General features: G+C 41.3%; 1 long non-coding RNA gene across 1 annotated transcript; it reads left to right on the top strand.

The window, feature by feature from the left end:
* The first annotated feature begins 19,413 nt into the window (after window positions 1-19,413).
* On the top strand, window positions 19,414-56,365 carry LOC307059800. Its single transcript, XR_013811140.1, has 3 exons — window positions 19,414-19,526; window positions 53,661-53,734; window positions 55,812-56,365. It is a non-coding gene; the product is annotated as an uncharacterized lncRNA (long non-coding RNA).
* The last annotated feature ends 65,531 nt before the right edge of the window (window positions 56,366-121,896 follow it).

The following is a 121,896-nucleotide window of genomic DNA, read 5'->3' as shown; positions in this document are numbered from 1 at the left end:
GAAAGACTTTTCAGATGATTTGGGGGAGACTAAGTTTGTGATTATGATCATATTCAGTGTTTCCTGGGCCTCCCTACTTCTCACCTTCCTGATTTGATTCCCGGATAGTAAGTTTATAATTTACCTACCATTTGGTTATAAGGAGTTTTAATTTTACTTTAATATTTCTGGTGAATTGTGAAATCATAAGTTCCTGTCCCAGATTACTCAGTGAATTATCATCAGACTGGTCGCCCATATTGTGTAAAACCCAAAAGGGAGAGGGAACTTTCATTTTAGACTCATATGTTTAGTTGTTATTTTTCCCAATTCATAATTCTTTTCCCACTGTGCCTCAACCCTTCACTTGTGCTTTATCAAAGCTAAGTTTAAAACTCCTTATTTGTACTTATCAGGCTCCTTCATAGGTGGCATCACCAGATATAAGGTATCAGGAATGTCATATTTCTGCACAACTTTCTAAGTAAGCTCCCTAAGAGTTGATTCCATAATGGCTGTTTTTACCTAGTTAAGCATAAATTTGTCTGAGGACATACTTTTGGCCTTGATAGGCTGGGCAGCAGGGAAAATGATCTACCTTTCAGCAATGCGCAGGGCATCACCTCCAGGCACAGAAGTAGGTAGGGGAAGGCCAACCTCACAGGGCTGTTGAATGTAGCACGTTGGTTGTTAAATACTTCAGACCCTTGCCCTTGCCAAGGCAGCATCCGTTTCCCTGTGATCACTGTGTGATCACTCTTGTGTCCACTTGCCTGCCTCCCTCATCTTGTCAGAATGTCTCCGGCTTTGTTCCAACAGGATTCCTTACCAAGGATTTGGTGGCATCCACAAGAGGAACCAGGAGCTTAATTTTGTCGGAATTGCCAGTCAGTTGAATCAAGCAGCCAAGCCAATGGTCTAAACATTAATCACTGCCCAGGAACTTGAATACCTGAGAGAATTTCCTGTTTTTGTCTCTAGAGCCCAGGTTCATGTCATGGGAATGCCTTTAATCTTGCAGTGGGATGAGACCCCCTCATTCTCCTCTCGAAACAGCCCCCTCCCCCACCCAGGCTAGGTGTGGGTTTTAAAGTGAGGTGGCAGAGCCACCCGTACATCCCGCAGCAGCTCTAAGAAGACAGCGCTTCCTCGGCAATGATGCCGGTGTCTGCAGGGGGCGCTCTTGCCCAGGGCTGGCCTCTGCAGCGCCAGGAAGAGCGACGAACATTGGTGGGGCTGGGCTTTCCTATCCCTGGGGTTCCTCTTCTTTAACAATGGAGCTTGCATTTATTTGAACGTGACCTATTCCCACTGCACAGCTTGGGACGCAGAAATACTTGATGTCCATTTGTTGTTTTAGATTCAATAAGCAGCTGGTAACTGACATTCAAAGGGAGAAAGGGGTCCAGCATCCTCAGGACCGGAAGCCTGAGGCCAATTCCTTCCTCTCCCTCAGGAATCCCAAAGAGGCTCTAGCCTCCATCAGCCAAGGAGGCACACCTCCTATACTGATGGATGATATGGACCCAGAGGAAGAGCAGCAGGTACAGCTGTCTATAAGGCTTCCGAGGCAGTGTGTGGTTCAGACCCTATACAAATTCTGATACAACACCCAAAGGTGGGGCGTCTGTCTCCAGGGTCCAACATGACCATTAAAATCTATGCCTGCTTTTTAGTGGCAAGGTGCTTGAAGAACAAAAGCCTCTGCCTGGTCCCGGGTGAATGCCTCTTCGCTCCAGAGATAGAGCCAAGCTGTATCTTTAAGGGCCCCTGCATTTTCTCCTGGTGGATAATGCATCCCTTTTCAGTCAAAAAAACAAGGGAAGACAGAGCTTCAGGCACAGTTGTTTCTGAATCATCCCTAATTAATATGTCATAAGTTAATCAAGTAACTTCAATATCTGAACTAGGCCACCTGTTGAAATCCTGCTTTATCAGATATGGCTCCTGGAGAACTAATATTTCACTGTGGCAGGACCAAGGGAATTGCTGCCCTTGCCAAAGGAAGGGTCATTATAAGTAGGTTGTCAGATTTAGCAAATAAAACTACAGGACACCCAGTTACATTTGAATTTCAGAGAAACAACAAATGATTTTTTTGTGTGTGTGTGTAAGTATCTCCCAAATGTTGCATAGGATGTACTCACGCTGAAAATCAATTTTTTTTCTAAAATTCAAGTGCTAAGTGGGTGTCCTATATTTTATGTGGCAACCCTAACTGTAAAAAGAAAGTTCAAACAATCTAAAAACTAAGATCCTGCAAGCAGCGCAGCGCAGCCAAAACAAAACACAGCAAAGCAAAACAAAACATAACTTAGATTCTCAATCTCACTGAGCAGAGATAGCCAGCATTACGTTTCTCTGGATCTTAGTTTCCTTAACTGTAAAATGGGAATAATAATATTATCAGCCTTATAGAGTGTTAATGGGGTTAAATGAGTCTGGCACATAGAAGGCACTGAATTATCTGTTATCAATTATGATAATTATTAATCATTAATATCATATATCATTCTTAAAAATTCAAATGGAGACATGTTATATGAATTGTTCTATACCTTGCTTTTGTTCACCTTTTATATCTTATTCTTTTTCACAGATGCATAGAATTCCTTTTTAAAAATTAATTAGTTGCTTCTGATGGTCATTTATTTTCAACTCCTTTCTATTTGATTACTGCTTCAGTGAATATCTTTGTGTTGCAAGGATTGTCCAAAGGCACTTCTTCTGGGTAGTCTAGGCAGTGAGCCAGTCACAACTTGGAGCTGACCTCCACTCTACTTCTCCTAGTGGGCAGGGCTACAACTGAACTCCTTGCTGGTGGAACCGGAAACCGGGCTCCCTCATCTAGGTGCTGGCCGTTGGCTTTCTCAGAGAACACAGTAAACAATGGCAAAAGGGCTGAGACTAGGATGCTTGGATGCAAAATTAAGAGAGTACTCAAATCTCAGTAATCAAGGAAAATAACATTTAATGCAATACTTTTTTTTTTTTTAAAGAAGATGTTGGGGGTAGGAGTTCATTAATTAATTTATTTTTGCTGTGTTGGGTCTTTGTTTCTGTGCGAGGGCTTTCTCTAGTTGTGGCAAGCGGGGGCCATCGCGGTGCGCGGACCTCTCACTATCACGGCCTCTCCCATTGCAGAGCACAGGCTCCAGATGCGCAGGCTCAGTAGTTGTGGCTTACGGGCCCAGTCGCTCCGTGGCATGTGGGATCCTCCCAGACCAGGGCTCGAACCCATGTCCCCTGCATTAGCAGGCAGACTCCCAACCACTGCACCACCAGGGAAGCCCCTAATGCAATACTTTTAAAAATTAATGTTAATTGCAAAAAAAAAAAAAAAAAAAAAAAATCCATGATGAGCAAAATATCAAAATTTTAAATGAAGACGGGATCAGTAACAGTGCTATGCCAAGTCCTTTTGGATTATACATTAATTTTTACTTTAAAATATTTTATTAAAATATAATTTCTCTTGATTACTGTGTTTTTTGGTGCCCTCTTAAATTTTGCACCAAAGATGAGAGCCTTACTTGCCTCACTCTAATGTCTAGACTCTGGCTGGCACCATATCCAGGTGGCACAGTGTCCAAGCTTGTGCTTCATTGATAAGGTGGTTCTCATGCTTGCCCTAAAAGAAGGGAGCCCCTCATGGTAAGGGGGTCCCTCCTATGGAACACAAACCCACATTGCATATACAGTAGGCTGCTTGGTCCTAGCACACCTCTCCAGGGGCAAATGGGTTGATGAGGATCACAGGCCTTCTCTTGCTGGCCCTGACTTTTCTTTTTCTTTCTTTCTTTCTTTCGTTTTTTTTTTTTAGTAGAAAAGTATTTTTATAAGCTCAAGTTTTTAAAACGTTGCTTATTACAGATTGATTCAGGGGGAATGCTAGGTGTACTCAGTTGAATGCAAAAATATGCATTCTTTAAATGTCTATTCTTTATCCTGAGTCCTGTTACACAACAGGAGTCACTCCTGAAGGGATCTGTCTGAGACGACAAATCTTGTTTACATGGTTTCATAAACATATAAGAATATATCTACAGTATAAAGAACTGCCAGTCCAAATGGTGTGTACACCACAAGTTTTGATAAATACAACCAATTTCCTCTCCTATGATAATGTATTAATTTACATTCCCACTAAAAGTATGTGAGAATAACTGTTTCCCCATATTCTTGACAACAATGAGGATTGTGGCACTTCTTAATCTTTGCTAATTTTACAGATAAAATAGTATTTCATTTTGGTTTTAATTTATAGTTCTTATTTATGAGCAAAACCAAGCACTTTAAATCTTCTTATTTATTAAAAAATAAATATTTTTTATAAATAAATATTTTTATTTATAAAAAAATTTATAAAACATTAATATGTTCTTCTGTAAGTAAGTTCCCTGGTCCCATTTTTCAAGTAGATTATTGGTCTTTTCCTTATTGATTTGTTAATACTCTTTATATATTAAGGGAAATGACTCTGGCTGTTATATATATTGCAATTATTATCCCTGATTTTTTTCTGTTGGTCTTTTGACTTTTTAATGATTTTTTTCACCTGAAGGAATGCTTTACATTTTTATGTAGTCAAAGTTATTAATATTTTTCTTTGTTGTACTGGATTTTGTATTTTATTTAAAAGTTGTTTCTCACAATGTTTATATGCTGTCTACCTATGTTTTCTTCTAATACCTTTTATGGCTTTGTTTCATCTATTTACATCCATCTAGGATTTACTTGGGAATAAAGTAAGAAAGACATCTACCTCTTTTCTCCTAAATGACTAGCCAATATGATTTATTGAGAAACTATTTTTCCCCCCCACTGATTTGAAATGCCACCCATATTACATTTAACATTCTCATTTGTATATGGGACTTTTCCTGAATTCTTTAATCTGTTATAATTGTGTATTCCTGAACCAGCACCAAATTGTTTCAAATAAGGAAGATTTGTAATGTGTTTTAGTATTCAATATTTGTTTTCCCTGGAGTTAATTATTGCCACCCGCCCCCGCATTTGTTTAGTTGTTTTTCTTAATGTCTTTGTCATTAATTCACTTCACATTCTTTGCCAGTATATAAAACTCCTCTCAAGATTGATTATTTTATCAGTTTTAGCTTCCTGAAAAAAAATCTGGACTTGTTGGTCTGTATGCCTGGTGCATATTTGTCTGCCTTTGTCACTTGTCCTGGGGATTCCCTTGGCCTTTCTCCTGTGATAGAGCTCCAATTTTTGGACATTAGACCTTCCTTTTTCTTGGTTTACTATCATGTTTTAGTAAAGCATATCCTTCAATAGCTTCATAAGGAAGGATGCTTTGGAGGTAAATTTTTTCACAACTAAAAATGTCTTTACCTTACTCTCATACTTGAATTGCTAGGCATGGTACTCTAGGTTGAAAACCACTTTACTCCAGAATTTTGAAGACATTGTTCTGTTGTTTTCTAGCTTTCTCTTATAGAAGTCAGAGCCATTTTTATCCCTCATCTTTTATATAGGCCTTTTGTTTTCCTCTCTAGAAATTTGGAGGATTTTTTTTCTTTGTCCCCTTTGCTCTGAGATTTCACAATGATATGCCTTAGTACAGATCTATTTTAATTCTTTGTTCTGAACGCTTTCAGTTTGGAAACTCATTCTCCAGTTCTGGGAAATTTTCTTGAATTACTTCTATAATGGTCTCCTCCCTTTTATGTTCACTGTTTATTCTTTCTGGAACTCGTATTGTTTTTGTATTGGGCCTCCTGGACCAGGCTTCTAATTTTTCTTGTCTTTTCTCTCTTATTTCCCATCTCTTTGTTTCTGTGCTGTACACTCTAGGAGATTTTCTCAATATCATCTTCCAAACCTTCTGTAGATTAAAAACAAATCTCTGATATGTCTTTAAATTTCAAGAGCTCTCTCTCACTATTTTTCTCTGAATATATTTTCTTTATAGCAGTGTATTCTTATTTTATGGATGCAATATCACAATAGCTTTTCATTTTTCGAAGGATTTTTTTTTTTTTTTTTTTTGGCTGCGTTGGGTCCTCGTTTCTGTGCGTGGGCCCTCTCCAGTTGCGGCGAGCAGGGACCACTCTTCATCGCGGTGCGTGGGCCTCTCACTGTCGCGGCCTCTATTGTTGCAGAGCACAAGCTCCAGACGCGCAGGCTCAGTAGTTGTGGCTCATGGGCCTAGTTGCTCCGCGGCATGTGGGATCTTCCCAGAGGGTTCGAACCTGTGTCCCCTGCATTGGCAGGCAGACTCTCAACCACTGCGCCACCAGGGAAGCCCTCGAAGGATATTAATGATAGTTTTTGTTTTGTTTGTTTTTGTTTTCCTCTCCTTGCATAATGGCCGTAATGCATTTCCTCCAGGTTCCTTTTTCTGTTTTCACATTTTGGTTTCTATGCTTCATGTTAGAAGTTTTCCTCAGATGCCTGGTGATCTTTGGTCATCTGCTCCTATTTAAGCTGATTGGAAGCTTTGATGGTGCTGAGAAGGATTTGCTGGGTGCTGTTCTTGATATATCTTCATGTCTTTCCTCGTGCGCTGGTCAGATTCCCCAAGTAAGTCTTCTCCAATCTCCTCGTGGAATGGTGAACGGCAGGCTGACATCTTCTAGGAGCAGAGGCAGAGGAGGGCAGAGGTTTCAGCATCCAGTACTTACACCTAACCCTGTTTTCTGGTACCCCTGCCCTCAAGTGTGCCTAGTGTCCTCCAGACCAGAAGAGCCGCCCCCTGCCCCTCAGGTTTTCCCTTTACAGAGAATAAAACTGCAGTCTTTTGCTGTGGTGGGACAGGTAGTTGGGAGAGTATTTAGGGCTCTAACTGCCTCTTAAACAGTATTTCAATCAGTTTTCTTTGTGTTATCCCTCCTTCAACCTCCAAATGTAACTAGTTCCACCAATTCCTGAGCCTTTGGGGGATTCTGTGGTATAATTGGTTTGATGATTTTTCCCAATGCCACCTTAGAATTCTGTTCTCTCAGGTCTGAGTCCTTTACTTATAGAACAGCTGTTCATTTTTGTACATTTATTTTACAGTTAGACACTGTAGTGCATTTTCTTACTCTTAGGTCTTCAAAGTATACAATCCCAACATCTGCAAATAATGAAAATTTTCTTTCCCTTAACAATTTTTATACTTTCTATTTCTTTCCCTTCTATAATTGCATTGCCTTATACCTTCAGTACAATGTGAAAGAGCAGTGGCAATGTGGGCATCTTTGTCTTTTTCTAGGTTTACTGGGTGTCCTTTTAGAATTTCACCATTAAGCCTGACGCTGGTTTTGATATCACTGCATACATTTATTATGTTGAGGAAATATTCCATATTTCTATTAAGAGATTTTTATCAGAAATTACTGTTGAATCTTTCAGATTCATGAGTGAAATTTGTCTGTAGTTTTCTTTCGGCTGCTGTGTTTTTCAGGGTTTGGTATCTGTGTAATACTGGTTTTGTAAAACAGTCTGAAAGCTTGCTTTCTCTCTTATGCTTTTGAACAGTTGAACAACATTGGAACTATCTGATGAGTACATTTTAGAAATAATAGTGTCCAGTACTTGAACAGATTGGTGCTACACCATCCTTCAAATCAAATTATAGTTTGTAGGGTGATGCCTACCTCTAAGCAGATGCATATTATAAGCTGTAGTATCAGCAGGCACAACAGAGGTAATATTGAATGAAAGATGTAAAATTTACTTTCTGGAAGCTTCAGGGAGCCGGAAAAGGAGGAGAAGGAAAAGGAAAAGGAGGAGGAGGAAGTTAATTGTATTGTTTGGACAAGAATTTAGTTCAGCAGAACCATGCTTCTCTTCAGCAGGCCTGATAACATAGGACAAAGGAAAAGGAATAATACTACTCCTTTCTCCACAGTCCTCAGACTTGGCCCACTATTCTGTGGTCTCCCCAGTCACCTTTGTAGAAACTTTCTCAGAGGAAACATGTGAGGCCCTCTCTGTACCACTGGAACAAGGTCTGGGGTTGCCATGTGCTGACAAACAGAAAAGCTCTGTGTTGGTTTAGGGACTCGATCATCCCGTTCTCTGATGAAAGATGGTGTTTGATACATTCTACCAGCTTGACTTGGCTGTCTAATTCAAGACCTAATGGCTTTTCAAAGTTTGTCTACCACCAGGAAAAATGCTGAGGTGGAAGGTTCTCGAAAGATTTCAGTATGTTATAAGTGAGAAACTTCTGGCTATGTTTGCAAATGGAAGTTGCTGCCTCTAGAGGCTGAACAGGGTGTCTGGGTGACTCTTGTAATTCTCTAATGTCCACAACTCTATGACATGGGGATGTTTTGAAGATGTCTTCATATTTTAATTAGGGCTTTGCACTTAGATTGTCTCTACACTCCCTTTAACTGTCATAATTGATGAGAGAGTCAGTAGAGTTCAAGTGACCAAGAACATAGACTCTGGATTCAGACAGACACAGTGTGAATCCCATTTCTGCTCTAATTAGCTATATGACCTTGGTCAAATTAATGAGCCTCTCAGAGCTTCAGCTTATCTATAAAGAGGGGATGTCCTAGTACCTACTTCATAAGGCTGATGTGAAAATGGAATGAATATTGGGTATAAGGCTTCTGACATGGTGTCTTATTACAGGACTTATTATATAGAAGCTATTGTTAATGCTGTTAATATTATTCTATAAGCCCTCTGAGACTGATACTTATATCACGAAATAGGAGCTTTTGGAGAGATACTGGTAAAATCCAGGCCTATCTGGGAGTAGATGGGAGCTGAGGACCTGTCAGTCAGCCCTGTGGTCAATCAGAAGACCCTGATCCCTGACTCTCCACTTCTTGCTCCTGAGTCTTTTGTTTTAGGGAAAATGGCAGAGACTTTTTGGATGCCTAAGTTCTGTCCTCTGAAAGTAGACCAGACTCTTTTGTTTCCGGCTAGAGACTGGACTCTAGGTCTGCAAATCTCGTTGCTACTTCTGATTGGTCATCAAAAGAACAAAGGCCACCTCAGGGGAGTCGCTGCTCCCTGTGCCATCTGAGCTTTCTCTGGTCATCACAGTGCCCCCACGCACCTTCTGGATAACACTGTGCAGCTCAGCTTCCCTTTCCTTTGACTCCAGCCACCTGTTGAGTCCTTTTTCTGACTGGTCAGCTAGGTTCCCAGGAATAGCCTAGACTGGCTACACATGAAGAAGTTTGTTCCCTTCTTCCGCCACTCTACCTTCTCTGCAATGTCCCCTCTTGCTCCCCCAGGAATCCCCCAGTCCCCATATCCTTCCGTTACCTTGTGTTTACATTCTTCTTCCCATTAAAATCAGATTTTATATCTTCTATTCACAAAATTTAATAAGGGAATCAAATTACTGGGAGTGCGTGTTGGGCTCTTTTGCTGGTAATAAGGAGTCTTCCTCGGTTTACCACAAATAATTCCCTTACCCCCAGTGGGAGGGTGGGGTACACAATTATTGCAAGGAGTCCACATGGTAATTAATCAGGGCTCTGCAGGCACCTACAGTAGTTTCCCAGCTGGGCTTCATTGGAATTAGAACACAGCTCAGAGACCGGAAGGGGGTTCAGGACGCAGAGCTCTAAGGACAGTGATGTGTCCCCACCTGGGCAGAAGACTGCCCACTCCCCAGCATGACAGTGACACAGCCCCCTTCTGCCTCTGCTTCTCACACTTTTGTCACTACCAACCTACCTCTCACTCTTCTTTTCTCTGCCTCATGGCCTCTGTTCTCTCCAAGCTTCTGCTTATCGAGAGTTCTAGGCCTCTATGGCATCTACTACCTCGTGATACTGCCTCCTGTCTGATGAGCAGCAGTTTTCATAGCATAGGTCCGTGCTGGCTGGGCCACACTCACTGTGTTGGTTTCCCACCTCTGGTCCATCCATCTGTGGCCATGGAAGACCTGTGGTTCTGTCTGGGGCTTTGCTCCTCTGCACAGGGATGTGGCAGGGCCATGACTGTGCCCAGCACTCTGAACTTGGCTTTATCCAGGAAACGCTGTTATCCTTCCCACGAGCACAGAAGGGTTAAATTGGAATTTCAATGATTCCCAAACCAAGTGAATAGCAGACTCTCATGGGCAAATTTTTACAAATGCAAATTTCTAGGAGCCACTCATCTGTAAAATGGAGACAGTAATAACACTTACTAGATTGATGTGATCTATTCTTTTTTTTTTTTTCCGGAATTTTTTGTGTGCTACGTTTGTTATGAAAAACAGTTGGAAATCTAATGCCCCCCAAATAGGAACTTGTTAAGTCAGTGGTTTTCAAGGTCTGGGAAGAGAGAGAGGAACGTATATCAGAAATGCTTGGGGGGCTTCCCTGGTGGCACAGTGGTTGAGAATCTGTCTGCCGATGAAGGGGACATGGGTTCGAGCCCTGGTCTGGGAAGATCCCACATGCCGCGGAGCAACTAGGCCCGTGAGCCACAATTACTGAGCCTGCGCGTCTGGAGCCTGTGCTCCGCAACAAGAGAGGCCGCGATAGTGAGAGGCCCGCGCACCGCGATGAGGAGTGGCCTCCACTTGCCACAGGTAGATAAAGCCCTCGCACAGAAACGAAGAGCCAACACAGCCATAAATAAATAAATAAATAGATAGATAGATAGATAGATAGATAGAAAGAAATGCTTGGGGAGCCCCATCCCTGATCTATGTCACCAGAATGGAGGCAGGGATTGAACTTCCCAGATTATATACCAGCTGAAACCCGCAGCCCCCAAAGTACTGCACTAAGTGACCTACAGTAATATATCCTTAAAATGGGATCTCATTTAGCCAGTCAAAACGATCTTGCAGGGGCTTCCCTGGGGCTTCCCTGGTGGTGCAGTGGTTGGGAGTCCGTCTGCCGATGCAGGGGACGCGGGTTCGTGTCCTGGTCCGGGAGGATCCCGCATGCCGCGGAGCGGCTGGGCCCGTGAGTCATGGCTACTGAGCCTGCGCGTTCAGAGCCTGTGCTCCGCAACGGGAGAGGCCACAACAGTGAGAGGCCCGTGTACCGCAAAAAAAAAAAAAAAAAAAGATCTTGCAGGCGTGTATTTTTTTTTAACATGCAAAGGAGGTCATGATGGATCATTGAATAAAAAGAGCAGATTATAAAACAGGGGTAGGAATTTTTAGAGAAAAGGTAAATATAGGTATTTATGAATAATGAAGCATATGGAATATTAAAAGTATGTTTGGCAGACCTGCTGCATTAGCATTACCTGGGAGCTTCATAGAAATGTAGAATCCAGGACCTCACTCCAGACCTACTCAAGCAAAATATGCATTTTTGACAAGATCAACACCTGGTTGGTGTGCAGAGTCAAGTCTGAGACTCATTGCTCTAGGGCACTGGCTCTTGTCTTGGGTGCTCATCAAAATTCACCTGGGGAGCATTAAAAAAAATCCTGATTCCCAGGTAGCACCCAGGCCAATTAACTCGCAGTCTCTGTGGGTGGGACTGGGCATTGTATATCGTGGAACTCTCAGGTGATGCTGAGGAGCAGCCAGGGTTGAAACACCAGCTGTGAGACTACACCCCAGCTGTTAGAGTGCTTATTCTGTGGATGGTGCCAACCTCGTGCTTCTGATTTTGTTCTTTCTGCTTTTCTATATTTTCTGATTTTTGTTTAGGAAGCGTGCATTATTTTTATAGTGATAAAAAAATTATTTTAAATTAAAAAACCCTAAATGAATGCAAGGCTCATCTGAAGTTTAGACAGCAACCTTGAAGTGAGGAAGACGTTTCAGAGCAGGATTCACCATAGAAAGGGGAGTAGAGGGCACATACTCCCAGGTTGGGGGAGGGAGAGTGATAACAAAGCCATATGTTGTGCTGTTTCTTTTCGTTTTAGTCATGATATTGAACTTTTAAAATTCTGTTTTGAAATAAAAACGATCAAAGAAAGCATGAGCTTTTAATGTTTAGCAAAAGGGAACATGGGTTAAATGTTGAAAAACCCTGTTATAGAGGAAAAAGAGGAGTCATTCCATTTGCCACCTGACCTGGTGCATCTCTTCCCCTTAATAAAAGAAACTAAACGTTGCTGAGAGCTCGCTAACTGCTAGCATCATAATAGGCATTTCATTATCCTTGCAATAATGCCGAGGAGCAGCATTACCATGTCCCCATTTTAAGGGAGACTGAGCCCTACAGAGGTGACTTAATTTGCATGTAACCCCTAGCCTTGCCAATATGGCAGCCACTGGCCACACACTGAGCACTTAAAACAAGGCTGGCCCGAATTGATATGTGCTGTGAGCATAAAATAGGCACCAGATTCCAAAGACTCAGTATGAAAAAAACTGTAAAATAGCTCATTAATAATGTTTCATATTAATTACACATGGAAGTGATATTGTTTGGGATGTATTGGGGATAAATAAGATATATTATTAAACTTTATTTCAGCTATTTCTTTTTCCCTTTTTAAATGTGGCTACTAGAAATTTAAAAATTATTTACATGGCTTGCCTTTTGTGGTTCATACTTTATTTCTAGCCAAGCAGAGGCAACTAGGAGTTAGACCCAGGGGGATTATTTGTTGTTTATTCTCTTTGGAACCCTTCTAAGAGCAGAGGAAGAGGTGAGAGAGGAAGCAGCCTCTCCCTGTCTGATTGAGGATTGGATGGAAAAGAGGTTAAAATCAGTTTGAGGGCATCCCTGCCAACTTTCTTTAGTGTACTGGTTCTCAACCTCAGCTGAACTTTCGAATTTCCTGGAAAGCTTTTTAAAATCCTGATGTTCAGCCACACTACTGTCTGATCAAATCAAAATCTCTAGAGAATTTCTATTTTCCAAGATACCGAGGTTCAGCCAAGATTGAGAACAACGGCTTTAGCCAGATTTTTTAATCCTTCCTCCCTGGGAACAAACTACAGCTGTCTAGGAAAGTAGGCTAGCAACTTTTAGAAAGCAGAGACCTTAGATGATATTGAGGGGTGTTATTTGGGTCGTTATATATTTTCTTTAAGATTAAAAAAAAATGAGGTTGCTTTATTTCTGTTTTGTGAATTAATCTTGAAAGAACAGGGTTGGTTTAGTTATCTTGAAAATTCAGTCTCTTGGCCACTAGGGGGATTGGATTAAAACACTTGCAGAAGGATAAGCCTTTGTCCCTTGGAGAAACTCCTTAGAGTGGAGGTAAATTGGCACTGTCATCCTGGTAGGCAAAGGAGCAGCTTGTATTGCTACTTCTTAACTTTTATGTGACTTAAATCCTATAGCTGAAAGGGATTGACCTTTGTTACGGTTTTTTTTATGGGGTATAGTTGTTTTACAATGTTGTGTTAGTTTCTACTGTACAGCGAAGTGGAGTTCCCTGTGCTATACAGCAGGTTCTCATTAGTTATCTATTTTATACATATTAGTGTATATATGTCATTCCCGATCTCCCAATTCTTCCCACCTCCCCTTTCCCCTCTTGGTGTCCATACATTTGTTCTCTACATCTGTGTCTCTATTTCTGCCTTGCAAACCGGTTCATCTGTACCATTTTTCTAGATTCCACATATATGCATTAATATACAATATTTGTTTTTCTGACTTACTTCACTCTGTATGATAGTCCTAGGTCCATCCACATCTCTACAAATTGAAAGGGCTTGACCTTTGTGTCAATGAAAAGTGATATAATCTTTCTGAAGATCACTTGAGCAATGTAATTATAGAAAATATTTATGGAGGGCTCACTCTGTGTCAGACACTGTGCTCAGTCCTTCACACACATTATCTAATAGAAATCCTCACAACAATCAGATACAGCAGATACAATTATTATCTTAATTTCAGATTAAAAAAACACAAGGGCTGGAGGGATTAGAGAACAAACCGCATGGCCACAGAGCTGGAAAATAAAAGATTTGAACCCAAGCAGTCTGTCCCTAGAACCTGCCTCTTAACCTCTAAATGATATCATATAAAATATACTTAGACTTTGCCCCGTGATTTTAGTCCTAGGACTTTACTCAAGGAAATGATCAGACAACAGCATAATTCAGAACACAACTAGATCTAGAAAAATCTCAATATCCCTATTCTTGTAGGAGACTAAACAGATTAGTGTATCGCCATAAAATGAAAAAATATGTAACAGCTAAGAGTACTGATATAGAAGTGATGTACTGAAATGGAAAAACTCTTCATGAAGTATTATTAAGTTAAAAAAGCAATTTAGAAAACATATACAGTACAATATCCAGAAAGAAAAAGCCAGCGGGTATGTGTGTAGGCGGGAACACTAAAACATTAACAGTGGCTATTTTTAGAGGGAATATCAGGAATTTTAACTTTCCTCTTTACATTTTTCCTTATATTCTAATTTTTTAATAGTGTCTTTTCAGGCAGTAATTTTTTTAGAGCAATGCAAATGAAGATATTTCAGCATATGAAAGAACAATGCCTGCTTAAAGGAAGTGAAAGGAGTTAGTGGGAACATCTTTGAGGTGGCCCTGGGCACTAAATTTAGCACTAGAACTCTGGCAGCCAAAGGAAAAAGAGAAACATGTTGGTTGTATAAATTTCATAGTATCTCATCTAATGTTTTATGAGAGAGTCTCTTAGGTGGTTTTCTGCATTTCTAACTGTTTTCTCTTGTGAACTTCAGAGCGTGCGACCCTAAATAGATGCTACACGCATATCCCAGTTCTCTGTTACGAAGTGCCCTGAACTTGACTGAACTTGTGTTCACTGAGTACCTGCCATGTACCAGGCTGGGGGCCGAGTGCTAAATCTTCTCTTCCTTGCAACAAAACTCTGATTCATACCTTCCGCTCATCCCCCCCACCCCCCCCCCCCGGAGTCCCATCCCATGCAAATGCTTCTGGTTCTAAAGTCTGGTTCAAGCACCGCTACTAGAGCCTCCAGGGCAAGCCAATCATCCCCTTTTGAGATGCCTGTTGTACCACCAGTCCACATGGGACAATTCAATACATACACATTCCCTCATCTTTTCATAAGCATTCACTATGTCTCCACTATTGGACTGGAAACAAACTGGGAACATGGGCCTATTTTCTCTTATGTATAGAATTCTGGAATTCTAGCATTTTAGAGTTTGAAGGGGATGCCTGATAGCTGGGATGACCAATGCACCCTGGTTTACCTGGGACTTTCCTGGTTTTAGCACTGAAGGTCCCATATCCGGAAAACCTACTTAATCCTGGCCAGACAGCTGGGTACTTTCTAGGTACTCACTAATTATTACTTGATTAGTTGGATTATTTTATATGGTAAAATGCCTACTGGGTGCATTCCAATTTTTAGCTATATATTCACAAAATAATAACCCCTGTATTAACATGGCTCTCTCTACTGCTGTGTTAGTATAATCTTCAGGCAAACTCTGGAAGCAGGAAAAGGCAGGGGTTATTAGTCCAGCTGAGAAAAGTAAGGCAGAGAAGAGTTTTGTAAATTTTTCCAGGTATTAAGTGAGTAGTCAGAATTATGAATTGGGTCTTTTGATTCCTATTCAGGGCGCCCTGGAATTTGAAAATACCCACCATGGAGCTTCCGTTGTTTTAAATAATTGCGCAAGGCTTTTGTGAAGAAAAACACAAATTGTAGTTTGAGATCCAAAAGGCTTGCATAAATGGAACGTGGAATATCATCATCTTTCTAAATGGAACAATTCAATATTATAAAGATTATTTCCCCAAAATTAGTTAATAAGTTGAATGCAGTTTTAACAAAAATTCCAACAAGATTTTTCTTGGAACGTGACAAAATTATTCTTAAGTTCGTCTGCTTACAATACCCACTGAAGAAGAGTTCAAGAAAATTTTGAGAAGGAACAGTTGTGAAGGGGGTAATTGTACTTCTAGGTTTTAAAAGTTATTAAACCACAGTACTTTAAGCAGTGAGGTGTTAGCACAGAATTGATTGATCAATGGAATGAAATAAAAAGTCCAGAAAGAGAACCCAAAGCATCTTAGAAATTTGGTATATGATAAAGCTGGTTCAGGTCAATGGAGAATGATTATTTAGTAAATGATGTTGGGCAAATAGACCGATCATTTAAATGCAAATAGGGACTTCCCTGGTGGCGCAGTGGATAGGACTCTGTGCTCCCAATGCGGGGGGCCCTGGTTCGATCCCTGGTCAGGGAACTAGATCCCACATGCATGCTGCAGCTAAGAGTTTGCATGCCACAACTAAGGAGCCCTGGAGCCGCAACTAAGGAGCCCGCCTGCTGCAACTAAGACCCGGTGCAACCAAATAAATAAATATTTTTTAAAAATAAATGCAAAAAATTTAGGGCTCTATCTCTCCCAAAATGCCCAAATAAATTAACTTTTAATGTAAAAAAAATAATGCTGCAAAAGAATCAGAAGAAGAACCAGTGAATGTTTATGTGATCTTTGGGAGAAGAAAACCTTTCTAAATAAAACATGAAAGGTAGACATCATAAGGGTGAAAACAGATTAAATTTGACTACATGAAAAATACATTTTTTAAAGGTTTAATAGAAATGACACTGTGGGAAAAACCTTTGCTGTGTATATGACAATTTGAAAGAATTCTTACAAATCATTAAGAAAAAGATAAACATACTAATAGAAAAATGGCAAAGTACACAATTTGCCACAGAAGTACAAATTATTAAAAGTTCTATTTCCTTAGTAAGCAAATGAAAGTAAATAAAAACCAAAAAGTTCTCCCCCTCCATTTTTTATCTTACCTAATGATATTGGAAAAAAAAATTAAAACCATAATATCCTTTGCTGATGGGAGAATAAATCAGCAGCCTTCCTGTAAGGCCAGTTGTAATAGGAATTAAAGCCTTATTAACCTGCGTTCATTTTGATCCAGCAATTCCACAACTATACATATTTTTAAGTAATAATAAAAGATATGTGCAGATACCTCTTTATAACTATGTGCGTGGGAATTTTATTTATTGTAGTTAAAAGGAAGAAACAACTTAATGTCTAGTTCTAGGGAATTGGTTGCATAAATGACAGAATATTGCTCCAGTAGAATGAGAGGCAATTATACAAATATACTTTGCAGTTAATGTCGTAGAAGAATATTTAAGGACATGAAAAATATTCATGACGATGTATATTGCTAAGTGAAAAAAAGCATGTTACTAGGCTGTATTCATAGCATGACCCTGTGTTTGTTTACACCCATATGTAAACATATACCCAGAACATGACTTGTGCATTACAAATGATTTGTTCTTTTTTTACGTTTTTGCATTTCTACTGTACACATTTATTGACTTTTTAATAAGAAAAATTAATAATTACTATTAATTATTGTTAAAGAGAACTTAGATCCTGAGTTAGTGTTTTTTTTTTGAGGGTATGGAATTGTTTGTGTGCTATGTTATATATTTCTGTAATGCTTGAACTTTGTTTACTGAATTTGATCATTTTTATAGTCAAAAGGAAACAATTTTAAAAAATAAAGGGCTGGGGAACAAAGAAGTTCATACTCTTTAATCCAACAATTTAACTTTTAGAAACGTTCTTAACCCTGAATATGAGTAAATATTTATACAGAGATTGCTCATCATAGCAGTATTTACAACAGAAAAAACAAACAAAAGCCTGATAAAAAAACATATAAGCACCATTTAAACAATACAGAGCTAGATAAATTATGACAGGCCCATTAGATGAACCTACAGCAGCATAGTGAAGTCAGCATGAATCCAGCCTGCCTGGATTCAAATCTCAGCTCCACCATTTACTTGCTGTGTGACTTTTCACAAGTTACTTAACCTCTCTGCTTCAATTTCCTCTAGTAAAATGAGGATAACAATAGTACCTACATCATTGGATGGTTATGAGGATTTTGAAGTCAGAGCTCATGCAGGAAACAGATGACACACTCAAATTAGATAATTTGCGTAGAGTTTAATAAAAGGACTCTTTACAGAGGTGTGGACAGGGTGTAGTGAAACCACCAAGGATAGTGCAGTACTCTGGGCAAGTAGTAGTAGGAAGTCATAGGGAGCAATTGGGCAGGTATTGGAACCTGGAGAGAGAGAGAGTTCCTAGGAGGAGCTGTGCTCTTTGTGAAAAGCCCAGTGACCCTTCCTACCTTAACCTCACCCTCCAGGCTTCTTCTGAGACATCTGTGATAAGTCTGCCACTGCTGCAATAATGGTGCATATAAACAACCCCAAATCTCACTGGCTACAAACTGCAGACATTTGTTTTTCTCACTCCCAGGTTGACTGAAGCAGCTCTGCTTCAGGCTTTAGGTTGTTTGGGTTCAGGTCAGCTTCTTATTTTGGGAACAGCCACCAAGAGGCCAAACCAAACAGGCAAGTCGCTTTCAGGCCTCTGCTCACACCAAGTGTGCAAACATTCCATTGGCCAAAGCATGTCCCATGACTGAGACTAAAGTAAACAGAGTAGAGCTATTTATATTCCACATACTCTAGTAGAAGGCAAACTCCCATGGCAAATCCTGACACAGGGAGAGAGGAAGAGAGTGGAGTTGGGAATGATAATCCAATGACAACTTGTCATTGGCCAAATCCAAGGAAGTGAGAGGGCACAGAAGCCGGGTGATGCAGTCTGTACAGGTCGGCCTTCGGGGGCACAGAGCAAGGTGGAAGAGGGTAGAGGGGTCTGGAGAGGCAAACAAAAATATCTATGCAGGATTACGTGAGTTAATATTTTTGACGAGTTTAGGATAGTGATTGGCATGTAAAAAAATACTATAATAAGTGTTAAATGAAATAATAAAATACGGTGCCATTGGAAATGATGTTTTCAAGAATATTTAATCAAACATTTTAAATATTTATAATTAACTGTTAAATGAAAGAGGTTATAGAGCAGCTGTACATTATAATATCATTTAAAAATACAATATACCTAGAAGAAAGACTGGGAGGAAACGTAGCAAAATAATAATGTTGTTGCTGGGAGGTAGAATCATGGGGAATTTTTTCCTTTCTGTGCTCTGTGTTCAGAAATAGGTTGCCACATATGATCTCATTGGTTGTGCACTGCACAACTCCAGGAGCCCCATTTGTCCCTCTGCAGCTTATACAACCTTCAGCTTATACAACCTCCTTCATTGCCCACAGCTTCTAAAACACACATGTATTACCCTTGTGTAACCAAATAAATGCAATAAAAATTGCAACCTTGCTTTTTCTCCCTAAAACTCTTCAAAGACAACAGAAATTGACCTAGTTTGGCATTTTCACTAGAGTGGCAAAGAAATTATTCCAGTATAGTTGTCCTTCAGGATCCTGGGGGAATGGTACCAGGACCCTCATGGATACTAAAGTTCATGGATGTGCAAGTCTCTTTTATACAATGGTGTAGTAGTTGCATATAACCTACACAATCCTCCTGTACACTTTAAATCATCTCTAGATTACTTATAATACCTAATCCAATGTAAATGCTATGTAAATAGTGTGCAGCAAGTTCAAATTTTGCTTTTGGGAACTTTCTGGAATTTTTTCCTCTGAATATTTTTGATCTGTTGTTTGGTTGAATCTGCAGATGTGGAATCCACAGATAAGGAGGGCCGATTGTGCTCTAAGATGATTGTTATAAGGCACACTCACCAACGCTTGAGGCAATCGAGGTTATACAGTCACCGTTGCAGAACTGAAAGGTATTTCTTCATGCATGTCGTATAAATAGAGAAAACATGTTTGGCCTGCGTGAGTTACTACAATTTTTAAAATCCTGTAATATATCTTCTTTAGCGGAGAAATTCAGAACTGCTGGATGAGAAATGATGAATATAAGAATGAGATATTTCTACTAAATCCACAATGGAGAAGATTTAAAGTAAAATGAAAGCTTCTCTCCCCATGCCCAAGATGAAATGAGCCTAGCTCTTAAAGGCATTCAGGCCAACCCTGCACTTCCTGTCTCTGTATTTCTTGTTATATGAGATAATAAGTATCTTTACTACTTAGGCCACTGTATTCTATTACTTGAAGCCAAAAATTATATGTATTCTCTTCAAAGCCCTCCCTTCCCAAGATAGAGTTAAACATCCCTTCCTCTGTGTGTCCACAATCCCTGTGTATGTACCTCTATTCTAGAATTTAACGTATAGTGTAATAGTCATTGACATGACTTGTTTATGAGATCATCCAAAAAATTCATGGATTTTCCTTTCATTTTTGTAACCTCAGTATCCTTCTTGGTACCCAGCGCAGAAGCATTTGTTGAGTAGGTGTCAAGACTTCCTATGTTCACTGTTCTGGGAGGCGTGGAGGGCACTGTCTCTTGAGAGTGTGGGACAACGGTGGACAGCCCATGTACATACTTGGGTGAGCCTGTTGGGAAAGGCTGAGTCACAAATACCCTAGAGAACCTCCAGCCCTGAGCTCCCGACAGCGCACTCCTGAAAACTGGGAGACAGAACCAAAAGCCGTCCTAGATGCGGGGTGGGGCAATTCAGAAGAGTATGTCTCTTTTCCCATTTGGTTCTTAGGATCCTTTTTAGGTATTATTTTTATTTTTTAATAAAAATATTTTTGGAGATTAAAATGTCGGTTTCATTGCAAAGTTAGATTGGAGGGTGTGGCTTGGTTGTGAAGGCAAATGCGTTTGCTAATACTCTCCTGTTTCGAACTTAACCCTCCAAAATGCCATCCTCCACCCCTGCTGGGACAGAAGCTGTCCTGTTTGGCTTACCACATGGCTGGGGGTACAGACCAGAAAACACCTGCCCTCCACAGAGCAGGTTCCCAAGCAAAAGTGAAGTCAGAAAGCCAGGCCTGCCAGGGGAGCATATACAAAGACATGAACTTCTACACTGGAGTACTGGTGCTGCACATTCTTTGTAATCTTTTTCACTTTCCTCTCCTGGCTTGGATCATTGAGAGGTCACAGTATTTAAACATTTCCCCCAACCTTGGTTTGGCTTTTGCTTTCTTACAATATGAAGAAGGTAGCTTCCGAACCAGCTGAGGAATGTGAGTGGCAGAGTGTGGACTGTTTCGTGTTTGATATCATCATATTTTGATACTTTCTCCACAAAGTCTCAGTGTGACGGCTGGAATGATCATTGGCAGAAATACACAGGATTCTGAATTTGAAAGTTTGGGCCGCAGGTTGCAGTAAAAGTAACCAGTCCAGGGTGCTATTTTCAGAGTTCAAATATCCTAATGGGCAAATCTGCTAAACCAATTTGGAAAGTGTTAATGGGAAAGAATAGGTTTATGTGTTAGACCACCCAAACCTCATTTGCTTTTTTTATTTGATTTTTTTTTTTTTTTTTTTGCGTTACTCGGGCCTCTCACTGTTGTGGCCTCTCCCGTTGCGGAGCACAGGCTCTGGACGCGCAGGCTCAGCAGCCATGGCTCACGGGCCCAGCCTCTCCGCGGCATGTGGGATCTTCCCGGACCGGGGCACGAACCGGTGTCCCCTGAATTGGCAGGCGGACTCTCAACCACTGCGCCACCAGGGAAACCCTTTATTTGATTTTTATTGGAGTATAGTTGATTTACAATGTTGTGTTAGTTTCTACTGTACAGCAAAGTGAATCAGTTATGCATATACATATATCTGCTCTTTTTTAGCTTATTTTCCCTTATAGGTCATTACAGAGTACTGAGTAGAGTTCCCTGTGCTATACAGTAGGTCCTTATTAGTTATCTATTTTATATATAGTAGTGTGTATATGTCAATCCCAATCTTCCAATTTATCCCTCCCCCTGCTTTCCCCCAGGTAGTAAGTCAGAGAAAGACAAATATCATATGGTATCACTTATATGTGGAACCTCATTTCCTTTTCAGTAGTCACTTTCAATGTCTTGCCTGAAAGGAGGGTGTCCCATAGGAATGGTAAGCCATGTGGCAGGTCTCTTCAGGGAGGCGGCTTTATCTGGCACCCCTAAATCACGGCTTATAGGAAGCTCCTACTTTATTCTCCCCCTCACAAGGCCATGTAAGATTGTAAGAATGCAGTGGAAAAGGGGGAATTTTCCAGGTTTAATTCAGGAGCAAAGCACAGATGGCCCCAGAGCAGGGACCCTTCCAGCCCCACGCCATCATGATACATTTCACCAGCTTGGGCAGAAACAGGAAGTAGGTGAGGGCAACACAGAGCCCTGAGAATGTGACCAGGGCACCATTTCTGGGTTCTGTAGAGTAAGTTGACCGGACCAGGCTCTCTCCAACCAGTTTGAGACTCAGCCTCTCCTGTCAGCCTCCTCAGCCTAATACTGCCTTGGGCCCCAAAGTCCACAGTTCACCAGTCCCAGGCTCCATGACACAGCCACAATCCCTGTGCTGCTAATCCTGGCCAACTGTCAAGTTAATGAGTCTCCGGGGTTCTTAGGGGACTGGGCAAGAGTGTGGATGACTCAGTGTGGCCCATCCCCGTTATTAGAGAAACAGCTCAAAGCAAATGGTTTGTGACGGTGAGTTAGTAATTTCAGCTTCATTAGAGAATATCTTGTGGAAGGTGCAGCAGTGAATAGCATTTGCAGACCTTTTAAGACTAATTTTTGTGTCACAGAAGAAAGGGGAAGTTAGAGTAAATAGCCTGAGACTCAGATGATTTATTTCTCAGTTTAGACTTGCGTGTTTCATTCACTTCTGGGACGTTTCTTCTCTTCTATCTGCCTTTGGGGATCAACATTGAAAGAGGAGTGAGTCATCATTTGGCCACGTCTTCTTTTCTGTGTTTAATCCCTTAATGTAAAAGAGAATTAGGCAAGAGGATTAAGAGAGATTAAACAAGATTCATTATTGAATTATTAAAAATTAAGCTCTGGCTTCAAACAGCCTAAGAGGAGGTGCATACAATAATGTAAGGGACACAAACACTCCACAAAAACTCCTTATTCAAACACAAGAGATGGTATCCATTTGTTCTTGATAAAAATCAATGGTTAACAATAATACACTCAAAAGATATCATAATGTCTCTTCATTCACAAAGAGACCCTACCAACCCGCCTCTGGGAGGGTTGGGACTTAGAGAAAAATAGCTCTAGTCCTGAGATGGGTTAACCTGATATTTCTCTTCATCTGCTATAGGACTAGGTCTTCTTACCCAGTGGGTACTCAGCATTTCCAACCGATACGCCATCAAACGCTTGTAGGATTTATAAGCCCCTAAGTAGTACTCTAGGGCAGGGCTTGAGTGAGATACTGAAAATGAACAAACTTCCCCTTCATCCTTTTGAATCACAGACGTAGCCTCTGAGGTCAGCTTCTCAATCTCTTCAGGCCTTCAAGTCTTTATGTGGGAGAACCAGGGAAAATTCTGAAAAAATTAAAATTAGGTTTTTCTCAGAGAACCTCTCAAAAAATGAAAATTTTAGATTATAGAAAGATGTATAAAACCTTTAAGATAAGATGGTCATGGTTTGCACATTCAGCTTTATTCCTCTGAAGACATTTCTTTTTAAAATAATTTTTTAAAATATTTATTTATTTATTTACTTGGCTGCATGGGGTCTTAGTTGTGCCATGCGGGATCTAGTTCCCTGACCAGGGATCGAACCTGGGGCCCCCTGCATTGGGAGTGTGGAGTCTTAACCACCGGATCACCAGGGAAGTCCCTGAAGATATTTCTGAAACTACAAAATAAGGGAAATTTCTGTAGGGTCCGCGCAGTCTCAGATTACACTTCGAGACTTCAGAGGCAGAGTGAGACTCTCAAAAGACAAAATGTGTGTTTGCCTTCAGAGCTGCTGTGATTTTCATGAGGACTCACTGCCTTCTCTTTGTGGGCTTGTGGCTGCTGTGTTTAGTCTAGAGCAAAGGTTTATATAACTCTCTACGAGGACCACGGATGGACAACTAGGGGTTTTTGAACCCCATGAACTTGTAGCAATTTTCATGATACATGTATTGGTTGGGGCAATATGGAGGATCCAAAGCTTTCATTAGATTCTCAGAAAAGTCCATGACTTCATATGGAAGAGGGTTCCAAGGCTTTTCCAAGGCTGGAGCATCTGCATGCTTTCTGGTTCAGCAGTAGCTCCACACCTGAAACATAGGTAATGTTATTATACTCACCTTACAGATGAGGAAACAGGCTGACAGAATTTTAAAAACCCATCGAGGGTTTCCCTGGTGGTGCAGTGGTTGGGAGTCTGCCTGCCAATGCAGGGGACACAGGTTCGTGCCCCGGTCCAGGAAGATCCCACATGCCGCGGAGTGGCTGGGCCCGTGAGCCATGGCCGCTGAGCCTGCGCGTCCGGAGCCTGTGCTCCGCAACGGGAGAGGCCACAACAGTGAGACGCCTGAGTACCACACACACACACACACACACAAAAAAGAAACCCATCGAACCTCCCACAGCTGGTAAATGGTAAAGCCAGGTTATAAACCCAGGTCTGTCTGACTTCAGAAACTGAGCCTCTCATTAGTGGGCAATGCTTTGTCTACATTTAACAGGTTTAAAAGAATAAGATCTGGAATTTGTTAGGGCTCTCCCAGCTTTCCCGAATCTTTACGGTAGCATCCCTGACAGGTGACCCAGCTCTGTCCGAACCCTTCTGGGGATGGGAGCTTCCTACCTCACCAGGGATCAGTTCTGTTGTTGAACTTAATGAGCGCTTTTCAAATATAAAACCCCAATTTACCTTATGATTGGATGCTGGCAAGGTGCTTTCAAATATAGTGAAATACAGAATGTCTTCAGGTGTGCTATCCAGGACTGGAGTCTGAAATTCTGAAGCATGAAGACCTCTGCTTCTCTCCCTCTTCAAAGTGGGTCACATGGGGGAAGGTGGCCTGTGTTGGAAAATCCAAACATGCACATCAAGAAAGAATCTAACATGTGGAATGATGGACAAGGCAATCATTCAAAGACATCAAAAGGTGTGCTTTGAAAATGAGAATGACCTGACAGTTTCCGTATACAGCAAAATCTTTATTAGCTGACATTGGAGGTCTTTTTTTCTCTAGCTTCTTTGGTAAAAATGATCCTTTTTGTATCTCCTTTATGCTTTAGTGAATAAGAAATCTGGAAGGTGGTGGAGGATGCTTTCCGAGAGTATTGGTGGTTTCTTGTGAGCTCAAGTTCTTTCCTGCCTCTCAAAAGGTCCTCAATGATAGATGACTTAAATGCCTTAAAAAATGGAAAGCATTTATCAGTAATGTTAGTAAATTAGAAAAATTACTATTATCTCCTGAGTAAACTATTCTTTTTGGGGCAGTTAGTCTTCATAGATGGTCACTAAGGGTCCACGCCTCCCAGGACTCATGCCTCAGAATCTAGACTAGCCCAATGGAGTGTGATGGGAGTGATGCTGTGCCAGTTCCGAGCATCAGCCTTAGAAAGGTCTCAAAGCTTCCACTTTTGCATTTTTGTGAGCTCTGTGCTGCCATGTATCAATCCAACTACTCTCATGCTGGAGGGGCCATGTAGAGAGAGAGAGAGAGATGCCCCAGTATGATGTGGAAAGAGAGAGTCCCAACTGCTCAAGTATTGCATCTGAGTTCAGCCTTCCAGCCATCCCTGTGAAGTCACCAGACATGTATCTGAGCTATCTTGGATGTTCTGTGTAGTCGAACTTCCAGGTGACTGCAGCCCCAGCCGATATCACACTGAGCAGAAGAACCACCCAGCTGAGCCTAGCCAACCTACAGAATCATGAGAGATAATAAACTGGTTATTTTAAGCCCCTAAGTTGTGGGATGGTTTGTTACATAGTAATAGATAACCAAACACTTTTCATATTCATTTAGCAAAACTGATTATTTTTATGGGTAAACAAAGTTGATAAAAATACATATTATAGCAAAGTGATTAAAAACACTCACTTATCTTGCAAAACACCCAATCAGAAAAACTGATTATTTTTATGGGTAAACAAAGTTGATAAAAATACATATTATAGCAAAGTGATTAAAAACACTCACTTATCTTGCAAAACACCCAATCAGAAATAAGCCTCATTAAAGCAGTATTCTAACCACAGTGAGATAGTGCTTTATAACCACTAGGATGATTACAATCAAAAAGGCAGATAATAATAAGTGCTGACAGGGATGTGGAGAAGTTGGAGCCCTCATACACTGCTGATGGGAATGTAAAATTGTGCAGCTGCCTCAGAAAGCAGCCTGGCAGTTCCTCAAAATGTTACTTATAGAGCTGGCATGGGACCCAGCAACTCCACTACTAAGTATATACCCAAGAGAAATGAAAACATATGTTCTCATAAAAACTTGTAAAAGAATGTGCATAGCAACGTTATTCATAATTGCTGAAAAGTGGAAATAACTCAAATGTCCATCAACTGATGAATGGATAAATAACATGTGGTATTATCTATACAAGGGAATTGTACGGATAAAAAGGAATAAAAAGGGATGAAGTATGGATACATGCTACAGCATAAATGAACCTTGAAAATGTTAAGTGAAAGAAGCCAATCACAAAGACCAGATACTGTATGATTCTGTTTATATGAAATGTCCAAGCAAATCTGTAGAGACAGAGTGTAGATTAGTGGTTGCCTAGGGCTGGAAAGCAATGGAGAGTGACTGTTAATGGGTACAGAACTACTTTTTGGTATAATGAAAATATTCTATAATTGAATGTGTTGATGATTTCAACCTCCGTGAATATACTAAAAACATTTAATTGCACATTTTAAATGGGTGACTTGTATGGTATGTGAATTGTATCTCAGTAAAGGTGTTACCAAAAAAAGAAAGTCAATCTCCTATAAGACTGATGTTCATTTTGTTTTGACTGCTTTGGGCACCAGACTCTTGCCTATGATCAGATAAGGCTAAATCAACCCAGATAGCTAACAGCAGTTGAATGGGCTTTTTGATGGGGGAGTTTATAGAAACAACATATGAAACGAGAGCTGAATGACAATTTATTATGCAGTTAATATAGTGTAAACTTACAGTTAATATTCTTAGCTTCTTCTTATCAATGAGGTGAAGATCAATACAGAGATTTGGTCTGAATCCTTAAATTCTCTGATTGTGAGGTTTGTTAAGTCACCTCTTGGGACCTGCTGTGTTCTAATTATGACGTGATATTAGCTTGTCAGTATGAGGGCAGTATTGCCCCCTCCTCAATTTCCCAGAAAACAAAACAATGTTCATAACTATATTTGCAGAAACTGTCAAAAGTATCTGAGTTCATTACCTACATAGAAAACATAAGTTCCAGTTAGACTATTCTGCAGCAGCGTAATAGCACATTTTTCATTGTCTAATGGCCACTGAATGATTGACTTTTGTAGATGTTTTAGGTGGTTTTTTATTTATTATTATTTTTTATTTTATTTATTTTTGGCTGCGTCGGGTTTTCGTTGCTGCACGTGGGCTTTCTCTAGTTGCGGTGAGCGGGGGGTTACTCTTAGTTGCCATGTGCGGGCTTCTCACTGAGGCGGCTTCTCTTTGGTGCGGAGCGCAGGCTCAGTAGTTGTGGCGCCCGGGCTTAGTTGCTCTGCTGAATGAGGGATCTTCCAGAACCAGGGCTCAAACACGAGTCCCCCGCGTTGGCAAGCGGATTCTTAACCCCTGTGCCACCAGGGAAGCCCCGTTGTAGGTGTTTTTGAAAAAAATATGTATGCTCTACTTGTTGTGATGTGCAATTTTATACGTATCCATTAATTTAAGCTTAATTGTGCACTTATGTCCTCTATAGCCTTATAATATTTTAGCTACTTCATTTAGAATTATAAATATAATATTTACTCATTGATACCCTAAAATGTGTCAGGTCCCATGCCAGGCTCTAAGGATTCAGTCCTGATCAGTACACAGTTCCTGTCCTCGCAGAGCTCACAGTAGATGACAAATGTCTCAGCGAATGAGGATATAAGAACTGCAATGCCAGTTTGTATTTACTTGGAATGTACATTTTTAATTTATAGGTATACTTAATTTAAACCTTTGCCTTTTTATCTATTTTTTTAAATAAAATAATGTTAAAATCTATGGTCGTGAAGTCATCAAATTCTCTGTTAGATCTGTTAATTTTTGCTTAATATACTTTGAGTCTCCTTTGTTAGATGCACCAGTTCAGGATTTTTATAACTTCCTGATGAATTCTCTCTTTTATCTCCTGCAGTGTCTAATCTTCACACAATCCAGTAAAACTTTCATTTTCCTCTCTAGAGGTTCAATTTGGGTCTTTTTATATCTTACCATGCTCAATCTTTCCTCTACCTTCTTGAATTTATAGAATATCGTTACAATAACTTTTAATGTTCTTATCTACTAATTCTGTCATCTGCACTGTTTCTGGATGTGTTTCTATTGATAGATTTTTCTCCTCATTGTGGGTCAGAGTTTCCTGCTTCTTTGCATCCCTGGTAAGTTTTGATTGGTTGCCAGACATTGTGTATTTTACCTTGTTAAATGCTGGATGCTTTGTATGCCTGTAAATATTCTTGAGCTTTGTTCTGAGACACAGTTAAATTACTTGGAAACAGTTTGATCCTTTTAAGGCTTTTTTATTTTCAAGCTTTGTTAGGAGGGATCCAAGTAGACTTTAGTCTAGAGCTGATTTTTCCCCACTACTGAGGCAGTACCCTTCTGGTTACTCAATGCCCTATGAATTACAGGGTCTTCCACTCTGTCTGATGGGAGCCCAATCCTTCCTAGTCCTGTGTCATCTCCCTGGATTGCTACCTCTGCTCTTTTTGGGTCATTCATTCTTTGGCTGTGGGTAGGTTTCTCACACTCATGGGCTGATGAGCATTCAGCTGAGGACTCAAGGGGGATCCTGTGCAGATCTCTGGGACTGACTTCCTCTGTGTGCAATTTCTCCTCTCCACTACTGTGCCTGCAAACTCCAACAGCTTTGGCTTCCTTAGACTCCCGGGATTTATCCCTTCAACTCAGAGACCCTGCATCTGCCTGGGTTCCCCCTGCCTGGCTATGGCTAGAAACTCTCCAGCACGAAACTGGAGCAATCGTAGGGTTCACTAATGTGTTTGCCCTTTCAGGGATCACTGTGCTGTGTGATGTCCAAAGTCTAAAAGACCTTTGTTTCAAATATTCTGTCCAGTTTTTTAGTTGTTCCAGGCAAAGAGGGTAAATCCAGTTCTCGTTACTCCATCTTGGCTGGAAGATGAGGTCTACTTAATTTCTAGTAACGCTTTTTGCCTTAATATCTATTTTTGTCTGGTATTGCCACACCAACTTTCTTTCCACAAGTATTTGCCAGGTGTTTATATGTCCATCTCTTTACTTAGAGCCTTCTTATATCATGTGTCTCAGCTTTGTCTCTTTAAAAAGAACTTAGCAGTTGGACTTTATCTCCTAGTCTGAGAATTTTTGTTCTTTAAACACTGGGTTTAATCGTTTAAATTTATAGGGGTTAGTAATCTATTTGGATTTATTTCTATTTCCTTTTTTGTGCTTTTCCTTTATTATGCTTTTTCTTTTTTCTTTTATTGCTTTCTATTGTATTAATATAGTTTTTCTTATGCTCCCCCTTTTTATTTCTACAGGTTTGGAAGTTATGTATTCTATTTTTGTTCTTTTAGGAGTTACACTCTGAATTTTAATATGCATTCTTGACATAATAAAGTACAAACCTAATTGGTATTGCCATCCCCCCCTAAAAAAATACAAGGTCTTGGGCCTCCCTGGTGGCGCAGTGGTTGAGAGTCCGCCTGCCGATGCAGGGGATACGGGTTCGTGCCCCGGTCTGGGGGGATCCCATATGCCGCGGAGCGGCTGGGCCCGTGAGCCATGGCTGCTGGGCCTGCGCATCCGGAGCCTGTGCTCCGCAACGGGAGAGGCCACAACAGTGAGAGGCCCGCATACCACAAAAAAAAAAAAAAAAAAAAAAAAAAAAAAAAAAAAAAAATACAAGGTCTTATAAAGATTTAATTCCTTTCTCTGTCTCCCACATTCCACATTACTGTGGCCTAAAATGTATTTCCATCTTGTTTTTAAACATCCCCAACAAATTAGTAATTTTTTTTTTTTTTTTTTGCCATACCATGTGGCATGTGGGATCTTAGTTCCCTGAGCAGGGATTGAACCTGCACCCCCTGCATTGGAAGTGCATTGTCTTAACCACTGGACCACCAGGGAAGTCCCCAAATTAGTAATTTTTAATAGTCAATGTTTATTAGGGTTTAGATTACCCATTTGCTCACACTGCTTCATGCATCACACTCCTTCAACTATAATACCATCCTACTGAAGAATGTCCTTCAGGAATTCTTTCCCTGAGAGTTAGTGAGACATGAACTCTGAGTCTTTTGTTTGTCTGAAAATGTCTTTGTTTTATTCTGTGCTCAGTGTAAAAACATGATTTTGCTGAATATAGAATTCCAGGTTGACAATTACTTTCCTTAATACATTGAAGATATTGTTTCATTTTCTTTCTGGCATTTGTTATCTGATAAGAAGTCTGTTCTCAATAATTATTGTTCTTTTGTAGACAGTCTGTCTTTCCAGTTTGGCTGGATTTATCTCTTGTCTATATTGTTCTGCAGGTGTGATGATGTGTTTAGGTGTGGATTTGTATTGTATTATTTATTCCGTTCAAGACAATTTACTACTTCAATTAGAAAGGCTCATTATGTTCAATACTGTCCTGCACCACCTGGATCCCTCTTCAGGACTGAAGGACCTAATCCCCCAGATGCTAGGAGCTGGGGGTGCTTCCAGAAGACAACGCTCAGATGTCAGCCTTCTCCAGGAATTGCCCTCAGCTGAATAGTGCTGTTTTGCTCAAGAGGTTACACCCCTTCCTAAGGGCAGTCGGCATCCAGTGATTCGTCAATACAGGGGTACAAAGAGCCAGCCCTCTTGTCTCAATGTGGGACAATTCTAAAGGTCCTTAGCGTCAGAGCTCCCTTTGGTAGGATAATCAACCAGTCCTTTACCAAGGACTTGTGCCTCTAAAACCCCTCAATCTTGCATCCTGGGAAACCCCTCGATCCTGGGCAAACGGGGACAATTGGTCATCCTTCCCATGAAGTTGGCCGAAGTCTTTGTTGAGGCTGCATCACACCTCACCTTCTCCCTCTGCCCAGTCCTGCTTCCATCCCTTCCACTAATATTGATCTCAAGAGCTCTCCATAATAAGCCTCCTGCACACTAATCTCTGTTTCAGTCTACTTCCCAGGGAACCGAACCTACAACATTAATGTCTTTCCAAATTTAATTATAGAAAATTTCTCTTTAAATAGTGCCTTTTCACATTCTCTATTCTTTTCTTCAGGGACATCCACTAAATGCACCTTGAATCTCTTCATTCTATCCTCCATTTCTTTTTTTTTTTTTTGCGGTATGCGGGCCTCTCACTGTTGTGGCCTCTCCCGTTGCGGAGCGCAGGCTCTGGACGCTCCGGACGCTCACGGGCCCAGCCGCTCCACGGCATGTGGGATCCTCCCGGACCAGGGCACGAACCCGCGTCCCCTGCATCGGCAGACGTACTCTCAACCACTGCACCACCAGGGAAGCCCCTATCCTCCATTTCTCTTAATCACTCTTCTTTTTTTAATTTTTAATTTAAAAAATATTTATTTTTTTTTTTATTTGGCTGCACTGGGTCTTAGTTGCAGCATGCAAGATCTTTGTTGCCATGTGCGAGATCTTTTAGTTGTGGCACGCAGATATTTAGTTGCAGCATGCGAACTCTTAGTTGCGGCATGTGGGATCTTGTTCCCTCAGGGGACAAACCCAGGCCCCCTGCATTAGGAGCATGGAGTCTTAGCCACTGGGCCACCAGAGAAGTCCCTCACTCTTCTAAAAAAAACCACTCCATCTCTATTTTTGAATTTGCTGATTTCATCTTCATGCAGGTCTCATTTGCTGTTTAACCCATCTGTTTACTTTTACACCTTAATAACTTCCTTTATTTGGCTTTGAAGACACATACTCATCTGGTTTTCTTCTTCTATTTCTGGTTGTTCTGTTTCAGTCTTGTTTGCTGATTCCTCTTCATTGTCCCTACTTCTAAATGATGAAGTCCTAGGGCTCAGTTCTTGAGACTCTTCTCTTTTTCACAGTTTAAATCACTTTCCAGATGAAGTCATCAGTCTTGTGACTTCAAATACCATAGATATGCTGATAACTTCCAAATTTATATCTCCAGCTCAGACATCTCCCCTAAACTCCTGACCCACATATCCAGCTGCCTATGAGACAGCTCCACTTGGAAAGTTAAAAACTGAGCTCCTGTTCTTCATTCCCAAACCCTGAAGTTTTCCCTATCTCAGTTATTGGTAACTGTTATTATAGGCATTCAGGGTAATATCTTGGAGTCATCTTTATTTCCTCTCTTTGTCTCACACTGCAAATACTGCACATCCTATGGATTTTCCTTAAAAATGGATCCAGAATTGGACCACTTCTTATAATCCTCACTGCTGCCCCCCAGGTCCGAGTCACCATCACTTCCTGCCTGGATTATTGCAACAGCCTCCTGATTGGTCTGCTTTCAGCCGATTCTCAACATGGCAGAGTGACCTTGTTAAAATGTTAGTCAAATCCTTGCCTCCCTCTGCAGAACCCACCAGTGACTCCCTGGTCACTCAGAGCAAAAACAAAGTTCTTACTGTGATTGCAAGTCCCTGCATGATCCAGCCTGTTGTTACCTCCTGGACTCGTCTCCCACTGCTCTCTCTCTCTCTCTCTCTCTCTCTCCACACCCCCGCACACCGAGTTCCTTGCTGTTATTTAAAACTACCAGGCATGGTTCCCCATCAGGGCCTTTGCTCTGGCTGTTTCCTCTGCCTGAAAAGTTCTCCCCCACATATCCATATGGTTTGCTCTCTTACTTCTTCAGGTCTTGAATAAACACCACTTGCTCAGTGAAGCTTTCCCAGGTACCTTATCTAAAACTTCAACCCCTCCCTCTTAACATTTCATAACCTTTTTTCCTACTTTATTTTTACTCCTTAGCACTTATCCTCTACCTCATATGCTATATATTATACTTATTATCTATCTTCATTAGTAAAATGCAAACTCTATTAGACTAGGCTTTTTTGTCTATTTTGTTCACTGCAGTGTCCCCAGAGCCTTGAACTGTGTCTGGCACATACTATGGGCTCAATAAATATTTGGTGAATGAATGAAAGAGTGACTCCTTTTCATTTCTGGAAACTTGACTTTAAAAATCTGCATGTTCTTATTATATAGTGTCCTTTTGCTTTTGATTTATAGTGATGAATAGCGAGTGCTCTAGAACTAGACTGCTTGGGTTCAAATCCCAGCTCTGCTACTCTAACAGCTGTGTGACCATGGGCAGATGTCCTAACATCTCATCTGTAAAATGCAGAAAATAATAGTAGCTGCTTCATAGGGATTTACTATATAGCTGTAAAACAAATTAGGAAGCTCTTTATGTAGTGATATGGAGAGAACTTCAGGATCTATTTTAAGTAACAAAAGGAAGGTGTAGAATAGTAATATATAATTTTCTGCCTTTTATGCAAGAATTTGTACCTGCATAGACACATTTTGGAAGTATTTAAAAGAAATTAATAAAAGTGCTGAATTACAGAGAGAAGGGGGGAGTAGGGGTAGCATATCAAGAAAGAGAGTAACTGGATTTACTCTTCAAAGAGGAGGATAAAGATGTTGATTAACTTTAGGTTTTGTTGATCAAGTCAGGATGGGCTTGGTTATATTGTAGTTACAAACACACCAAAGTCTCAGTGGTCTTCACCCCCAAGATTTTCTTTCTTTCTCCAACTAAATGTCCATCCCGGCAGACTGGGAGTTCTATTACGTAGTTCTGGGATGGGCATATAACCTAGTTCTGTCCAATGAGAGGTGACAAAATATCCTGAAGTGCTTCAGGGAAACATTTCCCCATTCTTGAAAAGAAACAAACAGGAATAGATATCCCTTCTGCATCCCAGATTTATATAGGATGCTTGGTAATATGAGAGCCATGTTGTTGCCTTGGGAGAGGCAAGCTTGGAAGATTTACAAATCTGACCTCCAGGGGATGGTAGAGTTAAAAAATAGAAAGAACCTGGGTCCTTAATAAGGTCAGCAAACCACTGAATTAACCAGCTCTGGAGACTTCCTACCTCAGGATTTCTTATTATGTGAGATAATAGAATTTATTTATTGTATAAGCTATTTCAAATTAGATTTTCTCTAATTTGTAGATGAAAACATCCTCATTTATAGGTTTCTCATTCATTTTTCTTATTTCATTTTACTGACTAGATCTCCCAGTTTAATGCTGTATAGTAGCATGAAAGCAGGCATCCTTGTTTTATTCCTGATTTAATAGGATTACCTCTAAAATTACCCCTAAGTATTATAATAACTGTAGGTTTTCATAAGTTGTTTTATTAAGATAAGAAATTTCCCTTCTAGAGCTAGCTGCTTAGAGGTTTGTGGGGTTTTTTAAAATCAATAATAGATTTAAATTTTACCAATTATTTTTCAGCATTTGTTGGTATCATCAGATGCCTTAATCTGTAAATGTAGTGAATTATATAAACTTTCTAAGTTAAAATTAGATTCTTGGACTTCTGTAATTAACCTCCCTTTGTCATAATATATTCCCTTGATACACTGTTGTATTTGCCTTGCTGAAATTTAAATAGAATTTTTGCATCTATGTTCCAAGTGAGGTTAATCTTGCTGAGTTTTGGCGTCAGTGCTTTGCTAGATGCACAAAACGAGTTAGATACCTTTCCAACACTAGAATAATGTATATAACATAGAAATTATCTCTTTTTGGAAAGTTCACTAGTACTTGTCCATTAAACTTCTTAGGCTTAGTGTCTTTTTTTCCTGGCCGTGCTGTGCAGCTTGCGAGATCTTAGTTCCCCAACCAGGGATTGAACCTGGGCCCTCTGCAGTGAAAGCACGGAGTCCTAACTACTGGACCGCCACGGAATTCCCTCACAATTTTTTTAAAAGTTAGGAAAAGACACTAAGGGAATTCTCTGGCAGGCCAGGGGTGGTCCGTCCCTCCCCATCCCCCTTCCCCCTTGGCAACCACAAGTCTGTTCTCTATGTCTGTGAGTCTGTTTCGTAGACAAGTTCATTTGAGCCATATTTTAGATTCCACATATAAGGGATATCATATGGTATTTGTCTTTCTCTTTCTGATTTCCTTCACTTAGTATGATAATCTCTAGGTCCATCCATGTTGCTGCAAATGGCATTATTTCATTCTTTTCTATGGCTGAGTAGTATTCCACTGTATATATGTACCACATCTTCTTTATCCATTCATCTGTCAATGGACATTTAGGTTGTTTCCATGTCCTGGCTATTGTGGATAGTGCTGCTATGAACATAGGGATGCATGTATCTTTTTGAATCCTAGTTTTGTCTGGATATATGCCCAGGAGTGGGATTGCTGGATCATATGGCAACTCTACTTTTTGCTTTTTTAGGACCCTCCATACTGTTTTGCACAGTGGCTGCACCAATTTATATTCCCACCAACAGTGTAAGAGGGTTCCTTTTCTTACACACCCTCCCCAGCATTCATTATTTGCAGACTCTTTAATCATGGCCATTCTGACTGGGATGAGGTGGTACCTCATTGTAGTTTTGATTTGCATTTCTCTAAATTAGTGGTACTGAGCATCTTTTCATGCACTTGTTGACCATCTGTATGTCTTCTTCGGAGAAAAGTCTATTTAGGTCTTCTGCCCGTTTTTCAACTGGCTTGTTTGTTTTTTGTTATTGAGCTATATGAGGACTCCTAAGTGGTTTTGACACTCTCTGTGGCCTTTGGCTTTCTTATCTCTGATATGACAGTTTGTTCCAGACTCATCTTGTACCTTTCCTGCCCCAGACCTGGAATCAGCCTTTTCTCAAGTGAGCCCTAATTCCTTTTAGTGGTAAATGATGTTTAGAAACCACTATTTGGGTCTCAGGGGTGCTCACTACTACTGGGTGGATCCATTTTCCAGCTCTTCATTGAATTCTTTTTTAATTTATTTATTTTATTTATTTTTGGCCGTGTTGGGTCTTCATTGCTGTGCACAGGCTTTCTCTAGTTGTGGCGAGTGGGGGCTACTCTTCATTGTGGTGTGCAGGCTTCTCATTGCCATGGCTCTCTGCTTCTCTTGTTGCGGAGCGTGGGCTCTAGGTGCGCGGGCTTCAGTAGTTGTGGCTCACAGGCTCTAGAGCATAAGCTCAGTAGTTGTGGCTCACAGGCTTAGTTGCTCTACGGCATGTGGGATCTCCTTGGACTAGGGATCAAACCCATGTCCCCTGCATTGGCAGGCAGATTCTTAACCACTGTGCTACCAGGGAAGTCGCTCTTCTTTGAATTTTTTTTTTTTTTCTGGTACACGGGCCTCTCACTGTTGTGGCCGCTCCCGTTGCGGAGCACAGGCTCCGGACGCGCAGGCTCAGTGGCCATGGCTCACGGCCCCAGCAGCTCCGCGACATGTGGGATCTTCCCGGACTGGGGCATGAACCCGTGTCCCCTGCATCGGCAGGCAGACTCTCAACCACTGAGCCACCAGGGAAGCCCTCTTCCTTGAATTTTATTTTATTTACTTTAAATATAATCACACATAGTTTCTTTTTATTAATTTTTATTTGAATATCTTTTTCCATCACTTTATTTTCAACTTTCTTAGATGATTTTTATCATTTTTTTCCCCACATGGCTTGTGGGATCTTAGTTCCCCAACCAGGTATCCAACCTGGGCCTTCGGCAGTGAAAGCACGGGAGTCCTAACCACTGGGCCACCAGGGAATTCCCTAGACGAGTTTTAGATGTGTCTCTTGCAATAGCTAGATTTTTAAAAATCCAATATAAGATTCTCTTTTCTTCCATGAACTGAGCCCAATCACATTCAAAGTGATATTGATACATCTGAACTCCCATCATATTTTGCCTTTTCTACTTAGCCTGGATTTCTGTTGTTTCCTTTTGTCTTTTGTAAGATTGATTGACTTTTCTTTGTCCTATTTTATTGTTCTTAAAATCTGGAACTTGTATCTGCTATTTCTTCAAGTGGTTACCCTAACTTATATGGATTTTACGATAAGTTTCACTGATTTCTTTAATAAGATACTGCTCATGTATCTCTCTAGGATTACTAGTTTTCCTTTTTTTCTAGGTAAGTACATTCTCTATTAATTCTTTGTGGATGGCAAATGTTCTGCACCCTTGAATATCTATAAATATATTTATTTTACATTCACATTTGAATAATAGCTGAGTATAGAATTCTAGATTTGTAACCATTTTTCTCTCAAAATTTTGAAGATATATTTCTTCTGTCTACTTGTATCCAGCATGTTTCCAGTGAGAATTCTGATTTGTAGAAATGTTTTTTAAAATCTTTTGATGATTTTAGGAATTCTCTTTATTGCCATTGTTCTAAAATTTCACTCTGTATATCTAGATGTAGTCCTTCCTTTCTTCTTTTTTAAAAAATTTATTTATTTACTTATCTACCTATCCCTCTATTTATTTATGTGTAGTTATCTCTCATTCATCTTACTCTGTTCCCAATCTGAAGATTCGTGTCTATTCAGCTCTGGAAAATTTTCTTTTATTATATTTTGAATTATTCTTCCCCTTTATCATTTATGTCTTTTATTTTTTCTAGAACATGTATAAATAGGTTGGGAGACTCTGGCTCTTCTCCACGTTTATAAATATTTCTTCATACAGTCTGTCTTCTTGTACCACATTCTGGGAGAATCCCTCAGCTACTGTTTCTAGCTCATTCTGCTATTTCCCCTTCTTCTGAATACTTTTCTTTTCCAAGGTCTCTACTTGGTTCTTTTTTTTTAAAAAAAACAGTTATCTTCTTTTTTAAAAACTTTTTAAAAATAATTAATTAATTAATTTAATTTTGGCTGCATTGGGTCTTTGTTGCTGCGCGTGGGCTTTCTCTAGTTGTGGTGAGCGGGGGCTACTCTTTGTTGTGGTGTGTGAGCTTCTCCTTGTGGTGGCTTCTCTTGCTACGGAGCACGGGCTCCAGGTGCACGGGCTTCAGTAACTGTGGCAAGTGGGCTTAGTTGCTCTGTGGCATGTGGGATCTTCCCAGGCTAGGTCTTGAACCCGTGTGCCCTGCATTGGCAGGCGGATTCTTAACCACTGCGCCACCAGGGAAGTCCTCTACTTGGTTCTTTTCATAACTTCCTTTTTGTCTCATGGATTCAATGATCTCTCACCTCTGTGAAGATTTTAATTATATTTCCCTTAAAATCACCTTCTGTGAGTTCCATTAACTGTTCCTTAGATTGGGCTTCCCTGGTGGCGCAGTGGTTGAGAATCTGCCTGCCAATGCAGGGGACATGGATTCAAGCCCTGGCCCAGGAAGATCCTACATGCAGTGGAGCAACTAAGCCCGTCCGCCACAACTACTGAGCCTGTGCTCTAGAGCCCGCGAGCCACAACTACTGAAGCCCATGCACCTAGAGCCCGTGCTCTGCAGCAAGAGAAGCCACTGCAATGAGAAGCCTGCGCACTGCAATGAAGAGTAGCCCCCACTTGCCACAATTAGAGAAAGCTCACGCACAGCAACAAAGACCCAATGCAGCCAAAAATAAATAAAATAATTTTTTTTTTTTTTTTTTTTTTTGTGGTTCACGGGCCTCTCACTGTTGTGGCCTCTCCCGTTGCGGAGCACAGGTTCCGGATGCGCAGGCTCAGCGGCCATGGCTCACGGGCCCAGCCGCTCCACAGCACGTGGGATCCTCCCAGACCGGGGCACGAGCCCGCGTCCCCTGCACTGGCAGGCGGACTCTCAACCACTGCGCCACCAGGGAAGCCCTAAAATAAATTTTAAAAAAAGAATTATTCCTTAGATATTTGTCCTGTGTTGCATTTTGGCTTCCCTTTTATGATATATTAGTAATTCTTGTCTCTGTACACATCTCTTCCTTTGAGAGTCTCTATTACCCTGACTATGGGAGCTGTTTATTGAAACTCGCTTCCAGCAGCTATTGGGGAGGAAGATGGGGATGGGCCCATTATCTCGCCTTTTGAGTATGCGGAGCCTCCCAAGATGCTGCCTTACCTATTGGAACCAAGTGTCTCCCTTCACTGTTTAGGAGCACATACCTCTGCTAACTACTGCACAGCACAAAATGGGAAGTGGTGAGGGGCAGACTATCAGTGTCCTCCCACCCAAGTGTACTGGGTTGAATAGTCCCCCAAAATTCATGTTTGCCCAGACCTTATTTGGAAATAGGGTCTTTGGAGATGTAGTCAAGATAAGATGAAGGCATGCTGAATTAGGGTGGGCCCTAAATCCAATTTGACAATAAGTGGGCTCCCTTACCAAGAGAAAGAAATTTATCACACAAGACAGTCTTTCCTGCTTGGTGTCTCTGCAGCCGAAATCACTGTCCCCTCCTAGCTAGATATCAAGTCATAATGATTCAACTCTTCAAGTCTCAGTTTACTCATCTAGAAAATAGGAATGATAATACCTCCTCTACTCTATAGAGTCATTATGAAGATCAAAAAAGATAAGGTTGATACAAGAGTCTGTACGAATTGGGGCATTATATTTTTCCTTGTGCTAAGTTCCACACAGATAAGATTAGCAATAATGACACATATCGAAAGTAATATATGTTATCCTAACATTTGGACCAATAACCCTAATTCTGTGAATATACCTGAAGAAAACAACAAACTACAAAACCATCTTTATGCTTGAAAACTGTTCCTTTTAGTAATCCTTATAAAAGCAAGACAGAGGAGGGTGTTGGGGGACAGGTGAAATAGGGGAAGGGGATTGAGAGGTGCAAACTTCCAGCTATAAAAAAAATAAGTACAGCATAGGGGATATAGTCACTAATATTGTAATAACTCTGTATGGTGACGGATGTTACTAGACTTATCGTGGTGACCTTTTCATAATGTATAAAAATATTGAATCACGATGTTGTACACCTGAAATTAATATAATATTGTATGTCAATTACGTTTCAAGTTTTTTGAAAAAAGACATTGACAGTAACCCAAATAGCCAACAATGGGGGAATCATTACATAAATCTGCCTTTCCCTGCACACGTATATATATAGATATATAGATTTCTTTTTTTACTTTGCAAGTCTCCCTTGTCAACTCATATACAGTCTCATAAAATTCATAGTATTTTAAAAATCATTCCGTAATTTTTGCATTATTTTTATTTAACAAACATATATGATGCTTAATAAGTGCCAGGCATTGTTTTAAGCACTTAAGAATATTTTAAATATTGCGCTTATAAATACTAACTCATTGATACATATTTTAAATTTTTCGTAAAATATTTTATTTTTAACAAAATAGTATTAAAATTGTATGATAAAGATTAATTCACTGCAACCTTCATTAATATCCATGTTACTAAGACAAAATTTAACTTCCTATTAACACGTGACAAACACTTTAAAATACAAGAGAAAAAACATAATTTGTGATATACATTTTTTTTTTTTTTTTTTTTTTGCGGTACGCAGGCCTCTCACTGTTGTGGCCTCTCCCGTTGCGGAGCACAGGCTCCGGACGCGCAGGCTGAGCGGCCATGGCTCACGGGCCCAGCCACTCCGCGGCATGTGGGATCTTCCCGGCCCGGGGCACGAACCCGTGTCCCCTGAATCGGCAGGCGGACTCTCAACCACTGCGCCACCAGGGAAGCCCTTGAGCTACTTTTTACTTTTTGAAATTCAAACAAATGCTATTGCCAACTTTGTGGAATAATGTTCCACATTCCCCGGAATTCCCTGGAATAATGTTCATGGACCTCGCAAAAGGTCAAAGACACTTTATGGGTTTCTCATGAGGTAGAATGCTTTGCAGCCATTAAACATGATGCTCATGAAGACAATGTATTACAAGAAAAATATTTATGATCTAATGCCAGAGGGGAAAGCAGGATTCAAAGTTGTAAGTATGCTACAGAAACGAGAGCAAGACCACTTAAAACTATGTAAAACACTTCTAGGAAAAAGACAGAAAGGAAATATGCAAAATAATAACAATAACATGGTGGATGGTAGAATTATGGGAATATATTTTTCTTTCCTAAATTTTCCAAAGATCTGTAATGTGCTTATATTACTTTCATTAGGTAAACAATTATACATGAAGAAAGGTAATAGCTCATGATTGTTGACCTTTAGCAGCTTTCTGCTAAGTCATCCTTGATTCAGCCCATCTTAAAAGGACATGCAGACCCACATGTACTCTATAGATAGAAATCTTGAAGTTAAATGATTGGAAAATTACACAAGAACATCTTTCTAATGTTCATTTTGGAAGGATAACTGCCATTGGCTTGCCTTGTAGAGGACAACTCCTTTTAATAAGGTCTTTTTGTACTTCATTAATCCCCCTTGGATGGCCTTTAATTAGACCAAATTCTGCTTACTATCTGCGTCTTAAGACAAAAGCACATGGAAGGTACCAGACCATCTATTATAATGTGCTGGGAAGGACGTTGGCTTGGGTGTTAGGAGGCCTGAGTCTGAGCCTTAGCTGTGTGGCCTCAGCCGAGTCAACTTCATCTCTGAACTTTATCTTCCTCCTCGGCACCATGGGGATGAGGGTCCTGACTTCTATGGAGCTCTAGATGAGAAGGAAATTCTCAACTACCTAAATGACCTTTGACTTCTCCTAAGTAGGGACAATCAGAAAGGTGTCTGACTCCTACTAAAGTAGAAACAGCTGCAGAACAGGAAAGGGAAGAGTGATCTAAAAGGATACACTTGAAAATAAGCAAGAGCGAGAGCACTGGAGGGTGACTCTCAGGAGACCTGAACTCTAGTCCTAGCTATGCTGCTGGCTGAGGGTGTGATCCTGAGTTAGTCATTTCCTTTTTCTAGGGCCTGGCTTCTTCCTCTGTGAAATAAGGCGACAGGTCTAAGGCTCCTCCTGGTTACAAATTCTATTAATATATGGTTCTATATTATAGGACGAGGGGTGCCTGTTGTAGCCTCACTTGGTTCTTGCAGGGCCTCTTTGTTATTCAAGAGACTCAGCGCAATGATGACTTTTTAATCTTTTAATTAATTCTCATGTCATCCATGAAGTAAATCAGAAGAGAAAATCCAGATGAACATTCCCATTTAAGCCAGTTTCTTGAGGCTGATATTTTAACAAACAATAAACTGATGAATCATGAGATGACCTTGGAAAATATTAGACTCTTAAATCTTCTCAACATTTTTCAGGAAATAGGCTGTAAATGAGGGAAGGAAAAATGTAAATATGTTCAAGATGGGGAACTACCTTAAATAAAAATAACTACATTTTACTTTGAAATAAAAAAAAAATCTCCTCCTGAAAGAGTACTTGGGATGGGTACAAACGTAGTATCAGGGATTTTTCTTTAGATCACACAACCAGCTTTTTATTTGCTAACCAGAGCATTTTGGAAAATTTGCATCATGAATGCAGACCCGGGCAAGGAGGCCAGTTGGGATGGGTGACTTCTCCAGCTGCTTTCTCAGTTATTTGGTTTTCCTGATGGTCAACTCTGCCCTAAAACCAAACTCATCATCATCAGGGGAAGCTGTGGGGTAAAAATGTGAGGGTGGCAAGATTTATCTTCTGGTTCAGCATCTGGTTCTCCCTGCTCAGTGTCAACTCGCCAAAGCTGCCTTATATACCTGTTTTCTTTCCTCTCTCTTTCTTCCCACCCTCCCTCCCTCCCTCTTTCCTTCCTTTCTTCCTTCCTTCCTTTTTCTTTCTCTTTCTTTCTTTCTTTCTTTTTCTTCTTTCTTTCTTTCTTTTTCTTTCTTTCTTTCCCTTTCCCCTTCCTCCCTCCCTTCCTTCCTTCTTTCCTTCCTTCCTCCCTTTCCCTCTTTCCCTTTCTTTCTTTGTTTCCCCCTTCCTTCCTTCCTTCCTTCCCCTCTTTCCCTTTCTTTCTTTCTTTCCTCCTTCCTTCCTTCCTTCCTTCTCTCTTTCTCTCTTTCTTTCTCTTTCTTTTCTCTCCACACATTCAGTATATTTTACTGGGAGAAATTTTCTACATTTATTGTTCTGACCTATAATTGGTTGAGAATATCCTACAGTGGGTTATATATTCCCATGTTTTGTAAGCTTATAGGATTAAAACACTCAAACAAATGGAATACCTTTTCCACCCACGGCCTTGGGGGAAGGTGGGGGTGTGAGAGGCAGGGGCAGTTATAGGGTCTATCAATCAGGGTCCATCTGCAAATAGCAGAAACCACTCTGGCTAATTTCAACAACCCTTTAATAAGGGAATTATATGCTTACAAAATTGTTTGAAGGGTTATCAGAAGAGCCCTAGGTTGAGCTTCCAAGAATAACCCCTAGAACAAGATGGTGGAAGTGGCCCACAAAGGGAGCTGTTACTTCTGTCAATACTAGTAAGTTGGGGGATCAGGAAGTGCTAGGACCACATTGCTCTTGACACCCACAGAGCTAAGAAACAGACACTGGGACTCCTGCCACTGCTGTCACAGAAGAACCCAACCCATCTCTATTTTCATGTGTGCCAACAGAAATAACAGAAAACAGCAGAAGCGTGGCCTGTACCTTATTTCTGCCTTCCAAATCCCCAGGTGTGTTTCCTTGATGGACTCAGAACTCTCGCTGTCAAGGAGTCTAGGAAATACATAGTCTATCTTTTTTTATCTGAAGTACTTAGTGAAGTATATTACAAGGGAGTTGGAACGGAGCTGAGTGAGCCTAACTGTGATATGTAACATGGGAGGAGGGAGGGGGAACAACTTCATTTTCCCCAAGGGCCCTGGAGGTTCACTCCCATACGCCAAGGCCAGCTATGAACATCATCGTGGGTATAGAAAGAAGCCACATGGAGCATAAAGCCCTCTGGTAGGGTAGGACTCAGAGTGTAGAGTGTAAGTCACTGCTGGCTTCCTAGAGCTTACGCTGTCTCACCTGAGAAATGGAAATACAGACTCACAGTCTGGCAGGCCAATTATATATACAGATATGTAGATAATGATATATCTCTCTATATAGATAATTATATATATGTGAATATATATATATGCCTTTGAAAACAAATGCATTTGGTAATTTAATTTGCATTTTTAAAAAAAATGAACCTTAGATGCCATCCATATGTAGAGATATGTCCAGCTCACAACATCTATTTGTTGTGAGCCTGCTAAGTGCCAAGGAATGCTTTCACATGTGCTTTCTCATTTAATTTTCATAGCACATGAATTCAGAATTCCTGGGCTATGAGCTCTATTGTATATATGAGACAGTTACTAAATTTCTTCCAGGGGGCAAAGAGGGGCTACCCTTAGTATGTGTGAAGGCGATTCATGTATCGTTACTGGAGAAAGTGAAAGTTGAAATATACATGCAACTATTTAGAGAAGATGTCAGATTTCCAAAATCAGAATGTGTGAGGAAATTTAAATATATGTCTAACCCACGTGACATTGGACTGCTGAACTTTAATTTAATGGTGTTGCAAAAGAAGTGTTATGACCTTAGTAGTATTGTGTTCTTGTTTGTGAACAGAGCATAGTTTATTTAACAAGTTCCTTATTGATGGGCATTTGGTTGTCTCTGATCTTTTTCTACCGTAGACAATGAAGCAATGATGAATTATCCTGTACATGCATCATTTTGTCAGTGTGGAAGGAAACATATAAAATCTCCAGAAGTGGAAATGTCAGGTCAAAGGGTAAATGTATTGCAAATTTGGGAAATATTGCCAATTGCTTCCTATTATGGTTGTGTCACTTTTCATTCCCACTGGCAATGGTTGAGATTACCTGATTCCACAAAGCCTTGCTAACAGAAACTGCTGCTTAACTTTTGGGTTTTTCCTAATTTAATAGTTATCCCAGTTTAGTTTCAATTTGCTTTTTTCATATTATGACTTGAAGAAAGTTTACTTTCTTTTTATATGCGTAAGGGCCATTTGTATCTCTTTTTCTATGAACTTTCAGTTCATGTACCTTGCTCATTTTTCTTTAAAAAGACTGATCATTATTGGTCTTTTTTGTATTGATTTATTGTAATTCTTCATATATTTGGATAATTAGCACTTTGTCTAAGATGCAGGTTGCAAATATATCTTTCCCAATTTATCATTTGTCTTTCAACATTGCTTTGGCATATTTTTCCATGTACTTTAAAAAGTTCTATGTAGTAAAAATTGCTATTTTTTGTGTGTGTCTTCTGCATTTTGAGTCATAGTTAGCTTGTAAAGAAGTTACTCATGTTTTCTTCTGATATTTTTATAGTTTCATTTTTCAACATCAAGATTTTAAAGATAGTTGCCTTTTTCCTGGTACATGATGAGAGGAATAGTTTCAACTTTATTTTTTCCAGGTGGCTACTCGGTTGTCTCAACATTTATTTGAAACTTTTTTCTTGCCACTCTGATTTGAGTTACCATCTTTTCATATACTAAATTTTTGTATGTATTTGGCTCTATTTCTGCAACTTAAATTCTCCTCCTTTAGCCTGTTTAGTCATGCACAATTATTGGGACCTGTTAGCATGTTTTAATATCCATTTGGGATAGCTCCAGCACATTGTTCTTCATTTTTCAAGTTTTTTTGGTTACTCTTGCTTATTTATTTTTTGGAATGAATTTAGAAAAAACTTATCTATTTCTTGGGAAAAAATCAGTTGGTAATTTTATTAAGATCAGGTTAAATTTATAAATTGACTCAGAGAGAACAGACTTTTTGTCATGTTGAATTTTTGTGCCAAGAATAAGGCATATATTTCCATTGTTCTGTTCTACTTTTGTGTCCCACAGTAGCATTTTGAAATTTTCCTCATAAAGATGTATATTTCTTGCTAAGTTTATTCTTGTATTTTATCTATTTGTTGTTGTATTTGCTGTTGCAGATGTGCTTTTCTTTTCCATTGTATTTTTAAAACTAGTATTGTTTTATATGAGAAAACTATTCATTGCTGTATATTAATTTTATAACCTGCAATTTACTGCATTCTCTTATTATTAGTAGTAGATTATCAGTTGGTTCTCTTAAATATATAATCATATCTTCTGAAAATAGTGACAGTTTTACCATCTCTTACAATTCTTACACTTTCTCTTGTCTAATTGTATTTCTTAATATCTTCAGGACAATATTAAATAGCAGTGGTGATAGGGAGCATCTTCAGCTTGTTTCTTACCTTAGCATGAGTTCTTCCATTGTTCTCCATTAAGATTGTTTCTCATTTCTGGCTTAATAAATCATGTTAAATAAATCATCCATTTATATTTCATGGGGTGTTTTTTAAAATCAAGAATGTTTTTTTATTTTTTTGCAAATCCTTATTAGCATCAGTTGAGATAATTTTTCTCCTCATATATATTAATATAGAAATATCACTGATATTAAACCATCTTTTCATTCATGGAATAAACAACACTTGATCATTATTTTAAATGTACCCCTTGATTCTGCTTGCTAATATTTTATTTAATGTTTTTATGTTGATATTTATAAGTGAGACTGGTCTGTAATTTTCTTTCTTTGTGCAATCTTTGCCAGGTTTTGATATCAATGTTATATTTGTTCTGGAACCATTAAGAAATAAACAATCAGATCGAGATTTCTCAGAAAACATGGGCCTTGTGAATTTTTTTTTTTAATTTAATTTCATTTATTTTTGGCTGTGTTGGGTCTTCGTTGCTGCGCACGGGGTTTCTCTAGTTGTGGTGAGCGGGGGCTACTCTTCGTCGCAGTGTGTGGGCTTCTCATTGTGGTGGTTTCTCTTGTTGCGGAGCATGGGCTCTAGGTGCACGGGCTTCAGTAGTTGTGGCACGCGGGCTCTAGAGCACAGGCTCAGTAGTTGTGGCGCACGGGCTTAGTTGCTCCGGGGCATGTGGGATCTTCCCAGACCAGGGATCGAAGCCGTGTCCCCTGCATTGGCAGGAGGATTCTTATCCACTGCACCACCAGGGAAGTCCCGGGCCATGTGAATTTAAGCACCTACGTGAAGCCTAACTGTGGTTCTATATTTTCAGAGGATATTTTTACTTTCCCTCCCATCCACCATCAAGATTGAAGCAGGTAAGTTTTCTTACTGTACTTTTCTGTACGCTGGATTTTTCTAGCTCATCTTTTGGTATTTTAGCTTTGTGCATGGGTCTCCTATCCATCTCCCTCACTTTGGGAGGACTTCCATGCTCTAGACACTGGGAGGATGTCAAAATAGAAACTTGAGGCCATAAAAGATGACTTTAAGGCACCTGGCATTGCACTTGGATTTCTCCTTTCACCCATTTGGCCTATGTAACTTTTTGTAACTGTATTGCTAACCTATTCTTAAAAGTGAAAACAGATCTATTTTGTCCAGAATTTTTACTTGTCTTTCAGAAAGAAGCTGTTAAGGTTATCTGGTCTACCATACTGCTAGAAACAGATATTAGGACTTGCCATAAGAAATATCAAAATATTTTATAATACTAAAGCAATTAAAATGGTGTGGTTTTGGCATAGAGATAAATAGGTTAATGAGGCAGAATGGAGACTATAGAAATAGATCTGTCTCTATATAAGAACTTAGTATATATCCTTGCCACATACAACTTTTAGAATTAAATTCCAGATGGATTAAAAAAAAACCAAAGCTACAAAAGTGTTAGATAAGAATACAGACAAATATATATATAACTACTGAAAAGGAAAGATCCTCTAAGTCAAACACACATACACTCATATAAGAAAATATATTTGTAACAAATATTTGTAAACCATGGGGTAGAGAAATTCTCTAAAGCAAGACATACTCATGCTTGCACAAAGAGCTTTGCAGGAAAAGTTGATAAATTCGATTACTTCAACATCAAAACCAAAGTGAAAGAATAAGCAAGAGCCTACAAGAAAAGATTTTCATCATATATACAGTAACAAAAAATTACTGTCACAAATCAGACAGTCAACAAGAAAAAAAAGCAATTCAGTAGAAAAATTGTCAATGGCTATAAGGAAGTAAAACAAAAACCCAATAAAAATATTAAAAGATATGTCCCTTTTACAGTTAATCAGGGACCTGCAAATCTTAACAATGAGAAACTATTTGTTAACTATGATGTAGTCAAGAATTTCATACTGGTTATATCAAGTGAAGGCAAATAGGCAGAAAATTGATATCCTAATTTCAGTTGGGAATCTAAATTGATATAATCTTTTTAGAGATAATTTAATGATATAAAAATTCTAAAAATGCATACCCTTTTATGTAAGCATGCTACTTACACAGCATACATTATAAGAATATATGCACTTATGACAAAGAGATTCTATAATAATAAAAATTTAAGACATTATTATTCTATAATAATAATTTTTTTTTAATTTGTTAAATGATCTATGGATTGTACATGTGCACAAGGAGATGTACAATAATGTTTATTGCATCACTATTTGTGATAGCAAATAGTCAAAAAGAACTTAAATGATAATGATGGAGGAATGGATAAAATGTGGTCTAATCATATGATAGATTACTATGTAGCAGTTAAAAGGAATAAACAGACATGTTTATCAATGTGGATGGATAGCAAATGTAATTTGCATGATAAAAGCAAGTCATAGAGTCATGCAGAAAGAAGCCATTTTTGTTATAATTTTTTTTACATTTTTTGTCTTTGGTATTAACATAGAATAGATTCTTTCATTCAGTAGTATTTTGAGTATTCAATAAATATTCTATGATGAATTATAGGAAACACAGTACTTTGTTGCAGAACTCAAGAAGCTAAGAAAAACAGATGTAATGAGAAAAAATATCTGCTGGGCCAAGTGCCAGGTACTTTTACAGCTACTGTATTACTTATTTCTCCCAAGTGTTGGAGATGCATATTATTACCCATTTTGTTTTTTCCAATGGGAAACTAGCTAAATTAATTATATTGCAAATACACAATAAAATACCATGAAGAAAGCAAACACATATATAGTCTTTGGTTGAACCATATACCATTCTAAGTGCTCTAGATTACATATACTATCTCACATAATTTCCCAACTTTACTACTACTATCCCATTTTACATATGAGACAAGAAGTTAAGTAACATGCCCAAGATGACACACATATATATATATTTTTCTATGTCATAATGTTGATATTCAGTCCAGTAATCCTCCACTGTAACAGCTCCTTTACTTTGCAGTGAAAATTGATTTGTATATTTTTTGCCTCTGAGTCCTTGTGGGATTTTTTTTTTAATTCAAACAGAAAGTCACAAAAATTATAATCATCCTCATCAGTTCACTCAGTCCCATGTAATTAATTTTTTTCATCTTGATCTTTTGTTAGCACTTTTATGAATTCATCAGTTTTCCATTAGAGTTCTGAAAATGCTTATTCATTCAGTTCAGCAGTATACTCAGTTACCAAAAACCTGTACTCGTCAGTCTTTTCCATGCATTCCTTGAAGATGAAACCCTTTTATAGGAACATTTTTGCAAAAACATCAGAGTACACCCAGAACTGTCTGTAAATGACAAAAGACTTAAAAATGACCACGGTTAAAGATTTGATGAAAGTTCATAATAATGCAATTGACAAGGAAATTTACTTGTTTCTGAGATATACATTTTAAAGTAATAACTAGAATTATGACTTATAACATTATACGAGAACATATAAGAGTTTTAGAAATTTCATGTAATGTCTGAAACATTTATATTAACATATTTCCATACAAATAACCCAAAGAAAGTTTAGTATTAGTTGCTTTTTTGTTTGTTTGTTTTTTTATACTGCAGGTTCTTATTAGTCATCAATTTTATACACTCCAATGTATACATGTCAATCCCAATCGCCCAATTTAGCACACCACCATCCCCACCCCACCGCGGTTTTCCCCCCTTGGTATCCATACGTTTGTTCTCTACATCTGTGTCTCAACTTCTGCCCTGCAAACCGGTTCATCTGTACCATTATTCTAGGTTCCACATACATGCGTTAATATACGATATTTGTTTTTCTCTTTCTGACTTACTTCACTCTGTATGACAGTCTTTAGATCCATCCACGTCTCAACAAATGACTCAATTTTGTTCCTTTTTATGGCTGAGTAATATTCCATTGTATATATGTACCACATCTTCTTTATCCATTCATCTGTCGATGGGCATTTAGGTTGCTTCCATGACCTAGCTATTGTAAATAGTGCTGCAATGAACAATGGGGTGCGTGTGTCTTTTTGAATTATGGTTTTCTCTGGGTATATGCCCAGCAGTGGGATTGCTGGATCATATGGTAATTCTATTTTTAGTTTTTTAAGGAACCTCCATACTGTTCTCCATAGTGGCTGTATCAATTTACATTGCCACCAACAGTGCAAGAGGATTCCCTTTTCTCCACACTCTCTCCCGCATTTATTGTTTGTAGATTTTCTGATGATGCCCATTCTAACTGGTGTGAGGTGATACCTCATTGTACTTTTGATTTGCATTTCTCTAATAATTAGTGATGTTGAACAGCTTTTCATGTGCTTCTTGGCCATCTGTATGTCCTCTTTGGAGAAATGTCTATTTAGGTCTTCCACCCATTTTTTGATTGGGTTGTTTGTTTTTTGATATTGAGCTCCATGAACTGCTTGTATAATTTGGAGATTAATCCTTAGTCCATTGCTTCATTTGCAAATATTTTCTCCCATTCTGTGGGTTGTCTTTTTGTCTTGTTTATGGTTTCCTTTGCTGTGCAAAAGCTTTTAAGTTTTTTTAGGTCCCATTTGTTTATTTTTGTTTTTATTTCCATTACTCTAAGAGGTGGATCAAAAAAGATCTTGCTGTGATTTATGTCAAAGAGTGTTCTTCCTATGTTTTCCTCTAAATGTTTTATAGTTTGCAGGCTTAACATTTAGGTCTCTAATCCATTTTGAGTTTATTTTTGTGTATGGTGTTAGGGAGTGTTCTAATTTCATTCTTTTACATGTAGCTGTCCAGTTTTCCCAGCACCACTTATTGAAGAGACTGTCTTTTCTAAGCTCACAAAATAATGCTGTATGTTATCAAAGAAAAATATGGCAGGTGGATTAGAAAGACACACATTAAATATCTGAGAGATGTCTATGGTGAAGGGGGAAGAGTGAGGGTAAAGGAATAAAACTGCAAATTGGCTGTAACTAAGGTGTATGAATAATCAAATCATGTCAATCCATTTGTACAACTGAGGTCTAACAATTTTTGAAAAACAAAGCAAACAAATAAACAAAACTCTGATACAACCATACCAGTTCTTAGGTGAGAATTAAAAGAAGTTAGTTACAAAAGCAAAATCAAGGGACTTCCCTGGTGGTCCAGTGGTTAAGACCCCACTCTCCCAATACAGGGGGCACAGGGTTCAATCCCTGGTGGGGGAACTAAGGTCCCACATGCCACAAGGCCAAAAAAAAAAAAAAAAAACAAGTCAAAGAACCACGTGTACAGTGTAATAAAACATAAAACAAACCTACAAAATAAAACTCTCTTTACACACACACACACATGCAAATGCATAGAGAAAGTTTTGAAAAAGATAACTATTGGAAAACTTTAAATAGCGATGTGGAAAATTTTCTTACATTATTCATAAAAAAATATAAATAGTATAGGATAAAATAAATGCAGATAGAAATTCCAGGAGAAACAAAAAGCAGTAAGAAAGGAAATCTAATGGTCACTGCTTCTGTAATGAACAATATTTTCATAGTCACAATAATGTAAAGAGGTGGGTTTTTTTGGCCCTCTTTCTCTCACTCTACACAGGTGTGTGTGAATGATGTATATATATATATGTTACATATGTGAGTATTTAATTTTCACAAGGATTTTATGCCCCAAATATTCATGCCATAGTAAAATTTTTCTCATTTATGTATAGAATATAACTCCCAAGCAGACCATACACTTGCTCTTTTTTTTTTTGTTTTTGTTTTTTTTTTTTGTTTGTTTTTTGTTTTTGTTTTTGTGGTATGCGGGCCTCTCACTGTTGTGGCCTCTCCCGTTGCGGAGCACAGGCTCCGGATGCGCAGGCTCAGCAGCCATGGCTCACGGGCCCAGCCGCTCCGCGGCATATGGGATCCTCCCAGACCGGGGCACGAACCCGCATCCCCTGCATCGGCAGGCGGACTCCCAACCACTGCGCCACCAGGGAGGCCCACACTTGCTCTTTTACAGTCACATCATCTCTACCTATCTGAATGTCTGTCTGTCTGTCTCTCTGTCTTTGTCTCTGTCTCTCCCCAAATGTATATATATGTAAATATATATATATATATATATATATATATATATATATATATATATATATATATATATGTATTTCTCAGCTATACAGCAGGTCAAGTTTTTAGAGACTTCCAGGAGTTAAAATGAGAGGAGATAGACAATGCTACTATTGAACAGTATCTGACCCTGTAATTATAATGCATTTATTGCCAAGAGCAAAGAATTTTAATTGATTTTTAGTTGTTCATAACCAACCTATCAGTAAAGCTTAGGAGACCTAGTTATAAACTTGATAATGCAAAAATCAAGTGTGGATGACAGAAGATACAAAGTGAAGTGTAGAATTACTGAGTGGATTTGTTGGGGAGCTAATATCTTAATTCTATAAAAAGAGAGTTGACGAAACGAAAACTAAAGGTGTTAGGATGTTATTTATAGTTATAAAGGTATAGAGCAACTAAAGGGGGAGGTAGAGGAGGTGTTGGAAAATGAGCTGAGTTTTTCATCTATCATAGGACAGGTTAAATAGATAATGTCAAACATTGATAAACCAAGAAATGGCAGTAGAAGCTTATTTAGGAATATGGAAATATAGCAGAGTGCCTTTTCTTTCCAATATCAAAAATAACCCTAATTCAGTTTGACTTGGATTGTCAGGAAACGTATTGGCTCTCATCACTGAACTTCCAGAGGTAGGACAGGTTTAAGATTGATCCAATCCAGTATATCTAGCTCTGTTTCCCTGCATTTCTCTTGACCCTGAACTTATTTGTGACTTGGCCTCTCCTCAGGTTGGTATTAAGATAGCTGGCATTCTAGGTCTTTCCACATTTCCAGGTCCTGGAAAAACTGGTCTCTAGTTCCCCAGGAGGAAAATGAAATTTCCTCTTTCTCTCTCATTTAAGGGTCTTCTTCCATTATTTATATTCCGACTGAAAATGAACCTATTTACATGGTGATTGATGGTGGGAGCAACCATTCTTCATAGAAAGGAAAGACTTGGCCACTTCCATGGTAGAGTGTGAGCTGCTTGGAGCAGGCCAGGAGAATGGCCATGGACTTGCTTAGGCTTAGGAAGTAATTATAAGTTGTTCTTGAGTAGTACACCTGCCTATTATTCTCAACCTCCAGTAGGTGTTATTTTTTTAAAAAACATTTATTTATTTATTTATTTATTTATTTATTTATTTATTTATTTATTGGCTGTGTCAAGTGGCTTGCAGGATCTTAGTTCACCAACCAGGAATCGAACCTGTGCCCCCTGCAATAGAAGCGCAATGGTCCTAGCCACTGGACTGCCAGGGAATTCCCTCCAGGAGGTGTTATTAATGTTACATCTCAGTCTCAATGTGGCTGGGAGAAGTTAGGAAGGAGCTGGTGCCCAGGCTTGGAGCAAAGAATTACAACTAAAAGTGGAATCCCTAACCCCTAGATGGAGATGGTTAGCAATATCAGTCAGCAGAAGGAGCTGGGTCCAGGAGAAAGGTGAGCCATGACGTGTGGACTAAGGAGAAGCTTCTCAAACACATTGGGGGATACGTGTGGTTATTTATAGCAACGAGTTTGCTAGGGGCTTGAATCATAATTATGGTTATAATTATTTGGGTATAAAGAGGATGAATGACCAAATTTTATATATGGGTTTCAAATAGATTGGATTTCAACCCAATTTTTCATCAGTCCTTCTCCCTTTTGGAAGAATATTTGGAAAAAAATATTCCCTTATTTTACAGAAAGTCGCTATCCTCTGTAAATGAATTTCCTGGACAGAATCCATTACCTGGCCAGTGGAAGGAAGGCTCCTTAGGTAAGACATGAACACCTCCTTGTCCATTTAGCTATTGATTTGATTTTTATAAAAAACCTCTACCATTTGTGTGCAGTTGTGCCTGTTCATGTTCAATCAAAAATTACAGCAAGACAGAGATGGGCCCTGTGAAATTCTCCTTCCACAATGCCTACCATTTCACTATGTGTAATTGGGCTTCTAATAAAAGATTCCATGTACTGGTGTTCTACTCAGGGAGCTTTCTAGGGCAGTTGTGGGGCTGGAGATGTAGATATTCTGGTCAAATATGAATATAATATTCACTTTTAAATTCTGGAGAAGACTATCTGGGATAACAATGTATTTCCTGATTCCTAGAGACTATGAATGGAATGGACTGAAACTTGTTTTTGATAGTTTACCTGTTCATCTATCTGAAGGAAGAATGCAAAATCAGATACACTTTCAAGGTCCTTTTCTAGTTCTGGCTTTTTACATATTTAAAATTCAAGAGGGCTTCCCTGGTGGCGCAGTGGTTGAGAGTCCGCCTGCCGATGCAGGGGACACGGGTTTGTGCCCCGGTCTGGGAAGATCCCACATGCCGCGGAGCGGCTGGGCCCGTGAGCCATGGCCGCTGAGCCTGCGCGTCCGGAGCCTGTGCTCCACAATGGGAGAGGCCACGACAGTGAGAGGCCCGCGTACCGAAAAAAAAAAAAAAATTCAAGAGCACAAAAAAATTTTAAGCTTCCCATTTCATTTTGCCCCCAAGGTACATAAGTTTGATGAGAGCATGGGCATGGTAAACAGAAAGAAAAATTATAAACTTGGGTTTAAACTTGTTTTTCCTTAAAATGACAAAGCTATGATTTGTCACATATTCTATATAGCTTTGGAAGAGAATTCTTCCGCCATTTACTCCTAAGAATTATTATATTCAGGAGAAAGGCATAGGGAAGAGTGTTTCTAAATAAAATTTTATTCAAGGTTGGCAGCCATCGATGTTCAAGGAAATAATAATAGGGCAATAATCATTTGTTCCTGCAAAATGCTTTTCCATGGAAGGATCTTGAAGAACATTTAGAAATGGTGACCTCATTAATCCCAGCCACATTTACGTGAAAGAACAGGCACACGTGTGACAATGTTGCAGACAGCCAAAGGGCTGCAAAGGAAAGTTAAATGGTTTGTCAAAGGTCAACTTACAGATCCCTAGGAAGAGTTTGACGATTATTTTAATCACTGACAGTGGCTTAATATGTTTCTCTTCCAAGAATATGGGAAGATCGTCTTAAGTCTTTGGAATAAGCATCGTCTTTAAAATATAATTTGTTCTACTTTCTCAGACTATGAAAGTAGTACATGATCATTGTGGAAAATTTGGAAGGCATAAGACAGTAGAAAGATGGGAAAAAGTCATCATCCCACACTCTCAAAAACAGTATCTTTTCTTTCTTGTAATAGCTGGAATGGCTTTGATTTCTTGACCAGGTTCTGACCGATACATTGGATAGCATGGTTCAAAACTTCTATAGCACTACTTCCTGCTAAGTGACTGGGGTCCATATCATAGATCACAGATGCTGATTCAAGTAGGTCATTATCCGAAGGTCAAGTAAATGAAAGAAGGCGGGGCTACAGAGAATTGTACAGGTATATAAATGCCTTGTTTCTCCTTTGCCTGAAATGGAGCAAAATTAACCAGATGAAATTAAACCCATGAAAGACATCTTTTATATGGGCTCCTCTGCACCGTAGGGTAAACTTTCCTCCTTCTCTCTGTTATCTAATAATGGCCTCCTCCCTTTTTCTCCTGCTATCTCTTCTATTTCTTAAGTGACTTCATCTATAAGGATAAAAAACTTTTTATGCAGTACCAACTTTAACAATACCAGATTTTGAAACTGGAGCATAAGACAAATGGGCATGATTTTAAAGAGAGAAATTGTAATATTAATGACAATGAAAACTGTTATGAGTCAGAAGGAAAATATTTTCAAGTTTTAACAAATAGCTGTTCAGAATTTATCATGTACTGTGTCAGGCACTGCTGGTGATTTTTTTTTTTTAAGATGTATTTATTATTTATTTATTTATTTTTGGCTGTGTTGGGTCTTAGCTGCAGCACGCGGGAACATATATTGGGAAGGACCAAGCAATGAGTTGCCGAAATTTGGAGGAGGAAGAACAGGTGTGAAGGCAGTTTGCTTCTTGGAAGAACTGGGATTTGAACTCCCCTTTGAGGATAAGAAGGATTCAATAGGCACAAAAGCCTGGGGAGGTCATCCCAGCAGGAGGCACTGACCTGAGCAGAAGCCTAGAAGCTGGACAATGCAGAACAGCCTCCGGGTAGGAGCAACAGAGACCAAATGTTAAGCTGCAATGTAATGGAGTCTTTGGCTGAAAGGCAAGGAATAGGACTGATTTTTAAAAAATTACCCAAGGCAAAAGTTCCAAGACCACTTGGCCAGGATACAATGTGACTACTGAATTTGCTTCCCTGTTACTGGAATTGACACTCCTGTATTCTATACACAACTCATGCCAGTAGAAATGATCGCATTATTTACTCTAATGAGTTCTCCTAATTTTTGGATTGTCCAAAATAATGCAAAGAGTGTAACTAGTGAATATATGACAACAGTCATCAAAATAAATACATGGGACGCCGGAGACCACAGCCCAAGGCTATTATTCATTAAATGGGGGACGAAAAACTCCTACAAATACAGGGTTCTGGGTCCCTTTTCTAAATATTAATTGTTTATTTCATGATTCTCCTCCACTTTAAACAGACTTTAAACCACCCCTTCTTAATATGCTCCCCTAAAGGATTATAAACTAGAAAGGAGGTTGGTTTAAACAAAGTAATCAGAAAGTAAGCAATCTTCTTCTCTTTCTCTCTGGCTCGAAGCTTGTTATGTCTCTTAAGGAACTTTTCTCTTCAGCGCACAGACCTCAAGGTCAAACAGAGGTCACTCTTCTGCTTTTTGAGGTATGGGTGCTTTCATGTTATTTGCTCATTTTTATTGCTGAGAATAACCATCCATTTGCCCACATAACTAGGGCCTCCCCAACACAAAGACTTGAGAGTGGGCTCTGGTGGGGGGTTAATCCCATTCAACACAAAGCAAACAAGTTCAAATCTCATTAAATGTTGGACTTTGAAGCAAGAATACAAATATTTCCAATTTAGAAAAGGAAGATAGAAATGTGACAGAAGTATTCTAATCATTTAGTAGAATAAATCATACCAACATGATCTTAAAACTGTCAACTTGGTGAAAAAACAATAAAACTCCATTAATAATACAACAGCAATGCTTACTTTTTCACATGAGGAAAATTCTATTATAACAAACAGCCTGAGGCTTTTAAATTGCTTTTGTTCTAGATCAGTGGAATATTGTTATAAAGAATATATTGCTAGCAATGATGGTTTGGATCTGAAGATGAAAACTAGCCGATTTTTTGGTGTGAACCAGCAGAGATGGTGGTGGTTGCACATGGGGCCGTGTGTGAATAACCTCCTTTGTGCAAAATTTTAAAAGGTAGGCCCTTCATTTGGGCACACATCTTGGTGAGCAGAATGCAGGGTGGAATTCAACTCCATTTGCCCCCTCAGCCAGGGCACAGCTATACAACCTTCTGCAGAGGCCCTGGTGGCACAAGATTGTTCTTTTAAGACCTATTTATAAGTTGATCCTCTGAAATTATTTTCCTTGAGTCTACCCCAGGACAGGCCTCACTCTATGCCTCCTTTTTAGTTATAAGGTCCTCTATGATAGAATTTCCCATTTAAAGATTTGGACCAATGTTTTTTTCCCCTGGTTTTGGAAGCACTTTAGATTCATCCTACAAGGGTCTTTTAGGTCTCTCAGTTACCAACTGTGGCATCGTGGGGTAACTTAGGGTTTTTTTTTACTCTCTTAGCCTAGCTTTCCTTAACAAGGAACTATTAGTTCACTGGTTCCCAATAAACATTTTGTAATGTCCTTTTTCTATACCAAAACGAAATTCATAGGTAATATGATCATACCACACACAAAATTTTAAAATAATTATAATGTTCACATATAAATGGGAAAGAAAAGAAGAGCTCTTTATCATAAAACTATATAAAATGCATAGGCCTAACCATAATAGAAAACATAATGAAGTTGTCAATGCTGAGCAAAACAAAGTTAGAATCTTCTCTCAGTTTAAATAGTAGTTTACATTCCTGGAAAAATCAGTGTAAACCCACAATACACTTTGTGATTATGTGGAAAAGAGTTAGGTGCTAGTCTTGATCATTAGAACAGGTTTTCCACCCATATAAATGGGCTTTTGAAAGTTGTGTGGAGCATTCATAGAAATTGTTTGGTGGGTAGTACTGTCTCATACATGGAAGGAGGTATAGCACCCCTGGTCCCAATCTCCTAATGCCAGTAACGCCTGATCATTGTGATAATCAAAAATCTCCCCAAATTTCCACAACATCCCTAGTAGGGATGTTTTTCTCTCATTGACAACCACTGGATTAACTAGTCTTGAATCCAAGAAGCCTGAAAAACTCAGGACCAGAAAAGGCCTTCCTCCGTGAAGATTTTACTACAACTTCCACTTTCCTTCAGCCTCTCCCAGAGATTCCAGCTCTTAGGGGAAGGGAACACAGCTGATGCGACAATTGGCCAGGACCAGCCCTGAAAGGACATTGAGGAAGGCAAATGATACCTCTACCTTCTCCCCACTCCATCTCCTCCCATCCCCACAGGGATTTTCCCACTTATTCTTCCCTCTCAGTCTTTCTCCCTATCAAAAATCACTTTCAGAAGTAGAGATATGTTAGCGATTTATACTTCCGTGTGAATATGTGTTAATTGTACGTCTCTTAAATCCAAATGGCTTATGAGCATATAAAAAGGTGCTCAGCCTTACCAGAAATTAAGGTAGTGAGAAATTTATAATAAAAATGAGATACTATTGATATTTCATACTCATCAGGTTGGCAAAAGTCTAAAACTCCAAGAATACCAAATGTTGGAAAAGAGTGGGGAAATTGGTACAGCCACTTTGGGGAGCAATTTGATTTTATCTATTAAGATTGGAAATGCTCTTAATCCTACATCACAGGAAATTGACTCTTAAGTCTATACCTTAGAGGAAAACTATTTGTTTGGACCTGAAGATATATATGTTTGTGGCGGCATTACTTTTAATAGTGAAAAACTAAATCAGCTGGAAACATTTAAATGCCATTAATGGAAGATCAGATTCATATATCATTGTGTATTCATGCAAGGGAATATTATACAGCAATTACAATGATGAATCACAGCTTTGTGTCTGCACAATGATAAATCTCAAAAACAATGAAGAAAAGCTAATTGCAGGGTATGTAGAGTGTGACACCATTTAAATAGTTTAAAAACCTGCAAAACAATGCCATATACTGTTTATAGATACATGAATATGCAGTAAAAGCATAAAGCATGTATAAGAATGATTAATTATTCATGATCTTGGTTATTTCTGAAGAAGGAGAAAGAATGAGATTGGGAAGAGGACACACAGAAAGCTCTCAGTTGTATCCGCAATGTTTTTTTTCTCCAAAAATATATCTAAAGGAAATGTGGCCAACTGTTAAGATTTAATTTGCTATAGATAGTGCTGGATATACTAGGTACTCATTATATCTTTTACATATTTCGATGAGAAATAATACCATAATAAAAATAATTTTTAAAAGTGATGCATCTTTAAGGGGTATTTGTATTCTTGATTTAGCAGATTCTTCACGACCTTCTAGGCACCAGGTGCTGAGACAGAGAACTCAACAATGAACAAGATACGCTCCCAGTCGTAGATGGTGGTTCTTAAACTTTACTGTGCATCAGGATCACCTGGAAGGCTTATTAAAACACAGACTGCTGGGCCCAACCCCCAGAGTTTCTGATTCAGTTAAGTCTAGGATCAGGCTTGATAATTTGCATTTCTGACAAGTTCCCAGGTGATGCTGATGTTGCTGGTTCGGGGACCACATGTCTCCTGAAGTTGTTTTAACACTATTGTGGAAGGACTTTATTCCTGCTATAAGGATTCCAAGAACTGGTGGGAGAAGTATATTTTCTGGACAGCATGCTTGGCCAAGTCTCTAAAGCACACTTATGCTGCCCGCCCTGGGCCACAAACAGCACATCATCTTCCTGGCATCTCAAGAAATGTCACTGCATCCTCTTACCCCTTCTAACTTGTGGTTGTGTATCTTTCAATTTATTCTATTAAAACTTTAGCTCCACTATACATCCTATTTGGTGTACACCCTATACAAAATGTCAACAGCAGTTATTCTCTGATATTGGAATTATGGTTAATTTTTAAATCTTTTTGCTTGTCTGCATCATCTAACATTTCCGTAATGAACATTTTCATTATGAACAAGAGTTAATTATATAATAAGGATATTAAAGTAAAATAAATATATATCAAATTGTGTTAGGCTCTGTGATGCGGGCACAGGTGCTAAGAAGTAGTACGGATATGGACTTGCCTTTAAGAGGTTTATGATCTCATTCATACATACATTGGAAAAACATTTAGCAATAAGACAAGCTATTCAGGAAAGTGTTCACCGAGAACTAAATGTACAGTTGGCAAGTACTTTGGAAGGAAAAAATGACTAGGCTGAGTGGCCCTAGAAGGAGCATTTGGGCCCAGCCTTGGATGATAAACCTGCCAGAGACTAAGCAGAGGGCGAGGCAGGATGCAAGGGTCTCTGCAAATCCCCAGTATACGTATAGGTGCTCAGTGAACACTGAAGAATTGAACACTCATTGAATTCATATAGAAACTTCACTTAGGCACAAGTACATTCAGCATAATAGTGGCTCATATCCAAGACACATAAATTGAAACCAAAATTAATTTCATTTTGGGTTTATGACAAGTCAAGAATGGGAGAAAATGTCATCTTCTTTTACGTGATTTCTGCATTGATGATTATATCTCAAAAGTGCATCTGTGGGTTTGCAAAGAAAGACCCATCTGGACTGGACACCTCTTAGGTGTGTTCTCCTCCCTTTTTGCCCTTAATTAAGATGGGGGAGTTCTTACTGGTCTTCTAGATCCTCTGTTCAAAACCTTACTGGTCTTCTAGTTCCTCTGTTCAAAACCATACTCACCCTAAAGGAGCATCTCTTCACCTCTTTATGTTTGGATTGATTATATGCTTCTCTGTGTTAAAAAAGCCTGGAGACATCTACTTCTGGACAAGATGAAACAACAGGGTCCAAGTTTATCCTTTTGCCTTAAACAACTAGAAAAGCAGATTAAAATATATGAAAAAATGGAGGCGAAGGTATAAGCAGGGGCTGGACGGAAGAATTACAAAGGTGCATGAGGAAACTTTTGAGACTGATGAATATATTCATTATCTTGATTATGGTGATTCTTTCGCAGGGGTATACATATTTCAAAACTTAGACTGTATACTTCAAATATGAGCAGTTTTTGTATGTCAATTATATCTCGATAAAAGTACTGGAGAGAGAGAAAAAAAAGAGTCTGGGAGCACGGGTACCATCAAAAAAAATACTCCCGTGCTATTAGTTGGATAGTTTCCCTTTCTCTTAGCAGATTTTAAAAATTACGGTTAAGCAGAGGTGAATATACAGAGAACAATAATCCTATGCTATTTAACTGAATAATTTCCCTTCTTTTTTATCAGATCTGTTATTCATGTTAAGCAACTGGGTTGCTAATGAAGTTAAAGCTTCTGGACCCTCACTTACAAGTTCTTTCCAAAGTTCTATAGCTGATTTTCTGTTTGTAATTGTGTTTTCTTTTTTTAAAAAAGAGGCCCCAGACTTCCCTGGTGGCGCAGTGGTTAAGAATCCGCCTGCCAATGCAGGGGATGCGGGTTTGATTCTGGTCAGGGAAGATCCCACATGCTGCGGAGCAACTAAGCCCATGTGGCGTGCCACAATTACTGAAGCCCGTGCACCTAGAACCTGTGCTCTGCAACAAGAGAAGCCACTGCAATGAGAAGCCCGCGCAACACAACGAAGAGTAACCTCCGCTCGCTGCAACTAGAGAAAGCCTGCGAACAGCAACGAAGACCCAAAGCAGCCAAAAATATAAATAAATTAAAAAAAAAAAGAGGCCCCAGATTGTATAAGATGCAGGCTCCATGAAACCTGGATGCAACCCTACATTTTTAAAAAGATTTTATTGAAGGTCTTTATAGAGCAACATCAGACTCCAAATCCAGCTGCCAAGGAGACTGTGTTATGCAGTGGGTACTTGCTGGCATGGCAGGCGTCTATGGCTTCCCTCCCTTCCGCTCAAGGATGGGGAAGTGACAGTGGGCAGTGTCTCATCTATGGGTTCCACCATGCTCAGTGGTCAGGCAGGGGCTTCTTAAGGGCCCATCTTTCCACTTGGGTCCCAAAGCAGCATGATCTTCACTTTGATGTCCAGCACACCCTGTCTGAGCAGCATATGGCACCCAGTGGTGTCTGTGTAGAAGCTAACAAGGTCCTCACTGTGGGTCATCAGGCCATCCACAACTTCATGGATTTAACCCTCTGTCCTTGGAGTTGCCCAGGCATTATGACCTAGCAGCCCTTGTCCCCACTCTCCATGATGACCTGCAGCACACCACAGCAAGCCCTCCTAGAAGTGTGTACTGCAGATCCTGCCTGGGTGATGTGCACAGAGCTCTCATATATTCCTTTTCCTCCTAAAGCTCTACACTATCCTCAGGGAAGCCAAATCTCTTCTGAAGCACAGCGGTCAATTCCTGGATCCACCAGCCCTTCTCACCAAGAACATTGTGCGCCCTGGAGGCCAAGATAATGATTTCCGTCCTGGTTGGTGTAAATCGGACTTCAACTCCAGAGTAGTCATCTTTGGCCAGCTCCCAAGTGAGACACTTGTTCAATTCAACCTTGAGGACGCCATCAGCGACATCTTGGAAATTGACCCTGCCATCTTGCCACCTGGCAGCACCATAAGGAATGGCCCAGTGCTGCTGTTAAATGACCTAAGGAGTGTGATGTGAGCAAATGGTTCCCATTGCTATTGCATACAGAACACAAACACTCAAAGAACTTTAGGACTATGGTGGCCTAGAGCACCATTCTCTCCTTGGATAAGCCTTTGTGTGGACTTGGTAACAGCAGCTGAGGGGCTGTGAATAATACTTCAGACTTCCTCACTTTCTTTTTCATCAATTGCTCTATCTGGAGGGACCCAAGTGTGAAGGAGAAAAATGACCCAATAAATACAATTCAGCTTCAGCAGCTTCAGAAAGCCCATTCCCTGTCTCCTCCACCTGCTCCAGAATTGAACAAGCAAGGTAGGAGAGGAGAGCTTTGCCTCAGGTGCTCTTTGTGACTCAACATTGGGGAATTTCAGTTCCAACACCTCCAGAGAAGGTGTCTTGAAATGATCATGGAAATAGGATTTTTTACTACATTTGGGCCACATTTCACACTGTTGCTGAGTAGAATATCCTTGCTCTGCCTCTCTGTCAACCAGATCCCACTAGCTCCTCGGTACAAGCTCAGTGCCTTCCTCCTGGAATTGCCTTCCCAGATCTATCCAGTGCAGAGTGAAATCTTCCTTCCCTAAACTGAGCACTTAAGATATGACAATTCTTGAAGCTGTTAGGAGTTTAGACCCAAACTCCTATAACCATGTGATCTTGTGTAAGTGATAATTTTTCTGAGCAGAGAGTCCCCAATAATAATTCATTTTCCACACTAATATGTGTTAATTTTATTTATTTATTTATTATTATTATTTTTTAATGTGTTAATTTTATAATTAAGATGTTTTATGATGGCAATAACAATTTGTACTGATGTCACGGAGCCGGCATGAAGCTTAACTAAGATAATATATGTAAATATCTTTTGTAAACTATAAAATGCTGTACAAACATAAGGTACCGGCAGAGGTGATATTCCAAATATTTAATGACCGGTAGGCACTGGCCTTGACCAATCAGAATAGTTTCAATCACAGCACTGGAGCTCAGTCCAGTAAACTCCCTGTGGTGTCAGACATTAACTCTTTAGTTGCTAAATTAAAGGAAGGTTTGGGGTTTCCTGAAGGAGAAGCTAAAGTAATGGGGGTCTAGTGGAAAGAGACTCAGGGGGCTAGGGGCTATATTCTTTTTCAGATTCTCTTCCCTTATAGGTTACTACAAGCTATTGAGTATAGTTCCCTGTGCTATAGAGTAAGTCCTTGTTGGTTATCTATTTCATACATAGTAATGTGTATATGTTACTCCCAACCTCCTAATTTATCCCTCCCCCCACTTTCCATAAGTTTTTTTTCTATGTCTGTGTGTCTCTTTCTGTTTTGTAAATAAGTTCATTTCTATCATTTTTTTTTTTTAGATTCCACATATAAGTGATATCATATGATATATGTCGTTGTCTGGCTTACTTCACTTAGTACGATACTCTCTAGGTCATCCATGTTGCTACAAATGGCATTATCTCATTCTTTTTTATGGCTGAGTAATATTTCATTGTATATATGTACCACATCTTCTTTATCCATTCATCTATTGACAGGCATCTAGGTTGCTTCCATGTCTTGGCTATTGTAAATAGTCCTGCAGTGAACATTGGGATACATGTATCTTAGAAAATATTTTTGCCTGGACAAAAATGAAGCACAACACATAAAAAATTTTGGGGTGAATTAAAGCAGTTCTTAAAGCAACATTTATAGCATTATAAAATAGCTTATCTTAGGGGCTTCCCTGGTGGCGCAGTGGTTGAGAGTCCGCCTGCCGATGCAGGGGACACGGGTTCGTGCCCCGGTCCGGGAAGATCCCACATGCCGTGGAGTGGCTGGGCCCGTGAGCCATGGCCGCTGAGTCTGTGCGTCTGGGGGCTGTGCTCCGCAACGGGAGAGGCCACAACGGTGAGAGGCCTGCGTAGCGCAAAAAAAAAAAAAAAAAAAAAAAAAAAATAGCTTATCTTAGAGAAGATGAAAGGTCTCAAATCAACAACTAAGCGTCCATCTTAAGAAACCAAGGAAAGCAAAATAAACCAAATACAAGCAGAAAGAAGGAAATAATAAAGAGCAGAAAAAATGACCTTGAAAACTGAAAAACAATAAAGAAAATCAATAAAATCAAAAGCTGGGAGACTTCCGGGTAAGATGGCGGAAGAGTAAGACGCGGAGATCACCTTCCTCCTCACGGATACACCAGAAATACAGCTACACGTGGAACAACTCCTACAGAACACCTACTGAACGCTGGCAGAAGACCCCAGACCTCCCAAAAGGCAAGAAACTCCCCACATACCTGGGTAGGGCAAAGCGGAGAGATTCCCGCACAGAGGATCGGTGCCGAGCGGCACTCACCAGCCCGAGAGGCTTGTCTGCTCGCCCGCCGGGGCGGGCGGCGCTGGAAGCTGAGGCTCGGGCTTCGGTCAGAGCGCAGGGAGAGGACTGGGGCTGGCGGCGAGAACTCAGCCTGAAGGGGGCTAGTGTGCCACAGCTGGCCGGGAGGGAGTCCGGGAGAACTCTGGAGCTGCCGAAGAGGCAAGAGACTTGTTCTTCCCTCTTGGTTTCCTGCTGCGCGAGGAGAGGGGATTAAGAGCGCTGCTTAAAGGGGCTCCACAGACGGGCGCGAGTCGCGACTGAAAGCGCGGAGCCCAGTGACGGGCGTGGGACGCTGGGGCTGCTGCTGCCGCCGCCAAGAAGCCCGTGTGCGAGCGCAGGTCACTGTCCACACCGCCCTTCCGGGAGCCTGAGCAGCCCGCCACTGCCGGGGTCCCGGGATCCAGGGGCGGCTTCCCTAGGAGAACGCACGGCGCGCCTCGGGCTGGTGCAACGTCACGCCGACCTCTGCCGCTGCAGGCTCGCCCCGCACTCCGTGCCCCTCCCTCCCGCCCGGCCTGAGTGAGCCAGAGTTCCCGAAGAGGCTGCTCCTTTAACCCTTTCCTGTCTGAGCGAAGAACAGACGCCCTCCGGCGACCTACACGCAGAGGCGGGGCCAAATCCAAAGCTGAGACCCGGGAGCTGTGAGAACAAAGAAGAGAAAGGGAAACCTCTCCCAGCAGCCTCAGAAGCAGCGGATTAAAGCTCCACAATCAACTTGATGTACCCTGCATCTGTGGAATACATGAATAGACAACAAATCATCCCAAATTGAGGAGCCAGGAGTCAGTACTGTGCCTCTGAGGTGGGAGAGCCAACTTCAGGACACTGGTCCACAAGAGACCTCCCAGCTCCACATAATATCAAACGCGAAAATCTTCCAGAGATCTCCATCTCAACACCAGCACCCAGCTTCACTCAACGACCAGCAAGCTACAGTGCTGGACACCCTATGCCAAACAACTAGCAAGACAGGAACACAACGCCACCCATTAGCAGAGAGGTGGCCTAAAATCATAAAAAGTCTGCAGACACCCCAAAACACACCACCAGACGTGGACCTGCCCACCAGAAAGACAAGATCCAGCCTCATCCACCAGAACACAGGCACTAGTCCCCTCGACCAGGAAACCTACACAACCCACTAAACCAACCTTAGCCACTGGGGACAGACACCAAAAACAACGGGAACTACGAACCTGCAGCCGGCAAAAAGGAGACCCCAAACACAGTAACATAAGCAAAATGAGAAGACAGAAAAACACACAGCAGGAGAAGGAGCAAGATAAAAACCCACCAGACCTAACAAATGAAGAGGTAATAGGCAGTCTATCTGAAAAAGAATTCAGAATAATGATAGTAAAGATGATCCAAAATCTTGGAAATAGAATAGACAAAATGCAAGAAACAGTTAACAAGGACCTAGTAGAACTAAAGATGAATCAAGCATCGATTAAAAACACAATAAATGAAATGAAAAATACTCTAGATGGGATCAATAGCAGAATAACTGAGGCAGAAGAACGGATAAGTGAGGTGGAAGATAAAATAGTGGAAATAACTAATGCAGAGCAAAATAAAGAGAAAAGAATGAAAAGAACAGAGGACAATATCAGAGACCTCTGGGACAACATTAAACGCACCAACATTCGAATTATAGGGGTTCCAGAAGAAGAAGAGAAAAAGAAAGGGACTGAGAAAATATTTGAAGAGATTATAGTTGAAAACTTCCCTAATATGGGAAAGGAAATAGTTAATCAAGTCCAAGAAGCACAGAGAGTCCCATACAGAATAAATCCAAGGAGAAATACGCCAAGACACATATTAATCAAACTGTCAAAAATTAAACACAAAGAAATCATATTAAAAGCAGCAAGGCAAAAACAACAAATAACACACAATGGAATCCCCATCAGGATAACAGCTGATCTCTCAGCAGAAACTCTACAAGCCAGAAGGGAGTGGCAGGACATAATTAAAGTGATGAAGGAGAGAAACCTGCAACCAAGATTACTCTACCCAGCAAGGATCTCATTCAGATTTGATGGAGAAATTAAAACGTTTACAGACAAGCAAAAGCTGAGAGAGTTCAGCACCACCAAACCAGCTTTACAACAAATGCTAAAGGAACTTCTCTAGGCAAGAAACACAACAGAAGGAAAAGACCTACAATAACGAACCCAAAACAATTAAGAAAATGGGAATAGGAACATACATATCGATAATTACCTTAAATGTAAATGGACTAAACGCTCCCACCAAAAGACACAGATTGGCTGAATGGATACAAAAACAAGACCCATATATATGCTGTCTACAAGAGACCCACTTCAGACCTAGAGACACATACAGACTGAAAGTAAGGGGATGGAAAAAGATATTCCATGCAAATGGAAACCAAAAGAAAGCTGGAGTAGCAATTCTCATATCAGACAAAATAGACTTTAAAATAAAGACTACTAGAAGAGACAAAGAAGGACACTACATAATGATCAAGGGATCGATCCAAGAAGAAGATATAACAATTGTAAATATTTATGCACCCAACATAGGAGCACCTCAATACATAAGGCAAACACTAACAGCCATAAAAGGAGAAATCGACAGTAACACAATCATAGTAGGGGACTTTAACACCCCACTTTCACCAATGGACAGATCATCCAAAATGAAAATAAATAAGGAAACACAAGCTTTAAATGATACATTAAACAAGATGGACTTAATTGATATTTATAGGACATTCCATCCAAAAACAACAGAATACACATTTTTCTCAAGTGCTCATGGAACATTCTCCAGGATAGATCATATCTTGGGTCACAAATCAAGCCTTGGTAAATTTAAGAAAATTGAAATTGTATCAAGTATCTTTTCCGACCACAATGCTATGAGACTAGATATCAATTACAGGAAAAGAGCTATAAAAAATACAAACACATGGAGGCTAAACAATACATTACTTAATAACGAAGTGATCACTGAAGAAATCAAAGAGGAAATAAAAAAATACCTAGAAACAAATGACAATGGAGACACGACGACCCAAAACCTATGGGATGCAGCAAAAGCAGTTCTAAGAGGGAAGTTTATAGCAATACAATCCCACCTTAAGAAACAGGAAATATCTCGACTAAACAACCTAACCTTGCACCTAAAGCAATTAGAGAAAGAAGAACAAAAACATCCCAAAGTTAGCAGAAGGAAAGAAATCATAAAAATCAGATCAGAAATAAATGAAAAAGAAATGAAGGAAACAATAGCAAAGATCAATAAAACTAAAAGCTGGTTCTTTGAGAAGATAAACAAAATTGATAAACCATTAGCCAGACTCATCAAGAAAAAAAGGGAGAAGACTCAAATCAATAGAATTAGAAATGAAAAAGGAGAAGTAACAACTGACACTGCAGAAATACAAAAGATCGTGAGAGATTACTATAAGCAACTCTATGCCAATAAAATGGACAACCTGGAAGAAATGGACAAATTCTTAGAAATGCACAACCTGCCAAGACTGAATCAGGAAGAAATAGAACATATGAACAGACCAATCACAAGCACTGAAATTGAAACTGTGATAAAAAATCTTCCAACAAACAAAAGCCCAGGACCAGATGGCTTCACAGGCGAATTCTATCAAGCATTTAGAGAAGAGCTAACGCCTATCCTTCTCAAACTCTTCCAAAATATAGCAGAGGGAGGAACACTCCCAAACTCATTCTACGAGGCCACCATCACCTTGATACCAAAACCAGACAAGGATGTCACAAAGAAAGAAAACTACAGGCCAATATCACTGATGAACATAGATGCAAAAATCCTCAACAAAATACTAGCAAACAGAATCCAACAGCACATTAAAAGGATCATACACCATGATCAAGTGGGGTTTATCCCAGGAATGCAAGGATTCTTCAATATACGCAAATCAATCAACGTGATACACCATATTAACAAATTGAAGGAGAAAAACCATATGATCATCTCAATAGATGCAGAGAAAGCTTTCGACAAAATTCAACACCCATTCATGATAAAAACCCTGCAGAAAGTAGGCATAGAGGGAACTTTCCTCAACATAATAAAGGCCATATATGACAAACCCACAGCCAGCATCGTCCTCAATGGTGAAAAACTGAAACCATTTCCACTAAGATCAGGAACAAGACAAGGTTGCCCACTCTCACCACTCTTATTCAACATAGTTTTGGAAGTTTTAGCCACAGCAATCAGAGAAGAAAAGCAAATAAAAGGAATCCAAATTGGAAAAGAAGAAGTAAAGCTGTCACTGTTTGCAGATGACATGATACTATACATAGAGAATCCTAAAGATGCTACCAGAAAACTACTAGAGCTAATCAATGAATTTGGTAAAGTTGCAGGATACAAAATTAATGCACAGAAATCTCTGGCATTCCTATATACTAATGATGAAAAATCTGAAAGTGAAATCAAGGAAACACTCCCATTTACCATTGCAACAAAAAGAATAAAATATCTAGGAATAAACCTACCTAAGGAGACAAAAGACCTGTATGCAGAAAATTATAAGACACTGATGAAAGAAATTAAAGATGATACAAATAGATGGAGAGATGTACCATGTTCTTGGATTGGAAGAATCAACATTGTGAAAATGACTCTACTACCCAAAGCAATCTACAGATTCAATGCAATCCCTATCAAAATACCACTGGCATTTTTCACAGAACTAGAACAAAAAATTTCACAATTTGTATGGAAACACAAAAGACCCCGAATAGCCAAAGCAATCTTGAGAACGAAAAATGGAGCTGGAGGAATCAGGCTCCCTGACTTCAGACTATACTACAAAGCTGCAGTAATCAAGACAGTATGGTACTGGCACAGAAACAGAAAGATAGATCAATGGAACAGGATAGAAAGCCCAGAGATAAACCCACGGACATATGGTCACCTTATCTTTGATAAAGGAGGCAGGAATGTACAGTGGAGAAAGGACAGTCTCTTCAATAAGTGGTGTTGGGAAAACTGGACAGGGACATGTAAAAGTATGAGATTCGATCACTCCCTAACACCATACACAAAAATAAGCTCAAAATGGATTAAAGACCTAAATGTAAGGCCAGACACTATCAAACTCTTAGAGGACAACATAGGCAGAACACTCTATGACATAAATCACAGCAAGATCCTTTTTGACCCACCTCCTAGAGAAATGGAAATAAAGACAAAAATAAACACATGGGACCTAATGAAACTTAAAAGCTTTTGCACAGCAAAGGAAACCATAAACAAGACCAAAAGACAACCCTCAGAATGGGAGAAAATATTTGCAAATGAAGCAACTGACAAAGGATTAATCTCCAAAATTTATAAGCAGCTCATGCAGCTCAATAACAAAAAAACAAACAACCCAATCCAAAAATGGGCAGAAGACCTAAATAGACATTTCTCCACAGAAGATATACAGACTGCCAACAAACACATGAAAGGATGCTCAACATCTTTACTAATTAGAGAAATGCAAATCAAAACTACAATGAGATATCATCTCACACCAGTCAGAATGGCCATCATCAAAAAATCTAGAAACAATAAATGCTGGAGAGGGTGTGGAAAAAAGGGAACACTCTTGCACTGCTGGTGGGAATGTGAATTGGTACAGCCACTATGGAGAACGGTATGGAGGTTCCTTAAAAAACTACAAATAGAACTACCATATGACCCTGCAATCCCACTACTGGGCATATACCCTGAGAAAACCATAATTCAAAAAGAGACATGTACCAAAATGTTCATAGCAGCCCTATTTACAATAGCCCGGAGATGGAAACAACCTAAGTGTCCATCATTGGATGAATGGGTAAAGAAGATGTGGCACATACATACAATGGAATATTACTCAGCCATAAAAAGAAATGAAATTGAACTATTTGTAATGAGGTGGATGGACCTAGAGTCTGTCATACAGAGTGAAGTAAGTCAGAAAGAGAAAGACAAATACTGTATGCTGACACATATATATGGAATTTAAGAAAAAAAAAGGTCATGAAGAACATAGGGGTAAGACAGGAATAAAGACACAGACCTACTAGAGAATGGACTTGAGGATATGGGGAGGGGGAAGGGTAAGCTGTGACAAAGTGAAAGAGCGGCATGGACATATATACACTACCAAACGTAAGGTAGATAGCTAGTGGGAAGCAGCCGCATAGCACAGGGAGATCAGCTCGGTGCTTTGTGACAGCCTGGAGGGGTGGGATAGGGAGGGTGGGAGGGAGACGCAAAAGGGAGGGGATATGGGAACATATGTATACATATAACTGATTAAATTTGTGATAAAGCAAAAAATAAAAATAAAAAAAAAAAATAAATAAATAAAAAAAAAATCAAAAGCTGATTCTCTGAAAACATCAATGAGATCAATAAACTTTAGCCATACTAAAAATTTAAAAAAACAGAAGAGACACAAATTACCAACGTCATTAAAGACCCCACAGATATTCAAAGGCAGTGCTCTGAACAGCTCTATGCACATAAATTCAATAACTTAGATGAAATGGACCAATTCCTTAAAAGCCACAAACTTCCAAAACTCACACAAAGAAGAAATAGGCAACATATATATTAAAGAAATGGAATCCATAGGTAAAAACCTTAAAAAAAACCCAACAACCCTCCAGGCCCAAATGGTTTCACTGGTAAATTCTACCAAACTTTTAAAGAACAAATAGCACCAATTTTACACAATCTCTTCCAGAGAACAGAAGGGAAGAGAACACTTCCCAACTCATTTTATGAGGCTAGAATTGCCTTGATACCAAAAAACTAGGCAAAGACAGTACAAGGAGAGAAAACTATAGACCACTATCCCTCATGAACATACACAAAAATCTTCAAAAAAAAATACTAGGAAATCAAATCCAGCAATATATAAATAGAATACTACTCCGTGACCAAGTGGGGTTTATCCTAGACATGCATGACTGGCTCCAAATTCAAAAATCAATCAATATAGTTCACCATATTAAAAAACTAAAAAGGAAAAATGTCATGAGCATATCAAACAATGCAGAAAAAGCATTTGAAAACATCCAGCATCGATTCATGATAAAGACTCTCAGCAATATAGAAATAGAAGGAAATGTCCTTAATTTGATAAAGGCCATCTACAAAATACCTACAGTTAATGTAATGTTTAATGGCGAAACACTGAATGCTTTCTCCTAAGATCAGGAGCAAAGCAAAGATGTCCTCTATCAACACTCCTATTCAGTATAGTACAGGAAGTCCTCGTCAGTGCAGCAAGGCAGAGAAAGAAAGTAAAGGCATACAGATTAGAAAGAAAGAATACTGTACCCATCTGCAGGTGACATGATTTTCTACACAGAAAATCCCAAGGAATTTACCGAAAAAGTCTTAAATTAATAAATGAGTTTAGCACAACTGCAAGAGATAAGGCTAACTCACAAAGAAGATTATATTTCTACATGCTTAAACAATTTGGAAATCAAAATTAAAATATGTATTTCATTTAAAATTTTTAAAAGAGAAATACTTAGGTATAAATTTAGCAAAACTTGTGCAGGATCTGTATGCTGACAACTATAAACACCGAGGAGAGAAATCAAAGGACATAAATAAATGGAGAGACATACTGGATTCATGGGTTGGAAGATCCAATTTAGTTGAACATGTCAATTTTCTCTGAAGAAATCTATAGATTTAATACAATTCCAATCAAAAGTCCAATAAGATTTCTGCAGATATAGACAAGCTGATTCTAAAATTTATTTGGAAAGGTGAAGGGACCAGAATAGCCATAACAATTTTGAAAAAGAAGGATAAAGTGGGAGAAATCATCTACCTGATTTTAAAACTTACTGTAAAGGAACAATAATTAAGACACTGTGGTACTGGTGGAGGGATAGAGACATAGACCAATGGATCAGAATATATCAAGCAACTGAGTCACAAAATGTCAGTTGTTGACAAAGGTAAAAAAGCAATTCAATGGAAAAAGGATAGCCTTTTCAATATATGATGTTGGAATAACTGAACATCCATATGCAAAAGTATGCCACGAAAAGCTAAAGACAAAAAAAACTTGACCTCAGTCTCACATTTTATATAAAAATTAACTCAAAAATAGATCATAGATGTAAAACGTAAAACTATAAAACTTTTAGAAGAAGATATAGTAGAAATGTTTATGACTTGGGATCAGGGAGTTTTCTTAGACTTGATATCAAAAGCACAACTCATAAAAGAAAAAAAATTGACAAATCGGACTTTATTAAAATGAAAACCTTTTGCTTTGTGAAAGACACTAAGAGAAATAAAAGCTATAGACTGGGGAAAAATATTTTCAAATCACATATTCAACAAAGGACTTGTATCTAGAAAAACTCTTAGAACTCAATAGTAGGAAAACAAACAACCCAATAAAAAATGAGGAGAACATCTTGTTATAGTTTTATTCTTATAATCCTTAAAACAAAGGTACCTATCCTGATAGGAAACAAAGACCAACGCCTTTTGTTTGTTTGTTTTCAATGCCATTTTAAAATATAGTGCTTTCTGGATAATTTACATTACTGTAGATGGGAACAAAGTAATCGAGGTTTAAAATTAATTCTGTTTAATATTATAGGAAAAGTATAAACTAAGCATTTTATTCACTTCAGTTTGATTTAAGTGATCAGCTCTTCTAGAAAGCTTTCCTTGACCCTTAAGTATGAATTCCGTATTCCCCCACTGTGCTTTGCCAGGTTCCTGTGCATATCTTTATCACAGCACCTTTCTTATTTTACAATATTAACCTGTCTCCTAAGGTTAAACCTCCTAAGGTTTCACTTTATTCCTAAGCCCTAGCGTAGTAACTGGAAGGTAGTAACCACTCAGTGTGTTTGTTGAACAGTTAAAGACTTGTAAAGAATAAATAAAAATTATTGATGAAATAATAAAATAGCAACAACACTAATAAAATCTGATAATATTAGGATGCTTTTAGAATGGTCCCTGACACATAGTAAGTATGCAATAAATGCTTATTTATTCAACAAATATTATTGTAGTTTTCCTACAATGTATGAAGCACTGTTATAGTTGATAGGTAAATTACACGCATTTTCCGTTATAGCCCTTAGAGCAAAAACAACACAGACCAAAACCCCTGCCCTCATGGAATTTACATTTTAATAGGAGAGACAAACAATAAGTAAAATAAATAGGTGAAATATGTAGTTTGCTAGATGGACAAAAAAAAGGCGAGGGGCAAAAGACTTAAACGTCTATGTACGTTCACCAAAGAGAAAATAGCATGTGAAAAGATGGTCAATACAATCAGCTACTAGGAAAATGCAAATTAAAATCACGATGAGATACTACTACATAGCTATTAGGATGAAAATAAAATCAATAGCAACAAAAGCCTGACAGCATCTACTGATGGTGAGGTTGTGGAGCAACTGGAACTCTCATTTGTTGCTTGGAATATAAAATGGTACTCAGGTAAACAATTTGCCTGTTTCTTGTAAAGTTAAACACATACTTACCATATGATATGGTATGATCCCCCTCCTAAGTATTTACCTTAGAGAAATGAATTTTATGTTCGCCCTAAAACCTGCACGTGAATGTTTATATCTGCTTTATTCTAATCATCACCTAACAGTAGAGACCACCGCAAAATCCTTCAATGGGTGAACAGATAAACTGAGTACATTCATACTCTTTGGCATTAAGATACTATTTAGCAATAAATATTATTGCTAGTACAGTATAAACACTATTGAGCAATAAAAAGGAATGAAATACTATCATTACATGTAGCAACATGAATGAGTCTCAAAGACATTATGTGGAGTCAAAGAAGCCAGTCTCAAAAGACTGTATACTTTATGATTCCATTTCTATGACATTCGGGAAGAAGGCCAAGTGTAGGAGTAATGGAGAACAGACCAGTGATTTCCAGGGGTTACAATAGGGGGAGAGAGGAACTCTAAAGGGATTTTTTAGGGTGAAGGTGATAGAACCATCTGCATCTTAATTGTGATGATGTTTACACATAAGACTGTACACACACACACGTCAATATTACTTACTATATTTTGATTTAAGAAAAGAAAGCCTACTGCGTGCAGCAATGAGGACCCAACGCAGCCAAGAATGAATGAATAAAATAAATAAATTTATGAAAAGAAAAGAAAAGAAAAGAAAGCCTATATCTAGGTAGGACTTCTGAATCCATCTGAAAGAGACAGTTAGTCAAAATTCTGTGTTCCTCAACTCAATTCCAAAGGAGAAAACAAATATTATTAAGTCAAATAAATAGATTTAAAAAAAAACAAGAATAAACAAACCAAAACCACACCTTCTATATGCAGGCTCAGTAACTCAAAGTCAGAGTTGATTTACTAGGTAATTATCCTACACAACCATACAGTCATGCTTCAGGTTATTACAGCAACAGGCTGAACTGCAAAAACTAGGTAAGTGTGCTTTCTGATGTGAAATTGTTACCATTCACAGGTTTACTGTGTTGTTTTTCTTCTTTGAGTTAATTTCATTTTCTATTTCAGGCTGGATTTATTGATAAGTGCTCTGGTAAGCTATTTTTGTAAAAAAAAAGTGTGTGTGTGTAAGAGTTCACAGTGGGTTACGAGTGATCTGTATTTTCTTTTTGACTCAGTGTTGTTTTTAAAAATTTCTCTAATGAGCATGTATTACTTTATAAACCAATAACCTAAATAAATTATAAGAACTCAAGTCAATTGCTAACTAGAGTATCTCCCACATAGAAAATTTTTTGGAATGTGTTTTATTTTGTAGGCAAGAATGGGCTTAGTTACTCTAGGTATGATATCTAGTGGTTGTAAAATGGGTGCTTCTAAAAGGATTTCAGAGTTCCCTTAAAAAGGTTGTGTAAACAATTTGGCAGTTCCTCAAAAATTAAACATAGAATTACCATATGACCCAGCAATTCCACTCCTATGTGTATACCCAAAAGAACTGAAAATAGGTGTTCAAATGAGTACCTGTACACTCATGTTCATAGCAGCATCATTTATAATTGTCAAAAGCTGGAAGCAACCCATATGTCCATCAACTGATGAACTGATTAAAAAAATGTTGTATATCCACACAAGGGGATATTATCCAGCCATAAAAAAGAATGAAGTACTGACACATGCTACAGCATGAATGAACCTTGAAAACATTATGCTAAGTGAAAGCAGCCAGACAGAAAAGGTCATGTATTTTATGATTCTATTTATATGAAATATTCAGAATAGGTAAACCTAAAAACAGAAGGCAGAGAAGTGGTTGTGAGTTGCTAGGGGGAGGGAAGAATGGGGAATGACTGCTTAATGGGTATGGTGTTTCCCTTTGGGGTGATAAAAATGTTTTGGAACTAGATAGGCGTGATGATTATACAACATTGTGAATGTATTAAATATCACTGAATTATGCAGTTTAAAATGATTAATTTTGTGTTCTGTGACTTTTACCTCAATTTTTAAAAAAAGATGAAGTGTGTCCCTGCAATCTTATTCACATTTGCAGCAAAAATCTTTATTTTTCAAGGAAATTATAAAGGATAAATATAGTTTAGCCCGTATCTACACAGTTAAGAACTCTGAGTGGCATGTGAATTAATACGTGATATGTACTTTTTGGAAAGTGATCTGAATAGTCTTAAAATGTTCAGAGGAATTGAGTAGTCAGAATGGTTACAAAGCAGCATAATGAATTCCCTTTGTACAAGCTTTTCAATGCTCCTCATGTGCGAAAGGTATCTACAGATATTTAATTATACCAAAATCCTTGGTTGGAATACATTCTATTTAGCTGCTGTTGCCCTAGTGGTCCTTGCAATTCTTGGGATGTTGTGCCTGTCAAAGGTACTTTTTGTTGTGATGTTGGCCTAAGGGTGAAGGGGAGTGGGTTGTTACCTACAAAATTTGACTTTGGGGCCTGGAATGTTTCTAAAAATTTTGAAATCCCAGGCTTCACTCTTCACTTAATGATGGCTCTTTCAAACATCTAATTTTCTTGAAAATTCTTGGATCATCTTGTTTTTCCTTGAAAGTATGTAAAACCTTGTACATGATGCATACCAAATGATTACCCTTTAATAATCAATACAGAGTCCTTTACTGAAATTCATTGTTTGAATTTTCCATTTTCATGTTATTTACTCTTAACCATGATCCTGAAAATTTCAGGTAAAAGTCCTGAGCTGGCTATTCTCTGCCCTTTCCAGATTCACTTTTACCTTTTTCCACTGTACTCTATGCCCTGGCAGGCTGCCCTCCACTGATTTCATCAACAGGCTCCCAGAGCCCCTGGCTTCCTGTAGGGTTCAGCCAATGGGAGGCACATGTAGGAGGTCAGAGGGCAGGGGCAGAGAGAAGCTGGGGTAGCTATTCACCTGCCTGTGCTCTCTGCAGGCCGTGGGTTGACTATGGCTGTGTTCTGTGTTGTGTTCTTACAGAAAGCCGTCACTTGTGTTGTGTGACCCTCTCCTACAGTTACAGTCACAGCCATAACTTCAGAGACAGCGTTTCCTCCATTCCAGATATTTCTCTTTCTTGCCCTTTCTGACTTATGGGTGGTAAAGGTTCCACACTGTTTTTAGTTCTTTGGTCCTGTACCATCCCTTGCTGGTTTCCCTTAGCCCTGCACAAAGGACTAACTACATAGTTTGTGGGGTCCAGTGCAAAATGAAAATGCAGGACTTTTTGTTCAAAAACCACAATGGATTTCAAGATGGCGACCGCAAGGCATTAAGCAGTGCAGGACCTTCTAAGTGCAGGGTCCTGTGTGACCACACAAGCTGCACATTCACGAAGCCTGCCCTGACTGCACACTATTGTAAACAGTACTTACCATAAATGCTCCTCAGTTACCTGTTGAGTGTGCCACCCATTTCCTGCCAGGATCTTTTCTAATACAAGGTCTTAATGGTTCTCCTTCCCATTTAAAAAAAAAAATGTGACTCCATTAGGGGTTCTGGAAAAGTAGCTGTTATCTATACTTAGATTTAAACACTCTGCAATTTAAAACTTTTTAATAGATTTACATCTGCAGTAGGAAATTCACTTATTCTCTCTCTTCCTCACCCTTACATGGAACAAAGCCACTCATTTGGGAACCAGCGGGGGCCACCGCAGCCCTTGAGCACTACCCACCAGGTGCTGGTACCGTAGTTGAAATGTGTGACTCCCAAGCATGCCTTCTGGGCAGGTGCAGGAAGTTTTAGGAGTGATTTCAACCATTGAGTTGCTGTTTGATTTTTGTACTGGATACAGAATCTACTATCCTAGTTTGCTTGTTTGTTTTCCCTCTCTTCAAAATAAGACTTAAACCGAGAGCTTTCTCATAGCCTTTCTCTCTCTGGCTAGAAACTTGCCTGAGATAGTGATCTTTTAGTATTACTAAACAAACACCAGTTAGGCCTCCTGTCTTGAGTAAGGTCTGCTCTCTCAACACCGTCCTTAACAGACTTGGGGCTTGAGGTGACAGTCAACAAATTATGCTATCTTATTGGTTTCAAAATGGGAGTCCCATAAGCCCTTCTGTGCCAGGACTTTTTGCTTTCATTGCTTTGGTTGTTACAAATTCAGGGATGGCAAAGAAACATGAGTTTGAGAAATACTCTACAACTATAGTGTTTCACTGCTTGCACTTGCCACAGACTTATTGGTGCTTGACCACTGAGCTCTCTTCAACAACTGCATTAGTTACATCCATCACTCATTTCTAAAGCACCCACTGACTTTTTCTACCCTCACAGTCCCTTGATTTGGTCACGTTACCTCTCAGAGGCTTGGATAGAGCAGGGAGCAAAGTTGGGATTTTCTTTCCATGCCTTTTCTCCCCCATTTCTCCATGCCTCCAGTTTTCCCTGTTTTTAAGAAGCGCTCCTGAAGAGTCACCTTTAATGTAAAGTACTATACGGAGGGGTTCACTTCTTTGAAGAGTTACCAAATATACTGTCTCATCTTTTCTCTGAAATGCAAATTTTCTCTCAAGGAGGACAAACTTGCATTTCAAAAGGGGGTCATATGAAAAAAATAATTCCAGCTGTTTAAATCCAGAGCACAGAAAAATTATTCCTAGAACAGTACACAGAATGTTCACTGGGCCTGAAACATTTCATTTGGTTGTGAATTGGCTACAGTTCCATTTCCATTCAGTTTTGATCTGTTCTTGAGTTAGGCAAATAACCAGTGTGGTCTCAGAAATGATCCTTCTCTTGTGAAAGCCAACAGCATTGCTTAGACTTCTAGTCCGGATGGCTGGAAGGGGCCTGAGAGGTCTTATAGCCAAACTACAAATGAGGAAACTCAGAGCAGTTCTGGACTGGGTGACAAAACTGGTAAGCATAGAGTTGAGAATTTTGCCCAGTGCATCAGATTCTTAAGCCATGCAGTTTTGAATTAGCTCTGTGGAGACACATGCTCAGGGAAAATTGGCTCCCAATTTTAATTTGCCTCTTCCTCCATCATCCAGTCCTGCCATTTTCCTTCCTGTACATTGTCCTCTGAGTGGTTGACGGGCATCCTTAACAATTATATGTCCACCTTGCTCTCTGCAGTGTTCATTTCTGCCCCCTCCCTGATTTACCTGCCAGACATAAGTGTTGCTCTGAATGTCTCACAGTAACAAAATTGCCATTTTTGCATCTCTACTATAAGCCAGTACTGTATTTCAACAATTTAAAAAATTTCATAGTAAATATTTATCACAAATTAGATCACAAGCAAGTTTTATGTGTGTACAAATACATATATCCATGTGTATCTGTCTAAAAATGTGTATACAGACATACATGTATCTATGCACATGTTTGTTATCACTTAAATGTATAAAATCAATTGTTTGTTTTCATTAATTAACAGTACTGAAAAAGTGTAAGAAATCAAAAATGAAGACTAATTACAATAAAAACAAACTACTTAAAAAAATTTCATAGTTACTGATAACATTTCATAGTAATTGAATAAGCCTTATCATTTTAAATTTCAGTGCTTTAAACTAGAATTATTTTACTTTTAAATTTATTTCAGACTTATTTGAAACATTTCAAACATTCAGCAGGGTGAACAGTATAACAGACAGCTCCACCAATTATCCATACTTTGCTAATCTTGTTTTATTTATCTTTTGGTTTTTTGGGAGGGGGCTGGATTATTTGAAAATAAATCCTAAACATACTTTCACCCCGGATTCCCCATTATGCATTCTAATAGATAAGAACTCAAGAAGAAATTTAACCACAATACCATTATCACATGTAACAAAATTAATAATTTCTTTTATTTTTATATTTTTAAATTTTTTAAAAATTAACTAATTAATTTTATTTTTGGCTGCATTGGGTCTTCGTTGCTGTGCATGGGCTTTCTCTAGTTGCGGCAAGCAGGGGCTATGCTTTTGTTGTGGTGCGCAGGCCTCTCATTACGCAACAAGACTTCTCTTGTTGTGGAGCACGGGCTCTAGGTGCACGGGCTTCAGTAGTTGTGGCACGCAGGCTCAGTAGTTGTGCCTCGCGGGCTCTAGCGTGCAGGCTCAGTAGTTGTGGTGCATGGGCTTAGTTGCTCCACTGCATGTGGGATCTAACCTGTGTCCCCTGCATTGGCAGGCAGATTCTTAACCACTGCGCCACCAGGGAAGTCCCATTTCTTAACATCTATATCAAGTCCACATTTTATTTCCCTGATTATCTCAAAGTCTTTTAAACAATTGGTTTATTCAAATCAGAGCCACACAGGATCTAAACACTGCATTTGGTTTACTACGCCTTTTAAAAACCATTATTTACATACATTTGACTTTCACTTCATTTGACCAATGAAGAATGTATGGTCCCAGTACACAGGTGGGTGAACTGGGGCTCAGAGAGGTTAAGAAACCTCCCCAAGTTCTCATTGCTGGTAGGGGCCAGACCCAGGACTTGAATTAAGGTCTGCCTGAGTCCAAAGACTCCATTCTACTCCTTCCCCTTCAGGCTACCAGAATATTCCCTGTGTTGCAGAGAGGCAAGAGGCCTAGTGGTTAAGAGAGAGGGTTTGGGCTCAGGTTGGCCTGGATGCAAATTGGAGCAAGTTACATAACCTCTCTGATCCTCCACTTCTGTCTGCGTCTGTAAAATAAGGTTAATGATGATGGTTTGGGGCTGATTAAATAGGAGAAAGCATGTCTAGTACTTAGCACAGTGACTGGCACATAGAAAGCACTCAGTAAACCTTAGCTATTATTCCTAGCATAAAGGAGGAGAAAGAATCACAAAATGGTTGTTTGCTTTTGTCAGTAGCTCAGGAATTGTGGCTCATGATTGTTACCACAACTTGTTTAGGATTGAGGTTGAAGGGGTGGGCAGGTTGGGAGTAGGGTGTTGATTCTGCCTGGATTGGAGAAGGAAGCCCTGGACATAAAAATTTAAGTAGGCATCCAAGGAATTCTCCGGAGACCTCAGCTGGAAAACAGTTGAACATATCTTCTGACCTTCCATAGAGGGAAAACTGGTGGGCAGCAGACATGGTGGGAGGGAGACTTCTCAATGTTTATTTGAATTTGGAACCATGTAAATGCATTAAACCAATTCCAATAAAATGAATTGCATTTAAAAAAAAAACCCTCTTTTACCATGGGGTAAGTGCTGAGAATGGGAAAACTAGGATTTAATGACAATAATAATAGTAATAATAATAATCCCCTTACAATTTTTGCAGCCCTAGGAGGGCTTCGGTCATCTAAGTCAGGTTGTGCACCAGGATGGGACTATTTCAGCTTGACTCTGATTTCAAAGATCTAAGGTAATATTTTAGCTTTAGCTGTCCTCCCTCTGACACTCATTCTAAGAGTCCAGAACCAGTGCTCCCAGATTTGGAGTTGTCTTCAAGCATACGCATTGTCAAGGGCTGAATCTACTGGCTAACTAAGGTCTTTGTATGTACTGTCTGTACATTTATGGGTGCTTTCCCAGTTCATTAGGCCCTAAGTTGTTTTTGATGCTAAGTAAAGACTCTGGGGCTCTGATTTTCTAGAGTCCTTGGGAAGGGAGGGGTCACATAACCCCACTCACAAATAATCAAGAACTTGCCTCTGTTCTAAGGCCTTTACATACACGAACTCATTAAAACCTCACAAAACAGTACACTGCAGGTACCATTATTCTGATTTTACAGGCAAAGAAACTGAACCAAGTGAGGTGAAGTAACTTGCCTAAGATCAGAGCCTGCACGACTAACCATTAGGCTTACTACCTCTCTGTTGGCAGTGGGCCAAGCATGTAGGGGTCCTTTGAAGGTGATGCAAGCGTCCTTGGCTGTGCAACAGCAATGCTTTAGGTCCCAAATCCTTCCTTCTAGTTTAGGACCAAGAAAGACCAGGGTGTCAATTTCCTCATTGATCCTGGACAAGTCACTTAACTCCCTTCAAGCCCCAGGTTTCTTATCTGCCCCAGGGAGGAGTTTTAGAAAAGACCTCTCCTTGCATTAGGAGTGTGGGTGTGTGCTGGGGGTGGGAGGTGTAGGGGCTGAGGTTTCTGGGCGGTACTGCGCTGCTTTTCCTAGGTCTCTTGAGGAAACAGGGTGTTTGGAGGTTTTGTCCTAGTCAACTCCCTCCCAGGAGGTCGGGCCCCCAGTCAGTGATGGCGCGCAACCTTGGCTATGCCTCCTCCGCTTGGAAAAGGGCCGCCACTGCGGCCAGCTCCGGCCAAAGCCCGGCTGCCCGGAGGTCGAGGGTGGGTCTTTTTTCCCTGAGGGAGTTAGAGCTGAGATTGTATACTTAGGAAGGCTTCTTGGAGGTAGTGACAGTTGAGTCAACTCCTGAAGGTCTAGCAGGAGTTAGTAAGAAGAGGTGGAGGGGGAAGGGTTACCCCCGGCCCAAACAACAGAACAAAGAAGCACAACCCGGCTTACAGTATGGGAGGAGGAGCTGTGAGAGTGGAGAGGTCTGTAGGGGCGAAATCGCGCGGGGGCTTCAAAGCTTTATTCTAAGAGCAATTGGGAGGGGTTTGAAGGAGGGTAGTCCGGAGTTTTAGAAAGACTCTTCTAGCCACTTGGGAAGAATGGGTCGGAGAGGGGCAGGAGGCTATCGTAGAAAGCAATCGGGTTGGAAAATGACCGAGGACTGAGGAAAGTGGCGCTGGGGGGCGGAGCCGAGCATCTGAGCCTTTCTCAAACCCCACGACACTGTGCGCTGTCCCTCGACTTTCTTTGCTTATGTGGAAGGGCCCCATAAAGGGCAGGGCACCCCCCAAAAGCTCAAAGAGCGAAACAGCGCAGAGCCCCCTCTTCTTTCGGGGGCTCTCTGGTCCAGGTGCCCCAGAATTCGTAGGGTTTTGCGGGAGAACTTAACACTGCTTAAGATGGAGAACCGTTACCCCTCAAAATACACAAAAACCTCGGCCGCTTTTGGCAGCAGCCTCCTCCGTCCATGACCTCATGCTTTAAGCTCCCATATAGCCTTCCCCCGCCCTGTACACACCCGGTGCCCGAGTGGGGGTGGGGTGAGGGGACAGTGGCGAAAGTCTGGGTAGAGGGAGTACCTTATTTATACTGCGCGAAGATTTCGGGTAAGGGGCACAACGATTTTCCCATACCGAAAAAAACATGGTTTAACTTTCTCCTGAGCAAAAAACACTCGCTGTCTTGTGGGACCTCCCTGAGATAGATGCCCCGTACCCGGCCCGAGGTAGTCTGTTTAAGCCCAACCATCTTTGGTTCACGTTTCCTTGGACCAGAGAAGCCGCCTGGAAGTGCTGGCGTCCCGGGCTGGACCGAAGGGCGGCCGCGCCTTCGAGGGACCAGGGGGCTGTTGGGCTCTCGCCCCCATGGCGCCGCCGAGGTTTGAACCCTTGGCTTGCCTTTCAGCTCGCGCCCTGCCCCCTGCTCGCAGCTGCTCTCGGTTTAGGTGCAGCGGTTTCCCCCGCAGAGGAGGAGGAGGAGACTGCGCGAGGAGCGACTCCCTGCTCGGGTTTCCGCACCAATGCCGAGCGGCCCCAGGCGGCCCCCGGCGGCCGGCCCTCCTCCCCGGCACCACGTTCCACAGTCATGGCGCACGAGGAGGAGCGAGCGCGCGCCGCGGCAGCACCCGCGCCCCTTCCCCTCCCCTCCGCCGCCCGGTTCCGGCCCCTCTCCTAGGCAACCTCCCTCCCCGGCCTTCAGCGCCGCGGAGATGGAGACCCCTCCCCAGAGGGATGCAGTTCCAGCGCCGTTTGCAGCACCCCCTCCCCGCCCCCATCGGGGCGGAGGGATGGAGCCGCGCGCTTCTAGAACCTCCAAGCCCCTTCCCGGGAGCCTCAGCCTCTCTCCCAGCCCCACCGAAGCCGGGATGCAGCGGGGGGTAGGCGCAGACCGTTTCCCCGAAGCCCACCTAGACCTTGGCATCTTTGCAACCCCTTAAAAAATAAACATAAAACCCAAACCCCAGTCGTTAGATTGCAAAGCGCGTTACAATAACCGGGACGGCTACGCAGGAAACAATCCTGCACTGGTCCGGGTCTCAGGCGGCAGCTTCCCGGCCACGCCACCTTCTCCCGGGCCTCGATTTTCCGGCCTTGCCAGAGAGTCTGCCACACCCCGGGGCTGACAGGTCCCGCGCGGGGCCGCAACTTGGTCCGCGCCCCCTGCCCCATCCATGTCCAGAGTCTCGCCAGCCTACAAAAGGTGCAACCTCACGTACAGGCAGAGCACACAGATAAGGTCGGCAGCGCACGCCAGGGAGGCTGCGAACAATGCGCCGGGAGGCCCGCGCCGGCCAAAGCGCGGCGCCCCGGGGGACAGGGGGCGCGGGCGGGGGCCGCGGCGGAGGACCCGCCGGCCGCGGCGCTGGACACCTTACTTCCTGCTTCCCCGCCCGCGGCCAGACCCCAGCTCTGCGGAGGGATATCTCTCCCCTCCTCTTTCCCTCTCTCTCCCTTCCCCCGCCTCCCCTCCTTTTTGCTTCTGCTCCCCCCCCCCCACCCCGCCTTTCTCCTTTTGCTAGAAAATAATTTGACAGTCGATTTGCTGACAGGGGAGGAATTTGCATCCTGGATTAAAAAAAAAAAAGGCCGAGAGGAGCTTGGGAACGGTTGCTAGGGGTGGGTAATGGGTGAAAAAAGGGGGCGCCGGGGAGCGGATAAGGAGGGTTAAGGGAGGGGGCGAGGGTGGGGAGCAATGCAAAAGGTAAGGCCAGGTTACAGCGGCTCGGCCCCGAGTGGGCTGCGGCCGGGGGAGGGGCGAGAGATACATATGTATTTCTGTCTCCCTAGCACACCCCCTTCCCTCTAAGCGATGGCTGAGAGGCGGTGCATGCAGATGGGGAGTAAGTTTCCTGAAGGGGAGGGTGGATGCACGCGCGCGGCCCCGCGCTGCAAATTTCCACCGGGGAGGGAGAGTGGCTGGATGCAGAGAGTTTGGAGTTGCTTGCGGCGGAGGGCAGGAAGGGGAGCAGGGCCGGGAAAGGGGGCTGGCGGGCGCTATATCTGGGAGTAAGTTTCCAGGATCAGGAGAGCCTGCACGCTTTCTCGCTAGTAAGTTTCTGGCCGGGGAGGGCGCGTGGGGAGGAGGAGAGGGAGGGGTGCATGTATATAGAAGGGGGGAGGGGGGAGCAGATTTCCTGCGGGGAGGCTGAATGCATATGGAGAGTAGATTTCCTGAAGGGAGGGTGGAGGCGTAGACGGACCGAGTAAGTTTGCTGGGGTGGTGGCGGAGGTGGTGGGTTGGTGCTCTGGAAACCCGGAGCTTCCTACCCTGGGTGGGGGCGCACGCTGTTTTGGGGGGAGGGCGTGAAGGGCCAGGTTCCCTGCTGGGGAGAGGGGCTTGCATATGGGGAGTATGTTTCCTGGCGGAGCGATATTTGTTTACAGGCTGAGGGCAGTACTGTAAGTGAGTAGCGCTTCGAGAAGGCGGCTCTGACATAAATTAATATTGAAATTACTCCATCAGCTCTGCTCGCCCCCCCATCTCACCCCCCAAGCGAAGACTGGTCTTCTTGTCGGATTGCCCATGCACTTGTTGCAGAAACAGCCAAGGTAGGCAAGAAGCTTATTAAGTTTCATTTTTAAAAAATTAGTTGGGGGATGCTCCGTGAGAAGACGGGGGAGGGGAAGAGAAAAGTAGGGGGACAGATTAGGAGAAGTCTCCCCCCACTTCTTTACTTTCAGTGTGTTAGCAGGGCCTTCTCTGCTTCCCTTCTTCCCTCTTCCCTCTCTGCGCTGCAGAGCATCCCAGCAAAGGGGGGAGGGGTGAGGTGGGCGCTATAATTGGCAGACCCGGCTTAAAGGTGGGGGGGCTTGCAACTGAAGATTGTGTTGTTATAAAGCCTTCATTATTCCAGCCAAGAAACCGCAGGACCCTAGGGATGTGCCTTTTGGGGTTTTTGACATGATGCATATGTGTATGTATACGCTCCTGAGGGCTCTTCGGGGGCTGGGTACTCCCCAGAAGTTAAAGTGGCCACCCAGATGGGAGAAATGTGTAAGGGAGTAAACCTGCCCCTTGACTCCCCAACTTCAGTTCGGGAGACTGTGAAGTTACTGCCGGTGGTCTAAAGAAATAGATGTTTAAAAAAACAGCATAAAACCACCCATTCACTGGCAGAGGCCGAGAGCACCTGACGGGCAGCCCCTGGCCAGCACTGGGCTGGAGCATGTGCGCCTGCCATCCTTAGGTTAAGAGAAAATGACTTCTGGTTCCTCTGTGTGCCTTCGACTGGCCCGTTAGAGCCAGCTTTGTGGAAACTCTTCCCCACACTAGACGCGGCTTTGGCAAGTGAACGTGTTGAAGCGGGTTGCTAACAGCATGGCCCCGGCTGTCTTGTGAAGTGCATGGAAGTGATGTTTAAGAATGACGGATCCAGGGATGGCTGAAGAGTTCTTTTAAAAAAATGCCGGCTGTTTGCACTTTTTTGCAGGCCATGGAGCAGAGCTTTAAGAAGGAGTTTTAAGTTGTCCCAATTGGTACCAACCTTCTGCATCATAGACTGTCTCAAGAAAGCAGTCTGGTGATGGAAAATGTGGTTTTGGTGCTCGCTGGAAGGATAACAACCAGGAGTATTCAGCCCTTAACTAGTTAACCAGCCCTCTTTGCTTCTCTGTGCCTCTTTTCCTGGTCCTCAGCCTACTGGTTTCTGCAGATGAGTTGTAGGTCTTGGCTGTCAGGTACCTTCATTAGGCTGGGAGCTTTATTTATTTCCTTCTTTTTCTTTTCTTTAATTGAAGTATAATTGACTTAACAGCATTGTGTTAGTTTCAGTTGCATAACATAGTGATTTGATATTTTTATACATTATGAAATGATCGTCACCATAAGTATGCTAGGAGCTTTAACTTGGCCAGGATAATTTTAGCACCAGGGATTAAAACCCAGACAAGTTTAGTAGAGTCAGGGAGTGAACACTAGGCAGTGTGGTTAACTAAAGTTAAGCTTTCTGCAGTGCTATAGACAGGCTCAATACTAGCAGGGGAAAAAATGGGTTTAAAAAAAAATGATCTCTTTACATGTTACTGATGGACAGTGTTTTTTTTTTTTTTTTTTTTCTTTCCTTTCTGTCATCAGATTTCCAGATTGAAAATTTGATTTTTGGCAGCTTGAGAGTTGAGTTAGTTGGGAATTCAATATTATTGCCACTTATCAAATGTTCCAAACTAGGCATTCGTTAAACAAATTAGCTATTATTTTTCCCTTGCTGAAAATCTGCTTCTGGTTGATATATATGCTGGGAAGGTAAATAGAAACTTTATGTGTGTTTATCCCAAGGTAGGGGAATTATTTACATGTCTACCCTCCAAGCCAAGAGTGGTCATGGTCATTCAGTTTTTTTTTTTTTTAAATTTATGAGATTTTTAAAATTGTCTTTCTTTGGCCATTAATCAAGTCACAGTAGATTTTTTTTCCCTCTTCTGCTGAGAACGTTCTGTGGTAATAAAGGTTTGAAGGCCCATGAATCATAATTCATTCTTTTAAAAATATTGTCAGGATTTGATTTATAGGAATTGATACCAGGAGTGACACACCTCTTTGGGCTCCGCCCTTTTAGGCATGTCCATTTTCGCCAAAGAATTGTTTAAGAAGCCAGCTTAACATGTCAAAAAAGAGCATTTCCCTTCTGCTTTATGGGCACTGAGAAGATTAATTTTGCAGGTTCCATAGTATGCATGGGTCTTTTCACAGCTTGGTAAGCAGGCTTCTACATAGCAGGCAGGTGGTAATATCACATAGCATTTATGTGAGCTTGCTGTGAAAACACTTGTTCTATGAACTGTGTGGAAAGTACTCAGTTTTGCATCCATTAACCCACTTGGGCCTGCGGTTTTTGTCGAGGTGGGAGCTTTCACTCTAAGAGAGGGGACAGACTGTAGTGTTCTTTGCTGCTTATATAATAAAATGTGTGGTCACAGAAACAAGCTTACTTAAAATTCTTTTTCTCCTGCTCTGATGGGTGGATTGGTCATAATAATTGAAAGCATCAGAGGTTTTTTATGGGAAGGTCTGAGGATTCTCCGTAAAGTTGATTAATCAGAACATGTTAAAATTGTGTTCAGCAGTTGGCTCAGTTTACAGTATTTGTAAAATGACAAAGAACTTTTAAGGTGGTTTTAGTCTCAAGGCAGGAGCACAGCATCACTGGAAGAAAAAGTGGGGAGGGTATCAGTGTCTAGCCATTTCTGGACTTCAGAGTTTTTATCTTAAAAACGCATGGTTTGATCCGTGAGTTCCATTCATGTCTGAAATTCTGTGACTCAGTCTTGTGAAGAAAAGTCTCAAGAGATCTCCACAGTCTGTCTCTTCCTGGGCCAGCGGCCAAATTGCCTCATGAACTTGGGTGAGTTGATTAACTTCTCTTTTTGTCTTCTCATGGAGAGAGTGGATTTACACTTTGGCATTCCAAAAAGGACTCTTGAGTGGCCTGGTAATCTTGACCGTCAAATGCAAGAAAATGCTTATGAAAGTCTGCCACCGTCTTGGAAAAAAAAAAAAGTGATGGTTGAGTCCCAATTATATGTGCTAATAGAGAGTGGGGCATATAATCCCAGGCACCAAAAATAATTTCAGTTCATCTTGGAAGTTTTCCCCTCCAGCCAGCTGGTTCACCTGCCTAATTATGCCTGGTCAAGTCTAAGGTTAATTGAGCTGTTAATCTCAGGCAGCAGGGGGAGGTAGTCTTGGGAGGAGTGGGAGACCAGAAACCCTAGTGTGGCTTTACCCACTTTCTGTGGAGAATTCACATGTGGGTAATTGGGATATGGTCGTATATTTGTGATTAGTTTCAAAATAGTGATATTGTATTACTCTCACTTCTGGGATATCATATATTTCACCACGGGCACTTTTGGAGGAAAAGCTCTTGATGTTTTTATTGACTTTGAGCATTGACATGAGAAGTAAGGATCCAGACAAGTGGCTCAGACCCCAGGCAGTAGAGATGGGTGCTGATTGCTCTAAAAGCAGTTGACTTCAGCTTGTTTTATTTCTGACTTCATAAACCTGTGTGATTTAGGGAGGAGAATCAGCTGGAATCTTGTGGATTAATAATATTTCTGAATTTGCATGTTGGAGGGGAACCAATGAAATAAAAGGGAAACTAAAACATAGTTGATTTCCTTTGCGGGGAGAGGGAGACAAGAGCAGCTGGAGTCCAGATATTGGCGTGTTTTTCAGCAAGGATACTGTGGCATCTTAAGGAATAACAGAGTCCTGGTAACATGAGTTTGATCCCATGGCTCTCTTCTGGGTTAAAGAAAATACACACCAAAAAGCTTCTGTGGTATTTTCTAAAGATGTTTAAGTTCTCAAGGGAGCTGCTTGTAGGGTCTTCTGGTTAATTGGGGTTTACTGAAGAAACATGATTTTTACTTTTTCCTCATGGAAGACAACAAGCTGGGGATGAGTGGAGTATACTGAGCTATTGGGCTGTTGGTTTAGCAACATTAAAAACATACTTTTTTGACAGAGGGGAAGGGGAAAAAGAACTTGTGTGCCTAAATGGTAACCGAGGGCTTGTAGGAGGTTAACAGTTACTTTCGTGCTGTGACTGGATCTGGTTTATTCATGCGTATGTATTGGCAGCTACTTATTGAGCACCTACTATTTGCTAAGCACTGTGTTACTGCTCTGGGTATACACTGATAATTAAAAGACATAATCATCTTCCTCTACCCACCCCCCACTCCACCGCCTAGCCTATAGTCCAGAGGGGAGGCAGACACGTAAAGAAATATATTTTGCAAAATGTGGTAAATGCTCAGATGAAACCACAGGGAGCAGTAACCTGCAGTTACTCAGCTAAAGGAGCCTAGAAAAGCCTCTCTGAGGATTGGGGTTGAGGGGAAGACAGCATCAGGCAGAGAGAGGAGGGCCTGTGTGGAAGGACTTTGGCCTTGGGGTGGGGGTGGGGACTAAAAAGAGGCACAGGTGGACAAGGGGGCAGGGGGAGAGGGCAGCATGAGATGATCATGCAGGACTCGGGGCCTTGGAAGGGTTTGGGTTTCATTTGAAGGGTAGTGGGAAGCCACTGGAAGTTTGCAGTGGGAAGTGACACCCCCTAACTCGTGTTTAAAGGGGGTGGTATTGGTGGAGAGGGCAGGTGTGGAATTGGGGAGTGCAATAAAAAGGCATTTGGAGCAGGCCAGGTGGGGAGGTGACAGGAGGTGAATGCAGGGGAGCAGGTGGGTGTGAGATGCTTGTTAGAGGTAGAACGGGCAGGGCTTGCTGATGGATTTGGTGGAGGTTGGGGAGGAGGAATCTAATAACTGAGGTTTCTGACTGAGCAGTTGGGTAGATATGGGTGGAGCTCTTTGCTGAGATCGGGGCGAGGGAGAGTCTCGGGGAGCAGAATCAAGCGATTTCAGTTTGGACACAGCTAAGTTTGAGATGCCTGTTAGACTCAAGGTGGAGATGTTAAGCTTGCAGTCTGATACAATGTCCAGCGCCAGAGGTATGGCCAGGCAGGAGATAAAAATGTGGGAACCATCAACTAAGGCGTGGTATTTAAATCCAGGAGACTGGATGAGGTGCTCTAAGGAGTCTGTTGAGAGAAGAAAAGGCTGTGTGTGTGTGTGTGTGTTGGGTCGGGGTGAGTGTTAAATGTTTCATGAGTCTAAGGCCAGAAAAGTCAGCACTGGATTTGGCAAAATGGAAGCCATTATCAGCTTCTCAAAGAACAGTTTGAGTGGAGCAGTGGATTGGGTGAGAGCCAGATCGGAGGGGTTGGGAGGGGAATAGGAGGTGAAGAACTGGGAGTAGCATGTGGAGACAACTTCAGGGCAAAATTTGACTGTGAAAGGCGGGCAGAGAAATGGAGGGGGAGCTGGAAGCACATGTATGTAGAGGGAAGGGTTTTGGGGGCGGTGCTGCTGGTCTGTGTGTGTGATGATGGGAAAGACTAGTGGAGAGGGAGGGATTGTTCAAGAGCAATGGGCTGGGTCAGCTGAGCAAAAGCCATTGAGAAAGTCTGTGGGGAAGATCTGGCCTTGGCTGGGGGGAGGAACACTTCCTTCATGATGACTGGAGGGAAGATCCAAGAAAAGTGAAGGTGCAGGTGAGGGAAGGGTGGGGAGCGGTGCTGGGGCACAGGTGGTCTGTCTCTCCAGGCTGAGGCTGCACTAGCCTTGGGCAGGGGTTTGGGCTCGGGCTTTGACACCAGCCAGAGACGACAAGGGTTAAGACTGCATCAGAAAATTGTACTGCATTTTTCTGAACATTTGACTGCATTACTGAGCAGTACAAAGGAAAGACCGGATTCTTTCGCTTGGGGAAAGGAGTCTTCAGTTAAAATAATTTGGGCCTTACATTAGATTTATTTGAAAACTATGATTGGGAGAAGACATCTGTGATTTGCAGCCCTGTTCAAAAGTTGGTGGGCACTGTGTTGTACGTTTTGAGCAAGGAAAAAAAAAAAAAGGCGAAAGGGCTGCTTCTACTTCAGGCGGCCTTTCACAAAAATAGGCCATAGACTGCCCTGCTTGCCCCGGTGGCCCCAACGATGGGGTCTGTATGGCAGGTGAGTGGGTGAGCAGAGAGTCGGAAGATCTGGGTTGGGGTCCAGCCCCGTCATATGGTCTGGACAAGTCAGCCTCCTTGTCTGTCTCCGCATCTGTAAAAAGAGGGTGATACCATCTGTCGCCTCTTCTCTGAGAGTTGTGAGGACTGAATCAGATAATGTACGCCAAGTGCGATGTAAACTGTAAGAGGCATCGCACACAGGCGGCAGCGAGGTGCAGTGATCTTCAGCCGGATCTCCTTTTAGATGTGAAACCTGACAACCAATGAAAAACTGCCGTCAGTTCCCTAAAGCTTCTGCTAAAAACACCGTTCACCGTGTCTACTCTCTCTTGTTCCCTCTTTGTAGCCCCTTTCTGTTTGGGGTTTTCAAGTCCTCTGTGATTTCTTTCAGCGAAACTGGTCTTACTGCTGGAAGGCTGACATCAGAAAAGCTGGCTGTGAAATGCCAGTCTGTGTAGGTTCACACTCTGATTCCATATTATAGAATTTGAGACCTGCCCACTCAAAGGTCCAAATGAACTTGGTTTGTGAACTTGGTGCAGGGGAACCTTGAACCCACCCAAGAATCCCAACTGTGGCCCAGTGGTCTTAGCAGTGATTCATTTGCCTTCCAAGTTTGTTTTGCAAATGAGAACTGTCCTATAAAGCTGAGTCTACCTTACAGTCCTTAGCCCTACGTCTTACTGTGTATGCTGGAAAGTCATTTCTAGTTTTAAAAAGCAACCAATGCTTTTTACTAATTGGACTTCTGACCTCTGCCTAAGAGGGTGATGCTTTATTCATTTATTAAAATTAATTTTTACTATGAAAAAACGTTAAACACATGCAAAAGCAGACAGACTACTATAATGAACTCCGTTGTGCTCATCACCTAGATTCAAAGGTTAGTGAGATTTTGCACACCTGTGGATAAGAGGACTTCTTCCTGTGTTTGTAAAATAAACACAAGTTATCAGTTTTGAGAGATCAGTGGAACCGATATCAATTTGGTTTCATAGAGAGGGAAAATAATCAATGAAAAATCAGAGAGCGAGAGAGGAAATAGGTGACGTCATTGTAATAACCAGTGTTTACATAGCATGTTATGGGTTCAAAGCCTCTTTGGCATGTCTTATTTTAACTGTCTTGCAACAACCGTAGGAGGTAGATATTATTTTCATTTTACAGCTGAGGAAAGTGAGGCTCAAGAAGTAGAATTGAAAAAATATAAGTAAGTGATTAACCCAGAGTCACAGTTTAATGCCAGAATTTGAACGGTCTCCAAATTTTGTGCACTCTCAGATAATGCTATATGGTATTCAATAAGAGATGTGGTATAGAATATATGCAAAGGATCATGGAGACCAAGAAGATCATCTGGGAATTTGGGGCTTAGAACTCAACGACCTTAGCTGGAAATACTCAGATGATTTAAGCATGTTTTGGGCATTCCATGTGTCAGAAAATTGAATTGTCTGGCTCGTGCTGGAGCACACAGCTTTAAGCCTGCTTCATAATGAAAGCCCAAACTTGACTTTAACAGATCTAGTGGCTATTCTTCATTAGCCTCTTACTCTCAGCCATGCCCCCTCTGTGGAGCCCCTCTGTGGTCATTTCTAGAGATTGTGGCCTTTAGTCTGCAGGCTCTGGCTTTGAACACATGGGACCTAGAGCAGGTTGCCACCTGGGTGAGGCTTCCTGAGGGCCCCCTAGGGTTCTTTGTCATTACAGAGGGTATAACAGAGGCTGCTCTGAGAGCCTCTCCTCATCTTTGGGAAACGGCCTCCAACCCAGCTTCTTTGGAGGACGTTTTTAAAAAGAAAAAGAAAAAAGAATGGAGTTGATGCCCAAGGAGTTTTTGTTTTTTTTTTAAATCTTTTTTTTTAACATCTTTATTGGAGTATAAGTGCTTTACAATGGTGTGTTAGTTTCTGCTGTATAGCAAAGTGATCAGCTATACCTATACATATATCCCCATATCCAAGGAGTTTTAATAGGAGTGTCATATGAGTTCCCTCTGTGGTCATCACAGTGGAAGATACCAAACTCTCTTAAAATTCAACTGAAAGCTATCCATAATGAGCTGATTCTCAAGTGCTGGGACTTGTTCACTTCTCTGTTTTAATTGGGTGAACACACGTGAGCTGAGGGGTTTTCTAGGGGAGCCAGGGTAGGTAAGGACATTCAGCGGCCTCTTTCCTTTTGAAGAGTCTGAGCTTCTTTAGAGACCAGCATGGAATTCCAGCAATTTCACTGTGCACATACTCATTCCTTAAGCCTTTCTTGAGGGCTCTGTGTGCCTGGTCTGGGGCCAGACTGGGGTGTGGGCTAGAGGGGGGATGCCCTTGGGCTCCTGCAGCCCTTGGCTCACAGGGCTGTTGTCATCCTGACCACTGGGCATGTCCTTGACTCTTTCTAGACTGCCCTGGGAGGGCAGAACTGGGTCATCACTCAAGTTTGCACCCCCATCACCTAGTACAGAGCCTGGCGCTAGTTAGTACAGTATAAATGCTTACAGCTCCTTTGTTGCTTTGGGTTTGCCTCTCTGGTTCTCTCCCCATCGGTTCTCGTTGGAGGGAGAAATCCGGGCCTCTCTGCCACCAGGGTCAGCTCTTGCAGCCGCTGAAGGAGACCAGACTGGAGAAATGTTTCCTTCCCCCTTGCCTTTCTGGCCTGGCAGCCTTTAGCCAGGGTGGTTTAACTCAGATACAAATGTGGCCCCATCCCCCATCTCTTTTAATAAGTGACATTTTGTTGAATCACTTATTCAAGGCCTTATCTATATTTCTGTCTGTGCTGGCTTAGTCAAAATAGGAAAGAGTGAATATTAGATTCCTTCGCCCATCCCCTCCTCCCTCCCCTTTAAGCAACTCTACGTAAGATTCCTGATAGGGGAGGGGTGATGTGTCCTTGAAGTAGTAAAAGCTGCCTGCAGAAAAAATGTGGAGGGCTTTGACTTGTAGCGAATGCTGTTTTGCAGCAGCTGTGATTTTTCCATTTTTCTTTTTCTTTCTGTTTTGATTAGTGGAACTCATTGTGCTCCGGGGTTGGGATTGCGTTGGGGGAGGGTGCAGAGGGAACACCATTTACTGGGAGAAGCTCAAGTTGGGGAGGAGGAAGGAGAGAAGGGATTTATTGAAAATATATGTCTACTTCTGCTGTGATAAAGCAGCAGGCATGTAAAAATGCAACCGGGAAATCATTATTGTGGTAATGTAGGCAGAGCTCTGCTTTCTCATTAACGGAGCTTAGCCCACGTGGAGGGGGGAGCTGCCTGGCTGCTTTGAGGGTCGGGGTATTCAATAATAGCAGAGACTCAGGGGATTGTCCCCATCCCCCAGTGCTCACCCCCTCCAGCTGCCTTCTCCTTTCTTTCTCCAGTCAGTTTGTAACCTTTTAAAAGCCTCTTGTTGGATTTCATGGTCTCCTTCCTCACCCCTGCCACCCCAAAATGCCGTGAGAACTGTTTAATTTTTAAAGTTAGGTGGAATTAAAATAAAATTCCCCTTGGGGACTCGAGGAGATTTTTGGCAACACATTGTGAGTCAGAGATTGGATTATACCCCTTGCATCCCAGGGAGCATCACGAAGAGCCGATTTAGGGGCTCAGGAACTTGCATATGCCGTGGGGTACCGAAGTGAGGGTTCCACATCGCTTTAGAAGCAGTAGCTACTGCTTATAGACAGCTTACTGTGTGGCTGGCCTCGTGCAGATGTGTCAGGCATTTCATCTGCACAACAATTGTAAGAGGCAGATGTGATGCCTACTTTACACTTGAGGAAACCGAGGCTTCGAGCATTTCAGCAACGTGGTTAAGGACATTCAGGGACTACGTTGCCCAGCTGGTCTCCAGACCTAGGACTGACTCCAAAGACTGGCTCCTGATCACTAGGCTATGCTGCCTTTAAAAATTGACTAGTCACCTTCCTTGTATAGGTCTCTAGATTCTAGGAACTTGGGGAAAATAGAGCCACCCCAAGGCCTGCCAATGACAGTTAAGGGTAGAGTGCTCAGGACAGCCATGAGAACCTTTCCCGAGCTCCTGGACAGAGCCGTCATTCTAAGGAAGGTCAAGTTCAGGGGCTCACATCTTTGGTAGAAGAGGTGAATGCCCTCCCCTCTATCCCTGCCAGGCTATGGTCCCTTTTCTGACAACTCACTTGTTCATTAGGTATTTACTGACTGCCTCCCATGTGCTGGGATTTTCCCAGTGGCTAGAAGTACTAGGACAAATAAGAGAAGGTGCTCAGAGTCTAGTGGAGGACTGTTACAGGGACACATAAGTAAGATACACAGTGATGCCTGCCTAGAAAAAGACAAAACTTCAGAAATAGTAAGTAGGAGGGAAGTCTTCAGAGAGAGGTGGTACTTGGGTGGATTGTGTGGGTCCAGCGGGCGGCTTACAGGTAGACAAGGGAGAGGAGACAGCTGATGGCCTGGTGAGTATAGGAAACCACATACAGTCTGGCCTTACTGCAGCACCACTTCAACTTCAGGGCTTACCTGTCTAGTTTCATTTTCCATCGCCCTCAGTTGAATGCTCTAGAACGGTGCCGTCCAGCATGGTAGCCATTAGCTATTCATGGCGAGTTAAGTTTAAATTAATTTAAAAACAAATAAAATTAAAAATTCAGTTCCCTAGTTGCACTAGCCATGTGTCAAGTGCTCAATAGCCACACACCGCTAGTGGCTGCCATATTGGAGAGCGTAAATGTAGAACATTTCCATTAGTGCAGAAGTTCTGTCAGATAGCACTGCTCACAAACTTTGCTCTGAGGTGTTTTTCAGCATGGAATGTTCCCTCCATTGCCCCTCACCTGGCTCACTCCCACTTCCTCCAGAGGCCTTCCCGAAACAGCCCGGCTGGGCTTCCATCCCACTGTCCATCTCGACTGCAATGCTCCCTTTCTGTGTCTGTCTCCCCAGCATGACCTTCAGCTTCTTTTTTTTTCTTTTTTCTTTTTTTAACATCTTTATTGGAGTATAATTGCTTTACAATGGTGTGTTAGTTTCTGCTTTATAACAAAATGAATCAGTTATATATATACATATGTTCCCATTATCTCTTCCCTCTTGTGTCTCCCTCCCTCCCACCCTCCCTATCCCACCCCTCTAGGTGGTCACAAAGCACTGAGCTGATCTCCCTGTGCTATGCGGCTGCTTCCCACTAGCTATCTATTTTACGTTTGGTAGTGTATATATGTCCATGCCACTCTCTCACTTTGTCACAGCTTACCCTTCCCCCTCCCCATATCCTCAAGTCCATTCTCTAGTAGGTCTGTGTCTTTATTCCCGTCTTACCCCTAGGTTCTTCATGACCTTTTTTTTTTTCTTAGATTCCATATATATGTGTTAGCATACGGTATTTGTTTTTCTCTTTCTGACTTATTTCACTCTGTATGACAGACTCTAGGTCCATCCACCTCCCTACAAATAACTCAATTTCGTTTCTTTTTATGGCTGAGTAATATTCCATTGTATATATATGCCACATCTTCTTTATCCATTCGTCTGTTGATGAACACTTAGGTTGCCTCCGTGTCCTGGGTATTATAAATAGAGCTGCAATGAACATATTGGTACATGACTCTTTTTGAATTATGGTTTGCTCAGGGTATATGCCCAGTAGTGGGATTGCTGGGTCGTATGGTAGTTCTATTTGTAGTTTTTTTTTTCCGGTACGCGGGCCTCTCACTGTTGTGGCCTCTCCCGTTGCAGAGCACAGGCTCCGGACGCGCAGGCTCAGCGGCCATGGCTCACGGGCCTAGCCGCTCCGCGGCATGTGGGATCTTCCCGGACCGAGGCACGAACCCGTGTCCCCTGCATCGGTAGGCAGACTCTCAACCACTGCGCCACCAGGGAAGCCCCTATTTGTAGTTTTTTAAGGAATCTCCATACTGTTCTCCATAGTGGCTGTATCAATTTACATTCCCACCAACAGTGCAAGAGTGTTCCCTTTTCTCCACAACCTCTCCAGCATTTATTGTTTGTAGATTTTTTGATGATGCCCATTCTGACCTGTGTGAGATGATATCTCGTTGTAGTTTTGATTTGCATTTCTCTAATGATTAATGATGTTGAGCATTCTTTCATGTGTTTGTTGGCAATCTGTATATCTTCTTTGGAGAAGTGTCTATTTAGGTCTTCTGCCCATTTTTGGATTGGGTTGTTTGTTTTTTTGTTATTGAGCTGCATGAGCTGCTTGTAAATTTTGGAGATTAATCCTTTGTCAGTTGCTTCATTTGCAAATATTTTCTGCCATTCTGAAGGTTGTCTTTTGGTCTTGTTTATGGTTTCCTTTGCTGTGCAAAAGCTTTTAATTTTCATTAGGTCCCATTTGTTTATTTTTGCTTTTATTTCCATTTCTCTAGGAGGTGGGTCCAAAAGGATCTTGCTGTGATTTATGTCATAGAGTGTTCTGCCTATGTTTTCCTCTAAGAGTTTGATAGTTTCTGGCCTTACATTTAGGTCTTTAATCCATTTTGAGCTTATTTTTGTGTATGGTGTTAGGGAGTGTTCTAATCTCATACTTTTACATGTATCTGTCCAGTTTTTCCAGCACCACTTACTGAAGAGGCTGTCTTTTCTCCATTGTATATCCTTGCCTCCTTTGTCATAGATTAGTTGAACATAGGTGTGTGGGTTTATCTCTGGGCTTTCTATCCTGTTCCATTGATCTATATTTCTGTTTTTGTGCCAGTACCATACTGTCTTGATTACTGTAGCTTTGTAGTATAGTCTGAAGTCAGGGAGCCTGATTCCTCCAGCTCTGTTTTTCGTTCTCAAGATTGCTTTGGCTATTCGGGGTCTTTTGTGCTTCCATACAAATTGTGAAATTTTTTGTTCTAGTTCTGTGAAAAATGCCAGTGGTAGTTTGATAGGGATTGCATTGAATCTGTAGATTGCTTTGGGTAGTAGAGTCATTTTCACAATGTTGATTCTTCGAATCCAAAAACATGGTATATCTCTCCATCTATTTGTATCATCTTTACTTTCTTTCATCAGTGTCTTATAATTTTCTGCATACAGGTCTTTTTTCTCCTTAGGTAGGTTTATTCCTAGATATTTTATTCCTTTTGTTGCAGTGGTAAATGGGAGTGTTTTCTTAATTTCACTTTCAGATTTTCCATCATTAGTGTATAAGACTGCCAGAGATTTTTGTGCCTTAATTTTGTATCTTGCTACTTTACCAAATTCATTGATTAGCTCTAGTAGTTTTCTGGTAGCATCTTTAGGATTTTCTATGTATAGTATCATGTCATCTGCAAACAGTGACAGCTTCATCTTCTTGAAGGCATGAACTAGGTCTTGTTCATCTGTGTCATGTCTTGTTTATCACTGTGTCCCCAGCACCCAGCTGGGGCCCGGCACCTAGGAAGTTCTCAATGGCATTTGCAGGTGATGAGGCTGGAGGAGTAAGCAAGGGATTGGGCAGGGGGGAGCCAGTGCCACATTATGGAGCTTGGTCTTGACCCTGTAGGCCGTGGGGAGTCACTGAAGGGCTTGGGGTGTGGGAGCAATGGGGTCACGTCAGAGTTACATATTAGAAAGATTACTCTGAGTGGTGTGGAGGACAGGCTGGCTTGGCTGAGCCTGCAGGCCAAGAGATCAGTTAGGAAAGTGTTAGAAGCACAGGGGCAAGAGGGCTAAGGGTCTGGACTTCATGGGCTGTGGCAGTGATGTTAAAGAATAGCATCACTGGGGCTTCCCTGGTGCCACAGTGGTTAAGAATCTGCCTGCGAATGCAGGGGATGCAGGTTTGAGCCCTGGTCCGGGAGGATCCGACATGCCGCGGAGCAACTAGGCCTGTGCGCTACAACTGCTGAGCCTGTGCTCTGGAGCCCGTGAGCCGCAACTACTGGAGCCCATGCACCTAGAACCCGTGCTCTGCAACGGGAGAGGCCACCGCAATGAGAGGCCCACGCACCGCAACAAAGGTTAGCCCCTGCTCACCGCAACTGGAGAAAGCCCGTCCACAGTGGCGAAGACCCAACACAGCCAAAATAAATAAATAAATAAATAAATAAATAAATTAAAAAAAAATAAAGCTGTCCTTAAAAAAAAAAAAAAAAGAATAGCATCACCATCTTGCCAAGTCAGGGCCTCCTACCATTCCTCTTTCCATATTAGCTGCTCTTTTCCATATCTGAGGGAAACTGCAAAAAGAATCCCCTTTCACTTCTTCTGGGTCCCCAATCCCTTTCCCTTTTGGGGCCCCCGGCCACATACTCGGAAACCCTCCCTGTCCACTCTCCACTTTGTTGGTGGCTGCCCTCTTTCCACCTCCCCTTCCGCCCTGTGCCCACCTGTTCATTTCCCTCCAGGGAATGTCTCACTCTGGGTCGTCCCATGTCTCAATTTATGATCAAATCTGAGCAGAAGCGCAGAGCACAGAGGCTGGGGTTTCAGCCTTCTGTCTTTGACAATCCATGCCAGGTGCTTCTCCGAGGACACTTTTGGGGGCTTAAATTTAAGAAGAGAGTTTTGAAAAGGAGTCTAGGATGTAACTGAGATCAATCCAGTGTCTCTGAGATAGTTAAGAAGGAACCAGGTTGGTGGAGTTCAGAGAAGCATAAGAGGATTCTTTTCTTTCGGAAGGTGAGGCTGTGTGCTCTGGCAATGGTGACCTCGCATTGTGCATGTTTGGGGATAGGATGCATTTCAAAGCACAACAGCTATCTAATAAGTGCAAAAGCATGCCATCGTTTTACATATGTTACCCCGTTTAATCCTCAAAGCAACTCCATGAGGAAGGCATTATTATCCCCATTATACAAGTGAGGAAATGGAGGCACCGAGGGATGTAGTATTTGGGCCTGAACATGCTCTCAGCTCTGCCCCAATTGTTCTACATGATTTGAGGGAACGGTTGGTGGGCAGACCTTTGACCAGAGCTGGAGTGGCGTTCAGGACCTTGGGAAAGTCACTTCACCTTCCTAAACTTCTATTTCCTGAGATAGTCACATCTACTTGGATGGGTCATTGGGAAGATTAAGGACAGAATATACATAAAAATTAGCACCTCGTCAGCCAGAGGGTAACACGTATTTGTGGAATGGAAGAGTCTATAGTCTTGGCTCATCCCCTTTCCCTGGTCAGAATGTCATGCTAAGATTTACAAATGTTCTCCTGCTTGTAAAGCCTGGAGAAGACCTGATTCAAAGCTTCTTTAGAGCTAAGACTTTTTCACTTAAATCGGGTAAATGGTAAGTGAAAAGAGTACATAGAACTTTCTTTTGGAGAAGGAGACTATAAATAGTACATGGTGATCATAGGGAATCCAGAAAATATCGACAGTTCTAAAGAAGAAAATAAAAATTGTCTTTAATTCCTTCCTGTGGGCTTCCCTGGTGGCGCACTGGTTAACGATCCGCCTGCTGGGCTTCCCTGGTGGCACAGTGGTTAAGAATCCGCCTGCCATTGCAGGGGACATGGGTTCGAGCCCTGGTCCGGGAAGATCCCACATGCCGCGGAGCAACTAAGCCCTTGCACCACAATTACTGAGCCTGTGCTCTAGAGCCCCTGAGCCACAGCTACTGAGTCTGCGAGCCTAGAGCCCGCGCTCTGCAACAAGAGAAGCCACTGCACCGAGAAGCCCGCGAACCACAACGAAGAGTAGCCCCTGCTTGCTGAATCTAGAGAAACAGCCAAAAATAAAAATAAATTTATATAAAAAAAGAATCTTATATTCCTTCCTGTTAACATTTTAATAATTTACATCCAGTATTTTTTTGAGGCAGTGTAGTCTAGTGATTAAAAGTATAAGTTCTGGAATCAGACTGCTTGGGTTTGAATCCAGGATCCTTCACTTACTGGAAATAATAACGACGACTTGTTAGGACTGGGTAAGATGAGATGAGATGATACATGTAAAACAGTTGGGGCTGTGCCTGGCAGACAGTAAATTCTCAAGAAACATTAGCTATGTATTGTGCTTTAAAAATAATATGGGGGTTATCCTGCATATGCTTTAATATCTAGCTCATTAAATGTTCTTGGGAAACATTTTTTTTCTGAAATAGTTGTTTAGTATCCTCTTATTTAGATTCTGTGTTCAGTAAATATTTATGTAGCACCTACTGTGTACCAGACACTGGGTCCCCTAATTTAACTAGTCATTATTATTAGAAATTTAGGACTTCCCTGGTGGCACAGTGGTTAAGAATCCACCTGCCATTGCAGGGGGCACGGGTTTGAGCCCTGGTGCAGGAAGATCCCACATGCTGTGGAGCAGCTAAGCCCGTGCGCCACAACTACCGAGCCCACGTGCCACAACTGCTGAAGCCCACGCACCTAGAGCCTGTGCTCCACAACAAGAGAAGCCACCACAATGAAAAGCCTGCGCACTGCAATGAAGAGTAGCCCCCACTCGCCGCAACTAGAGAAAGCCCGCGCACAGCAACGAAGACCCGACACAGCCCAAAACAAATAATTAATTAATTTTAAAAAAGGAATTTAGCTTGTTTATCATTTTTGATTATTATAAATAGTGCTTTGATGAACAGAGATCATAGAACATAGATGTACATAGATCTTTGATCACATCTCAGGTTATTTTCTTAGACTAAATTCCTGGAAAGGAGAACTACTGTGTTAAAGAGAGTGGGCGTTTTTAAGGTTCTTGATAAGATTTCCTAATTGTTCTTCACACAGTTTTAAAATTAATTTTCATTTGCACTACCAGCATATGACAGTAGCCACCTCATCCCATCTGCCCTAATATTATTGTTTTTCAAAAAATGGTCATTCTTGTGAGCATGGATTACTCTCTAAGCAATATACATTCCTTTTCTGGGGCGCAGTTTTTTTCTTGCTGCAAGGTGGAGTACAAATGTCTCTTGCTTGATGACTGTTATTATTTATTTATTTTTAAAATTAATTAATCTATTTATTTATTTTTGGCTGTATTGGGTCTTCAGTGCTGTGCGCGGGCTTTCTCTCTAGTTGCGGCGAGCAGGGGCTACTGTCCGTTGCAGTGCACGGGCTTCTCATTGTGGTGGCTTCTCTTGTTGCGGAGCATGAGCTCTAGGCGTACAGGCTTCAGTAGTTGTGGCATGCAGGCTCAGTAGTTGTTGCGCACGGGCTTAGTTGCTCTACGGCATGTGGAATCTTCCCGGACCCGGGCTCGAACCCGTGTCTCCTGCATTGGCAAGCGGCTTCTTAAGCACTGTGCCACCAGGGAAGCCCCTTGATGACTGTTATTAATTTAGCAAGCTCTTTGGATTTCTGTTGTGGAAAGGCCATGCAGATGACTTGAATTACTCTCAAAAGCGACTCTTTCTGCCGAGTTAGAATTTCCTCATGCTTATTGAGGAGGAAGACTTTAGGAGTGCTCTCTCTCTCTCACGAAACCCGTGTGAGTGAGCAGTCCTTCCGCGCCCAGGGCACAGGATATGTCAGATAGCTGGTCTGTAATCGGTAGAAAAACGGTATTTTAAGAATAAATGTTGCTAATAATTGACTGCAGAAATACAGGGTCTTGGTTCAGTTTTCTAGGAATTTATTCTTTTTGAACCTTTATAAGAAAATGAAGGCTACTTTCACCTCCTGCAAGTATAAGAAAATAGTGTCTAGTGTTATATGAAACCAAATATTGAGAAAAAAGTTTTCCTACTGAAAATGCCAAAAAGTATAAAGAATGAAAACCAGTCAGTATTCCATCATCTTGATAGAACCTCAGTTTTAAAAAATGGGGTTTCTTTCTAGTATTTTTTTCAATATATATACCTTTGCATAGTTGGATGCTTTGTCTGTGCGTTTTGTAGTTTTGTTTTGGTAGAGTCTACCCTAAAGTAGTATTTTAACCATTTCCTGGGCATTGCAAGCTCCTTAGAACACTTAGACTTCTATACCTCCTATACCTTCATATTGCTTTTGAGGTCTTTTTGTGATTTTAATTCTCATAAAAATTTTATTCCATAAAATTATCATAATACAATATAAAATATAATTCAAATATAAGAGACTATAAGACTATAAAATTATCATAAGAATTTAATCCCTGAGATATTGTTTTTAAAAATTAACAATATTTTAGATTAATCCACATATTTACTCTTTTTGGTATTCTTCATTTCTCCCTATATAACCATGTACATGCTTTCAGATTAATTTTCTTTTGTCTCTCCTTATTGTGTGTGTGTGTGTGTGTGTGTGTGTGTGTGTGTGTAATGCGTCTGCTGGTGTCACAATTCTCTCAGTTCTTGTGTCTGAAAATGTCTTTTTCACCTTTATATTTGGAGGATATTTTCACCGGGTATAGAATTCTAGCTTGTTTTTTGTTTTTTAATAATCCTTTAAAGATATCATTCCATTGTCTTCTGCCTTCCTTCATTTCTGTTAAAAGTCACCTGTCAGTTTTATGATGATTGCTTTGAAATTAACGTATTTTTTTTCCTTTGGCCCTGTGTTTTTAGCAGTTTTACTATGAGGTGCATAAATATGGTTCTCTTTGTATGTAAACCCCTTGGAGTTTGGAGAGCTTCTAGAATTCATGGCCTGGTGTTTTTTGTCAGTTTTAGAAAAGTCGGGCAGTTCTCTTCAAAGGTTGCTTTGGTCTACTATTTCTCTCATCTCCTTAGACCTCTGCACATGTGTTAGACCCTTTCATGGTAGCCTGTGTGTCGCTGAAGCTTGTTTTTGTAATTTCTGTGCCTTAATATGAATATTTTTTCCTACTGTCCTGTCTTCCAATTCACCCACCATCTCTTCTACTGTTTCATCTATTTAGTTCTTAATTTGTTTGTTTGTTTTTATTGTTTGTAAATATTTTTTTATAATAAAATATATCTTTGACCGTTTTTAATGATTGTATTTTTCTCTTGGTTTGGTCCTTTTCCTGACATGCTTGGTCATTTTTGTCTGAAAGTTGGGCATTTTACATGGAAAATGTAGAGGCTCATATGTTGTATCACCTTGATTCAGTCAAGGCTGGTTTTTATGGTTTGCCCTTACTTGTAGGATGGGTGTTTATTAGGATCCCCCTTTCTTAATAGGCCCTGATATCCAAATTTTGTCTCCCTGCCCCTGTGAAACTACTAAAATCTCTAGCTACCTTTTAAGTCTTTTAATAGCCTCTTGCTGCTAGATTCCCAGAGTCTGGCCTTGTACACCCAGGGGTTAGGTGTCAGCAAATGCCTTCAGTGGAAATTGCTGCCGAATATTGAACTCACTTATGTGCGGTTTCTTTCTCTGGGATCTTGGCCTCTTAAATCCTGGATATTGTCATAGCCCTGAGCTCCAGTTTTTGTCTTCTCAGTCTAGGTAGGAAGCTGCTGCAAGATTTAATTTGCTGCCTTTTGTTTCACCTTAATGTTCTTTCTACCAAATCGGCAAATGTCCTGAGGGGAAACATTTGTACTAATATATACCTCACAAGCTTCCCTTTCCTCTAAGACCTTGGCCTCTCAAGTCCTAGCTGCCTTATTGTACTCCTATACCTGCAAACAGTTATTATTATTGTTATTATTTTGTATTTTATTTACTTTTTATGGTTTTTCTATACAGGAGGGTTAGTTTATTAGCAGTTATGTCATAATAGCTGAAAGTGAAGTCTCATTTTTTGTATCCTTTATTATTTGACATTATAAGTATTTTCCATATCTTTAAGAAAATCTTCATTAGGTGATTTTTAATATCTGCACAAAACCCCTTCTTATGGCTTTTGTAATCTACTCAACCATTCTACTGTCAGATACTTAGGTCATTTACCATAATATTCTTACATAAGTAATGCTGCAATCTTTGTGCCATAATACTTTATTACTATTTTAAAAGTATGGAATAGGAATTATCAGAATTGAAAATATTTATCAGTAGTGATTGTTTTCATGCACATGTCATGTACAAAAATAAAATATAGACTTTTTCTCTCAGATGTTTTAGAAAGATGCTATCCTTTTTAAAGAGTGTTTTTCCTTCTTCTTTTTTTTTTTTTTTCTGGCCTTGCTGCGCTGCTTGTGGGATCTTAATTCCCCGACCAGGGGTTGAACCTGGGCCCTCTGCAGTGAAAGTGCCGAGTCCTAACCACTGGACCGCCAGGGAATTCCCTGTTTTTCCTTCTTTAGACGTATTCATATAGGGCTTCCCTGGTGGCGCAGTGGTTGAGTCTGCTTGCCAATGCAGGGGACACGGGTTCGTGCCCCGGTCCGGGAAGATCCCACATGCCGCGGAGCGGCTAGGCCCGTGAGCCATGGCCACTGAGGCTGCTCGTCCGGAGCCTGTGCTCTGCAACAGGAGAGGCCACAACAGTGAGAGGCCCGCGTACCGCAAAAAAAAAAAAAAAAAGTATTCATGTAATGTTTACCATGTGCCAGACATTCTTTTACATGCTTTATAATACTAACTTTAATTTTCCTAATTAAAGCCCTAGGACACAGGAACTAAATAATGATGAGGAATCTGGGGCAAGGGAGGGTAAATAACTTACCCAAGTTCTCACAGGTAACTTGTCTAACTAAGGTCATGCACTCTTCAGTGGCAGGACTGGACTGTGCATTCTGGCTCTAGATCTTGCGCTTTTAGCTATTACACTATACCATCTTGAGCTAATTGTTATAATTCTACCAATTTTAGCTTATTCCAGGGCTTCCCCAGCCTTTTCTTTTAAATTTTATTTATTTATTTATTTATTTAAAAATTTTTTCGCTGTGCCACACAGCATGTGGGATCTTAGTTCCCATACCAGGGATCAAACCACGCCCCCTGCATTGGAAGCACAGAGTCTTAACCAGTGGACCGCCAGGGAAGTCCCCCCGAGCTTTTTCTTTCTTTTCTTTTTTTAAAAATAAATTTATTTATTTATTTTTGGCTGTGTTGGGTCTTCGTTTCTGTGCGAGGGCTTTCTCTAGTTGCGGCGAGCGGGGGCCACTCTTCATCGCGGTGCGTGGGCCTCTCACTGTCGCGGCCTCTCTTGTTGCGGAGCACAGGCTCCACACGCGCAGGCTCAGTAGTTGTGGCTCATGGGCCCAGTTGCTCCGTGGCATGTGGGATCCTCCCAGACCAGGGCTCGAACCTGTGTCCCCTTCATTGGCAGGCAGACTCTAAACCACTGCGCCACCAGGGAAGCCCCTGAGCTTTTTCTTAATTGGGCATTTATTTTTTTTCTCCGTGTGGTTGCTGGTGGATGAGTGTGAATATGGGGACAATTTGGAGGAGGAGGTGCCATGGACAGAAGTTGCTATTGGGCCTGGGCAGTGTGGTGGCAGCTTACTTTGTAGATTGGCCAGGTGAGGTTGCCCAGTGGCTTATAGTGAATCTCTTGGGGATCTGGTGTGGTTTTAATGACCAGGGAGTTTCTGCTTCCACCTGACAAGCTAGTGTTCGCTGGGCCTTTGTAGTTTAGAGAATAAGAGTAAAGGAATCTGTCTCTTTCCTCCCTTGACATCAGGATAAAGAGTAAAGAGGTATAAAGAGAGGGCTCTCCACTGATTGGAGTATCAGGGCAGCCACAGGGCAGCAGGGATTGGAAAGCTTAAGTGCTTTGGACCTAGTAAACTGCATGGAGTGGGTGAAGAATAAGGGGCCCCAGGAGCAGTTGGGCTCCTGTTCCTTTGTCTTTCTGCCTCTCTTTGGAGCCTTCCATTCATTCCCACGTGTTTCCCTGTCTCTCTCTGTTTGTTGTTGTATTCTCCTGGTACCCGTTCCCCTCTCTTACCTTCCTACCTTCCTTCCCTTTGGGTCTAATATTGATTTGAGGGAGAGGAAAGTGTGGGGCTTGCTGGTTTTCTTAGAGTTGTTTGAGTTTGTAATTTACAGTGATTAATCAGAGAGGGCTCTTTTTTTTGAATATATTGCTATTTTAGTTTAAACTTTTTTTTTAATATTTATTTTTATTTGCTTGTGCTGGGTCTTAGTTGTGGCAGGCGGGCTCCTCAGTTGTGGCTCGCCGGCTCCCCATTTGTAGCATGTGGGCTCCTTAGTTGTGGCTCGAGGGCTCCTTAGTTGTGGCAGGTGGGCTCCTTAGTTGTGGCATGCAAACTCTCAGTTGCGGCAGGCATATGGGATCTAGTTCCCTGACCAGGGATTGAACCCGGGCCCCCTGCATTGGAAGCGTGGAGTATTAACCACTGTGCCACCAATGAAGTCCCCAGAGAGGGCTTTGCATGAGAGATGGTTTTTTTTTTTTTTTTTTTTTTTTTTTTTTGTGGTACGCGGGCCTCTCACTGTTGTGGCCTCTCCCGTTGCGGAGCACAGGCTCCGGATGCACAGGCTCAGCAGCCATGGCTCACGGGCCCAGCCGCTCCGCGGTATATGGGATCCTCCCAGACCGGGGCACGAACCCGTATCCCCTGCATCGGCAGGCGGACTCTCAACCACTGCGCCACCAGGGAGGCCCGAGAGATGGTTTTGAGCCGTATTTATTAGATGTATCAAAGGAGGTCACTGGGGAAGAATGACAGAGTGGCAGAGAATTGCAGGGGATCTGTTCCTCCCTTGCTCATCATCCTTCCTTGGTCCCCTACCTCAGTCAGTGAAAGCCTGAGTCCTTAGAATGGTCTGGTGACACCCTGCCCTCTCCCCCACCTTGCTTTTGTGACATTATCTTCTACTCTTCTCTGCCTGCTCACTCGCTCCAGCCACATTGACCCCCTGGCTCTTCCTTGGACACACCTGCCATGTTCCTGCCTCAGGACCTTTGCCCAGGTTGTCCTCTCTGCTTGGATTGCTCTTCTATAACCCAGATACCCGTCTGCATTGCTCACTGTCTCCTCCTGCAAGTGTTTACTCAGATGTCTGTCTTTCTCACTGAGACTTTCCTCACTGCTGTATTTAACACCTCGCCCTGAATTTTGCATCCCCTTTATCTGCTCAACTTTTTCTTTTTTCCCAAACCCTTTAACTTTCTAACATTCCATTATAGCTTACCTGCTAATTATCTTTATTGCCTGTCTCCTTCCTCCTAGAATAGGAGCCCAAGAAGCCAGGGATCTCTGTTTGTGTGTTCCCTGAAGCATCCTAAGCACCCAGACTCCTGCCAGGCACATAGTAGGCCCTCGGTAGGTGTGTGTTGAATGCTGGGTCCTTGGGGGGCTCTGTAGGGCCCCCAGCTCAAGAGACTTTCATCACATCTTAGGATCTGGTAAGTCTCTTTGCCTGTAGGAATTTTTTTTAATTAAGATTTTTATCATTGTCATCCCCTTCCCCCTTCCAGTTCATTTAAGACTGTTATGAAACAAAACTCATTATCCTTCAAAATCTGACAGAGCTCAGGCCCTGGGGAAAGTGACAGGGGGCGGTGGCAGCTTCCTCCATTCCCCTCTGTCCTTGGTTTTCTCGTGTGGTTGGTTCACTTAGGACGGCCTGAAGCCCACAGGGTCGAGGGGAGCAGGGGTCCCAGACCTCCCAGCGTGCATCCGAGGGAGAGTCTGGGGTCAGCCAGAGAGGAGAAGCCTGCCTTCCTGCAGTGAAGGTTTTCTTCAGTCACCAGTACCCAGGGCGGAAGGAAGAAGGAGGCAGGCTGGAGAGGAGAGGAGAGAGAAGGGGGAAGTGAGGCATGTTTTGTTCAGTTCAGTTGGAGGAATAACATCACAAGGAGAAATTAGAAGTGTGGTCCTCCTGGAGTGACTGTTAGTTTTCACTTAAAGTGACAGATGGATGTCATACATTTTGTTCATCAGTAGTCATGGAGAGGCTGCTGGGATACAGATAGGCTAGAAGGGTCTGTGGGTCTGGGCTGGAGTCAGCTCTCCCATCACGACTCAGCGGCTGCAGGAAAGGTGCTACCAGGGGACCTTGGGTGAACCCAGTGGCTCAGAGCCAGTGTGTTGAACTTCTCCTGGATCTGTGGGTCCCTGGGAAGTGGGAAGGCCCGCTGGCAGTAATTAATGTGTGTGGAAGGGAGGGAGGAGGCCGCAGCGGTTGATGAGGAAGTGGCTTCGACTCCTCCCAGCATTCTTTTCTAAACATTTCCCTAAATGAATCCATCCTCAGGCTTTTCAGAGTCAGGGCAGGCCTGTCCTCTGACTTCAGGGGGCCAAGGGTTTGTTTTAGGCCTTGGAGCTTCATTCAGCTGTGAATCTCCTTGTGACTTTTGCGTTTTCCATATGAACAAAGGAAGGGAGCTTAGGGAGTAATACTCACTCTTGGATCCTGATAGGGATAGGCCAGTGTTATTGATAGGCTGTCACCATGCAGTGATGTACGATGTGGAGATCTGGTGAAGGATGCCTGCGGGGAGCCTCTGCTGTCCAGACGGGGCTTTCACCCTCTACCACCCCTCCACCCCAATCTTAGCATCTTATCTGCTAATAAAGTAGCAACACCAACTGATTTGAGTTTCACCTCCTTTCATTTCCTCTCTCCTGTCTTCTGGTTCTGGGCCCATAATGAACCAGTCTAACCATCAAAAAGCCACCAGCCTAACCATCAGCCTCCGAATAATCAAGCCTACAGAACTAAAAATACACGGTTGCATTATAATGCAGATGTACTGATAAATTAAGGAGGAAATTATTGAGTCTACAGTTGTCTACTGATGCGTTGTCCCAACCGGAAGTTACATAGGAAATAAATCATTTCACCCTAGTTGGTTCTGGGCCTGTAGCTTACTTATTTAGAATGTAAGGCTAAGGAGGTCAAAATCCTGCTTTGAGCCCCACTTGGAGATTATGACAGCATCTTGATTGGTTACCCAGACTTGACTCCTACTTCTGCCCTCAGATGGCCTGCCAAGCCCTTGCCAGCTGTCTCTCACTGTAGCTGTACAGTGTGCATGACTTGGTGTGATCCATCTTCAAGGCATACCTCCTACTGAGGATGTCAGCCCCGCCCCCCCTTTTTTATTTTTTGTAATATAAAAGAACATATCTCCCATTTGCTAGGCATTTGTTAATGTGTGCCCTGGGTCAGTAAGGTCTTCGTTCTTATGTATTAGCTTGACTTAAGCTTATTTGAAATAATTAATTCAATAAAAATGATTGAATCCTCACTGTATGCAGAATACCAGGCTAAGCATTACATCGAGGATTGGCAAACTTTCTATAAAAAGCCAGAGAGTATAAAAAAAAGCCAGAGAGTTAATATTTCAGCTCCGTGGGCCATGTCTCTGTCCTGAGTACTCAGCTCTGCCACTGTAGCATAAAAGCAGCCACAGACAACACATAAGTGGGTGAGTGGCTGTGTTCCCATCAAACTGTGTTCACAAAACCAGATGGTGGGATTTAGTAGCAGGCCACAGTTGCTGACCCCTAGTCTGTCCCTTTCAACCCCTTTGTTAGAGACACAGCTATGAAGAAACCAGACCTGATCATGACCCTCATGGAGCTTTCATTCCACGTGGGAATAATTCTTTGCTACTGTAAATAACATTGCTTTGGAACCACACCTGTTATAAATAGTTGACAAGTAGCTTTTGGGGGGCATTGGAAACCGAAGTAACTATACTGAAGAAAGTTTCTAGTGAACACTCAGTTCTATTTATATTATCCACCCCTTGTCTGGGGGTACTGTGTGTACCTAATTTGGCATGTAGATCCTATTTTTGAGTTGCTCTTTTTCCCACTTAATGTAATTTTGCCTGCGTATTTCTATGCATTGGCCTGGATTGTATAATTTCAGTGGCTACATAGTATTTCTTGCTGAGTTAAGTAAGGCATGTCATGTGCTGGGGAGGGGAGGGGTGGGGGGTTGGGGGTGAGTGCATAGTAGGCATTTGTTAGATGTTTGTTTCCAGTTGCAGTAAAAACCCTTTCAGAGTTGAAAAGAAGGTGGTTTCTGCAGAAGCTCCACTGGTGAGAACTGTGAATTTGGGAGACTATGGGAGAGCCGGGTGTGAGTGATTTCCTCGTGCCAGCCTGCTGGGTGACACCCAGCCTCTTTCAGCCAGGGACCTGCCAGGTAAGTGTGTCGTCAGCAGACATTTGAGTGACAGATAGCACAGTGACCTTTTACTTGAGCACCGCTCCCCAAGTTCAGGGAAAGCATTTGTGGGCTGCAGAGCAAAACTTGGAGTCTGAGGAGCTTTGTGGGGGCTGATGGGGAGGAAAAGCAGCCCATGCAGAGAAGGTAGAAAGCCTGGGGTGGGGGTGGGGGGTTGGCAGCAGGTGTGTGGAAAGGGCATGGGTTCTGGGGCCAGACTGCCCTTGATTTGACTCTGACTCTTGTCCCTTATATGCTATGACTGGGCACTTTCATAGCCTCTCTGAACCTCAGTTTTCTGTGTTGTAAGATGGGGCTGTCATATCCATTCCATGGAGATGCTGGGAGGATCAGAATAGTCTAGTAGGCGCATAATACAGTGACTGGAGTCTAATAAGCGCGCCATGTGTGATCGTTGTTATTTGGTGTGAAGTGTGTGGCCTATGTTAGGCCCGCAATTCACAACAGTAGATGTTATTTGACTATTATTGTTATTGAAGGGACCCTCATTGCCCTGGGTGGAGACTGGACTTGACTCTGCCCTCTTGACTCTGCCCTGGGTGGACCTCTCCCTCCCTTCAGTCCAGGTTCAGAGGTACCACCTCATCACCTCTACCCCTCTGAGTAACTCAGTTGGGGAGGTCAGACCCCAAGTGGTGAGCCCAGGCTTTTAACAAAATCAGATCAGAGCCTGAAGACGAACTGGATAGTCTCATTTACTCAGCTCTTTATGCATTCATTCATTCATGCGTTCATTCATTCATTCGCCATACGCACAGGGGCCCTACTTTGTGCCTTGGTACAGTGTGCAGTGGTGAAGAAAACTGGCATGGTGATGGGCTTTAATCAAGTAATCCCACAAATGTTTAATTATAGACTGTGATAAGAGCTGTGAAAGAAAAATACAGGGCCTCTAGGTTGGGATCTCTGTCTCTTTTTATGAGACACTTAATTTCATTACTAATCAGGGAATACAAATCACAGTGAGATTCCATTTTATCCCTATTTGATTGTCGAACATTAAGAAGCTGTGCAGTAGCAAGCGTTAGAGAGAATATGGATCACTGTGGCCTCTTATGTGCTGCTGGTAGGTGTGTAAACAGGTGCACCCCCTTTGGAAAACAATTTAATATTATCTTGTAAAGTTGTAAGTACACCTACTGCATGACCTTGCATTTCTACTTCTGTGTGTAAAATCATCATGAGAAACTCATTCATGTGGGCACAGGTGAGGTGTACTAAGAATGTTCCTTGTGGCACAGTGGATACTAGCAAAAAAACTGGAAACCCAGATGCTTATCAGCGGGAGAATGGGTCAAAGCACTGTGGTCACACGATGGGCTGTTATCTGCCAGCAACACGAATGCACAACATCTCCATGGAACGATATGAGTGAATCTTAGTCTTCTAAGGTTGGATTTATAAAAGCAAGACCCTGAGTATTCCATACAGCATGATACTTTTGGAATAAATTTTAAAGTCAACAAATATTTTAAAACACATTATTTAGGGGTGCAGATATATATAATAAAGCCATAAATGTTGGGCGGTGGGTTCATGAAGCTTCATCCTATTGGGAGAGACTCTTTTGAATGTGTTTGTGTTGAGATCCCTAAGTGCAGGGATAGAGGTAGGAGCCAGGAGAAGCCAGCTCTCGTTTTGAAGGCACAGTAGACTTTTTTTACATATTGCTTTGTTTTTTAAGCCCAAATTACAAAATGTTACCCATCAAAGTAGTGACACTAGGTGCATGTGTGTGCATTTAATTTCTTCTTTTATCACCACGAATGCATTTTTTTTGATGACCACAAACGCAGATAGGATATGGGAAACTGTGGCCGTATCTAATATCTATCGTTTCTTGCGTGTGCAAGGTGGTGCTGGGAGATCTCAGCTCTGAAGGGCTGTGTTTGCAGCCAGGTGTGAGACTCCTTGTCGCAGGGCCGCTTTCACCATGAAGGGACAGATGTGGCTGGGTGATGAGGCCTTCTCGGTTTGGTTCCAGGGTTTGCAGGTAGAGCTAGTTCAGAAGTAAGTAAGAAGGGAGCACTTTCTGCCTGTAGATTTGGGCTTAAATAGGCATATTGAAACTCTTCCTCACTTTCCGTCTTCTTGTCGATGGGCCTTGAGGCATCCTAATCTTCATTTATGGAAGGACAGAGGAGGGAACACCTTTGTATGAAAGAACCAGCTTTCAGAGAGGAGGTGGGGATGGGCTGGAGGAGACCAAGCTGAATTCCTCTGGATGAAGAGCGCATCTGTTGGGAAGGTTCAAAAAGATGCTCTTATCAGGCTGCTTGACCTGAGGAGACACAGAAGCCACCATAAGAGCAGAACGGCTGCTAAATGAGCATGGCATCCTGGGCAGCGGTAGTTGAAGGAGGAAAACTTGCAGAGGGAGGAAGGAGTCCAGAGGAGGGGATGCGGATGAAGAGGGATTGGGAAGCCGGATCACACACAGTGACTGCTCGAGAGAACAGGGGATGCTGCACATGCTTGAACATTTAACATGTGGAAGATGGAGCAGAGTTGTTCTGTGTGGTTCCAGAAGGTAAAGCTAGAAATGAAAGGTGGACGCTATAGGAGGAGGTATTTGGTCTTCGTATAGGTCAGGGCTTTTCAAACTGCAATTTCCATTAGTGGGTTGTGCAGTCAATTTAGGGATTAAACCAGCAATTAAAAAAAAATGAAATAGAATAGAAAGGAAAGAATAGAATAGGAAAAAAATCTTGAGTGGATCAGCTGTGTATGGGTCAGCATTGTTTCTTGAAAATATTTGTTCATATAAATATTTATTTATATGTATGTATCGATATTTTATGTTCTGAGTTATGGTATAATATCTTACTAGGGGTAAGGTAGAAAAGTTTGAAGGCCATTGTTATGAGCTACAATTAATAATAATACTTACGTTTATTGAGCACGTACACTGTGCAGGCACTTTGCTAAGTGCTTTATATACATTTTCTCATTTTAATTTTACAATGACCCTTTTAAGCAGATATTATTGTTCTAGTCTTAGAGATGAGGAAATTCAAGTTCACAGAGGCTAAGTGACTTTCCCAGTGTCAAGGAGCACGTAAGAGGCTGAGCTTGGAATTGAACCAGAGTCTGGGCCTCTTAAAAGCCTGTGCATATGTCAGAAAGAGAAAGACAAATACCATATGATATCACTTGTATGTGGAAACTGAAATATGACACAAATAAACTTATCTACGAAACAGAAACAGACTCACAGACATAGAGAACAGACTTGTGGTTGCCAAGGGGGAGGAGAGGTGGGGAGGGATGGATTGAGTGTGGCAAATGCAAACTATTATATATGGAATGTGAACAACAGGGTCCTACTGTGTAGCACAGGGAACTATATTCAATATCCTATAATAAATAATCATGGAAAAGAATATGAAAGGGAAAAAAATACATATATATATGTATTACTGAATTGCTTTGCCATACACCAGAAACTAACACAATATTGTAAATCAACTATATGTTAATTAAAAAAAAAAGTCTGTGAAATAAAACCCTACCTGATTAAAAAAAAAAAGCCTGTGTATATAATTATGACCATCCTCCACTGTAAGAAGAACCATTGGAGCTTCCCTCAAATGGCCCAGGCTGCCTTGAAAAGGGCTGGAAAAGTGAGAATTGTTGCAGCCTCTGCTGGGTGGCCACCTGTCAGGGACAGTGGAGACAGGGGGATTGTACTGGATCATAATAATCCCCCCCGACATTCTATGGCATAGCCCAGGACGCCACCTGTCCCTCTCTAAGGTCAATTCCAACTCTGGGGTTTCTTTGATTATCAATTGGAATGTGATTTAATTAATAGATTTAGATTTGTTTAGGTGGGATTTTTCTTTTAACAAGTTTTCTAATTTTTCTGTAATGAATTTACATTTATTTTATGATTGTAAAAAGTCACTAAAAATGAAATGTTTTCTGGAGTGAACACAAATCAATTTTATAATTTAAAGAAGTTATTGAAAAGAAAATAATACTACAGTGCAACAAAAGACTTTAATTAAGAATTCTTGCTGGCAAGTTTGTGAAGACAGCTGGCAGCTTGCTGCTTCTCCTCTTGTGTGGGCTGGGGAAGCTGTGTATGGACCACAGGAGGCCACTGGTGGATAGGTTTTCTATGGACTGCAGCTTCTCATCAATTGCCTGGACCAGCCCACCCTCCCTTCACAGAGCAGGATGAGGCAGGGACCATGGCTTGAGGGAGCCCCTTTTCCCTCTCAACTATAAAGTAAAGCTTCCACTGATTCTGTTTAAAGCTGGAAAGGATCTTAGAAGTCATCTCCATTAACCTCTTTGTTTTAGAGAAGAGAAAACTAAGTCCTTTTCTTAGGGGATGGGACTTTGCTTTGCCCTTGACCCACTGCATGGGGAGCAGAACTGGACCAGCTCTCAGATGGGTTATATTATGTTGCTTCCCCCAAGAGAAAGGGAGTCCTGAAAGTTGGTTGAGCTTGTGGGGGGAATAAAGAGCAAAGAGGTGTCAAACCTTCTAATTTCATAGGTGAGTTCCAAATTGGAGGTGAAGGGAATGTGATTTAGTTGGAAGAACTTCAGCCTGGGAGTTGAACGACCCAAGTTCTGTTCCCAGCTTTAAAACTCACTGTGTAATCACTGCTGGAGGACAGATTAATTCTTTTTCCTCACGTATTGCTTAGTCAGCACACAGCAGGAGTACTCACCTGCCGTAGAGGATGTCCTCGGGCTTATTTCCTTTCAGAGCCAATGGCCTAATCTTCACAGAGGAGTTGCCCTTAGCCATGTTCTATAGAACGTTAGACCACAGGTATAGGGAATTCTTCAGATTGGTGGGTGCTAGCCATCGGGGAACTTAAGAGTATGGTAGTTGCCTGAGCATGAGGTGCAGTCTCAACTCTTTGACCAACTCCTCAAATTCAGGGATTGTGTTTTCTGAATCCCCACAGTCCCACAGTGAGTGGTAGGGTGCTGCATACTTTAGACGCCTGATTTGCTGAATTGATGATGTGTGTTGTGTGAGTAGTTTGTGGGTCACATGGGAGTGGGGTCTAGGTCTACATTCAAACAGTCTGATTGTCACTCTGCTGATGGACCACCCGCATGAAGCTTAAACACAGGCTGTCTGATTTCAGAATCAAGCCATGTCGAGGAGCTCTGTGGTTTGTGATGGGGTTGATTTGAAGTGGGTGCCTAAGTAGCGACCCGAGGGAGGGGGCTCAGGAGCAGGCGGTAGGGAGAGGCAGAAGCTTCTTTTAGGCTTCCCAGTTACCCCAGGAGATGGGTACATTAAGGAAGTCACTAGGATTGTGGCAGATCGTGATCGGTTTCCAGATTTGTCTCAGATGGGTCATATGAGAGCTGATGAATTTCTCCTGTGTGGCCCATCTTGGGTACGAGATTCTCACAAAGGCATTGTTCCCTTGACCCAGGATGTAATGCAGATGTTACCCTGCCTGACGGCCTCAGCTGAGAGGGAAGGCAAATGCAATTGTTGCTGGGGTTTGTTTTACGCTCTGTTATCAAAGCTAATAATATGACACTTAAAGGCTTTATGACTTGATTAGTGGCATCCGCCCTTGAAAGAGCTGGCTTAGGGCTGCTGTTAAAGGTTATGGGAGAGTAATTAAATGGTAGTTGTGAAATGCAGGGGTGGTTTCTATTTACCAGTGGCCTTGTGGGAGCCCTGCCAGTTACTGAACCCCCCTTGGTGAATTTTTCGAGAAAATGAGTTGGTTAGTTTGGGTGCTCTGCTGTTGACCCCAGACAACCCTCAGTTTTTTCTCTGCCTGTGGTTAATGCCCTTAATCTGCTGCCTGGGAGCCCTCTGTATCATCTAGTCCTTTACTACTCAAAGCATAGCCCCAGGACCAGGGGCATCAGGCATCACCCTGGAGCTTCTTAGAAATAAATGCAGAACCCATGGTTGCAGAATCAGGATTTGCATTAAGATCCTCAGGTGATCTGGGTGCCCTTTAAGTTTGAGAAGTGCTGGGCTAGCACATTTGCCCCCTGAGGTTAGAGATTTGTGGCAGTGTGGTTTTTATCGTGTAGTGTAATAAACTGTTTAAACCCTAGTGCGGCGGTATGATTCCCAGTCTGCGTCTTTAATTAGAGCCTGGACTTGTGTGTGTGTGTGTGTGTGTGTGTGTGTCCATTGTCACTTGTGGCATCAGCATAGGGTTGTGGTTTACAGTGCCCCCCACAGCTCGCCAAGTTCTTGGCACAACTAGTCATTTCTTTGAATGCAAGTCTGGCATCCTAGAATGTGGGCGATGTGACCAAAACACCACTTTCTTCCTGTTACTCCCCTGCACAGGAGCCCACGGTGGCTCCCACTGCCTACTGTGTCATGGCCAGACCTCTCGCTGGGGCTCCCAGGTTTATCTGCCCCCTTTTCTACACCACTAGCACACTGGGTTGATCCTCCCCCAGCCTGGCTTTGAGTCCCTTGCTTGAAGTGTCTTTCCCACTGCCTTCCTGATAATCAGTGATTCCTCTGTTCTCGGCCCTCCTGATTTGCTCTGCTGTACTGGGCTGCTTACTGAGGCCTTGCGGTTATTTGTGGGCAGGTCTTAACCCCTCATTCAGATAACACACTTTTTTTTCATTCTAGTTGTATTGAGATATAATTGACATATGGGCAGCATAATGATTTGACTTACATACATCATGAAATGATTACTGCAGTAAGTTTAGTGAACCTCCATCATCTCATATAGATAATAAAAGAAAAGAAAAAAAATATTTATTCCTTGTGATGGGAACTCTTAGGATCCATGCTTTCAGATGGCAGGAAGACCCTTGTATGCCAGGAACTCCGGGCATCTGGCAGGTGCCTGATGAATGAACACCTGTGGATTGCTTGGTGCCAGCCATCAGGAGGCCGAGGATTTGGTGTGAGTGGGGTGAGGTGGGCTGCTGGCTTCAGTGATGGGGTAGGGGCTGGTGAGGGCTCCAAAAAGAAGCCCAGGGGAGAGTGAAAGGGACTCCACTGAGGGGAGGTGAAGAGAATTGGTCCATTCACTTCCAGTCCTTCCCTGATGGTACTGGAGGTGAAGGAGGAGTGCCAGCGTGTTTCTGGTTTATTGCAAACCTGTCCGTTCTCATTTTATGTGAATCTGGTGGTGAGAGAAGAGGGGCGAGGAGGGATGAGGAACAGGGGGTGCAGAAATTAGGAACCAGGCCGTTTGGGTGTTGTCCCGGTAAGGTTTGTGGTAGAGGCTATATTTACTTCTTACAACGATGCTGGTAAGATCTTTTTCTATGTTTAGAAATAGTTTATGTAATATGAGAATATGTGTTCTTTAAAAAAAAAGAAACCCTGAAACTAGAATAGAATAAAATTTAAACAGCCCAATTACCATAGAAGAAATTGAGAAACTTATCAAAGAGCTGTTCCTTAAAATAGTTGTAGGACCAGACGGTTTCACAGGTAAATTTTTTCAAATATTGAAGGTGCAGGTGATTCTAATGCTATTTAAATCGTTCTAGAGCAAAGAAATAAGGAAGGAGTAAATTCTTTTTATGAAGCTAGTGCAACAAAACGTGATAAAAGAGCAGTATGGGCACACACAAAACTACAAAGTGATCTTAGTTTTGAATATCGATGCAAAATCCTAATAACATAATTAGCAAATAGAATCCAGCAACCCATTGGAAGAACTCCATGGGCATGTGGGTTTCAGAACAGGAATGCAAGGATAGGTTAATTTTAGGATTCCTATGAATAAACTCCCCATATTAAAGGATCCAAGGAGAAAATAAAATGCTGAAAAGGTTTTTTTTTTTTTGCTGTGCGCGGGCCTCTCACTGTTGTGGCCTCTCCCGTTGCGGAGCACAGGCTCCGGACACGCAGGCTCAGAGGCCATGGCTCACGGGCCCAGCTGCTCCGTGGCACGTGGGATCTTCCCAGACCGGGGCATGAACCCGTGTCCCCTGCATCGATAGGCGGACTCTCAACCACTGCACCACCAAGGAAGCCCGCTGAAAAGGTTTATGAAAAGTTAAGCATCTGTTTCTAATAAAAACTCATAATATAGGAATAATTAGATACTGCCTCATCGTGAGAAAATATATCTTTATTAAGCTGGTAGCCAAATTTTGCTTAGTACTGAAATAGTGCATGGTTGATGCATTCCAATTAAAACCTTGGTTAAGTACCATAATTATATAACCTTGTTTTGGAGGGATAAGCTGGTATAATTAGATAAGAGAAAGAAATAAGAGGTGTAAAAACTAGAAGGGAGGGGGCCCAAACTAAAAAACAAGAAGAGAATTCAGTAAGGTAGTTGAGTGCATAATTAATGCACAAAAATCTGTAACTCTCCTGCATAAACAATATTCAACTAGAAAATATGATGGAAGAAAAAAAATTCCATTTACGTAAGCAAAAAAAGAGAGAAAAAACTAGCTATAAGCTAGTTTTAGCAAATAGAATCCAGCAACCCACTGGAAGAACTAGCTATAAGCTTAATAAAAAATATATTAGTATGTTACTTCAATGCTACTAAGGGACATAAAAGGCTTAAACAGGAAGATAATATAGCCCTGGTTAGAAGGAGTCAATGTTACAAAAATCCTATACACTTAAGATGTGATCACAATAAAATTACCAATAGGATTATTTTGGTAGTAGAAAACTGATTCTGAATTCACATGGGAAAATTAGCATACCTGAAAATATAAAAAAGAAAAAGAGAGGAGGGTGTAGTTCTAACAGATATTAAATATTTTAAAAGCTATAGTGATTAGGATAACTTGGTACTGAATAGATTGAACAAATGATGAGACAGAATAGAGAACCCTGAAATAAAGAGCGGTGTTGTGTGTGTGTGTGTATAATTTGTGATAAAGGCAGTATTTCAAATTTGTGGGGAAAGATAGTAACTTTATACCAATTCCCGCCTTGCAGGAAGTACATTAGGCAGGCTCCCTACTTTGTGCCTTAGATCAAATAAGTCTATCAAAGATAGATCAAAGATTCAAATGAAGAATGAAAGTATAGAAGTACTAGAAGAATTTTTCTACAGTCTCGGAAGAGAGAGACATTTCTAAGTTTGACACAAATCCCAGAAGACATAAAATAAACTATTGATAAATTTGACAACATAGAAATGAGAACTTCTGTATGAGAAAAACAGCATCAACAAAGTCAAAAGATATGTGATACTCGGAGGAAAAAAATATCTGCAGCATATATGATAAAAGGAGCTAATTCTCTTAATATGCAAAGAGCTCTTAGAAATAAAGAAGGAGCATTAACTTAATTGAAGAATGGGCAAAGGAACAGGAATTCACAGGAAAAGAAGGGTAAATGAATCTTGAAAAGATGCACAAACTCTTTTATAATAAAACATATAAATCAGAACTACAGTAAGATGGCACTCGTAACCTATTAGATTAGAGAAGATCAAAACTTTTGATAATAAACTGAGTTGGTGAGGGTGTAAAGAAAACGTACTTTTGTACATTGCTGGTGAAAATAAATGGATACAACTGCTTTGGAAGGCGATTTGTGATTTTTATCTGAATTGTTAATGCCCATATCTTAGGGCCCAGTGGTTCTCTTCCTAGGTATCGCTTCTCTTCCTAGGTATCTGCTCTAGAGAAATATTCGCGTACATGCACAGTGTTCATGGAACATTGTTCTCATAGTGGAAAATTAGAGACAACAGTGTAACTGACCATCAGTAGGATGGATAAATAAATATTCATTTATTTAGTAAGGGCAAAATAAAACAGACGGTTCAGACCATTAGTGGGTCAATAAATCAACTTAGTGGGTTTTGACACAGTGTGAAACAAAGAATAGAAAATAACAGAGTGCATTGCACAGAGTGGGTAAATGCTGGGTGAGATTTTTGTTTCAGTTTTGCATATTCACAAGTGCGAACTGGATCACATATTTCTTACTGTTGGACTCAGTCAACAAAGTTGGAAAAACACTGCCAGCGTAGTTGAAAGGAATATATTAGGTTGATACCTTATGATAA

The sequence above is a fragment of the Hyperoodon ampullatus genome (assembly GCF_949752795.1).
Source record: "Hyperoodon ampullatus genome assembly, chromosome: 10".
NCBI classification, from domain to species: domain Eukaryota; kingdom Metazoa; phylum Chordata; class Mammalia; order Artiodactyla; family Ziphiidae; genus Hyperoodon; species Hyperoodon ampullatus.
The sequence above is the reverse complement of the archived record's forward strand: the minus strand, read 5'-3'. Positions and strand labels throughout refer to the sequence as shown.